Source organism: Strix aluco, chromosome 26 (genome assembly GCF_031877795.1).
Source record: "Strix aluco isolate bStrAlu1 chromosome 26, bStrAlu1.hap1, whole genome shotgun sequence".
In the NCBI taxonomy this organism is placed as follows: Eukaryota; Metazoa; Chordata; class Aves; order Strigiformes; family Strigidae; genus Strix; species Strix aluco.
In genome coordinates, this window is record NC_133956.1 from 3,785,618 (window position 1) to 3,890,223 (window position 104,606).

Consider the following 104,606-nt stretch of genomic DNA (forward strand, 5'->3'; position numbering starts at 1 on the left):
TGGCTTAAAGACCAGGGATGAATTTAAAAGGATTCAACCCATGGTGTTCTGTTCCCATTCATGCAACACCCCGTTTGCTAAACAAAATAATATTGCTTCCATTTCTTACTTTTTTTCCTTTTCTTGTCCTTTTTTTCCCCCTCATGGGCAGATTTTCTCTTGATCACATCTGTAGCAAATCTGCACTTCATCCCCCACTGACAGTGCAGAAGAGGGTGGAAAGATGGAAGGAGTAATCCCAGCACCCGGGATGCAGCAGGGAGGGAGGGAAGGGCTGTAATGGGAGCAGGAGGGTCTGGTTGGGGTGAGGTCCTGGGAGCGATCCCCGCTCTGGACCCCGTCTCCCCCCATCTCATCCCGCTGTGACTCTGGATCTGCAGAGCCACGGGATCCAGCTCCACCTGCCTCGGGGAGCTCCGTGACCCTGGTTGCAAGCACAGAGAGATGCAGCTCAAGGGATTTACTGCTTGATTTCTTTTTATTTTCCTTTACTCCACCTTTGGCGATCTGAGCTCTCGGGCAGCGTGCTGCAGAGCAGGGCCAGGCCAAAAGCAGATGGGCAAGAGGTTCCCCTGCATCACTTCGCCCCATGCGAGGTGGGATCTGGTGCTTCAGTGCCCAGGAAAGGCAACCCCGGAGTGACCCACGCTGCACCCCAGCCTGCAGCCCTCCAGGTGGGGAAGTGTGAGGCGGCCCCACATCCCCCTGCTTCGAGGTTATCGCTGTGTCACCTCGGGCAGGTTTTGGTTTGAATGTGGCACTTCTGGCTGGTGACCCAGCAGTGGTTGGGGGCGAGCAGGCAGCGGCGGGCAGGGGGTTCCTGGGTGCTGTTTGATGGGTGGCTTCTGCAGAGACTCGTTGGCTTGGCACCAGGAAAGCAACGGTCAAACCTGCCTTTCCCTCACCCCAATGCAAAGCAGAAATAATCCTGCTGAAGGCAATGGAGACCCACCAACACAGGCAAGGGGCAACTCAGACTCGAGGAGCATCTTTCAACCTCAGGAAAAACACTGGAGGACCAAGGCGGGATGCTCAGGGGATGCCAATGCCGTGTGTGGTTGGGGAAAGGGGCTGCAGTGGGCGCAGCCCGCAGCCGGTGATGGGATGGGGGGATTTTAGTGGGCTCCTGCCAGCCCCAGGGATGTGCCCGGAGTGAGGAGCATCCCCACCAGGGAGCAGCCAGGACACGGCGATGACGGGAGCAGAGACTGTTGCCAGCAGGATGGGGGCTCTTTGCCACTGTCTTGCCAAATTCTGTGAAATTTCACTCTCTGTAAATATATGTAAAGTAATTTGTGGCCTAAATTGTTATTATTATTATTATTATTGTCGGCATCCCACTGTAGCCAGCGTGGGGAGCGTTTAGCACTTAAGCTGCAGCATCCCAAAACATGAGCACAGGTGATAACACCCCGAGACCCCCCAGCCCTTCCCCGTGAGACGCGGGGTTTCGCATCCACACTACGACGTGTGGGGCAAAGGGCCCTGCGAGGGGCTGGGGTACCCAGGGAGGGCTGGGAGTCCCCACAAAGGTCTGGGGGTCCCCAGCACCCACTGGGGACACAGCCAAATTTTAACTTTCATGCCCAAAGCGTTTCACAAGAAAAAACAGCGATGGAAGGGGGGAGGCTTGTGTGCAGGAGGGGACACGTCCACCCCCACCTCCCGTCACCTCATTTCCCCACTGCCATCTGCTTTCACAGAAACCCTCCAGCCCCCGGGTGCCCCCTCCGCCTCCCCCAGCACTATGGGCTTCTCAGAAGGGCCCATCACACCCCCCCCTGCGCTCGCTGCTCTCGCTTACTGGAAAGAGGTGCGGAGAGGGCCCCTGGCACGCTCTTTCCTTTCTCACCGCTTTTTTTTTCTTGCTTCTTTTTTTTTTTTTAAAACTTTTTGAGCAAGAGCTCAGCGGCGTCATGAGTGAGCCCCAGGCGGAAGCGGCACTGCGGGACGCTTGTCACGAAGGCGGTGGCAGGTGATGGACGGAGGCAGAGCTGCAGGCAGGATTTGGCAGGGGACGGCTATGAAGCACCAACCTGGACACGAAACCACTGACCAGCACCACAAGGTCCCCAGGGGCTTCAGGGCACCCCTGAGGGTTTTGGGGTGAAGAGGTGGTGGGTTCACACTGGGAAAAACTCCCTCATGGGGTGTTTTGGGGGTGATGGGAGGAAAGGGGAAGGCGTGCGGGAGAGGAAGAGGATGGGGGAAGCGATGCTCAAGCACCGGCATGGTCCAGCCACAGCTCGCGGCAGCTATTTAAAGAGCAGACCGTGGGAAACTTCTTCAGACGTGCGGTTTCTCTAAACGGAGGGACTTGTGTCTTCACTGCCGCCGGGTGAGTCACAGTCAGAGCAAGAGAGAAGAGGGGGGAAAAAGAGAAACCAAAAAAAAAAAAAAAGACCAACCCCAGCCCCCAGCAGTGGCAATTAGTGTCACTGTCTCCGAGGACCCGCAGCACAATTATCTCCCGCGCAGCAGATCAAGGTCAGATCTTTTAAGAGGAGGAAGCTCCAAAGAGGGTTTTTTTTTTTTTTTTCTTCTTCAAACAGGAAAACTGTCTCTGCCTCAAAAAACCAAAGAAAGAAACACCAAACCTCTTATCCGAAATTGTATCGCATGGAGGGGGGCAGGAGAGCAGGAGAGGTGCTAAAGGCTCCTCTGACCCAGAGGGGACCCTCGAGGGGACCCTGGGTGGCTTCGGGACCTTGGGCAGATGCAGAGGTCGAGCATCCCCAGCCCTGTCCCCAAGGAGGGACCCTGGAGGTCCCGGCCACCAGCACGGGGCTGGGTCCCCTCCCTGAGCCAGGAGGGCCCCCAGTGTCCCCAGAGAAATTCAGCTCTGCCCCTGGCCCCGCAGGGAGCTGAGCGGGGGACTGGGGGAGGGATGCACGTCCAGGATTTCTAAAGGCCTTTTTTTCTTTCCTTCAGAAGTCGCACACTTCCCTGCAGAGGCTTTCAGCTGCTGTCGTGGCAATAAGGGAAACTGAGGCACAACCCAACATGCATTCCCAGTTCATCATGGGTTAGCAGCATCTTTATAAACCTGGGGTGGCTCTAAGATCTGGCCACTCAGGTGTTGAAGTGGCATTTTTCTGGGTGAAAAAGACACGTTTCTGGCTCTTTCAATGCCATTGTAAGTAATGCAGGATCCTTTTCGCTTCGGAGCCCAGAAGCGGGATCAAGCAGGTGGCTTTGACCAGCGAGGAGCAGCAGTGGGAGCCAGGAGGTGGCTTTTCCTGGGGACAACGTCAGCACAGAGACACCTGTGGGGTCACGGGGGCTTCAGCGGATGCTGCTGACGCACACGGGGGGCACAGGCAGTGCCAGGGGCTCACACCTCCCCACAGGCATCGCCGGGTCTCCTGCTGAAATGAAACCGCTCTCAGATTGAAGTTTTGAATTCTTGTAATTGGCTCTGAATCATTTTGGAACGGCCTCTGCAGGTGACTCAACCTGGGGAAAAAAACCCTAAAAATAAGTCACAAAGCAGCAGTTCATTCATGTTTGGGGGATACTCGGGGAAAAGGTCAGGGCATGCACAGCCTTGTGCTGCCGACGGTGGCGATGGGCGATGGGCGACGGGCGATGGGCAACTCCAGCACCAAGCTGGGACCGGGGCAGCAAACAGGCGCTGGCTTTTCTCCAGCTGCATGGGTGCAAAAATCCACGCAAAATAAAGTTATTCCTGGTTCCTGAGCAATTTTGAGAACTGCAGGAGAAAATATTGAGGGTTCAAACCCAACAAAGCAGATCAGAAAGGGGGAAATATATATACAACAAGGTTTGCATTTGGCTTGAGAGGAAATGCTTCATTTCAGGCACCAATTTTTCTAAGGTTTTTATTTAGAAAGTAACAACTTTTAGTGTTGAAGCTACTTCCCCCAGACCGTCCGCCAGGCTAAAGGGAAATCCAGATTCCTCACTGTAAGCCCTTGAGGCTTGACCTGCACATCCCCCTTGGTGCGGGCAGTCGAGCCACGCTGGGTGACGTGGGGTGCTCTGGGGGGGACACTGGGGACAGCGGCAGAGGGAGGAGCAGGTGCCAAGAGGGGACAGGGATGGCGGCTCCAGCTCTGCACCGCGGATTCGAAACCCAGTGGCCGCAGACACTGCTGAACTTCACAGGAACCCTGTGGTGACACAAAGACACGGGCCAAGAGTCACCTTATCTGTGACCCAGATAACTGATGTGAAACCAGCCCAGCACAGGGGCCGGCCGGGACCCGGGTCACCCCGAACAGCCATCCAGCCCCCCCAGCTGTAACAGAAAAGGGCTGTGGGTAGCCCCAGCCTTTGCTCGGGGTGTCGTTCTGGGGTGACACCAGTGCCAGAGAACCGGACCAGTGTGAAGATGGCTTTGCACTATTTCTGCCCCAAAACCGCTGGGGGTTTTGCTCTGGGGACCACATAGAGGGGGGTGAAGGGAATGGGGGAGCTCCCCCAGAGCAGGGCCAGGCTGCATGCAGGACCCCAGGGCTGAGCATCCCCCCACCCCAAGTGCTGCCCACTCCATCACCCACCGTCCCCACGGCCAGGAGGAAGCGGAGGAGGGCGATTCCTCCCCCCCGGCCCCTCCAGCAGACAGAGCTGCTGCATGAAATCATAAAATCGCCTTTTTTTTTTTTCCCCTCAGCGATGCAGCAGACACAACACGCAGAAGCTTCCGGCGCTGGGGGGGTGGCAGTGGCGCAGCAGCTCACTCACCCCCGGCTGCCCGCTGCGCTCCCCAAGCAGAAGTCTGCACCATGCTGGGGAAGTTGCCGGTGGCCGATGGCCCTGGGGTGGTTTGCAACCCCCAATATGCCAGGGTGGCCACATGGGAGAGGATGTTGTCGGGTGGGGGCCGGCGGGAGGGAAGGAAATGTGGCTTCCAGTGACCCCCCCCACCCCACCTGCAGGTCTCTGGGACCTGAAGAAAAAGCCGGTGTTGTAAACCCCAGTGGGGATTTTTCTTTCTAGCGAGGATTTACGCTGAATTACCATCTCTCAGAACTTTCCTTCTCTCTTCCCTAGCATGTGGTGGGGGCTGGTGGTGGTGGGGAGGAGGACAGTAGCCCACTGCTTTGCCCTTGCCGGCCAGGGCACAGTGCCGGACCCCCATGGCACTTGGGGTGGCCCTTTCTGATCATCACAAGCCCCAAGACCACAGGTCCAGGGTGTTGGACTGGCCTAAATGCAGATAGGGAGGAACAAACCCCAAAATTAGCATTGGCTTTGCAGGAAAAAGCAAAAGGAAAAAACATCACAAAAGAAAAAAACCCACCTAAACCAACAAACCAACAAAAAAACCCCCCGCCCACCCAAAACAAAGCAAAATATCAGGTTTTGATGGTTTCCAAAACCAAGAGGCATGGCAAGTGTGGGGTCTCCACTCCTCCCATGCTCCCCACAAGCATCCCAGCGCTGCACCCCCATCCCTGGAGACTGTGCAGGACGGGGCGCCGGGGGTGGGCACTGGGGCTTCCTCAGCTGCCAGCACCCCCAGCCTCACCCGGGCCGGCTGCGCTGTGCCAACGAGGACAAAACCGCAGCTCTTTTAGCCCAAAGCGTGACAGATCCCCGGCACGAAGCGCCAGCCCCAGCCCTCGGGATGGATCCCCTGTCGGATCACAAGGTGGGGGGAGGTTTTTTCCCCTCGCTCAAGTGACCAGCCCGACCCGACCCCGAGCGACGGCTGCAGCCGCAGCAGCACACAAACACCGTACGAATAATTCACCGAGAATCTCATAAACACTTGCAACCGCGGCCAGTGCATTTCCTTGATTACCAGCCCGAAACTTTTCATTAGAAATTACTTATTAAACAGGGATCTAACCTTTCTCTTGGCTGGCAGTGGATAATGAGTATTTTATTAAGTTGTCAGGAGCGAGCGGCAGCTAATGCAAGCTGCATCCGCTGCATCCGCAGGGCTCTGTACTTCATTAGCCATGGATTATTGTGCCATTTATAATTAAACGTTCAGTGCTTTAAAATATAGTGTGGCAAACAGTGGCGGTAGTCACCGATCAGGCAGATGGGATCGGGGATGCCGCCTGTAAACGGTGTGTGCCGTGCTGCCAAAAACACCTTCCCACGGTTTTGGCCACTGGGCAATTTGACCAATTTTTCAGTTTTTCCAGCTCTTCCTCAGCAGCCAGGGGGTTTCTGGGCAGGGAAGATGCAATGCCCACGGGCTTCTCCAAAGACCATGGGCATGAAATCATTGGCAAAATCCCCGCCAGGCGCCACGGCAGTGAGCGGTGGGATGGCACAGAGCAAAACCCAGCCTTCCTCCCCCACCATGCCCGGGGTCTTCACGGACAAACCCCACAGAGCAGCCGCTCTCCAGCAGCACCATTTTCATAACGTGGCCATTTTTACAGCAGCACCTCAGTCCAGAGCAGCCTGATGGTTTCGCTTGATTTTAACCCAAAAGAAAGGTCTCATTTCTGAATGAAGTGGAAGCATTTTTTCCAGGGAAAACCAGCCTTCTCTGCCCCACCACAAAAAGACAAACCTGATGGATGAGCCAATGGCTCATCCCACTCCAGATTTTGCTAAGCCCCCTACGCTGATATTTTGATTTAGAGGTAACTTGGTGCTTGTGCTCATCCCAGGGATGCTGCCGAGGGTGAAGGCAGCCCTACAGGAAACATTTCCCTTGACATGGGTCCATGCTGTCCTGGAAAGGACCCAGATAGCTTCAGATTTTGGGCTGAAAATTGCATCTGAACCAGCATTAGCAAACCCCAGGCCCTTCCCAAGCAGCAGGCAGAGCAGCAACGGCCACACGGACACTCCCAGCACATTTGAGAGCAGCAGCAACTTAACAAGAAACAATTAGGAAGGGGAATTTGGATAGGGAACAGGCTGAGATTTTCTCTTGCCTGGGAATAATCCCATAAATTTCAGCTGAGTGAATTAAGTGCAAATTGATCTTCAATTTGTTACGCGGCTCCGATACTTCGGTCTTGTCAAGAAAGAGGATATATGAGAATAAAGGGAGTTTTGTGATGTGTTTTTAAGGCAGGGAAGGGAATGAATGCTTCCCTGATGGAAACTGAGCCACAGCACGTGAGTGCTCACCGCGGCATGGAAACGAAAACCAGACTTATCCCAGTGCATCTTGGACTGGGGCAAAACCTCCCAAAGCAGCTGCTCACCCCTAAGGAAGAAACCTCTAACGAAAAGACTAATTAGCAGAAGACTTTATCCCTCCACCAGTCATTTAAACCTGACAAGCGAGGAAAGAAAAACCACACTCCCATTATTTCAGCCTTGCTAAGTTTGGTCAGTGGGGTTGTGCTTTTTCATTAGGCTCTCTCTTGCAATAAGTAATTTTCCTTAATGCCTCGAATCACTCTTGATACCGCTGTGGTGTGCCTGTGGCCAACGTGAAGTATGAGGAGGTCACAGCTGATGTGTCTTCGTTGGGATGGGGTTTCATTAAATGTGAGTGACCACAGAATTTAACGGTGGAGCCCAGCAACACTGCCCACTAATTGCTTTAGTGTGCTTCTGGTACCACCACAATTTCCCCTCCTCGGTATTGGGATTTGTCTACTTAATCCAATGCCCTTCATCAGGATTGTAGGGAGACGCGGCTTCGTTATGTAAATACGGTTTTTCCTGAGTCTTCAGCATTTCTTCAGCGTTGAGAAGAGGAAGACAGCCCTGCGCAGGAAACATCTCGGTGCCAGGGGAGCATCAGTGCCTGGAGGACCTCCAGCTCTGTTCATCAGCGCTGTGAAGTGACCTGTTGGTGACACCGCTCAACAGCAAAACCCATTGCAAAGTATCACTGCGCCCATTTCACAGACGGGGAAACTGAGGCGCTGGCAGGAAATTGCCCAAGGTCACCCCACAGCCCAACGTGCATCTGGGAAAAGGCAAAAGCTGTGAAAGCACACCAAAAATGGGGGTATTTCCTGGATGCTCACAGCACTTGCAGAAAAGCAAACACCTGGAAGGTGAGCAGAGCTGAACGCCCTGCGACGTCCCTCCAAAGCAGCAGGTAAACCAAGCAAAGCCTCATTGCAGCTGGGAAAGGGACGACTGAATCAGGGACCCAACCCAAACCCCTGTCCCGCATCCCCCGCGGCCTCAGCCCTGCCGGAGGCTGCTTGGAGTCGTCTCTGTTGAGCAGCGTTACGGCTTGTTTCGCTTTAACTAAGTAAAATCCATCTGCTCTATTGTGCTATTTCTATTCCTAAATCTTGCATTACATTGAAAGTCTTTTAAACTGTCTGCACAAGAGGACTCTATGCGGTTTCTAGGGCATTTTCTGTTTAACTTGCATTAAAGTGTACCAAAGAGTTACAAGTGCATTAGCGGTCCTGCTCCCAAATTGCTGTTATAACCTTTGCCCCCGGCCAATCAATCTTGCTGACACCCATTAAAATGAGCTCATGGTGCCGTTTTTATGGCCGGATTAAGTGGTATATCTGTAGCTCAGGCGGTTCGGTAAGGGCGTCACACTGCTAATGATTTCTTTATTGATCTTTAATGATTTCCTACATTAGTACAAGCAACATTAGCCTCAACAACATGCTCCAGGACAGATTGACTAAATAATTCACTGCAGCAAACTGTGATCACATAACTGCACATTCCTCCTTTGTGTTAAGAAACAGGGGTGGAAAATGCGTAATTATATTCTCTGATATAAGACAGAAAGCTGTTGCCTCCCCCCAGATTTCTCCCAGCCGTCCCCCCCAAGTGCCAGCCCATCATGAGAAGAAACTTTCCCATCAGGGGTTGGTGATCTGCCCCAAATCACTCACCGGGAGAAGAAAAACATTGGTGTGGTCGAGGCTTCGCTCCCCTTCTGCCTGAGGAAACGCAGCGCTGGGGGGGCTGAGGGGGTCGGGATGGGTTGGGTTCTGGTGGGTCTCAGCATCAGGGTGCTGCTGGGGACTGTTGGCTCAGAGGGGACACCACGTAAGGAGCTGCCACTTCCCTGTCCATACCCCTCCCCACAGGACACCCCACGGCTGGTGGCTAATGGGCAACTGGTATTTAACCTTAAATATTAAGATCCCAAATCCCAGGGCTTGGTTTGCTTCCCATGCAGGTACCCAGCGGTCTGGGGCAATGTCACAACATGGTGAGGGGGCTGAAGGCTGCTGGACCCAGGGATGCAGACCTGCTCGCTTTGCTTTGCCTCCAACTGTGCCTGGAGCAGCAAAGGAGAAATGAGAGGAGCAAAGGTCCTCAGTGGATTGAAATGAAGTTTTAAAATCACTGGGATGAATGTGGCTTCCATTGCTACCTGGAGGATGGATGGATGGATGGATGGATGGATGGATGGATGTCTCCCTGTGCCACCAGCACACACAGGGTGGATGGGGTGGTTTAAAGAAAACCTCTTGCCAAGCCCAGCTGTAGAGGAACTCCCCAGGCCATGGCCAGCACGGGTGTCCCTGCCAGCAGGGCACTCTGCCGTGTGGGCAGCAGCAAGAGCAGTGCCAGGGCCGTGGCAGAGCCCCGTCACGGGGCGATGAGTGGAGCTGCCACGGGGCCAGGAGCTGCACACTCCTCTCCATCCATCTCCCAGCTGCCAAGCCCCAGGGAAGCCCTTCAAAAGCTGATTTTGCAGCATCGCTTCACTATTTCCTTGGTTCAACCTACCCAAGAGCTCCTTCCACTGACAGCACACTGAGGACCAAGGCAGGATGGGGATGACTGCTCCCTGCCAGCCACCGGCCACGAAACCATCCCACGTGGCCACATGGCTCAGGATGCATCGGGGGTCTCAGGCTCTGTGAGAAACCAGGCTGCGACCTACAACCTTCCTGCTGGGAGGTAATGGGGAAGCGCTGGTCCCGCCACCGCACCGTTTAATTGGGGAAAGCACTCAGTGGCGTGGGTCAAATTCTCCACGGGTGCTGGCGCGGAGCCAGATGAGGCTGGGCATGCCACAGTCTTCATTAGCGTAACTGGTTGCAAACCACAGCTCTTGACCTGCAAATAGAAATGATTTCTTCATTAATGGAGATGTCAACAGTGGGGAACCTGTGGTTTCTAATGACACAGCCATTTTCATCAAGTGTACAAACAAACTATTAAGAAAACAGAAAACCAGAGCCTTCTCCCCTGACTCAACGTGGGGATTTTTTCCTTGAAATGCAAGGTGATGCTGCCCAGGTCCCGCGGCGAAGGAGCTCTCTCTTGCAGAGAGGCTTTGAGCATCACCATGAGTTGGCTAGAAAACCCCTCCCTGATGTTACCACCAGCACAGCAGCAGTGGGAAAGGCTTCAGGATGGCACCTGCAGACATCACGGCGTGACGGTCCCGTAGAACAAGGCTAGAGGGACATGAGGACACGGGGTGGCTGATAGGAGCTGCTTTGGGGACCTTGGCTGCGACCATCGAGGTGTCTTAACGATGCTCCTATCCCCACCACCCCAGATAGGTGGTGGGAGGAACCGCTTGCGTGTGCTGCAGGGACTCTGGGCTTTCACGTGGTTTCTCTAAGTGTCCAAAAAACTCACAGCTGACACCAGGTCCAGGGATGCTGGTGCTGGAGGAGCCGCTGCAGCCTGTGTCCTCCCCAACTGGTGCTTGCCTGGCACTGAGCCCGCAGGAGCTGGCAGCTTCACTGGTGAGCTCAGTGCCTAGGAAAAACATCCCAGAAAAAGGTTTTTTTCAAGCTCCAGTACAGATGGGGCTTCTAAACAAATGAGGCTGCTCGGACTAGTCCAAATTAGAAGGCAGAAGAAGACAGACTGTAGCTCTAAATAAATAAACAAACTAAAGCAAGAGCTCGTTTGCATCCCTCAGCCCTCAAACAAACCACAGAGGATATTCTCGACTGAAACGCGGAGACAGCGTCTAACACCTGGACTGAATCCTGCTGTCAGGGTGCCCCGTGCCCCAAACACCAGAAGACTTGCCGAGGGCCATTTCCACCTCTCTCGCCTGGATGCTGTGGCACAGAGGACGTGCTCGTTGCTTTAATGATTACTTGCAGGAGCAAAGCACTGCCGTCAGTGTTCAGTTTGCATCGTGCCAAGCAGAGCTGCTGCAACCCGGCGCTGCAGTCGGTGGAGCAGGATTTTGCCGTGGCCCCGTGGCAGAGCATCACCTGAGCATCTTAACAGCCGTTCAGAAATGAGAGCTAGTTTCTGACCTTGTGGTCATGGGCAAAGAGTGGAAAAAGGAAGGGAAAAGCCTCAGCTGTGCGAAGGAGAACAGCCTCTGCTTACTTTACTAATCTTTCTGGGTGATTTTTTTTTTTCCTTTAAGGCCACTCTGGGTAGCTGAGTGTGCAGGGTGACAACACTGCAGCCTCAGGAAGAGAAAGTGGGTTTTCTATGGAGCAGAAATAGAGCCAAAAGCAAGAAAACAAACAAACCAACCCCACTGACACAGAGCACTCAGGAGGGGACAGGCTCAGACCAAATCCAGCACTGCCAGCGGGAAAACAGCTCTCAACCCCAAAGGGCTTCACATGGAGAACTTGAAGCAGAGAGCTGACCCCGGTTTCATGGGGTGCAGTTCCAGACCCCCCCATGCAGACATCCCTTGTCCCTTCAGGAGCCTTTTCCCAATGGCAAAAGCGCCCCCAGATCAGAGAAAGGAGCTCCTTGGAGCCAGCTCTGCTCCTTACCAGACCAAAACACGTGCACAGCCTGCCTGGGGTTTCTCGCAGTGAACATCCCCGCAGACACGATTCAGGCCTTGGAGATGCTGTAAAAGGTGCTGCTGACAAACACCGGCCCGGTGAACTCGTCAGCAGGAAGATGTAAAGGATCTCGTTAAAAGATCCATCCATCAGCCAAGGGAGGAGTCGGCATCACCCTCCTTGAAGTCAAAGCAAGTGATGTCCAACATTACTCGTTGAAGCTCCAAATTTACACCAGTGTTTGGCGGGGGGGAGCCAGGAGTGCTGCAGTGAGAAACACCACCTCCTTGAGTAGCTTCTAGATTAGGGGTTTTTGGGGGGGGGGAGAGTGGAGGCATAAAGAATAAATAAATAAACTTGTATTTAATCACGTGATCTACACACAAGCAAACCAAGCGCCGGGTAGGGCAGCCTCACTGCACCAGAGGGAGATGTCAGGTGTAGATGGATTTCAGTGAAAAATCAAATATTTTTGTTCTTACCCATACCTGTTGTATTTATTTGGAATAAAACACACTGTGGAAAAAAAGCATCCCTTTGGCAGAGCAGTCATAAACTGTTACGTGGGGACGACCTCCTGCCAAGGGACAGCCTCTCCCTTGGGCTGAGCAGAAACCCAATCCCACAGGTTTTCAGCCCTTTAGACCCCAGGAAAACCTCACTGGTGTGCGGGCAGGACAGGCAGGCAGGATGGGCAGGCAGGGATCCGTGCCCTGAGAGGGGAGAGGACAGTGCTGGCGGCCGCGGGAGCCCCGACCGCGCTTCCCATGTGGCTTCAGAGCCTTGAGCTGCTGCCGGCCGTGGCCAGCGGCTCCGACGGCGAAGCCACAAATGGCCCCGTCTCCTGGCCCCTAATGCCTATCGACCAGGAGCCCCGCGGGGTGCCACCGCGGTTGGGGACATCGATCGCCGTCACAGCGGAAGCAGCAGCCAAGGCCGCATGGGGCTGCACGGCAAGCACAGCCTGGGCACCAGCACCACAGCCCGGGCACCAGCACCGCACGGGAAAGCCGTGTGCCATCGCGCATCCTGCCAAGGGACCACGGCGGCGGGTGCCACACCATCCGAGGGGTGACGGGGCTGAGCTCAGCTCACCTGCAAATCCCCACCTGAGCCCTCGAGGAACCTCCGGGCCACACGTGGGAGCATCCTCGGTGCACCCGGCTGGACCCTGGGCTGGGAAAATCCCCATCAGCGCTCGCCATGTGTCTGTGGCAGCAGGACTGGGGTTCCCCATCCCATGGGGCACCCAGTCCCATCACGCACCCAGTCCCACCGCGCACCCTGCACCCACCAGCGGAGCGTGGGGCTTTGTCTCCCTCTAGTGCACATCGCTCCGGAGCAGCTCGGCGATGGGACGCACTGACCGGGGCACCCCTGGATGCGGCCGGAGCCCCAAGGCTGGCACCTTGCCCTCCAGCTGGCCACTGGACCCACGCTGGCTGTAGCCCACAGCACTGGCCAGCATCGCCGCTTCCCCAGAGCAAAGCTTGCCGCAGCGTAACGGCAGCACTCACGGGCTGTCCGGCGTGTCCGGCTGGTCCCGACACAGGGGAACGCGTCCGAGCGGAGGCTGCCATCCTCTCAGGGCACAGTTTGGACACAGGACCCCAAGAAACCTCCCACCTGAAGCAGCACCCAGAGTTCGTCTCCTACAGTGACGCAACCAGGAGAGTTTTATGTCCCCACACACCTTCTGTATTGACTTTGCCAGTTTGTCCTGTTAAACAAATATTCTGGCAGGGGTACAGGGTGAATTATTATCCTTGCATTGCAATATCTAATCCACTGATATATCTATTATTCATTTATTTTTCTATTATTCATTTATTCACTGGGAATTTAGAGGCAATCAAAAAGGCACTCTTGGTCATTTTGCTATAAAAGCATTTTTGATCCTCCTCTCTGCCAACGCGAACTTGCCTCTCCTGCTTAAAATACATTAATGACCCATTACAGGGACGGGATCTGATGCCCTGCTTATATATAGGAGCGTCTTCGGAGATTTTGAAATTGATATAAATAAACAGAGGCTTGTTGTTAATGCGTTCATTAAGCGAGGGGTGGACTGGGATGAGGAACACAACATTTTCCACTCCGAGCTCCCCGGGGGCTCTGCAATAGTAGATGTTAATGCCTAAAACCAAGCGACAAGTTAGGCTCTGCTGCCCTGCACCAGCAGCCAGGAGGACCCGACCGGTGCTGGGGAAAGCCACGATCCCTTCACACCACCCCAAATCACCAGGAATCACTCACCAGGTGGTGGGGGCCATATCCAGCACATTTGGAGGATGAGGTGATCACCCAAGGGAATGGGAAGGTCCAATCCTGCTGCTGTCCCCATCATCCAGGACCAGGAGGTCACGGTGGTGCTGCAGCTCAACTTTCAGGTGCATAATTGCAATTTTAACACAGGCACACAGACAACATTTCCAGAGAGGCAAAACTTTACTTACCAAAAAAAAATAAAGCCAAAATTCACAAGGTAAAATTAACAACCACTGATGATTTAGCCAGTGCAGCTCTGCATCGGGTGCTGAGCACTGCTCCGTGCTGGAACCCTCACTGGTTTGACTGGGGCCAGTACTTCACACTGGGTTGTCTGCCAGGGGAGACATCATGGCTTTGCCAGGAGCAGACCGGCACCGGCACCTCTGTCCCACTGTCTCGAAGCCTTTAGCGAGTGGGGTCAAAGTCACACTTGCAACAGGGGAACCTGTCTGCAGCACCTGGGGAAGCAGGCTGCGGCCACGCGGGAAGGTAGAGGGGCACCTAATGAAGATCCAGCTGCAATATTATTCTAATAACAGGGTGATACTGTATGAAAAACGATGGGGTATGTGTGTCAACCTGTTTGTACTGGCTGAGAATTGTCTTTATTCACCAGCAAGGAGAGCGGGCAGAGCCCACCCTGTTCTGCAAGACGTGTGCAGTCTGGGCCACCACCTTCTGCCTCAGCTTCAAGGATCACGCATCTCTCCAGGGTCCACGTCGTACCCTTTTCCCAGGAGCTGGAGATCCTTTCTGTGAATTAGGGGTTGGATGTGAAATGGCATCGCCGGCCACCGCGCCAATGTCCGTCTGCAGAGGGCAGGGCTGGGTGCACATTGACACCTCCACTTGGCACCAGGTTTGGAGTCACAAGGACTTACAGGGGAAATGTCACCCAAGAAATGGCAATGGGAGAGCAAAGAGGAAGAAGAGAATTAGACAAGACCTCTGCCTCTGTGCCACCACTCCCATTGCCTCTCCTCAACAGCGTGGGGACAGGAAGGTCCCTTCCCCAGGGCCAAGAGAAGTCACCAGGATCACTGAGCTGAGCCAAAAGTTGCCCTCAGCCCTGGGAAGCCCCAGGAAAGCAACCCAGGGCCCGCCTGGAACTGACCCAGCCCTCGCCACCACGCTACTCCCAGAACAGGCTGGCCGCAGCCGTGGCCGCTGGCCTGTCCCAAACCCTGCACCCCATTTGCTGGAGTGAGGAAAGCACCAGTACAGGAACCGGGTCCCAGCAGCCCTCATAGCCGTGCGACAGCCACTTGCTTCTGTTTTCCTGTTCCCACCAGCGGTCACCCCGCGGGGTGGCCTTTCCCTGCTTCCCCCTTTGCTCCTGGCCCGAGATGATGCCTGTCCCCAGCTCCGCAGGTGTCATGACCCCATGGCTTCCTTACTCCCAGCAGCTCCTTTTGCATGGGCAAAGGGTGAGCACAGCTGCCAGGGCACCCTCTGAAAAGGGCTTCTCTTCTCTGTTGCCCAAGGGAACTGGCCTCAAGCATCACCCACGGCTGCTCAGCAGGGCAAGGGCACAACAGGGCCACCATGAACCCAAAACCAGTCCTTGACCACCGACGTGACTTCCCTCGGCCCTGCCAGCTGAGTGTGCAGCGTACAGGGTCACCATCGCCCACCGCACAGCCGCCTCTCGGGGTTGCGCTTTGAGACAAAGGCAGACGAGGTGGTTTGCCGACGTCCTACTTCTTCTTTAGTGACTCGGCTATTCTCCCACTTCCATAAGCAGCATTCTCTCTGCTCATGGGTGGAACAGGCCCAGTGAGCACCTCAACCCACCAAACGGTCCATCTTTCAGGACAGCAGGTCACCTCTGAGCATCCCCCATGTCTGGGAGGAAATGACGGCGTGACCCAAGCCCTGTTGTCAGCTGGAGATTTGCGTCTCTTCCAAAGGGTGCCAGATGAGCTGTTCTCACACAATTGCCATCTCCTGGTCACCATCTCTTACCAGTGGCAGAGCTGAGAGCGGCCGAGAGCACCATGCCAGGGCACGGCCCAGGTTGCATGCTCTGCCCCAAGCCCACAGGCTTTTGAGATGAAAAGAAGCACTAAAATCCCGATGAGAGAAGAAGTGGCCGGGTGAGAGCCGGGATGTGCAGCTCCCTCTCACCCCAGCTGTTAAATGGTTGTGGAGCCCCTGCAAAGGGCAAGTCCTTCGTGGCACAAAGGGCCCAGTATGGATCAGGGACAGGGCTTGGAGCAGGAACTTGGCCCTAAGGCTTCTCGGGGACACTGAGCTCTCCCCAGAGCCTGCTTGCCAACCCCAGCCCAGCCCGAACCTGCTCTGCCCCGGCTGCCCGTGGAGCCGTGCCATGGCGCAGGTGATGCTGCTGCAGAGCATCCCCATGGGCTACCCACCGTGTAGCCAGTGGCACAAACCCCCCTGGTGCTTCCATGGCAGCCCCCAGCAGTTGAAAACCCCAAAACACCCAACATCTTTTCTGTATCCTCCAAATACCCATTTATCATCTTCCTCCAAGGCTGCTGAAGGGCACAAAGGCTACTGCAGCGAACACCCAAGGCAGGAACAAAGCCTCTGGGCCACAGTCAGGGCCAGGCAGAAGATGTTAATCATTACATTAGTGAAACACACTTAAAACCAACAAAACAACACCCAAACCCCCCCTCAATCAAAAATGAAAACAACCCCAAACCCCCACCAAACAAATGGCACCAGCATTATGGAAAAAATAAAGTTATTACTGACTGCAAACGTTCACGCTCCTGAGCAAGGTCTTTTATAGGTAATTTCTGTTGTAATTAACATCTCTGGGGTTAATGGATCCGAGTTTCAGGGGATAAAGAGACGCATTGTTAACAGCCCGTGCTCCTGGCTGCGTCCATCCAGGCTGGGGCTGGACCGACCAGGAAATCTCCACTTTCATCTGCCATTAGCATCAACCCAGCTGTTATACCCAGGAAATTAAAACTATTCACTGCAGTAAAGTTTTAACGTCCGCGGTTTTATTTGACATCCCATGACTTATGGGCTGGACTGGATCCCCCTGCTCTGATCTCTTGGATTTATGAGTTTGAAAAAGACACCGAGCGACAGCCTCCAGCACCCAGCCACTGGGCAGGGAGTGACACATGGCCCCGAGGTGCCTGTTTCCCTCCACAGCTCCCAGCTTGGCAAACACGGGGCTGGAGGCAGCTCAGTTTGCAGCTCGGCAGCTCCGTGCTGCCTCTGTCCTCAGGAAACCTCCCCACTGCCGGCCGCACGCTGGCCCGAGCAGTGTTCGGGCTGTGATTATTTTTCACATCCATCAACACTTTTGTGCAGGGCGGCCGGTGCGGAGCAGAGCATCGCTGGGACGCCTGAGAGAAGTGATGGAGACACCAGGGGAGAAGGGATGGGGATGCTGGGGAAGAAGGGATGGGGATGCTGGGGGAGAAGGGATGGGGATGCTGGGGAAGAAGGGATGGGGATGGCGGGGGAGAAGGGATGGGGATGGTGGGGGAGAAGGGATGGGGATGGCGGGGGAGAAGGGATGGGGATGCTGTGGGAGAAGGGATGGGGATGTTGGGGAAGAAGGGATGGGGATGCCGAGGGAGAAGGGATGGGGATGCTGGGGGAGAAGAGTCAGGTCCTCCAGCACCAGCTGGTACCAGAGGTGGGGACAGTCTGCCACAGGAGAGAGGAAAACCCATTGCATAGCTAATCCCAGTCTCAAACTGTCCTGTGTGTTTTATAGCCTCCCGGCCACAGGCACCTCCCTGCAAATTTCTGTGCTAGTCCACCCATCAGCAATTTGTACATCTGGGAATAGAGGGAGGAGGCAGGACCCTGCACCAGCCTTCACTGACCAGAGTTTTCACTGCAGGCAAAGCAAGCAAATCAATACTGCACCCGAAACCTGAGGGAGAATTACACTCAGTACCTGATCTCCCCCATCAGGGACAAGAAGCTTCAAGCTGTCGGAAGGGAACACGCGGTTCGGGAGAGCCGAAGCGGCTGCTCAGTGCCCCCGGCCGTGCTGAGAGAGTGGCTGCAGCGGGAGGCTGGAGCTACTGCAGTAGCATCCTGGATTTCAGCAGGCAAAGAAATGCTTAACAGATGGATTTTCATCCATCCTTGTGGCTCCTAGAATATCTTCATAAGCCACAATGTGCCCTTAATCCCACAACAAAATCAAGTCAAAGAGCAATTAATATTCTGATACCTGTGGCTAGCTGAAGTGATATAGAGCTGAAGATTTCTTTTTCCATTTCACTCCAACTGTGGTTTTGTTTTTTTCCAGCCATTCTCTGGTCAGTGGTTTTAGGGGCACCAAGGTTCACTTTTGTGGGTAACCTCCACTGTTAGCTGTTGATTTAATTAACTCAGGCTCCTCTGCCTTCTTGACCATACCAACCCCAGCAGGGCTGAATTTCAAACACAAGCCCTGAATATTCAGAGCTTAAAAAAAAACCCCTGACAAATTAAAAAAGATGACTCTGAATGACTGAGCTTTGCAATTCCAGGGTAGCAATATTGGTTGCTTAGTCCTAAACCTGATTAGCAACAAGCATTTGTGACTTGTTTAGCCTAAACTTGAACTAAGTGTTAACAAACGTGTCCAACAGCTAAAAGTCAAGGTAGGACCACGGGGATGCTCATGGCATCTCCCAAGGCAGCACTGAACGGCAGCTCCTGCTGCTTTGCAGAGACCTCTGACTGTACCCCAAAAAAAAAAAAAAAGGGAAAAATAACAGTTTCTGGGCAGGTCAGGCAGAGACACAACCCCAGACCCCAGGGAAGGGACCCGTGTTGCCCCAGCACAGCCCCACAACTGCTGCAGGTCCAAGTCCAGGTGGGGTTTGGAGAAGAAAAAGCCTCCAAGTGATCTGGGTTAGGAACAACGAGAAAACAACTGTTACCTCCGACAGAACTTATCAACAAAGTCGCCAGTAATCCAGACCTCAGTGAGAAACACGGTCCCCAGCCTCCAGGGAGGGGTTGGCACCAAGAAACCCCCGGCAAGACCCAAGGACATCTTCCATCTCCTGCTGAACCTCCCTGACCTTCGCCAGCAGCCGAAACCCCGGCCGAGTGATTGGCCCAGGCAGGTGCTGCCTTGTTTTTAGCAACCTCATTGAAATTTAAATTGATTTGTTATTTATCCAACTGACAACAAAGAGAGAAAAAAAAGTCCTAACTCTGTGCAGTGGGGAGATTGGATTCCTGTATCACTGTCAGCTGCATTAACTTACTTCCTGGACCTAAATTCAATTAGGGCAGCATTCCCTAGCATTAATAAATCAATACCAATGCCATTTTGATATATTTTGAATGTCTTTCATTATATATTTCAGGGCAGGGATTAGTGCTGAATTCAAAGTTAATGGGACGTGACAAGGCAAATCAAGTTGGGGAGGTAAAGCCTTAGAGCCGTGAGCTGTAATTGCTTTCTGTTGCAAAAGATTGCAGCAGCAAAACAAAGAGCTGCTGAACTTTTCTTGTCTGGGAGTAATCCCAGCCAGGGACCATCTCTCTTTGCAAGGGGGAAGAAGAGTTAAACACCAGCAGAAAGTGTCCCATGGGGTCTGTGCCTGCATTGCCATAGGGGTTCGGCATCAATTCCCCCCTTGCAGCAGTTTTTGGGATGGATTTGCACCTTCCTGGGGCCACTGAGAGCCCCAGCTACACCAACTGCAGCATCCCCAGCTACCCGCACCCTACGCTGGTTTTTAAATGAAAGGGTGCAGGCAAATTGGACTGGTTTTGAGGCTCAGTTAAAAAGGGTGAGACAATGGTCCTGCAGTAAAAAATTTGTCCCTCAGCCCCTCTGAAGCAGTCTTCAAAACTCAAGGTGAAAATCCAACCGCGCAGGCACGAGTCCAGCTGTTGGGTGTGTACGTGCACCCCAGCCCACTGGTCTCAGCCCAGGCATTTTTCACAGCAACAGGGCAGTCAAAATGCACAAAATTTTTACTGCAAAGACTCATTGCAAAGCAAAGGGGAGTTTGCAGAGGTGATGGAAAGAATTTTACCTGGGGCAGGGAGAGTTTATGGGCATCAGAAGAGCACGAGCAACAGGTAAGCAGAGCAGTGCTGCTGGCACAGCTAAAGACATAGTAGAGCATCCTTGCTATTGGCATCCTTAAACCTAAATATAGAAGGCAAAAATCCAGATCCTCAGCTGGGATTAACCTCTCCAACTCCTGCAGACAACCTGGCCCTGGTCTCGGTTGCTCTAGACAATAATCCCTCAATAGCCGCTGCAGCAAAGGTAAATCTGCGCATCTCCTCCTCGCTGGGCATGAGCCCTTTGCCTCTCAAATTGATCAGGACAGTCCTGATTGCAGATTAAGTGACTGGCTATCAGTGACTTGAATCCTGTCCATCAATCACTCAGTTTGGTCCCTTGCAAAACATTAGTGAAGTAATTTCTCAGAGCGACTCTTTCAGACAATAAACCAGGCACCTTGCAAAATGGAGTGTGCGACTGTTAAAGGTCTTAAAAGCATTTGCCAATTATGAATGGCCTGAAGGGAGCCATTCTTGCTGCATCTGGGGATGAATAAAGATGGAAAATAATAGTATATCGATGGTATTGCAACTTTGCTGTATTAATCTTTTAAGAATTAAAGTTGCTCGGCCCTTCAAAACAGGAATGGCACGAGATACCTCTGGATTTCAGAGCATTAAAAGTGGAAAAACATATAGTCTGAAATTTGTTCTGACCTGTCCCCCCTGAGTCTGTTGTGATTGTGTCCCTGAAAAGCTGCTGCAGCCTGTACAGGGGACAGAGACACGCTGGAAAGGGCCCTGAATCCTCCACCAAAAACCTTCCTCCTCCAGCAAAAATCTTCCTGAACTCAAACTTCAAAGCATCAGAAAAGCCCAGTGTTTCCTTTGCCAAGTAAGAAAGCCCCCAAGTCGCATTATCCTATCCATAAAATCAAAATATGCTATTAAGAGCAATTAAGAGTCAGGATTGCCCTTTGAAACCAGGTGTTTTCACTTTCAGGGGCACCATAAGCAGCGAGAATAGGGGATTTATATAGATTTTCCATAGTTGACTTGGAAAAAAAAATAAATGGAAGGAGCCCACTAAAGCGTAGCCCTGAGAAGGCAGGTACAGTCGCATCCTTTTGCAATTCATTAGATCCTTCCTCCTCCGGAGGCAGGTGCTGATCTCACCCGTGGGTCGGGCAAGGGAAGGAGGTATAAAAAAATGCCTCATTGTTGATCAAAACCATTTAGCCCCGACAAAAAACAAGTAGCTCTTTTTCCAAGTGGACTCCAAAGCCTCATAAAAAGGCACTGAACGTGGAACAACCTTATAAACCTCATCCCCAAGTACCTTTGGGGGCAGTTCAGCTCCGACCATGCCACCCGATGAGGTACCCGAAATGGCTTTGCCCCTAAAAGGCAGCAGTTGCCACCCTCCAGGTGATGAAAAAAGCCAAATGTGGTTTAACCCCAGCAGGGGATCCAGGTCTGGAGGCAGGATCCGGCCCTCCCAGCCAGTGCAGTTTCCCAAATGTCTCCATCGGGGCCGAGCTCCCCTGAGGTCCTTTCGGCCGGTGGGGGTCTGCCTCGGCAAAAAGCCAAACAGAGACGTTTTGGCCACATCCGCGGCTTGCCACATTAAACAGGGCGTTTTCTGCCCACTTCAGAGCAACCATAACACGAGTTTATAACTCCTGGAGGGTGTGGAAAGTCAGCTATCGCGGGCTTTTATTTAACTTGGCCGTGGAGACTGAAAAAAACAAAATAGACGTTCAATTAACACAAGCATCAGTGAGGATTTTTCCACCTCAGTCACAGGCAGCACACCCTGCTGGACAGGCTCCACTCATCAATTTGATGGTAGTAACTAAATCCGGACAAAACACACCCAAAATAAAATGGACATATTTCTAGCATCGCATCTGAGGCTCCCCAAGGAGGAAAGCTGAGTGGGTGGTGGGTGATGTGCCACCCTCATCCTCCCTTGCCCGTCCTGCAAGGGCCACCCGACAGTGCCCGCGTGTTGATGGTTTTCCTCGCCTGTCCATGGGCTCTTTACAGCACTTCCCTCGAAGTGCATCCGCACACACATTTTTCAGCCATGCCCTGCTTTTAACAGGCAGCTGAACTCCATCCCGCACAAGGCGATGGACAAATCCCAGGCAGCAGCTCCGGGCAGCTGCCCCCACACACACAAAAGGGATTTATTCCCCCTCCCAGCCTTCAACTTTTATTTTTCAGGCTCAAAACCTTTCACATCCACATAACAAGCAGCTCCCATCACTTGGCCGCCGGCGCTGCCTCTCTCCGTGCAGCCCCATCCCGGCGCTACCTGCCTCCCCCATGTTCGTGCCAGGTGAGACACCCAAAGCAACCACCATCTGGGCTGGTTTCCCCCAACTTCCTCGTCTCACCCAAGAGCTTAACCCACTCCGGGGAGAAGAAGAAGAAGAATCAAGAATGGCTTCGCCCAGATGCATTGCACAACCTTTAAAAAAGCAGAAGCCTCACTTGCAAAGAAACCTGCTTTGGGCAGCCCAGACGAACCCCAAACCTCTCTGCCCACAGTCTTGAGCAATAATTTATCCCAGCCACGATGGGGATCTTCTCTCACCACGTCGCAGCGAGACGAGCCCAGCCCGGCCCCTGGGAAGGCTCAAGGTTTGCTCGTGCATCCAGCTGCTCTAAGGTCTTATTGAGGGGGTCTTCATCCTGCAACCAGGGCACGATGCTGCCGGGGCGCTCCTAACCCAGGGGAAGGAGGGAGGAGATGCAAAACAGGAGTTGGAAAGCTGGAAGAGCCCACATCTGCCTAAGAGATGTTTGATTTTTCCTATTTTTAATTAATTAAAGATGTAAAGCAAATGGCAAAGAGAGCTGGGGCTGCCGAGACCCAGCACGGGTGCAAAATCCTGTGTACGAATGTGAAAATTAGACAAGGTGTTGGATGACCTGAGGGAATAAAAAAAAATGAAAATATTTCAAACATTCCAGAAATAACACAGGCAGTTCCTGAATTACCACTGCGTTAATGGAGACTGCTCTGCTGGCAAGCCACCGAAATCTGCCGTAATCCCACAAAAATCAATGCAGCGATAGCGCTGCCAGCCTGCCATAACGTCGGCATCTTCTCGGGCTCCCGAGCAGCGTTTCTTCGAGGATGCTCAGGTGCAGCAGCGATGGGGGCTGCGCCGCAAGTGAGCACACACCCGCCTCTCAGCCCAGCCCTATGGCAGATGCTTAAAATCAAGATAAGAGCGTTACTGCATCAAGAACCATCAGATCCAGGACCAAATACAGCAGGAAGAACCATGCAACCTGCAATCCAACCACTAACTCTCCTTTTTTACCCCAAACAAAGCTCTTATTTCCCTCCCTGGAGAAATTTTTGAGCCTCCCTTTCAGCAGGGTTAGAGCCCGTCAGAGCGACGGCAGGACTCATTTCGCGGACGAGCCCATCTCCCCCTACTTCTTGCCTTTACTTCAGACATGACCTTTTGATTTCTCGGGTAGAGTGTAAATTACATGTCGCCAGCATAAAATATTAAATCCAATTTATATTTAATTATTGATGTTATTATGTATTCCATAGTAATGGCAGCAGGAAAAAAAAAAATTCCACCCCACCATTAAATAGCTCGGTTGCATTAGCAGCTTCTTGAGGTTAGATATCTTCCTCCGTTCCTTCTTAACGGTAAGATTGATGGGTATGGGGAAGTTTGTAAATAGTCTTCCAGAAATATTTTATCTGATTATTGTACCTATAAAAGGGAGCAGGGAGGGGGAGAAAGGGCCTTTTTAAACCGCTACTAATTATCTGTTCAGCTAAAGGGCAAACAGTTCGGTGAGCTGCGTGCATCTAATGCTCTCCAGCAACCCCACTGGAGGTCGGCAGCTCCAATAGCCCCCGTAGGCAGAGACGGGGCCATGGAAACCAGTCTGGGTTTAAGAAAAAAAAGACAGTGGAGAACCACAGTGGTTTTTTCCAGCTGAGATTTAACCAGTATGTTAAACATGAGTTTGACATTTTTACTAAAATATTAATCAATTCTGTTTCGACTTGATTAAGCTAATTTTCTCACCATATATATTTAATGCCAAAGCCACCCAAGGTGCGCAGGGCTTTGTTGAGTTGGTTTTGCTCCCATGGTCCTCACGTGGGATGAAAGGGATTTATGGACATCCAGCAGGGACTGGGCTTCCAGCAGGGAAAAGCTCATCCCACCACCCCCGAGTGCTGCAAGGCTGAACCACCCAAATCACCTTCACTCCCCCACCGCGGCAGCTTCACGGTCACCATAACGCAATAATAATTCCATTTATTTCTGCAGTGCCCGCGCCCCCCGGCAGCATCCTCAGCTCCCCGCTCAGCACAATAAAAACAACATTATCCCCCTCACTCTAGAATTCAAATCAATAGACCAAATGGAGAGAATCCGACTCAAGAAAAGTAAAGAGAAATAATTCATCTGGGGACTGACAGCAGGCCACTAAGTGCTCAAGTGTCACCACCCTGGGTGACAACCTTTGGGACTGACCAAGCTTCGGAGGCAAGGGGGAAAGTTTCTCCAGCACAAGTACATCACGGAGTTGGTCCTATAAAAGAGCCTTGTTCAAATAAATAAGCAGGTTCCTTGATATTTCCCCCTCTCCTCATCTGGAGGTTTGGCAGAGCCAGGGGAGCGGCTCAGTGTGGCCCCACATGCCGGCTGCAGATGATGCTCCAGTTGGAGCTGCTGGGCTGAACCTGCACATTTAGTGACAACCAAATACTCTGCAAGTTTCTCTCTGTCTCCTGAGTGATCGTCTTAAAAGTCAAAACTGTCAAGCACATTATGTCAGCATTGCAAAATAAAGCGCTCCCGCTTTTTGATGGGTTTTTTGTGCTTAGAAACGCTCCTTAGCAGCCTTGTAAAGCGTCCCAGAAGCCTTCTCCAACCAGTCCGAAAGAAAACACTTTGAATTATTTTTTTTTCAGTTAGCTGAAAACCTTTGCAGGTATTTCCAGGGAGCCAAATACAAGGTTAGCTGCTGGTCACCCCATCCCAGTAGGCAGAGACCCCCTAAAGCTGCCAGGCCAGAGACCACAAAGGATGAACCGATTCCCCCTCCTCTCCCCAGCACCAGCCCTGGGCCAGAGCAGCCCAAATTTTACCCTTTTGCTGCCCACCAGCTCTTGCTTTTCCCAGGGCTCTGACGCACGGGGCCCCTGAGTGTATCGTGAGATACTTCAGCATCACAACAGCTCCAAGAAGCAGCAACAGCTTTTCAAGACCCACATTTGCCAAAGCATCCCCACGGTTTGAAGCACAGGAGCAGCCGAAAGCCCCTCCACCAGCTCTCCAGAGAGATGCTGGCGTGCAGCGCAGCCGGGATCCCGAGCAGCCACTGACTCCCCTCCCTCCCACCGCCTGCAGTTGATTAATCCCTAATTGCCTCCACCCCATCCCACTGAAGCTGCCTTGCAGGGCAGCCCAGGTGCCAGGCGTTTGACCTTGCCTCTTGTCACCCCCTGAATTGTGCCAGCTCCAAGCTGTGGGTCTGGGCTTCACATCTGAGTCCACAGGACCCCAAAGGGGTTTAAGAAGGGGCTAGACTGCAGCACGCCACTGGCTTTGCACCCTTCCCACCCTGCTGTGATGTATGAGAAAGGAAAATTTGCCCCAAAGGGACCAAGGGGCTGAAGATGCCTTGTGCAAGCCCAGGGATGTGCTGGCTCCCGGAGCACATCAGCATCTGCCCGTGCTGGGCAGCTCTGCGAGGGCTGCAGGGTCCCAGCACCATGGTGGGGCTGGAACCGACAGAGAAAACAAGAATATCAGGTCTTTACATTTATTTAAATGCTCAGGTCTGGACTTCTCCCAGGTTTTGGCAGGATGTAGCAGCTGGGAATTTCAATGCCTCAGGATCCCTGAGTGTCCCAGCACCCGGACGCTCCCAATGACGGCCCCTTCCCTTTCAGCAGCTCCTCGTTTCAAATATAAATTATCCCCCTCTCCCGGGGAGTTCAGCCAAGCCGCCCCGTCTGGAGAGGCAGCTCCGCCTGCCCTGGGCCAGGCTGCGAGCGGCGGCGATCAATAAGCGCGTCCGGCTGCGGGAAGGCGAGCGATGGAGCATCTTCCTCCTGCCCCACGCCGTCGGCAGGGTCTGCCCAGCTCCTTGCACAGCGCAGCCTGGACCCAACCCCTTCGCACTTCTCATTGCAATTGTCCACTCATTGCTTTTTTATTTTTTTTTCCTTTTTTTTTCCTTTTTTCTTTCTTTTTATTTAGCTATTTTTTCCCGCCCTGGGGCCCAGCAGCAGGGCTGATGAACCCTCTACTAACCCATCACCCAGCCCCACTTTGGTACCTCCGGTGCCGAAACCCTCCCATGCCGCTTGGCCAAGCGGTTGGTTATGTTATTAATTAAAGCAAGCTGTCATGCCTGGGAGATTTATTTTCTCTGCCATATCTTTAACAGTAAACGCCACTCGGAGAGCTCAGAAGACCATGTCAGACCGAATCAGCTTTTGAACAGGCTTGTTTTGTTCCTTGTCCCCCTTGATTTCAACCGATCCCTCTTTTCCATTCCCAGGAAGGAAGCAAGTGCTGTGCTACGCCCCCACCGCTCCCACCACCACTCCTGCACCCTCAGCGCTGCGGTGCCACCCAGGCACTGGTGGGGGCACCCATGTGTCTTAATTACCACCCCCCTGCCAACAAGCACGGGCTTTTTATCCTATTCAGTTACCTTCTGTGATGCCTAAATCAGTTCCAGTAGACTCCTCTGCCAGGACCTCTGATCTGGCAGCATCGATTCTCTAATCACGTTTATCCACATCCTATTCTCTACATTTACTTTAATGGACATGTATATATATGAATAATAGCGCAGCTCATGATGTTTCTCTGAAATAATCAGAAAGCCCCCGGCAAGTGCCACACACGGGTGTCAGAGACGGGCACAGCCCCGTGTCCGTAACCCAGAGAGATTTCTACGCCTAAACTTACACAGCTTGGATTAGTCTTTAGTTTCATTTTTTTTCCCAAAGACCCAAATCCAAGTACATTTTACAGGCACACACAGACAAGCCCCTGCTCGCTTGCTGCCTGAGGACAGTGAGCCGCCTGTGGGAACGCAGAGGGACCGCCACCGCCGATGGGATGGGCACCGCCAAGCAGCGGGCGTGAGCGCGGTGACAAACGCTGGCAGAGCCGCCGAGCTGACGCCTCCTGCCAAGGCGCCGCTTGTAAACAACAAGTGAAATAACTTCCCTGGGTGGCCAGGGAGGACTCAGCGTCCCCGCTCCCCTCCACGGGGTCCCCTTGGCCCCAGGCAGATGGGGGTGCAGGAGAGGTGGCCGCGGGTGCTCGGCTCCTTCCAGGAGCTCCGCTTTGTGCAACCGTCAAGGAAGGGCTTGAGCTGCCCAGTTTGGGGAAACGCTGCAGCTCGAAGGGAAGCAAAAGACAACCAGCTCTGGCTTGGGTTTCGAAGGGAGGAGAGCTGGCAAAGGGAGACAGATGGGGAGGCTGTAACGAGCAGAGCTAAACGCTCAGAGGGGACTCGTAGATCACGCTCGGGCTCGGCTCGGCCCCGCTGCAAGGGGCGAGCGCAGTCCGCATCCCGCTCGCTGCGTACAAACCCATCTGGGCTCCGGAGGCTTCCCGGGATGAAGATGTTTCCCCCTCTCCCGCCTCCTCGGCTAATTTTACTCCGTCTGGCCGGAGCTCGCAGCCCCTGGTTCTCGTTACGCCCCCCGCCGCGCACCAGCGCAGGCACGCAGCATTTTTGCAAAGTTACAGGGTAGCAGAAATATCCTTGTTTTGTTTTTCCTTTGGCCACTCTGTCGCGCTTCCAAAGTTGGGAAAAAATTACGAAGTAGCAAGAGAGGAAAAAAAACCCCAACAAACCCAACCAACACAGATTAGACAAATGCATAAATAACCTCTGTTCTTTGGAGGTTGATCATGCTCCAGAGCGGAAGAAGGGGGAGGACAGAAGGAGGGAAGAAATTCAAAATCTGAAAAATTGGAGTTTGTTCATTAAAAAAACCCAACAAATCTGCACACACAGTGACGCCAGCCCCAGCCAGCCCATCATGCTCCATCCCTGCAGAGACGACCTGTCGGCTGCAGCTCCCCATCACCAGCACCAATTGGGGGTCTCTGCCCCACAGCGGGGGGCTGCTTGAGGGAAAAAAATCCCCATTTCCTTCTCCCCGTTGTTCCTCGCAGATCCACCCCAGCACTCGCTTGGATGGGGCACGAGAGCATGTCCCCACCTCGTGGCACTGTGCTGAGCCCTGGATGGGGCAGCACAAGGGAGATGAAGATGAGCTGAGGGTGATTAAGGGCATCCGGGAGAGACGTAAAACATTGGCAAGAGGGAGAGCAGTGAGGTCAAAGAAAAGGGAAGGTGTTGACATGGGAAGGAGGGGGTCTGGCCCTGAAGAGAGGGTGAATAGCGCCGGTCAGAATGGCTAAATATGTGCTTGGAGCTGTACACAGTGCAGGGGGTGAGCTGGCAGCAGCAGTGAGCAGGACCGGGAGCTGTTACTGGCCCCTGCTAAGAGGCTCTGTGGAGCTGCTGGGACCACGGCAGCCCAAATTTCTGCACAGAGCACATCCAAAAAGTGACAGCCCCAACGGCCGAGCAGGAACCTGAAACTGAGCTGCAGCAGAGGGAACCAGGGACAACGCTCGAGCCCTCAAGGTTTTCATCGCAGCCCTTCTCCAAAGGGAAAACACGTGGAACAGAGGGTATAGAGCACAAAACACCATATTTTGTTCCCAAAACCCAAGAGTTGAAGCCATCACACCCCTGGTCGCCGAGTGGACGGGGCGCAAGGTGGGTGCCAGGAGGAAATTGTCCCAGCGGCGGGTGAGGAAGCTGCGGGGCTGGGGCTGGATCCGGCACACAGTCCTGGTTAACACATGTCGCAAAACTGAAAGCCAAATGGAGAAGGAAACAGAAGGTGACAGTAAAGATACCGTGACTAACGGGATCTTCCAAGGCCGGTTAGAGGAACTGGCTTTGCCTTGAGGTGGTTGGGGATGTGCTCGAGAGCTACGCACGGCCCTGCAGATACCATCGAAATGCCACCCAGGTGGTTATGAGAATGACAGATAAAGGCAGCCGAGCAGGAACAGATTTGCAGAAGTGACACCCGCCGGTGCTCAGCACCAGTTTTCAGCCAGGCCTGGTGGTTTCTCTGTTTACTCTCCCACCAAACAGCTATGCCCCAGCTCCCACACAGCCAGAGATCCCTTCCCAAATCCAGCCCTGGACTAGCACCCTCTGAGGGTTTCCTAACCCCGAGCGAGGTTTCGAGGCAGGCGGAGTGTTGGTGCAGAGGTGCAAGGCATCAACACACCTCTAAAATAACCTTTTGTCCTGCAGTTAGATGCCTTTTTACCACACTTGAACACCCAAACGCTTTTGCATTGATGCTTTTTTTGCTTTGGTGCATTTATCACCTTGCACAGAGGAGGAGGCGACTGCTCAAGGTGCCTCCCAAAACAGAGGGAAGGCATTGGCACCCCCCCAGCAAAGACCAGCATCACCAAGCCCTCCCAGCACCCATGGGTGAAGGCTGCTCTGAGCAGCTCTTGCAGGAGCATCTCCCATGGGACAACAGCAGATGACCGAGATGGGCCACGGCTCGGGGGGGGGGGACTTACAGCCCCTGAGGGGATCAGACCTAAGCTTGAATTTCCCCACGGGACTGAACACCCCCATGCACGAGCAGCAGCTCCTGGGTTTGATCCTCCACAAGAGCTGAGCAAACCCAGCTTGCTCGCAGCCCCTCTCTGCTCCTTTCACCAAAGTTTCACCATATTAAGCAGCTGAACTGCATCATCCAAGGAGTGTCAAATTGGTTTTAAATGGTTCTAATTATAACCAGGAAGTTTTAAAGTGTGTGGGTGGAAAGGAATGCAGCAGATTAATTTAATAGCAGTTACCACGGCACAATAGTCCTTCAATTAAGAGTTCTTTCTGGCTGGTTTTTTTTTTTTTCTTTTCCCTGTTAATAATAAATGTCACAAATGAGAATAGACATATTACTTCATCAGATGCTTTGGCATATCTTGTCACTGAAAGCCTTTTGTGCAGAAATAGTAGCTGAAAGGGTAATTTTATAGGGCTTAGCACTCACTTAACACTTTAGGGGCCAAAATCAGGCCTCAGAAGAAACCCAGTAAGCTGCACCTGTTTACATCCCAGCAGAATCCGACTCCGCAACCACAAAAAAAACCCCTTGTGTAGTAGCAGGCCTTTGCTCTGGTGTGTCAGAGACAAGCCTGGCTGGGGAGCATCCCGCTGCCAGCGGCTAGAGAGAGCACGGGGCCAGGGAGCGTGGGGAGCTCAGCTTTGCACCCCCAAAATGCTCCCACTCAGCTCCTTTTGGTTTTCAAGCCCTCTGAACCCAAACCCTGCGCCAGCTATGGGGTGGCTTTGCGGGGCACGAAGGGAGCAGGACCCCGCTCCGGCTCCCCGTGGTCAGGGAAGGGGCCGGCTTCCTCCCCTCTCAGGCTTTGAACAGCGTGGGGGTTCCTGAAATCCAGGTGTCGAGATGGAAAATGCCACGTTTCCCAGCTGCAAAGAGAGAGGCCGTGTGTGGGGCTGGGGGGCTGCAGGGCTGGGGGTGTCCCACGGGGAGCAGCCTGCACCCCGACTCCCCAGAGAAGAGACGTTGTGGCCCCATTTCTCTTCTTTGAACTCCTCTCATTAAAGTCATCAAACCCCAACCCTAATTGCTTCACACCTGAAAGGCAGGCTGGGTTTCCAGCATCCCTCCCCGGAGCTGTGCAGCGCACCAGGCTGAGCTCCCGTGCCCCCGGTCATCCCTCCCTGCCTTCGCAATCCGCTTTTTCCTCCCAGGTCTCGGCTGCGGCCAGGCAGGTTTCTCTTTGCAGCTGGAAATTTTCCCCAGATCTGGCTCCCAGGGCTGTGGAGGGGAACCCGCTGGCCCTGGCCCTGCCTGAAATAGCCTTTACCATTTTTTTTTCTTCTTCTTTGAATGGTTTATTCTGGTGGGTAATGAGGGGGAGACCGCTGGGATAGGGGAAAACCACGGAGCAACCCAACCCAGGCAGTTAATGATGAGGGAGGATGCAGCGGCTGTGGCCAGGAGACAAAAATACTGGGAAGAGCAACCAGAAGCATCTTTAAAAAGAAAACCTGTGGCTGGCGGGAGGGGCAGCGAGGCTGGGGGGGTCAGGAGACACCCCAACACCTCCGGGCTCCCTGGGGCACTCGGCAGAGGATGGGGGCGAGGGAGGAACAGCCCCTCTGCTGGCATCGGTGCCCTATGGACCCCCAGCACTGCCCTGTGCACCCAGGGGCGGTGTACTGGGAGCACTGGGAGTTCTGGGGGGAGCTGGTCCCTCTCCCCCCAGCATTGCCAGTGAAGCACAGCTTGGGGGTGAGGTACCTGCTGCTTACCAGCACCGGCTGCCCTTTAATATTTAATGACAGCTAAAGTGTGCTTCCCACGCAGGGGGGCTCGCCACGGGGTTACAAGAAAACGATGATCAGACTGGGAGGGTCCGCAGCAGCAGAAGTGCACGGGCAGGGGGACAGCAAGGCAGGGGTGAGAGTCATCCAAAATAGGGCCCACATGGGACAGGGACACGTCCCCTGGGCGCCGCAGCGCATCGCCCTCGCCCAGCGCTTCCCCGGCCCCACTCAGCCCTGGCCCCCCTGCCCTCACCACGAGGTTGGCACTTGCTCGTGATGCCCGGCAAGCCCGTGGGAGCTTCCCTGCACACTGCCAAGTGCTGGAAAACAGCAAAGACTGACTAATATTCCCCAAAATCCGGTTTCATCTTTTTGATTTGTGTTCGCGTTTGGCCGATGCAATATTGAACAGATGCCTGGAGGGACTTTGGTACTTAAAAACAACGTGCAGGAGGTAAACAGGGAGATTTATTATTTTACTTTTGTGGTTTTGAGATAGTTTATGACACCAGGCTAATAACTCACAAACCAAAATCTTCATTGATCAGGGCAAACGTTACGTTATCCTCCCTCTGCCCCCAGAGAGGCTGCTCCCCCACAACCACCCCCTTCCCTGCTGCCCGCCGGGGATGGGTCCATCCTGGCACATCCCTGGGGTGCACCCAGTGGGATGGCCATGACCGAACCCTGTGTCCCACAGCAGGGATTAAAGCAAATCCCCAGTGTCCAGGGCAGCCTCTTGAGTCTCCCACGTTCTGTGGACTTCATATTATACTCATGCTGGGACCGACAGCAGGAGTGTCCCCAGCCACGCCGCCCAGTTCGCAGCATCCCTCCCTCCGGCCTCCTTCTCCCTCCTAATCACAACAGCGGGACCACAGGTCCCATCCTTCCCCATTATTGACAGCTAATTAATTGCCACTTGTCACATTCCCCCCGGGGAGGTGTCTGCCCCCAGCAATCAATCCCTGCTACTGTTGGGTTTTGGGAGCCTCGAAGGCGTCCCCATCCTGCAGGAGCTGGTGGAGAAGCAGCCTGGCACCTCCCGAAATGGCTGTGCCCAGAGTGCAGCCCTGTGCCGCCGCACCGGGGTGGCCGTGCCGGTGGGTGATGCTTGAGGGTGGCCCATCGGTCGGGCCATTTCCCAGCCAGAGCCTGGTGAGGGGAGAAACACAGAGGTGAGTGCCCCAGGCTGCTCTCCCGCTGTCTCGCACCGGCATATTTCTGTGATATATACTGTAAATCTGCTTCATTTTAAATTCACAGTTAATGACTGAGGTGCTCTCATCCAGGAAACTCCGTGAGGTTCCGGCTTTTAAGGGAAAAGATGTAACCGGGCAGGAGTTGACAAGTGCTGCGGAGAGCTGCCCCGCTCTCCAGGCACTTAAGAAGTCTCCAAAAGAACCATCAACCCCCCCCGCCCCGGGAAGGCTGTGATTTATCAGCCCTTAGGGCTGCAAATCCCAAACCATCCCACCCCACGTCCCCCAGCCCCTTGTCCCAGTTCAAGCTACGATCCCAGACCAATGGGCTATAACACAGACACGGAAGGCTTGGGCAAAGCTTGCCCACAGCCCCGCATTTGGCCGGCACCAGGGACACCCAGTGGGACCCTCTGTGCTGTCCCAGGGGGAAAACGGGGTGGATTTTCCATTTTGCCCACCCGCTCGCTGCCAGCATTAAAGGCAAATCATCACCATCATTTGAACTATATGATCAGGAGCCTAATTCAATACAATCAGGCTCACTGTTTGAGGGCTGAGCATTTAGCTGAAACCCTAAGCCAGCCCTGCAGTAATTTGGCTGGGGAGAAATTGATTTTGACCATCAGCACTTTCTCATTTTCAATAGAGTATGAACGTAACCAGGTTAATTTCTGTTAAGCACATTACCCAGGTACTTTTTGCTCTCCAGCCCAATGATTATGTGTCTGATCTGAAAGATTATAATTGCAACCCAACAGGACACAAACAGTTGTCTGTGATTGAAAGGAACCGGACTGGAAGAAAAACAGCTTCTCTTCTACCTAAAAACCAAACAATCTTCACGTTAACCCTCTCTCCAAATTTCTTCATGGTTAATGACTACACGCAATAAGCAGTATATTAGCTCTGTTCCAATATGTAAATATGCTCTGATTAATCTTATCTTCCAATACACTAGTAAGTTGCCCGTTTCACTGGATTAATGCAGTTGCAGCAAGTTTGATTTGGTCCTATGCAAGTTTTAGGTCTGGTTTTCTTCTTCTTTACCCAAACCAGCTCTTCTGCTTGCAAAGGGCTTCCCAAGCGTGGGTGATCCCAGCACCCCGCCAGTCCCAGCCCCGGGGCTCTCGGCCACGTGGGCATCCCCGGCGCTGCCTCTTTTCCTGCCCCCAGTTTTCATCCCGGTGACAAAGGAGATTTGGCCACAGGTCTGAGATTCCCAGATGTCACATGCCACCGGACGGCATGGCAGCGAGCTGGCCCAGCGGGAGCACAACAAACCAACCCCGTATGTGCCACCCATGCTCACCCCTGTGGTCTCCCCCAAAATCAGAGGTGGGGAAGGGTCCCTGCACCACTGCCTGGCTGAAGATGTCCATCCCCCCGCTGCCACCACCCATCCCAAGGGCTGGGACCAGGATGAGTGCAGGCTTGCCTTGTCTCCAGCCCTGCCTGTACATTATTTCTCCTGATCATCATAACTTTCTTCCGCTTCTAAAGCACCTTTCATCACGAAACAGGATGGAGCGCAGCAGCTGTTGAACAGCATGGAGCTGCGCTGCACAGGCAGGGACGGGCAGGAAGTGGAAGCGGCTCCTGCAGCTGCTGGGCCCGCGCAGGAGAGCTGTACTCACGCCACCGCATGCCGGGGCCTTATCACATCCCCCAGCACGCTCCCGGCTCCCTCCTGACACGCAAAAAGCCCATGTGGCAGGTTGCACGTGACGGCACCGACGTGACACGCGGCGGCTGGGGAAGAGCTGTCCTTGGGCGCCGCAGAGCATCGCGCCTTCCTGCCCCCTCGGCAGCACCGACACCCAGCGCGAGGGCCCGTGGTGCCGCAGGCGTTGAGCTGTGGCGTTGCACACCCAAACCATGGCATTGCACACCCAAACCATGGCACTGCACACCCAAACCATGGCATTGCACACCCAAACCATGGCACTGCACACCCAAACCACGGCATTGCACACCCAAACCATGGCACTGCACACCCAAACCACGGCATTGCACACCCAAACCACGGCATTGCACACCCAAACCATGGCATTGCACACCCAAACCATGGCATTGCACACCCAAACCATGGCACTGCACACCCAAACCACGGCATTGCACACCCAAACCATGGCACTGCACACCCAAGCCACGGCATTGCACACCCAAACCACGGCATTGCACACCCAAACCATGGCATTGCACACCCAAGCCACGGCGTCACACACTGAAACCACAGCACTGCACACTCAAACCATGGCGCTGCACACCCAAACCACAGTATTGCACACCCAAACCACAGTATTGCACACCCAAATCACGGCATTGCACACTCAAACCATGGCATTGCACACCCAACCCATGGTGTTGCACAAGCCACAGCATTGCACACCCAAACCACAGCCTCGCATGTTCAAACCACGGCATTGCACACCCAAGCCACGGCGTCACACACTGAAACCACAGTGTTGCACACTCAAACCACAGTGTTGCACACCCAAACCACGGTATTGCACACCCATGCTTTGGTGTCGCAGGTCTAGCCGTGGCACCGCACGCCCAGCTCAAGCTGCTGCAGCCCCCAAGATGGAGGAAGATGGAGGCTGCACTGGAAGATGAGGGCAGACGTTTAGGGAAGAGACACTGATGGATGCCCCAGCTTGGGGCGAGGAACCGGCCGTCCCGGTGTCCCAGCTGTTGTGTTTAAGCATTACCCGCATGGAGCGAGCTGGGAGCACTACAGCACCTCGCTTCAGCCCCAGCTTGGGGTCGTCCTCCCTCTCCACCCTCCTTCGTGGGTGGGAAATGTCCCCAGGGCTGGGGCTCGCTACCTGCGGGGGCTTGGCCCGCGTCCTAGGGAGTGCGCCGTGGCCTCTGTCACGCTGGAGCCACAGTTATTTTTCTAAGAAATGACACAAACCCCTCCCTTCCCCGCTGCTCCGACTGTCTGAGCAGCCTGAGGAGCTTCACGCTGCGAGGACGCCGGGCTGCCTTTGCTCGGGCTCTCAGCCGCACACCCCGCAGACCCCTGATAAAAGCATCATGTTTGCTGTGGTGGGTGGGAGATAACGGATGCTGTTCCCCACCACCCCTTGACCAGGATCTTCCCCTTTGAAAAAGACAAATATAACCAAGATGAGTCAGTTCCTCCGAGCTCCCATCCCCTGTACAATATGTAACTGGAATTTTTCATTTCGGCACTGCAGGGGAGGCATAACTGGAGAAGACAATGGAGTCAGCTACAACCCAAAAAAAGCAGTGCCAATTCTGTGTGCATGAGAAATAAAAACATTTTTTAATCTAAAAATAAATTAACTGTAAGTGACAGCGAGAGCAGATCTGCATGTACTCACTGTCAGCCCGCGCAGGACCAGTCCCTGTTCCTTGGCACAAGGCGGGTTTGGGCGAATTCCCTGCTCTTTCAGGCCAGGTTGGGATTTGCAGCTGTACCACCGAGCTGGGGAGGCACTCGGCACCTGCACCAGGAACCGGGCTTCCTGAGTTGGCATCGGACTCAGAAGCAAATCCACAGAAGCCAGGGAAACCTCTTGGGTTTATTTTCTAACTGCATTACGGCAGCGAGAAGGGAAAAGAGGCTCCACCGAGCTCAGGGCTTGGCTAGGCCGAGGCACTGCACAAACCCATAAAAACCATCCAGCTTCCCGTGATTAAATAAAAGGGTAGCGAGTACGCAAGCGGTTGATGGCCCCACTCTGCAGCTGAGCTGCGGCCACCCCCATGCCACGGAGCAGAGCAGGAACGTGGGGCGGCCTCTGCCCCGAGCCCCCGCTCCTCCCCTGCCGCTCGCCCCTCTGCTTGCTCCTAACTTGTGTTTGGAGGCGACACGGAGCGACCCAGAGCTCAGCTGTCACAGGAGATTGTCTGGAGGCTCCAGAAAATAAAAGGCTGGTCAAGGGACCACAGGTGGGAGCTGCAGGAGGACGCAGCTGATGCACCCAAGAGCCAGGCCAGCGTCCCTCCCTGCTCCCAAAACTTCTCTGATTCCAAGTGTGGTGACCCACAACGTGAGGGACGTGGAGACAGACCCTGAAGCAGAGCACACGAGCAGGGCCAGATCCTGCTACTCTTCTTTACAAGCACCAAGACTTGCCGGGACACAGCCAGAGTTGGTGCTGCAGCAGCAGCAAGTGTCTCCCAGCTTTTCTTTGCTCCTGTCATGCACTGATCAGCCTCACTAAAAACCCTTTCCATGGGGCCACCTACGCAGGCAGTGGGACACCCCTCAGAGCCAGCGAGGACACGACCTAAGGGAGAAGCCCATGGCAGAGGGTCAGGAGCTCCAGATGGAGCAGAGAGATATTGGTAAAGCCGTGGCCCAAGCACGGAACTCCAATTTTGACAGCACGTTGCCCAATTTACTGTGCAGCATCAACCACTTCGCTGGCTGCTTCCTTCAGAAATCCCCCCTCTTCCAGCACCAGTGGTTCCTGTCCCCGGTGTGGTGGCAGCTCACTCTGTGTGCATGGAAATCCAACAACTCCCAGCCCAGCCGTGAGGATGTGGAGAAGGCAGGTGAGGGAGGATACCCCAAAATCAAACCACATTGGGACAATCCTCTCCTTTTTCTTAAGATATTGTCAACAGGGCTATATAAAAGCTTTCTTTCATTCTTTGCCTCAGTCTGCTCTGTTTTACAGCACTGGCTTCACTAGGTTGGGTTTCTTTTTTTTTCCTCTGACTTGCCTCCTTGCTGGGTAACACTGTATTTGATATTTTTAATCACTCAGCATGCATCAGAATTTGGCAGTGGAAGAAAGTGAAGTTAAAAGAGAACAGAGATAGTCTGCGTTTGCCAGGGCTGCCTGCCATTGCCACAACCCCTCATCGCTTGTGCTGCATTTCCCTCTGCTGGAAAGTCATGAGCCGCAGCTGACAAGGTCAATTTAAAAAACATATTGTCAGTCAACAGTTATTAACCTTACAGGGTTCGGATTGTTTCTTCGAAGAAAGACGAAAGTCCTGAACCCTTCTACCTTTACTGTACAAATATAAAGACATTACACATACATACACATAGATGCATTTGTATGTGCATATCAATATTACTGATAAATCCTCATAATAAATCTTTATTTGACTCTTTAAGGCTGGAGTATCCTGGCCGCTGCAGTGATATTATGGAAATTTTTACTTTCTTTGCTCAGAAGTTGCAGCAAAATTTTTCATTTTCTGTGAGAGCTGCAACTTTCTCCCTGAGCAAACCTGTTGTGGGTAACCTGAGTGACTCCCGGCGGGGCCGAGCGGACGGACAGCACAGACAGACGGATGCTGTTGGTTTCTCATCCTACCCCAGGATCTCACCAGTGCTTCCAGGTGAGCTGAGGCACAGCAGAGTTCATCTGGTTCATGTGCTGCTTCCTTGCTTTGACTATAAAGTTCGCATCACCCCATTGATTCCTTGGAAGAAGAAAAAAAAGGTTGATTAACAGCATTTGCTAAACCACGGAGTCATTTCAAGCCCGCAGCAGGTTGCCTGCCCAGACATTAGTGTCTGGAATACAGGGGTAATTTGAAGATTGCTTTCCAGATGGCTCCAAAATGCAGTGACAAGGCTTTAAACCTGCCTCCAAAGATTAAAAAAGGAGAATCACCGCTTTTCACAGAATCACAGAATTGTCTAGGTTGGAAAAGACCTTGAAGATCCTCCAGTCCAACCATCAACCCAACATTAACAGTTCCCAACTCCACCAGATCCCTCAGCGCTGGGTCAACCCGACTCTTCAACCCCTCCAGGGATGGGGACTCCCCCCCTGCCCTGGGCAGCCCATTCCAACGCCCAACAACCCCTTCTGCAAAGAAATCCTTCCTAAGAGCCAGTCTGACCCTGCCCTGGCGCAGCTTGAGGCCATTCCCTCTTGTCCTGGCGCTGGTTCCCTGGCTCAAGAGACTCCTCCCCCCTCTCTGCACCCTCCTTTCAGGGAGTTGCAGAGGGCCATGAGGTCTCCCCTCAGCCTCCTCTTCTCCAGACTAAACCCCCCCAGTTCCCTCAGCCGCTCCCCATCAGACCTGCGCTCCAGACCCTGCACCAGCTCCGTTGCCCTTCTCTGGACACGCTCGAGTCATTCAATGGCCTTTTTGGAGTGAGGGGCCCAAAACTGAACCCACTCATCGAGGGGCGGCCTCACCAGTGCCGAGCACAGGGGTGAGATCCCTTCCCTGTCCCTGCTGGCCATCATTCATCAGCTTCTCCTTGGCACACAGAAATTAAGCCCATAAAGCCCAAACCACACGTGCAGAACGCTGACTCCTGGGCGCCAAGGGGCTCCCGGTGAGGTCACGGCCACCTCACAAAGGCCCTTGGGACGCCGGGGCAACAGAAAGCGGAGACGATGACCAGAGGCCATCGCGGCAAACCCAGCTCCCAGATGTTTGGACCCTCTCCAGCTTCAGGGGAGAAAACAAAAAGCCCCGCAGGCGTCGAGGCGAATGGCCCCGGGGTTTAACGGCGGCAGGGGAGGCCTCGGCCCCGGCCCCGCCTGGGGGGAACCCGGCCAGGGGCAGCAGCACCTCCCGGCCGCTGGGGGGCGCCCGAGCGCCGCGGCGAGTTCCGGCAGCGGGTGCGCGAGGCCGGAAGCGGAAGCGTTTGTCGTGCGCGATGGCGGCGGCGGCGGTGTCGGAGCTGGGCGGTTTGGGGGTTCCCGATCCCGACGGCGGGGTGAGGCGGCGGCGTGGAGGGGGAAGAAGGGGGGGTGGTTCGCGATTCCTTCCCGGTGTCGGTGGCTGAGTGCGGGTTGTTTCAGGGCTCCTCGGGCTCGGAGGAGGAGGCGAGGCCTGGCGCGGCGGAGGCGGCGGCAGCGCAGAGGCGGGAGGAGCGGCTGCGCAAGTTCCGCGAGCTCCACATGAAACGGGTACGCGGCGGCGGCCGGAGCGGGAGCGGCTCCTGCCAGCGCTGCCGCCGCCGCCGCGCGGAAAAACGAAGCGGAGGGGGCGGCGGGGGTCGCCCGGCCCAGCTCGGGCACAGACCGGCCTGGGGGTCCCGGGGGGGTTGTGCCGTCGGGTCGCTGCTCCCATCGCATCGGCGATTCCCCGCCCTGTCAGCCCCCGTCTGGCACATACGGGTGGGGGTTTCTTTATTCCTTTGCCAAATGCGGTGGCGTCTCCTTGGTCCCCTCCCGGGCCGGGCTCCGGTGATCCACAGGGGTTCGGTTCTGTTCCCGTGAGCGAGCGTTGCCGTATGTGACAAAGCGGTTTGTTCCTAGAACGAGGCGCGCAGGCTGAATCACCAAGAAGTGGTGGAAGAAGATAAAAGACTTAAATTGCCAGCAAACTGGGAAGCCAAAAAAGCTCGGCTGGAGTGGGAGCTGAAGGTGGAGGAAAAGAAGAAGGTAAAGACACACTTACAGCTTCCCGTAACCAGCTGAGCCTCAGTCCAAGTGCCTGCAGTGGCGCCAAGCCCCCTTCATGGGGGCCAGCCAGCCTTGGGAGCTTATACAGTTACCCCCAAAAATCTATCTCCTCATTAGGCTCCTGATTATCTAAATTACTGTCCTGCCCTAGAGGTTGCCTGGGCCGATTGAGGTAGTTCTAAACTTGATGCTTGGCCACTATTTTGTTGTTAAAACTGAAGTGTTTTGTGCTGTGTCAGGAATGTGCAGCGAGAGGAGAAGACTATGAGCGAGTTAAACTGTTAGAGATCAGTGCTGAGGACGCCGAGAGGTGGGAAAGGAAAAAGAAGAGGAAAAATCCAGATCTAGGATTTTCGGGTAATGGCTTAACTATGCAGTTATCTGTGTTTGTAATGAACACCTGTGTTAGTATTTCAGCTGCGAACTGAAGAAATAAAAACCTTCACCTCGACACCATTTTCTCCCATAGATTATGCGGCTGCTCAGCTGCGCCAGTACCAGAGGTTAACCCGTCAGATCAAACCTGACCTGGAGCAGTACGAGAAGCTGAAAGAGCAGTAGTAAGTTTGATTTCAGTGATCTGATACCGTCTGTGGTGTTTTTAAATTACTAGCTAACACTGAAGACTTTAATCCTTTCAGCACATGTGTATTCTCATATACACTGTAATATTAATTAGCCTTTCAACACTATCTTAAAATGCACAGCCTCCCTGGTGATCTACCCTGCTTCTGTAGGTGAGAGGGGCAGGGGTGTAATTGAGGTTTAATTCTTCAAATTTGGCATTACCGAGTTAAATATTTTGTCAATTATACTTAAATGCGTGCATAGATTACTCCTTTCTCAGAGTAGGTTTGGGGGTTTTTTTAAGCAGCCTGGCACAGTTTTAAGAACAGACTGACCAACACGAGAAATTGTGAAGTTTGTGTTGAGGCAGATTTAGAATTTCAGTGGATTTCTGTCTCTTAGGCATGTGCTAGTGTCTCGAAATAATCGAGAGCTTGTTTTTAGTATCACCCCTGTTCTCAGGTAAATCTGGGACTCCCACAGTTTAAGTGCCTCGAAGTGTTACGTTAAGAATCCAACAGAAGCGGTGAAATCTCAAAGTGATGGATAGTTTTGTAAACTGCTGCCCCTCTGTTACTCTTGTCCAGTGGTGAAGCGCTTTATCCCACATCTGACAGTCTTCTCCATGGGACTCACGTGCCATCTAAGGAAGGGGTTGATCGAATGGTTGCAGATCTTGAAAAACAGTGAGTAAATACAAAAAAAAAGAAGGATGTGATGTAGAGAAGCTCTGTGTAATTGAATCCCCGGGATTCACCCACAGCTCCTCAAGCGCCGCTGTTTGTGTTACAGAATCGAAAAGCGTGAGAAGTACAGCCGCCGGCGGCCGTACAACGACGACGCGGACATCGACTACATCAACGAGAGGAACGCCAAGTTCAATAAGAAGGCGGAGAGGTTCTACGGGAAGTACACAGCTGAGATTAAACAGAACTTGGAGAGAGGAACAGCCGTCTGAACTGTCACCTCGGGCAAAGCACAAACGACAGCCCCGCATCTACTGAAGATTGGTACAGAGATTTAGCAGGTGATTTTAAGTTTTCTCAAAAAAAATATGTAGACCTTTATTAAGGAATTTGTAAAACCAGTTGTTATTTAATGTAATAGAAGTAATTTGCTTAACAACTTCACCTGTATATAGCTTTTACTTGCAGAAGTAACCAGCTTGTGTCATTTCACGTTACGAATAAAGACAAACTCCTATTACTCGATTTAGAATAAAGCTTGTCTTCATTCTCCAGTAGCTAAAGACTGGTAAAATCCCCCAAAATCACTTTTCAGGAGGAAGATGAAAGAACGCTTGAGGAACACATGTGACCTTGCTGTGAAAGAGCAGCTTCCCCCAGCAGCAAAACTGCCTGTTGTCCTCCTCCCCAGGAGGGCAGCGACTAGGGACTGGCTCAAGCATTTATGTTTGTTGCCACAAAATCTGCAATTCTTAGTACATTTGCCAGTCCTTTAATAGTTTTTATAGTTTAAGGAAGCTTCCAGACTGGAGGAGTCAGTTTATTTTACTAGCTCTTTCTTCTTATAAAAAAAAAATGAGTTTAACCAAATATGTGCTCACTTTCCAAGGTCTGGGTGAGCCACGGAGCTCAGTGCCCTGTACTGCTGAATTCTGGAGCTCTCAACAGTTTCAGCCTCACCCTTTGCTTACTGCCTTACACAGTGAGCCTTTGAAGAGTGTTTTTAGAACAGCCTAAATCAAAACAAGCCAGCACTGAGTCAAGGTCAGCAGAAGTGAAAGTTGAACTGAACAGGGAGCAGGGCACTGGCTTCACGCAGGGCAGTCACATACACACCCAACATAAGCTCTGTGCTGCCCCAGGGGGACCTGGGGAAGTTACTCTGGAGGTCCTGAACTAGGCCCAGCCTGGACAGGAACGATTCCAGTGTAAAGATCCGCTTTCAAAATGACACTAAAATTACCTTCTGTTGCACTTTGGCCCTACTGTTATCACAGAGACGGCTAAACCTGCAAATAAGCACTTGCAGGAGGACACTGTCAGCTTATTACCAAACACACATCTCATAGCCAGTGCAAAACGTTTATTTGCTTGAAGTAAACAGTTACACAATGTAAAGTGTCCAAAATAACAGCTACTGAGCTATTAGAAAAAGTTACCCACCTGTAAGCTCTAGTCCATTAAAGCAATACAAAAATATTTACAAATATACACAAGATTCCCATCTGTGGCTTCTGGATCACTGTGCTCTAGATCTGAAAGAGAAACCTAAGATTCCAAAATTAAGATCTCAAAATAAATACTCAGTATTAACAAGTCTTCAACCTGATCAGAAAATTTCAGATCTCACTACTGAAGTATGCGTAATGCTGCAGACAGACAGCAAGAAAAAAAAAAAAAATCAGCTAGCGTGCCCGGAACTGTGCACTTTTAGGTGAGAAGTTTAAAAATGTTTTCTTCTCCTCCTTCTTGACAGGAACCCATTGCCCATAGGGACTTCCCTTTCTGTCATCTTCTCTTGCCGGAGAAATTGCTGGTTCTTTAACAACATGGCTCGCTGGCTTCTGTAGTACTGGTTTTGCCATTGTATTCTGGAAAAAGAAATTTCCTTTAAAAATGCTACAACGAGAAGGAACGTAGCCATCAACTTCAAGGGGTTTATCTGTAGTGATAAAGTGTTTTCTTTCTAGCTCATGAGACCCGATGTCTGCCAAGGATCAATTATGTACATTTAACTGGCACAGGATTCAGGGAAGTTGCTTTTTCCTTAGTTTGCACTACTGAAACATGTAACTTGAAATAAGTTCTGGCGTAAAGTAATTCTGGCAGACCCTTTCGAGTCTATAGCACAGTACAGACGTTCAACACCATTTGGTGTTGAAAGGTAAACATCTATTTTAAACACACTGCTGTAATATGTTTACAGTACTCCTCCCGGAAAGCCATTATCAAAACATTAAATTCAATTTGTTACTGTTACTCAGATCTTTAATTTGGCAGCCAATGCTGGGCAAGGCCTAACACAGGAGGGACGAAGTACTGGGCTTCCTTCCTGGGCAATCACACTTACATTAGGACTGAAAGAAATGCTTCTCTGTATGGTTGCTCTCTCCATCCCACTCTTGGTCATGTCTTCTGCTGGTCTTCTGGGTTGCTAGAGAAGAGCACACACAGCTTAAGGGGGAGGACACATTATTCCGTGCAACTTAAGGCAGTTACTAGAGAGTATGAACTTTCTGGTAGAGTTGTTTCAGATATTTACATCAAAAGTAGCTGTAAGCTACTAAATATGCAGACAGATCAATGTTGAACTCAATTTGAGAAGCATTCAGTATTTTTATCAATGTCATCGTGCCAATTCACATGTCACCTGCTATCCATGCCCCAGTTACGGTTTTAAAAAGGATTCAAACGCTTCAAAGCATGGACTGCCATACAGTGGAGTGTAGTGGTGGAGCAAGTTGCATTAATTCTGCATATCCATCCTGCAGAGCTTTGGATAATGACAATAAACTTATCTGCTAGTGATGCAGGCCTCTTCTTCTGTACTCTCTCAACATCTGGAATATATTGCATATATTATGAAAGGGATGCCTGTACCATTTGTCTAAAACCCTTAGTAAATTTACTTCCATTTGAAATAGCAGTATCTGATCGATGTAACAGTTATTGCAGTTTTGTATTTATCACGAATCAGGTTAACACACCGTAACAGAACCAAACTAAAATTCAAATTCAGTTTAAGCTGCTCAAGTTTCTCCCTCCCTTAAATGCACAGCAGCTATAGCCCACAAGTCCCTTAATTACCAACAGATTTTCTTCATCATGTCTGGAACCATAGTCATGATTTCTATAAGACAGAAATAAAGTATGTAAAATGCATTGTGTGCTTGGGTAGGTACGTAATTTCTGGGAAACAGTTTGTTGCACATGAAAAGCTTTTAACAGTTAAAAAGGGTAGAAAGATTTTAAAAAAAACCCACCCATACTGTTCACTAGGTTTGGTAAGAAGACTCCTTGTTTTAGGTCAGAAACATGTGAACTATTCTTAAGTAACAGGCAACATCCTATTAGAACAACCCAAAAGAACAAACTACATCCACCTCTCCTTCCCAGCCTGCTGCTGCTGGAAAGCCTGCAGGTACTCTGTGGCTCAACCGCCTCTTAAGAGTCCACAGTACCTTCAGCTTAACACAAAGGCTATAAGTGGTTTCTAGGGTAGTTTTTAGCATTTTGGTAAATCTGAAGTTTTTGTTCAAGGGTTTGGTTCATAATCAGAAAGTCCACAGTTAAAAACTGTAAAGCACCTATGCAGACAAGTTTTAAGAAGTGTTTACCTTTCACTGAGAACACTCCAGTCCATACTTACCTCAGCTGACTCTCCAGGATCTTCATGTTCTTGTTTTTCATTTTTTATCTCTTTGGAAGGAGTAAGAATCTTCAAGCTTGCTGGCAAGACTATGTTATCTGTTCGCAGAGCTTTTGCAGCATTTGCTTTTGCAATTTCCAGGAGTTCCCTCTTGTCTACAAGGGGAAAAACAACTGTCATTCTTTTACGTTTAAATCAACATATCCCTACTCATGCAAGCCTACAAACTGCAAGTTAACTATCCCTGCGCCTATGTAAGAATCAACCGTGATGAATTTTCATCAGAACTTAGGACATTTAACTTCAGTTGAAGTGCAAAGATTATGCTCTGAACTACTTTTTAATACATTTTTGTAACTACACAGGGATTTTATTCCACATTGCCATTATCAGTTACGCTCTATAAAGCAAGTAAACGGACAAGAACTTGACTAGTTAAATATAACTTGTATGTTTTGAGGTACCTTTTTCACTCAAATGGAGAGGTGACCTACTCCGAGATCTTGTTCGTGACCTGCTTCTCCAGCTCCTGTAAGCCTCAGGATATACTGTTCGCCCAAATCCATAGTATCTTCGGCCTCTTGAACACGATCTGCTTCTCGAATAAGACCTTCTATAGTAAGATCTTCCACGAGACCATGACCTACTGCGTGATCTATACCTCGGAGGAGAGCGGTGGTACCTCCCTCGGTACCTCGTGTAGCCACGGGATCTCGACCGGCTTCTGGAGTATGAACGAGAGTGTCTTCTGTACCTTTGGGAACCATTTCTTCTAGCCCATGACCTTGATCTGGATCTGGACCGACTCCAACTCCTGGAGGAAGCCGAGGAGGAGCTACTTGAACTGGACTGCGAACTGCAAGAGGATCTGCTAGATGACCTTGTTGATGACCTATCACAGCTTCTCTTGGATCTCGAAGACGACTCTCTTTTCTTCGGTGAGCTGAGGCTTAAGTCATCCATGAAATCCGTCATATCATCAGTTTTCCTAACCACCTTTTTCTCCATGCAGGTACTTTCAGAAGCTGGTTCCGTTTTTATTGTTGTTCTGTAATACCCAGTCTCTGTTCCTGTTGTGAGTGGCGAGGGGGAAGCTAATCATTTATATGCATCAAGTCATTTGTACAGCAACAACATTATGACACACAGGCTAAAAGTTCAAGGATAATTAAACACACCAACAATTCTCATCCAGTTCATCAGCATGTTTTGCACGTGACAATTTCAAGTTTCATCATCTCCTCTCCTGTAGTCAGCCTTCCATATGAAATAAAAAAAGGCTTCAGTTTCAACCATGAGTAGTTCTGTGTGGAATTTTGGAGAGGTTTGTTTGCGTGGGTTTTAAGGTTAATACCCTTTATTTGCTAGGTAAGCACACACTTTGTGTGAAGAAGATACACATTAGTACTGTTTCTTTTCTCCAAGCAGAGTTTTCAAGGTATTTTACCTTCAATCTATTCTAAATGCAGCCTATTGCATTTACAATGCAAAACGACCATTTGCCTTCCAGATCAGTATAAACTGAATACTTTTCTTCTGCAGCTCTACAGAAGTTAAGTTTTACTGTTTCCCTCCAACAGGGATAAGAAAAAAAGTACCTTCAAGGTACAAAGCAGCCACTTCGAGATCTTGACTGTATCACATTATAAAACTATCTGAACAAAGCTCCACACATGCCAGCAGCATATTTAATAGCAAACTGCTGTTAAAAACATTCTACATAATTAGTGAAAAGTACAGCTAATGATTCACTGGATATGACTTGTAAAGGATGTAACACTTGTTAAGGTTAGATATTAATTATTAAAATGGCTGTCTCTCTAGTGGCAGCCATTTTATATCTACAAAGGTTACTGTATTCCAGGGTGTAACTGTCTTATCACTAGTACTTAAACCCTGAGTGACGTCACCACTTTACAGTTTAAGGAAGCTTGCTTTATGACAGAATTTCTATTCAGTGCTCACTAGAAACGGAAATTACCGAATAAATATTAAAACCTTCCTGAACTCGATCAAGGGTACCAGGTTCTACACGAGCTTTTAAGCAGCATTCCCCTTGCTACTACTAAAGCTGAAGTTTCACTGCTTCACCTCTAAACAAAGGCCAAGGTCACAGGCACTATACAGGGCACAGCTAAGAGGAAAAAACCGATTAATTCTGATCTCAAGCACCACCCCCACCTCCCATCGCTGACTACCGAGAGCTCACTGTGTCCTACAGCGTACGCACTGGGCACATCTCCGGTACTCTCGCACAACCGGCCTGCACCCGGCAAACCCCGCACGGGCCCCCCCGAGCCGAACTCAAAGTCGGGATTTCGCGCCAGAGGCTGCGTACGGGCACTTACCGCTGGGAGCCGCCGGGCACCCCCGGTGCTGGTTCCCGTGAGACACCAGAGAGCTTCTGTAATGAAGAGAAACGCGATTAATGGGTGTCCCCCACCCCACAAAGCGTTCAACCGAAGACGAATAACAGCCTCTCCCCTCCCACCCCCGCGGTGCCCCACCAACCGCCCCTCCAGCTCACCGGCTCCAGCCAGCCGGGCTTCCCCCGCACGGATCCTGCTCCAGCGGCGACGTCTGAGGAGACAACCCCGCTTCGTGAGTCACCCCCATAGCGACCGGCCAGGAAACAAGCCGCGACACCGCCCCGGCAGGACACAGCTCTCAGAACAGCCGCCGCCCGCTCCCGCCACCCAGCAGCGACTGAAGGCGGCCGCGAACCTTCCAGAAACCCCCCCTCCTCTTGCGCAACGCGGAACCAGAGCGCATGCGCCGGGCGGGCGCGGCGCGTGCGCATTGGCCGCCCCCCCGCAGAGGGCGCCGGGCCCTGCCCGCTCTCAGTGCGCCTGCGCGCGACCGCCCCGGTCTCATGACTCCGCCGCGGTGCATCAGCTGAGCTGCCGCGCATGCGCAGCGCGCGCCGGTGAGCCGCCGGCCGACGGTCGTTCCCCGCCCTCAGGTAAGCGGGGACGCCTGTGAGGCGCCGCTTCGGGGCGAGAGCCCTCCCCGGGCAGGGCGGGACGCTTGGCCGCCGCCTTCTCCTCTTGCTGGTGGCCGCAGCCCCACCGGATGTCCCCGGCCTCGCGCGGGCGGGGGGGACCCCCCCTGAGGGGTGGGTGCGCTGGCCGGCGTGTTGTCGCCTCCGCTCTGAGGCCGCCGCCTCTCCGGCGGAGTCCCGGGTGGGTGTTGGTGGCTGCTCTGCTCGGCCGTCCCTTGGGAAGGGGCTCTGGCTGGGGGGGTTTTAGGTACCGTGTAGCAGTTTTAACCTCCCTTGCACGCCGCGCATTGCCGCATGCCAGCCCTTGATGTCTGATGGGTTTGGTTTTGGTAAGAAATGTCCCTTTTTCTTCAGTTCTTCAGAGCGCTGAAAAATGTCAGGTTTTCTGGAGAGCTTGAGGTGCTCGGAGTGTGTTGACTGGGGGGAGAAACGAAACACGATCGCTTCTGTTGCTGCAGGAGTGCTGGTACGTACAGCTTCCCTTGGGCTGCTTTCAGGCTTTCTAGATGTAGTCAGCTGACGACGAGCTAAAAATTGTTAGCTGTTTGGGAGTTAAAGGAAGAAAAGGGATGTGTTGTCCTGTATGTCACAGCAGACTAAACCACAAAATCTGTTCTGGGTGCTTGCATCCATGTGTTTTAAGTTTCGTAGCTTCTGCTCATGTAACAACTATTGGAGAAGGTAAACCTCTGGCTTTGCATTTAGTCTTGTTCCTAAGTTGATAGCAAAATGAGTTATGCTATCAGTTTACTATAGGTTGGAGACTGTAAGAATTATTTTATAAGTTAATGTTACTTTTCCTAGAGTAACCTTATACATTGTTAAAAGGCTTGTGTCTGTATTTTAAGCTATTGTGCTTTTTCTCCTTTTTTAATAGTTTTTTACAGGTTGGTGGATAATCATAGATGCAGCTGTAAAATATCCTGAAGTGGAAGACTTCAACCATTCATACCATGCTTGTGGGGTTATAGCCACTATTGCATTCCTAATGTAAGTGTAATTTTTTGATAAGAGCTACACGCTCCTAGAACTTATTTATGCAAATAAAAGAACACATAGTCTTTAAATAGAGAAGTAACTAAGAATAACAAATCAAGTTACTATCTGAGTGTGTCATGTCTTTCTTATATTTGTTGATATTTATAGTAAGGAACCATTTTAAAAAGTTAAGTGCATAGTACAGGTCCAAGTCTTATTAGTCTTTGGAGAATTGCTTTTTAAATTTTAGCCTTGTCTCTCTTTAAAAAAAATACAAAAACCCACAGCATCATCCTTTTTAAATATGTTTCTGAGAAGTTTCTCCCACTGTTTTGTAAACACTTACTTCTTGCTTTATCTGTATTTACCCAGTTTTATCCCGTTTTGCTCGTACAGGATCAATGCGGTGTCTAACGGCCAAGTGCGGGGTGACAGTTACAGTGAAGGCTGCCTGGGACAGACAGGTACGGCGGTGTAAGCTACTGCGTAGCGATAGCACCTCAATACGAGAGAGATCTCGAGGTGCTGGAGCGAGGGCAGAGGAGGGCAACGAGCTGGGGAAGGGTCGGGAGAATAAATCCTGTGAGGAGAGATTGAAGGAGCTGGGACTGTTCAGTGTGAGGAGGAGAAGGTGAGGGGAGACCTCATCACTCTCTACAGCTCCCTGAAAGGACGTTGTGGAGAGGTTGGTGCTGGTCTCTTCTCCCAGGGGATTAGTGACAGAACAAGAGGGAACGGCTTTAAACTGCAACAGGGGAGGTTCAGACTGGACATGAGGAAAAAATGTTTCCCAGAAAGAGTGGTCAGAGAGTGGAATAGGCTGCCCAGGGAGGGGCTGGAGTCCACATCCCTGGGTGTGTTTAAGGGTCGTTTGGGTGAGATGCTGGGGGATGTGGTGTAGGGGAGAACTTTGTAGAGTCGGGCTGATGGTTGGACTCGATGATCCCAAGGGTCTTCTCCAACCTGAATGATTCTGTGATAGATCTGTGAAGCCACTAAGTCTTGGCAGAGTTGTAAGAGCAGTGTGCACGCTGTGTGTCTGTGCGTAGCTCTGGTGTGTGACAGAAGGTGCTCTGAAACACAGGCACAAAACATCCCTACGTCTTTTTCAAGGTGCTCGGATCTGGCTGTTCATTGGTTTTATGATGGCTTTTGGATCTCTGATTGCTTCCATGTGGATCCTTTTTGGAGGCTACGTTGTTAAAGGTAAGTACAGCATGGCATGTGACCTGATCCATTTTTGAAGGTTTAAAGTATTTTAAATGACTATTGAATTTTAGAACTTAGTTTTAGATAGTTTCTAGGCAGGCCCAGTTTTAATATTTTGGTTCCCTACACACCACTATTCTCTACTATCTACTATTATTGAAGTGGATTTTGTCTACTTCTAAGTCATAAACTTCCAACTCTCCTCACTAGAAACCCAGGTCTTGGTCAGCTGGGAGCTGTACTGATACAACTAAACTGCTGCAGTTATGTGGGAATAATTCCCTGGGTGGGCACTAATTCCTAGAGTAAAAATTACTGATTTCCTGCATATTGCTCCCAAAGCCTCTATGCTAAATTAGCAAAAGGGAAAAATTAATTCAAATGGCCTATTTAAATTTATACCTTAACATGTACCACAGTAACTTTTTGTGGAGGCAAGTCTTGAGAAAGGCATGAAAACTGCAGCGTATTACTCTGGCTTTCAAAAGGAGGTTAGGTCACTTCAGTAAATGTAAAGCTACTGCCTGTACCTGGAGCTGAAGTGAATTTCACACCAGTCAGGGCACGCTGGTGGTTTTAATTTTCATTATCAGCTTTGGCCTTACTCAATTCACGGGGGATTTTTGAGGAAACTAAGGTGCATTAGTTGCATAGTAGCGCTACTAATGTGCACTCCCATTTTGTATATTGTCATTATATATGAATATATATGTATATATACTCACACACACACACATTCCAAACAGGATATGTAATCCCATGTGATAATTATAGCCTGAGAATTGCATTTGAGATGCACATTTTGGGTTAGAGAACAGGAGAGGCTTCTTTTACTTGGAAGGCTAAAGGATTGGGAGGGCACAAAAGCCACTTAAGGTAAGGCTTATGCTTCTGTGTCACACAACTGAGGAACACAGATCGGAGGGGAATGCCGTGTTAGAGAATGAAAGGGGTCTGTGAGCTGCCTAGGGCCGTCTTAATTCTGTGCGAGAACAATCTGGCTTAGGCAGATTTGTCACGCAGAGGCAACAGCACCAAGAGTTTGTCATCACTTCAGCCCTGTGGCTAGTCGGGAATCCTACCTTGTAACCAGCCCCTCTGTCAAACTCAGCTCCTTACCACTGCTTCACAGTGCACAGACTCCAAATGTTCGTATTTGAATGAAACTGGTTATCTTTGCTGGCACGGCGCAGTTTAGTGTTTCTCAAACGTCAGAGGTGGGATATGCCTGAAAATGACTTCCAAAAAATTTATGGAGACTTTTTTCTTTTGTTAGAAAAACCGGTAGTATACCCAGGAATAGCTGTGTTTTTCCAGAATGCGTTCATCTTTTTTGGGTAAGACCATCTTCCTTTGTTCATTTCTTATCTAACTTGGTTTTAATTATAAAAACTGAAACTTGCTGTAGTAGTTTTTTTTTTTTCTTAAGCCCTGTTACTAGACATGTGTGAACAAACTGCTGGTAAAGGCAGTAGGTCTCTGCAATCTGTCTGCTTAAGTGTCGTTGCAGGACCAGGAACTGGATTTACAAATACTACAACTTGCTCCCTGAAATCATGTGTTTAAAATAAGAGGTATTTGATTTGCTCATTATGTACTCATGTCCCTTTATTCTGTTTTAAACAGAGGACTGGTCTTCAAATTTGGTCGCACGGAAGATTTGTGGCAATGAACACGCCTGTGGAAGTGCATTGGCCATGCTGGTTTTTTAACTGCACACTCCCAAAATTTTGTAAAACCATTTTGTAAACGGTTACCTTCAATTGTGTTTAAAGATAAAACAAGGAAAACTTAATCATAGCACTAAAAATTCTGGTTCTATTCTGGTTTTTTACTCTTGTATGTGATTTAAATGTTGTAATGTTTTTGACAAATGTAAAGTTGCTGCAAGTAACAATGGCAGTCACTTTTATGATACGATGTTTGCTACCAGTAAATAGTATAGTGGAAAATGGATGTATTTAACCAGCTGTTTCTATGAAGCTATTTACAATCCAAGACTTACTAAAAATGCTTTAGAGCAACTTTTTAACATATATTTATTAAATATTTCCTATATCTGGACAATATAACCAGTTCTTTAATTTCAAAATTTATTGGGGTGTGGCTTTTCTTGCATAATATAGAACTATGCTGCTTTGGGATATTTCCCCCCTCCTGCCCCTGAATATTTAATTCATCCTGTGGTGATAACAAGGAAGTCTCTGGCAAGTAACAACTTACTGTTGCTGTGGCTGACAGCGTAGAGGCACAAGTACAAAATATGTAGTGGCTTTAGATGGAAGCAGCTCATCTACAAAGCTTGCTGTCAACTAGTTTCTAACCACTGTGAAGAAAAAAAAAAAAAAGGAAGAATACTCTTCAGATCAGAGTTCTCTTTGGCAAAGGAGACAAGTCACTACCAGGGAAATTTTGATCCTGTGTCTGCCCCTTCCTATAGATTCACAAGAATTTGCACAAGAAATCGATGATAATAGAAATGTGGGGAGAAGGGAGGGAATAAAATATTATTCCTTAAAAGCAATCTTGCTAGAAAACAGCCCTTTGTATTGCAGATGTTTGGTTGGTTGCTGGAAAGTTAAAGTGAAAAACACAAGTTGAGCCTGGATTACACTATCACACCAGTAATAGCGCGTTAACTGTGCGATAAGGCACCTACGTAAGTGTGTGTCCAGGCTGAACGTCACCCCCAGCTGGTGGAAGCTGGAGGCAGCTGATAAATTTGGCAGATCGCTGGCTATTTGTGACCTGGAAATAAGAAAAATTGGCCCTTCCTCTGCCAGTAATTTTTCATTACTCAAAACCTGTCTCACACTTTTTTATCTGCAGGGATCTACTTTGCTTAATCCCTAATGAATGAATTGAGGTCAGCATGCATGACTGCAGTGAGCATCAAAGAACTCCTGCCTCATCTCCCAATATTGAATTTCTCCTCATTCATTTTTAAGCAAGTGTGCTGGATGAATAAAAACAATCAAATTTTGACTTTTTTATTAGGTAAGCATTTTTGAAAGAGTTTTTCTAGGTCAACTAGTTTGAAACAAAGAAGAAACACTGAGAATCACCATCCATCGAAAAACAAGGGTTCACTTGTCCAGAATCCTCTGCCCGACCAGGCCCTAGCTCGTGCACCAAAGCTCCCTGCTTGTCTCAGAGTAAAAAAACGGGGTCTTGGCCTTGGCACCGAGGACTGTTCCCTCTGTCCCTCCACTTGTCTGCACCTTCAGGGCAGCCAGAGCCTCCTGACCCCATGGTGGTGCTGACTGTCACTGCACAGATGGGCTGTCCTGAGGTTTGCTGCCAAATCTTGAGTATAAGTGAATGCCACTGATTTTACGGGCACCATCCACAAGCAGAACAATTTAACTTCTTGCTGTTTTAACTTCCAGATAGCCTGAGCCAAGTAATTCTTGATTTTTCTTTAAGCAGTCAGATAACTCCAAGAGTTCAGTCTGGGAAGATGCGGAGTTCTGGCCTTGATCCAGCTCACTCATCAAATCCTGGCTTAACAAGGCCTTCAACAGAATTAATTTTGCTTAAAAACAAGGACTTGAATGCTTTGCTAGAAAAGAGTGAGTATGCACTCCTTGAAAAGTTATACTTTAAAATACATATTTTGTCTTTTAAACTTGGGGGCTAAAAATAGTTTAAAGTTTCCAAGCATTTTGATTGATAAGCCATTACAGCAATGAGCGCAGCCAACTTTTTTGTACGTATCCTACAAAAAAATATTTAAGATAGGACCAAGCAGAAAAGCTAAATGCGTCGTAAGTTTGCATCTCTAAATTTACACCCTGTATCTTTCAGGAATAACTAGAACAGTTCATTACTAATTTTTTTGTGTCCATTGGATGGCTTTTCTGAGCCTGAGAATTGATAAGTGCTCTTTCCACCCATCATAGCTATTAATTTTCTCTAGTGACAAACAGGAAAATCTTATCTTGGTCAAATCTGTCATCTGGGTTCCTCCGTTCAAAATCCAACAGCCAAATGGGGAAACTGTGAAGACAAACATTGTTGTATCAGAACATTTTATGCATCAAATCATCATACAAGAAAAGGCAATGGAAAACTTTATTAGAAGCTTATTTTCATCCATTTCTTTTTTTCTGTAATTCAGATATAGCATCACATTCAGCACCTAAAAGTGCCAAGGCCTGTGTTTCTGCGTCAGACTGAACAGCCACTCTGCACCCATGAAGGCCAGGAGGCTTGGTCTGTTTTCATAAAAAGCACCTTCCATCTCTGGGCACCTAAGATTACATCTTACAACAAACAAGATCATTTCAGATTTAGTCCTGTGCCCACCAGTGGCTCTGACAAGCCCAGCTGAAGACTACACGCATTTATCATGTTCTGGCTCTGAATCAGCTGTAGGAACACTTCACACGTTTCAAACAGGGCATCCAAAACATACTGGGAAATGGAATCACCCCTTTTTTAACTTTTAATTCAAATACCTAGAGTTCTTCATCAAGGGCAACAAGGTGCCCTACATACTCCCACACAATTAATTTCACATTGAAACTTACCTCCCAATAAAACTGGTCTTCAAAGTACTTTGATACAGGGATGGTCTTAAACAGTTTGAGGTTTAAGATGAAACCTATTTGTAAAAACACATATATCCAATATAAATATACACATCAGGGAAAGGGGAAGATTGTGTGTAACTGGAGGTAAAACGCGTCCAAATGTAACATAGATCAAAATACAAACTCAGAACTAAACGCTTCAGCAGAGCCCCTTGACTCAAGTTGACCTTAAATACAAAGAGAGAAGCTTGCCAGGATCAAGGCTTGTGTTATTAAAAATTAATTACTCTAGGCAAAACCCCATTAAACAGCCTGCCAGATTCTAAAAATACATCAAAACTGATTAACTTCTTGCATGAAAAATGGCTGTGTATTTAAAGCAATTGGCCTTATCAGCATTGTTAGCTTGGGATTTAGATGGAAACACCTAGATTTTTAACAATTTGGTTAAACACTGAATGTTTGATTATTTTAGCTCAATGTTTTCTTTAAAAATCTGCTTGATTAGCTCAACTTAATTACACTTAAGGTAATGCAAAGGTTTCAGATCAATTAAAGCACCAAAAAAAAATCATTTTAGAGTATATTTCACAGCAATTTTCATCTGCCATTTCTCTTTTAGTCAAGACAGAATTAACAGCTATAGAAAAGCAGCAGCTGCCATAAAGGAGAATGTCACATGGGAAACACATGAGCCCTGATGATCCCAAAGCACTAGTGATCAAAGGCCTAGGGCTTGGCTGAGGCAAGCGAGCTACTGACGTTCGTGAGACTTTGCAGATTTGTACCAACTGGCCTAAAAAGTGACAAGCTCTAGATAGCATTTTTCTGTCACTAAGACAATACCCAGATGTAAAAATATTTTCATCCTCACAGATCTCCTGTCTGAAATTTGAAGGCAGCTGTTAAGCATCTGTTAAAATAAACTTCACCAATGAAAGAATGGTGCTACTACATTATTTATGTTGAAGATTTTTCTTCTTCAAAAGACTGGCTTCGAAGAGTCCCTGGCATTCATGTTTCCCGTGGCTGCTTCCACACATAATTTACCCATAGAAACACAGTTCAGAGCCCCAGTTAAACTGGCCTCTTTCCGCAAAGGGTTGCACGGACATGACAGCAGGTGCCATAAGGTGACATACCCCTTGCCTCAAGGAAATGAGGAAGGTATTACTGAACATGTTTTTCAATACTGACCTGTAATAAAACCTGTTATCAAGGCAACATCCATGGTCAGGAAGAAGGCCCAAATGTGATTCGCGACCAAATCACGCAGCCTGAAAAGCAAAATAAGCGTTTCACCTTTTACAGTTGCTGAATTTAGCAGTAAGACTGTGAATGGATCTGTATCTACACAGCATTTTACATCAAAACCTCTCATAAAAATTCTGTTATTCTCAAATGTCTCTGCAGCTGCAGTTAGATGTTTTAAGAGATCCTATCAGAAGCCTAACACAGACTCCAGAGGACATCTTTTGCCCTTAGAAACCACCACTGTAATACTAAAACTTCATTAAATTTGTTTGTTTCAATAGGAACATGATGAGAAGTGTAAGGCCCTTATGCACCACTGTGGTTCATTCCTGTGTAAACAGAAAATCAGAGAACTTGTATGACATGACATGAACTTGATTTGCAAAAATGAGATGCCAGTGTCAGATCAAAACAACCCATGGAGAATATCCTTCACTTCAACTTTTGCAGGATATCTGTCCAAGTATATTTTCCAGTTCAGTGTCCAGACTGGCGTTAGTTCAAACTGGCATTCTTGCCCCTGACTCAGAGTTAAAGCCTCATTTGAAGAGAAATGCTGATTTCTGCCCCCCCCCGCTCCCCCCATTAGCATACAAAGCTCCCCAAAACACATCACAAAAGCCAAAATGAGTCTTGAAAGGATGCACATCCCCAGCCTTCATCTCCTATGTCTGCTGTATTTAATATCAAATAAAAAGGGAGGCAGAAAACAGGACCAAAAGCTAATATTAAAGTTTTGATCCAAAGTCTGTCTGCTCAACCGTGGAAGTCTTTTTTACTGACTTTTTTGGACTTCAGAGATTATCTTAGGTTATCTGGTATAAAACGATTTATCTGTGGTGACGTTCAGGCTTTCTGTATATATGAGACCTCTTAGGGCACACTATAATAACGATTAGCTAAGCTTATTATTTAAAAGCAAGAATTTATGTACCTTGGTATATCAGTCCAGTTTTCTATTACTAAGAGAACAACCTGGGCAAGAGCTCCAAGCATACTAGGCAAGCCAAAAGTGAAATGAACTCCAGAAGTATCATGAATCTTGAGAACAGCATTCAAGCATCTCTGGGAAGAAGAGAAGTTTTAAGTGATACACTGAAACACAAGTTGATAACAGCATATTGTCTACTGCAGACCTAGAAGATGAACTTTGGTCTTGTAAGTTGCATTCCTGTGCTCTGCTCAGAAGACTTCAGGTTTCTTAGCTTTAATCTCTCTGAAAGAGAGAGGTTTCCCTTGAGGTATCCTACACCGGGAAAGAAGTTTATACAGTTAGACAAAAAACAACTTCAGGTTTTGCGTATTACCGGCAAACAGTAAGATCCTAATATGGTTATCACACTGGCAAGGAGACCCAAAATCATTGCAATCCAAGGATACTTGATACTGCGTGCTGCATAACCAACAGCGACCCCACCAGCTAGTACTGCACTGTGGATATGAGTCTGTAAAATGAAACAACAAAAGCATGGAGTGAGAATTCAGTCATCACTTACAGAAGCCAAATTATCATAGATTGCTATTCTCATGCAAGTGCGATCTCTTTAGGGTGAATTTGGGCCTCTGTATACTGTAAATTACAATCTGATAACATCATTTCTAAGTTAGAGCTTCAGTGTTCTGCTTGGGAGGCTAATGATGACTGTCAGGCTGAAAACCTGGACTTGTTTTTACTTAATAGCTATTATACTGTCAGTGTATTACTGAAGAACAGAGTAACAGGACAATTATCTTCTCCATGCAGTGATTTTCTCTCATGTCTTACCATTTTGAATTTTCCATCCTTTGTGGTCAGAGCAGACAACATGAAGGCAGTTACAGTGCTCACTGCAAGGGCAAAGTAGGTGTTGTAGATTGCTTTGCTCTTGTCCCAAAGTAGTACAGAATTGAAGCTTGGCCAGAACACCCAGAGAAAGACAGTGCCTTGGAGACAAAGACAAACGACTATCATTACCTGCTCTAAAACACAGTGAATCCATCACCAGCTGTCTCTGGAGGGCTCGAGCCCACATTTTGCATTGACTGTGATTCCTACATTGTGAACAAAAGTTAATAACTCACAACGCAGACAGCCCTGAGAGTTACCTGCTATACCAACACCTCCCCAGAACCATACCACTGTAACGTCAAACACAGCCACAGCACAGCTCTACTGGCACCTGGCTGGTCCTCCGCAGAGTTAAGGTAGGATTCTCTTTTCAAGAACACCTTTAACATCAGCTTTGTCCTATCTATCATCCCCTTAAATGCAGGTGCAGATACAAGTGGGAACAATTCCACTGTTGATTTCCAACCAATGAGCGTCCTGCCTGTTCTGAACAGGCACCGGGGGCTTGCTCCTTGGCCAAAATTTCTGCTCCTTTTCATGGAACTGTGAAATAACTGTTCAAAACCAGCTGCAAGAGAGAATGAAAGCAAGCCAAGGGGGAAGAGAAAACAGCTCACGTGGTACAAATCGCTATAAAGAAACCCAAAGTGCACTCTGGAGTGTTTTTTACCTTGGCTGCCAGTATGACTGGTACTGGTTGTCTTGCCTCCTGGCAGGGTTTGAAGAGAAAAAGAGGATGAACTGGATCATAAGAACAGAATCCTCTCTACCTCTACACTAGGAGGGCTAAAGACCAATAGCTTGAGCTGAGGTGATCATGCTTCACCAACTCAGCTATTCACAGCTTAACTTTCATGTTATTTGTGAAAGGGTTATCTACCAAATAGCTACTCCCTAGTAGCTAGGGTCCAAAAGAACAACTCACCTTCCTCCTGTGAGATCACTGCACAGTGCCACACTTTCATGACCACACAGGCTTTGCTAATAGGAATGAAAACAGGTTCTTCTGCTTCTGTGACCTGGGTCCTAATTGTCAGCATTTAGGAATCTCAGGCTCTGTGAAGTTCACTGCTCCATAGGTCACATCTTTTGGTGTGTGCACAGGGATACACACGCACAGATCAAATTCCAACCAGCAGAGGGAAGTAGGCGGCCTCACACGAAGTCAAGTTGGACCACACATGGCAACCCGCCTCTGCCCCGAGCTGCGCACAGCTCTAAGTGCACAGATGACAACTCAAACAAGCAACAGTTTCTTTTGCCTTGTCCAGTCATTATTTTTTGCCATCCAGACAACTTCCCTAGCTAACGTTCTGTTCTCTGTGCCACAGAGGTACCAGACCCTTGTGCAAATCACCTGACAGTACAATTGGAACTGTTCTTGTTCAAGGCAATTAAGAGACACAGGCTTTGTCACTATAAAGCACAATGGCAGTTACATAACAGAAATCATGATAATAAAGAAACCAAATTGCTTCTTTAAGAAAAAGAGTGGAACTCCATATATTCAGCCTATCATCACTCAGATCCTTTCTCATGTGCCTGTCTGTATCATATTCCCCACCCTTCCCCAGGCGTTTTATCTTTTCATTTACACTATTAGGCAGGGACTGCCTTTTTATATCTCTGTACAGCACCTTGCAAAACAAAACTGAGCCTCGGCCCCAGCTGGGAACTGTAAGCATTACTGAAATATAAGTAATGACCTCAACTTTGGTGCAGAGGTCCCCTGCCAATATGCCTATACAAGCCCAAAGGGGACAACTTAGCTGGGAGAGGGAACAGTTAACCTGGCACAGCCTTTATGCTGAGACTGACAAAAGCAAAGTAAGCCACAGCCGTTGCAGGAGTGGCTTATAGGCCTGGTAGGAAACATGCTGAGACTCACCAACTCTTTGTCAGAAACCATGAACCACAGCAGCAGCAGTTTCTATGCTTAGCTGCATTCAGACCTGCATTTTGGATGCGAAAGCTTTGGTGTGGTGTGGCCAGTCCCCAGAAACCTTCCTTATGTTCTCAGTGCAACCTCTTCTTCCAACTGAGATGTTAAAGCAAATGCCTTACCCAGCATTGACAATAAATCCGACTTTGGGGTACTCGCATTCTTCTCAGACACTGGCAGTGGCTCAGAGAAACGTGAGGAGGCTGCCAGACCAAAGTAGGCTCCAAACAGGTGAACATGCATCATGCTGCCATTGTCTGAAATCTATATCAACAGAATAATCAAATTTGTGGTTTATTTCAGGCCACAGGAAGCCTTTGATGCAGTTCCTGGTAGAGCTGCTCATGTAACCTCCCCATAAGCAATTTATTTTCACAGTCCCTTAGTATATGCATGAGTTATTTATGCAAGATTAACTTATCTGAATTCAATGCAGCTATAAACACACAATTCATATACAGAGAGTTTGGGGTAAGTTCACACTGTACATTAAATGCAGGTCTGACTGCTGTCCAAACTGGGCTGGTATATCATTCACACTGGGAATCTTCCAGACTGAACTGACACTGGGAGGAGGTAAAGTTTAAAAGAATTAGTGCCTTAGCATAGGTCAAGGCTTTCCTTCATGTGTTGGGGACAGTCAGGGCATGGGCAAGGCCAAATGCACTACATCCCAATCCACCAGATCAGGTCACGCTTTAAGGCCGTGAATATAGATCCAGCCAATTATACAGACACAGAGTATGCAGGGTTTGGAGTTCAATGTCCTTAAGTATAGTCCCAAAGTCAGATTTCATCTCTTAAAGAAACCATAGCCACAATCTGAGATGAGATAAAACACACAGATGTTCCTGTCAGCAGAGCACTGCCAAAGCACCAAAAGGCAACATTCCAAAGTCCCAGTGAAACTTTCCCCCATGTGCCTGGAAATCGTACTGCAGTACCTTTAGGAATGTGTTGTGCATCCACTTGCTCATGTGGAAAGCTACCATCTCCACAACTGTCATCAGACTTAACTGCACAGGATTGGTCTTTCCAAGAACAGCTCCAGTGGAGATGACCACAGCAGTCAAACTCAGAGTGGCCTTTGTTATTCTGCAACAAAAGAAAGGAAAGAAAAAAATAATTCTGTACTGGGATATCATCACAGCCAAGAAAGAAAGAATGAACAGACAGTAAAATGTACTTAAAAACCCAAAGCCTTCTAAAATGTCTGCAAATATGACTATGCTAATTCACAAATAGAACCATATAACAAGGCATTATCCTCCACAAAGAGCAATCAGCAGTTGCAGATTATTCCAATTCTAACACAAACTAATTACCTTTTCAGATCATCTTCTCTTTCGCTGCCAGGAAGGAAAAGTAATAACTCTTGTATCAGCACAGAGCATTGGACACCGAGTACAATGATCAGGAGGTTGAATCCAGTGCTGCTAAACCCGTATCTTTTCAGAAATGTCAGGAAAAAGCCAAATCCGAAAATCACCATGTGGTTGACATCTTGAAAATCTGCATGACAGAAAAGACCAAGACATCAGTGAAGTTATTAATGCAGACTGGATTTCTGGTTAAAAAAATAAATAAAAAATCACAATTAACTAAGAAGCCTTCAGATAAAAATTTGGGTGCCATTATTATATGGTACTCATAAAGAATTCCAGAGCTTGCTTTCTAATCCCTAAGTAATCAGAAGAACAATACCCTTGACCCTGAATTTATTTTTACAAAGTGATCAGAATGGATGTCATAGGGTAGGGGTTGAGGGATCAAAAAGCAAGACAGCAATAAAATTTGGACATTCATTTTTCCTGAGGTGAATTTAAAGAGCTTAAGTTGGACTTCTCAGGGAGAGTTACTGTGAATTAGTGCTGATTCATCCCTTGAGGGCATTAGGAAAGAAATGAGTTACAAAGAGAAACCTGTATGATGTCCTCATCCGGGTAGAAGGAACAGAAATAGCAGTAGAAAGAGTTTAATATGAAAACCAGCACCATTGCATAAAAGGTGGAAGCTGTCCAAAATGTAAGCTCATGGATCTGTAGCCCTGGAAGTGTCCCCCAGGACATGTTAACAGTCATATTATCATATGGTTGTGCTGGCCTGTACCTACAGTAAAATACCAAACTGCTTGTAAGTAGATCTCATTTTCCAAGCTGTAAAACAGGGAGGGTAACACAAGAATGTCACGAGGATTAATCAGCACATATTTGCACAACACTGTAAATACATTACATGCTATGGCCGTAGCATCATCTGCTAATACATTCCTTTGATCAATGAACAGAATACATCTCCAGAATGTATTTAAACCCTTAATTCCACTGTATTAACTTCATTTATTTACATCAAGCATTCAAATGGAAAATACTGCCATCCTGAATTCTTACTTTGTAGCACAACACCTTTGCATGCCAAGACCTCACAGAGGTTTTTGGTTTTCTTCACTGCAATTGCTTTCATATAAATAAATACACCCCATACACGGCAAGGCAGGGTACTTAAAGGGCAGTAAAAACATTCTACTTCTCACTAACAAATACATAAACCTGCTGAATCCCACCACTATGGCACTGCAAAATAAGAGCAAGCGTTAACCCTTCCTTTCACAGCAAGGCTTACCTGGGTAGGGAATGCTTGATATACCTTCATCATAATCTGAGAAGTAAAAGAAGACGATGAAAACAGCTTCCAGAAAAAGGATTAGCCATGGCACGCTGTTGCGGAAGTTGTGGTAATGAGAAGGCATTGTGCACTAGACTACATTAAGCACAAACACATTGATATAAAGATGTTCCAGTAAACTTCAAACCAATAGAAAAGAAGGTGTGGGGGACAGGAATAAAAACTCAGAGAGATAAAAAGCCCAAGAGGCGTCAGCTAGGAACAGTTCCTTATCTGTGACGTGTCAGGAGCCCAAACTTACCACAACTGACATGGACTGAACTCAGAAATGCTCATGAACACAGACATATCAAGCCATCAATACCACAATGCTCCAGGATACCATCCATACAGTACTTCAGGTGCTCTTGAGCCTTACATAGCCACTAAATGGCAAGTAAAGAAGCACATGGACTCATATAAGAGTAGGACGTTGAAGCTTATGCAAACCATTATTTGTTTACATTGCTTGCATCCATCCTAGACCCAACTCCCATCAGAGAAAGATCGGGGAAGGTCCTGTGGAGATTCTCCGTGTGATTCTCAGGTTGGTTTGGCTACAGCTCTACACCCATGTCCCACAACAAACCTTCTTGTACATGATGAATCCAACCCAACGCCAGAGAATCAAGACTCTCTGGACATGTAAAGGAGATGTAGCATTTTCTATGCTACTTGTAAGATCGGTCTGTTGTTTATAGCAGGGCTATGGAAACAGCTACAGTGTAGACCTTGGTAATCCCCAGGCCAGGAAGCTGCAGGCAGACAGCCCTGTTCAGAGTGCTGCAGGCTTTTAATTGAGAACCAAACCACAGACCTACACCCTCCCGATTCTTTCTTTAATTCCGACCTAGCCTTCATCCAGAAGTGTACCAACTTTTATTACCACATTGTGGCTACAAGTTACCCATTGCCTTATGGGTTCTGAGCCTTTTGGTAACGCACAGGCTTTCTTCAGTTGTTGTTTTAAAACAGGAACCACTAGAGCTGGCTCTAGTGCCACCCACATGCTCTACGTGAGCATTTTGGGCACAGGAGCAGGACTATATGGTGGAAACTATGTTCAGTATATCCCCATGCACAGATGTCATTTGCTAGGATTATTTGGCTGTGGAGGACAATTTATGAATGCATAATGTGAACATTACTATCTTCTCAGTAGTCACTGAGCTTTTGGTAAATTGAATCCTCTTTGTTCCAGTAGTCCAGGAGATTAAAGTACTGTAATTATGCCTCAGACTTTCTACTTTGAGGCCATTTCAAACTGAGTGCTGTGCTCACATGCTGGGATTTGAGATAGTAACAATGCATACAAATGGGTAGAAAGCCACCTACTGGTGACAGAAATATGGATCAAACACATATGTAGAAAAAGTCACTTGTTTTAGGACATTCCTCCTGCAAACCTAGGCTATACGGCACAGTAATAGTCTCCAAGCCATCTGTGAAAGGTTTGCATTTGTGGTGGTAACTTGCACCTTCCTCACAGGCAATATCAAATTGCTTTATCAGCTTTTACTTAGGCCTAATAAACTGTAAGTTAAGTATCCGTACCCCCATTTCAGAAACTCCTAAACCGACTTCAGAAAAATCCTGATTCATAAAGATCTACATTCAGCAACATTTTATGGGAATTCTGTGATCACGTGGCTAATTCAGACAGAACTAGAATGCCTGGTGAAATTTCTCTAGACAAGAAAAAGGTAATAGCTGAAACAGCAATTTAGAAATTTAGCTAACAGATGCAGTGTCTTTGTGCTAGTTTATAAATGCAATGTAACTAATAAGCTTTGATCTGTTTCCTGCAAGACAAACCCTTAGGACCCATACCCAGGATAAGAATGACCCAGAACTCCTTCCACCAATTTGGTATGGTCAAATGAACACAACTGGCACTTTTGACACTTGTTACCAAATCCTGTCAGCATGAAGAGTCAGGGAAAACACACCAAAGGCTAAGAACTTGACCATATTTTTCCCCCTCAGGATGACACGCCACACTGTAAACACTGATGCTCGGTTTCCAGCTTAAACTCCCTCCCAAACAGAAAGATCTAAGCTCAGTGATCTCAGACAGGGTGAAGTACAAAATAACTTTAAAATTAAAGCTCCACTACCGGCAAAACCTCCCCAGTGACTCAGCCAAGGGGACCAGAAGCCTGACATACATTCCTCTGTACCAGTTTTAACGCCATATCGGCACCTGCACTCCTCGGACTCAGCCCAGCATGGCGTGACCCTTGCTGAGGGAGGCCCGTTATCTCCCAGAGAGGCTTGGCAGGCCCTTGGCACCCAGCCCAGCTCCGGGCGAGGCAGCAAGGAAAGGCGCGGGGTGCCCCGGGCACCACCCCCAAGCCAGCCGAAGGGCGGGCGGGGGGCCGAGGCATCACTCCCTCAGGCCTAGGGGCTGCCATTGGTTTCCTCACGGTTTCCACAGTCCAAAGCAGGCCACGGGCCTTGAGGCAGGGGCTCTGCCGAGCGGCTGCCGGGGTGGGAAGGCCCAAAGCCCGGGCCCCGGGCCCAGGACCGGCAGCGGCGACGCGCGAGGAGGGGGCGGTGCCCAGCAGTGACTAGGCAGGCCCGGGCAGCGGCCGCAGAGGGACCGCCCCGCCCCTCGCCTCCCATTGGCTGAGCACCCGCCCCGCCCAACAGGCCTGCCTTAGGGACTAGCCTCCCATTGGTCGAAGGCTAGCTTCGTTCATGGTCTCTGATTGGCCCACTTCCAGCCACCGTCCGTCTTTGGGCCGATCGGGAAAAGAGAGGCCAAGTCGCCCCGCCCCTCCCCGCTTCTTGCCCCGCGATTGGACCGATCGCTCGTCACTCTGTTATATGCATTCTTTATTGGCTGGAGGCGGCCGTCAGTCACTCTGAGGGGTTTTTTTACCCTCCGGTGAGCCGTCAGCACAGGGCCGCGCTGTGGGGGAAGCACAGGCTGTCACAAGCTGCCGCCACTCACCTTTGCACCTGAGGCTTATATTTCCCTTTCCCAACAGCCTATTTGCCAGCGAGGTTGTCAATCAAGCATGAGGGGCGGTACTAAAGTGCTACGGTGACAGAGAAAATTGAGCCCTCCTTCTTCCGTTTCCGAATGGATAGCTGAGCTGTCCTTTTATTTTTATTTGTCTCTTCCATTGGGCAGTTTTGCTGTCGATTACGCCACGGGGCGGGAACCAGCCCAGAAGGACAGTAGGCGGGAGGAGAGCAAAACCTACTCAGGGATTGGCCCACAAGCCATCAATTCACGAATCCTTCTCTTTGACGGGCTTCCGCGGCCGTCAATCAAGGACATAGGCGGGCCACCCGGTAGCGTGGGGCGGGACCAACTTTCTGATGCCGCGATGGGCCTTCTCGGCCGTCCGTCTGCCTTTCTCCCCTGCCGATTGGTCGAACACGCCGCCATTCCGGCGGGATCAGCTGCTTGATTGGGCAGCGCCGAGAGAGGCGGGGCGCTGCGCGGCGGCTGCGCGGGGGGACGCGGCGGGGAGGGACGGACCAGGAATTATTTTTATTTCTTTGTTTCCCGGGGAAAAAAAAAAAAAATTAAAAAAAAAAGCCCCGCGCGAGGGAACCCTCCGCGGGGGCGGATGGTGCTGCCGTGACCGGGGCGGGCCGGGGCAGCGCGGGGCCGGGGCGCGCGGCGGGGCCGGCCGGGCCGGGCTGGGCTGGGCCGGGCCGGAGGCGGCCGGGAGGATGAAGCGGCGGAGCGCGGACTGCAGCAAGCTGCGGCGGCCGCTCAAGCGGAACCGCATCACCGAGGGCATCTACGGCAGGTACCGAGCGGCCACCGGAGGGGGGGTAGTGATGGGGGGGTGGGGGGGACGCGCCGCCCCGCTCCCCTCGCACCCCCGTCCCCTCAGCGGCTCCCTGCCGCCCCGCCCCCCCCCCCCCGCCGCCCGCCCCTGTCAGCGGGGGCCGCGCTCGACATGGCGCCCCGTCTCCCCTCAGGCGCTGCCCCGCCCCACGGCCTGGTCGTGCCGCCGCTAGGCCGCACTGGCCCCTCCATCGCCCCCTCGCCCGCTCCAGGCTCCACCGAGGCGTCGGGGCCGGGGGAGAGCGCGGGGGGTGTGGGGGGAGCTGCTGGCCAAGGTCCTGTCGGCTGCTGCCTGGAGGAAGCAGCGAGGAGCCGGTGGGAGCTTCCCCCTCCCCGGCCTTCGCACCGTGCGGTGGGACGGGGGGGCCCTCACCGCCTTCTCTCCTCCCGGGGGAGGTTTCCCGAGTGGGTTCTCACAGCTGGGCTTTCCCTGAGCCTGTGAACCGCGTGCTGCGGTGGTTCAACAGCCGCCGCGTGGGAGAGTAGGCTAACATCTGGGCTGCTGGCTTTCGGCGGGCGGCAGCTAACGTTAAGAAACTTGGTTTTCACGTGGTGACAAAGGTATCTGTGCTGTGGCCTCTGCAGTGGAAGCACGCGACAGCGATAGGCATAGCAGCGAGGGATGCGAGCAAGAACTTGTGTGGGTAATGCCTGGAGCGGGGATGGATGGCCCTGTGGTGAAAACAGTGGGTATCTGACTCGCCTCCGACCTACGAAATAGGAGAGGAGACTAGTGAAATGAGATCCACGTTCTCAGGCATGGGATGTACCTCATCGGTGTCTCAAATAAAAGCATGCTTTCCAGGTGTTTACATGCAGAACGCAGCAAAACATGGGTTCTTAAGCATTTGCTTGTTGTGAGCCTGTTTTTAAAGAGTATTTTAGAGAGCTGGCCTCCTGAGTATCTAAGTATGCCAAATTTTATATGAAATACAATAATGATGTGTTTCTGAATAAAGAGGAGTTTGTTTTAGTAGAGGCTGGAAAGCTGGCTTTTGAAAGTTATAGCAAGCATAATGTCCTGTTTCTGTTTCAGTTGGGGGTTATATACGCAGTGGCTGGAAGCTTGAGCAAACTCATACAGTTTGCATAAGGGAAATGGTTGATAGTGAGCTCTGACTGTAACAAAACTGTCACAATATACTGCTTATCCTGCTTGCAGTGAATCTCTATGGGAGAGTAGAGTATCTTGTTGCTTTAGACTCTCAGGTTTTTGAGAAAATGGTGCTTGGAATGTTAAAGAAAAAACATCCATTGCTTTGTAGTTAATATTTAAGATGACCAATCTTAGGAAAATAATTCAAATATAAGCAATTCCTTATATAATTATTTAGTCATTCAAAATCATGTGCTCTCTATTACCTTTGAGATGACTGGCTGGAAAGGTGGGGTGAGAGAAGGAGGGAAGACCAGAAAAAGATGAAAACACCAGATGATGAGTGTGTTCAGCATGTAGAGCTGTAGTAATTGTGTGAACAGCTAAGAGAGACATCTGGCTTCTTGTACTAACTTCTCCTGGAATGCTTTTGTTCAGAAATAGGATTTTTAGCCTTTATTTCAGGTGGCGTTTTGATAAACAGAAGTAGTCAGTGACTTCAAAGTATTACCCCACAGAAGGGAAAGAGAAACTAGTGTGAAGGCTTTGCCTCTTTGGAAATCTAACCGGAGAGAGGTACTTCTGCATGGATTGTCGCTCTTGTTTCTTTTGCTTTCCTTCTCTCTTTTTTTTTTCCTCTTTGTCCCCCATAATTCGAAGAGATTACATACAGGTAGCTTCTCATATAACTATAGATTTCTAAATTCTTGTAATTACTGTAGTTATTTACTCAATTGTCACCATGAGCTTACACAGACCAGTAAATACAGTTATCAGTAGGTAGCATCCTAGTGTTATAAGTAAAGCAGCTAGGCTGAACAAACAGCATGATTAAGATACTTCGGTAGGATTTTTGTTTGCTTTTTAAATGAAGACCAATCTTCCCATCCTTGTTCCCTCTCCAATCTTTCAATGCAGAGCTAGGCACAACTGTCACTAACAGACACATGTGAGCGTAGTTAAGAGCTGCAAAGCTGAAGAGTTTTGGAGCAGGTGAAGCAATGAAGGAATTGTCCTTCCGTAAAACTCTGGTGGCAGGATTCTCTACATATGTAAATCTGAAGCAAATGATAAGAAGCGATAGAAAAATAATTTCTAGTCACAGAACAGAGTTAGAAATGTAAAATCCTGGGTTGCATTGAAAAATGTGAATATTCCGTCTCCCTGAACGTTAATTTTTTTGCCAACTTCTGCAGTATCCTTTCTGACAAGTTGATCTAAGGGTTCACAGCCTTTTTTTATTTGAATTTTTACAGCTGTAGTTTTTTAAAGTACTTCCCCCAACACTCACTACGTAAATTAAATGGAGTGTTTGGCCTCAGCCCCTCATAAACACTTTCAAAGTTATTCCTGACCGATCTTCCCCACCAAATTTTCAACAGCTGCCCTCTCTGTTCTTCTTTAGACTGATTTTTTTCCATTCTGCTGTTTTTCCTTCCTTCTTCTTTCTGCCTTTTTTACCTCTTTTTTCCCTTTCAGTTTAGTTTTACTCCCCATCTGCAGCTCTAAGGTACTCCAGGCTGTGTGCAAGTGCTGCCTTACATGCCACGCCAGCACTGCCATTAGCAGCTTTGCCCCTGTGTGCAGCGACTGAAGCCTTGGATGCCAGTGGTGCAGTGTCACTGCTTTAAGGGAATTTTGCTACCTGTACTCTGAAAAACCTGATGAATCCCAATCTAATATTATGTGCAAGTACAATAAAGATTTGTGCTATTTAGAAGTATTATAGTGCCTGTGGAAAGAACATCATTATAATTAGAACATAACTGCGCTTTCAATATAACTCCAAAACCAATAAAGTAAGGGTAGGAATTGTGAGACCTCTTGTTATTTCCACAGTTTATGTTCAAAACTTCACCTTTTCACTTTTTAAGCTCTCCGTTGCCATTGTTTTACAGTGCTTGAGTGATTAACATCTTACACCTTTGACACTGTATGCATTAAAACCTTAATTGTTAATTAAAGTATTCATTGCAGCTTGTCATCAGTTAAGCAATTAAAGTTTACTTGTTACTGCTTGTTTCTACGTCTTCCCAGTCCTCATCCTTGATCTATTTAAAATCCTTCAGCTTTATTGCTGATACTGCTTGTTTTGGCTCTACTGAGTCATATTGGCACTTGGTACCAATTTTGTAGCTGGTTAAATTTCAAGATGAATTCCACAAGTTATTGGCTTAACTTACGCTGTCACATTGGCTGACATGCTATGTATCATGGATTTCTTGACCATAGTCCTTAAACACTGTACATTCCCTTAGAATTAGGATTTTTTTTTAGCCCTATATGTATATTGCCCATTATCACAGGCATTACCTGGGCTGGCAGCCAAGTGAGTGCCTGGGAGGATGCGTATGTGTCTAATCTCCACTGATGCCATAAGGGCAGGCTGTGCCCCTGGGCATCTCGTACCGGGCAGCATTTCTTGATACCATGATCCCTTTGCTAAGATACTGCCGTGGCTCTGTGTGCCACCTAACTTCTGATGTGCCTTATTTCCAAGGACTTGATTTTGACTCTGCTGACAGCCAAATAAACTGTAAGGAAAAACAGTTCATTACTAACTCTAGGAATGTGGCCTTTTTTTTAGTTGTGTTTTTTTTTTTTTTTAAATCCATAATGATTCTCCTACTGATTTATTCTGGCACTTTTTTTATAAGCTTCCTATATGGCAAAAAACATTTTCTTCTCAACCTGCCCTGGAGGTCTGTAACAAACCAGCAGCGCTACCTTTTATGACTTTAACTTAAATTCAGGTCTCAAATCTAATTTAAGCTTACACTTAAATGTGTTCTACTGTGTCAACCCCACTGGTACATGTAGTATTGCCTCCCTCTGCCAGTGACTTTCATTCCCTGCACACTGCAATTCCTCTAGCTTTATTTTATGTGTTCTGGACTCTGGTGTTTTCAGCTGAGTTACCATAGTGGGCTAACAGCTTCTCTTGTTTCAGTACTACAATACTGATCGCTGATTATATGCCTGTGGTGCAGCAGACTATTACACTTGCTTTCAGAATTACTGTAAGAGTTTTCTATTTTGTCTTCTTTTACTTACATTTCCATAGTTCAGTGACTGATACATTCTATGCCATACCAAGACACTGAATAAGTAGTCAGGAAGGTTTCCTGGGATTCTTTACATTTCTCTTCCTTTTCACAAATTTAGTTGGCAGGTATTTCACAGAATAGTTTCCAGTATGCATACCACGTCCCAGCAGTCATGTTTTCTCCCTTGCATACTTGCTGTGCTCATTCTGTACTACTTTTTTTGTCCACTAGTAATAATCTTACATACATATATTTTTGTGTGTTTACATATATAAACCTTTTTCTTTGAAAGTCTCCAGTGATACTCAGTCAGCATCCCCAGTTCTGTCTGGCATTGGATGGGTAACCTTGAGATGGTGGTCGTTGACTCTTGGTAATTTCACACGTGTGCTGAACTTCACCTTTCTAAAGCCTACCTCTGCATTTGGCGCCTGGCCAGCCTCAGGATGCCTTCCACCCATTGTCTTCTGTGAGTCAGGCTGCAAAATGAAACATCCCATCAATTCTGCTAAGATTCACTTTCCAGCCTTTGGGACTTGCTGATAATAGTAGGATAGAATAGAGGCTTAATTTGCTACCAGTTTGGATTTGGGGTGTGTAATTGTTTTTTCCTAGTGATCTTTTTTTTTTTGGTAGATTTTTACCTTACAGCAAGCACAATATCTGTTTCTGCGGGGCAGTAAAAAGAGAACAAAGAGGGGAAAAAAAAAAAAAAAGAAGGAAATGGCATCTGGCACTTGAGGGAGGGGAGGAAGAATAAGGAGGAAAATTATTTGTTTGGAAATTCAAAGGGGGAGCATTGGCCACTGTTGGGTTATGAATAAATCTTTATATTCAGTATACATTAGCAATCAGTTGACCTTTCACAGAATTTGCAGCACTGTAATCACTGCTCCTTCAGTACCCTGCACTTCTCATGAATGTGTCCATCCTTTCCCCTCATCTTGTATTACCCTACAAGATTAGATACCATATGCTGGTTTTATAGGGAAAGCCCTGTCCTCCTTAAACCTCTGGCAGATGACCGAAGTCAGATCTTTTGACATGTGTCAGAAAATTGGATAACCCAGATTTTAGGTATTTATCTGCAACAATCTTCCCCTGTATTTGAGAACAAACTTGGAATTATAATTGGCATCATGGAATATATTTAAGCCTTTCTAATACAGAGGCTACAGAGGTTAAAAGGCACTTTTGCCTAGTGAATATTGCCTCTAAGTGAGGATACTGATGCAGCAGCTATCAAAATTGGAGAAATGTGTGGATGTGCCCAGAAAGATCAATGACTATCGGAGGTTCACAGGCACCAAATGGCTGGTGCTGGATTCCGAAGGAGCGCCGGCTGTCTGGGCTGTAGGATGAGCGGGTTGGAGGGGAGGTGTGCTGGGGACAGCCTAGATAACAATAGAAATGCACTGAAGGGAAGAGCGGTGTCTGGAAGGAATCAAGGGATTGAAGAGCAAAAATGAAGTAAAAGTGGCTGGTACAAAGCAGAGAGAGGGAGGAGGGCTATTGCTAAATTTTGTTAGTCATTTCATTCATGTGATCTTATTTGAATGGTCTGTTGTATGAAACAAAAGAACAGAAGAGTGATTAACCTGTCCAAATGGGAGGTCCGTTAGGCTGCTTTTCATTGGGGTTTAATTCTTGCTGGATGATTTTCAGCTATTGCTAATTTAAGTGTTCACTGAAGAGGTGTCTGTTCACGAAGCACTTGTAAATTAACCAATGAACCATGTGCTTGCCAGGAACAGCAAATCGCGGTGTGCTGCATACCTTTGTGGAAGAAGGGAAGCCGAGATTTGTGTTTCTTTCTTCCTCCTACAAAGACTCATTGCCATCTGCAGACTGCAGTGTGCGGCAAAGCTGGTTGTAACCCAGCTGTGTGTGTAACTGGAAGCTCAGCACGGTTTGTAAAACCGGCCCATTTCAAGGAGGGAGCTGTCGTCTTTAGGCTGCTACCTGTCTCGATTTTAAAGCCTGGGTGGAGTGTTTAGTTAGGGAATGCAGTCTCTGACTCTGCAGTCCTGCATGCTTTAGTTGGGGGGGCAGGGGGTCCTGATGTAAAAAAAAAAAAAAAACAATTGATGGAGTATAGTACCTTTAAAATGTTTTCTCGAAGTGCATGTATGCATGTGGACTCATGCAGTTGGATACATATGTAGAAGATATTGCACAACAGTGAACTTTGTTGCTGAGGCCAACATAAGTGGCTGAAGTCTTTTTATAAAAGGAAATAACTTTCTTGTGTCTTACTCTTGTATTCATTACATTCTTAATTGATTTTGAGTCCTTCAGATGACTGAGAAGTAGGGTCTTTAATACTGTTGGGAAAACCTTATTATGAATGTTGTATTGTTACAATTCCACTTTAAGAGGTGGTAAATGTCACCATGGCCTTCGGATTGATATGAATTTAATATTAGAAATCACTTTAATGGCTGTATTACAGAACTCTTATTCAGCACATGCTTTAACTTAGAGTGGCACTTAACAGTTGAAAAGCACTAGTTCTGACAACCCTAATTTGCTAGGAAAAATGTAGTCTCTTTATGGAGTTCAGTGGCAGAAAAATAAACAATAGCCATAATTTAACCCAGGAAAAAGTGCCTATACAACACAACTGCTTTTTCAGCTAAACAGACAGAATAATGATTGCCTGGGTGTGATGCTTTTATGTATTTTCTCAAACCTTAAGACCTGCACATGTACAATTCAACAGCATGGTCAAAATGAACACAGTGGTGACTCCGTACCCAAATGTCTGTCACCTTTTATGTCTTAAGTATTGTCTGAATGCAGCTGCTTTTTACAGATTGCAATTGAAGATCTAAACTTTAAATAGACAGAGAACAGCAGCATATGCAGGCATAATTTACCAGGATAAACGTGACCATTTAAGGTTTTTTGGTGGGTTTTGTTTGGTTGGGTTTTGTTGTGGGTTGTTTTTGTGGGTTTTTTTAATACTTATATTGTAGTTTCAGTCTTCTCAGAGAGTAATTTTTGACTAAGTGGCTGGGGATGGTTCTGTAAAAACTGAAAAAAGCAGTGCCTTAACTTTTCCAAGCGCGTGTGTCATTAATTTTGTTTCCGTTGAATTAAAGTGCTTCCTGTAGCCTCTTTATTTGCATTTTTTTTTTTTTTTCAGTGCCAGTATGTTAAACTGCAGATACAGAATATTGAAAAAGGCGGGGTGGGGAGGCCAAGATAGGTTAAACGTAGGAATAGTTGCTTATTTGTCTGAGACTTCAAAAATGTATTTTCTATGAAGTCTTTCTTTAGTTTGTGCTGATTTAAAGCATGTACTCATGTGAGTACATTTGAGAGCATTTATGTAAGTAGTTCCACTGAAGCAATTCCTTTCAGGGAGTCTAGTGACAGTGAAAACCTTGGCATTGGACTTTTAGGGGAGAGCCTGATAACATACAGTAAGTGAGAAAGCTGCGCAAAAACTCTTCCGTTGGGGGAAGCTGTAGGGCCAGGACAGCCCATAAGGGTCATGTTCAGGACCGTGCAATTAATCTTTGATTCACGAGAAAACAAAGTGTTTTGCTAGTCGTGTGGTTTGGAAGCTGACCTTGTGTGACAAGTAACGTCAGTGATAATTGGATGCGTAGTTCAGTTGTTTCTAAACCTCTGCTGGTACATAACCCTTTTTCATAGAAGTTTTCTATTTTGTGTCTTCTCTGAAGCTCTGAGCAACTTCCTAAAAAAGCCAGATGTCCGTGAACGGTGCAGAAACTTGACCCTACCTGGCACTGCGCATGCAAACTCTTGGCAACTTATCAGTAAACATTCCAGGGCAAAGTTCTGCTGGTTTTGTTGGCAGTATGATAGGGGAGGAAAAATGAGTTACTAAAAGGAAAAACTGCTCTTGATTTTAAAAAATAAAATTATATTTAAAAACCTCACCTTTGTTATAACCCAATACAGTGCAACAAGGTAGTTGCATTTTGGGGAACTGGAGTCACATACTAGGTCTCGGGTGCTGGATTTTGGGGGGAAAAGGATTTTTGCTTCCTCCTTTTTAGCAGAATGGACCTGGCTCATCCCTCAAGTGCAGCTGTGTTAATTAGATATGATCTCAAAATATTTTGAGCTCTGTAGCCAAGCAGGATCGTCAATGGTTCAAAATGCAGGACTAAGAATAAGGGAATGTGGCTTTGAAATAATTAAAAAAAATATAAGTTAGACTGTCTGGTCTCAAGTCTCATGTGCCTCCGTTTTTCTGTTTGGTGGTTGTTTTTTTTTTTAATGGATGCATTTACTTTAATATGGATGTTTTCAAATATAGCTCTGACAACTTGGTATCTAAACAGTCTTCCTAATTGCTATAGTTATAGGCTTAAAATATATCTCAATTTATTGGTGTTGCAGTTTGCACTCATTTTCCACATTCAACACACATCTGCAGTCTGTTGAGAGGGAACACAGAAATTTCTGAGTTCCAAGAGTGCAAACTAGAAGAGAAATATTTCAGCTGTGACACCATACCTGTTGGCAAAAAATCACTTTGTAAAATATGCTGCAAAGCTAAAGGGAGATCATTGCTGGATGTCTTATAAGAACAGCGAGTCTTCTGTTTCTTTGCTATTTTAAAAACAAATGCAGTTGAATATAATGAACTTCATTAGACGAGGCCTGATTTTAATGTAATAATAAAATTACCTGGTTTGTAAAATTATTTTGGATGAAGTTTTCTTATATGTGTTTTAGTTGTCTGTAGTTTTTATTCCTGAACTTTTAATTTAAAAAAAAAAAAATGTTACTCTGTCTGTTGGAAATACTGACCTGAAATTACCTTTTTTTTTTCCCTTTTTTCCTAATAGTACTTTTCTGTATCTGAAATTCCTGGTAGTGTGGGCCCTAGTACTGTTGGCAGATTTTGTCCTCGAGTTCAGATTTGAGTATCTGTGGCCATTCTGGCTCTTCATCAGGAGTGTTTACGATTCCTTCAGATACCAGGGTTTGGTAAGTATAACACAAAATTACTGTCCCTTTGTAGGAAAATCCTGCAAAGTTTCAGGGCATGTTCCATGTTATACAATTAACTTAATGGCACTGGTGATCCATTTTCACAAGAGGAGGAATTTTCAAGTGACTAGGTGACGTGGGCTCAAGTCTCTTTTCTCTGACTGCCTATTTTATCTGTGACAGCAAAACACATAGCTATCGAATTTTCACCATAGGAAAATACTGTTTGAATTCCTGAGATTAGCGAATTGGTCTAGATCCCTATAAAACAGGGTTTTCTTTAAAATAAAATGGCAGCCCTTGCCTGTTTAGATATTTACTGCTCTCTGAAAGAGTAAATGACACTGCTGGTTGGTCATGGTCTTTTTTCCAGAAGGACAATATAGTAATGATAATACTACATCAACAGTGTAAATGCAAATCTTCAAACAAAATAATAAGGAATAAATATAGCTGTTTGGAGGCTTGTTGGAAGAGTGGATGAGCACAAATTCTCAAGTTGTGCCCGTTCCCTCTTAATTGGCTAAGTTTCTACTTTCATTGGCTAGACTGCTCCCTTTCTTTGCCCTGATTGTCAACAACACTAGTGCTTTCATGTTGAAATCATTGTGGTGTCACTATTAATAAACTGGTAATATTTGCTGGAATAAACCAAAACACTCTTCTTTCCCCCCACCCCTCCTTTCTTTTAGGCCTTTTCAGTATTTTTTGTTTGTGTAGCATTCACATCAAATATAATATGTCTGCTCTTCATACCAATACAATGGCTGTTTTTTGCTGCCAGCACCTATGTTTGGGTACAGTATGTCTGGCACACAGGTAGGTCACTGTTTCTTATTTACAACTTACTGATTTGAATATATGTCTTACAGCTCTTAGTAAAATGCAGAAACCCTCTTCTATTTGTTACATTTGTTTTAATGCACTTTTGTTATATGTTCTTTTGCTTTCGTTAGTGTGCTCATTTGCACTTGATACATGTCTGGGTGCATCTTGTAGTAATCCTTAAAGCTTGATCAGTGGAACTGAAAGTGTATAAACAGAAATTCCAGAGCAGTAAAAAAAAAATATTTTCCTGACTTCAAAACACTTCTGCAGCAATTCAGCAAATACAGAGTCCATACGAAGTTTGTGAAACAGTGTTACGTTCCTCCTCCTACTCAATCAGTGTGCTGTTAATTTTGGGTGTTATCATAGTTTAAATTTCCTATTAGTCAAATCTTTGTGTCAACTGGATTCAGTTTCTGAGCAAAAAAGCCTGGTAGTGCCAGTGGCTGCCCCAGCAGTTTGACACATGTATGGAAAAGTCTTCTCCCTGCTCCCACCCCCCCATTTTTTTTACCCTTAGTTGTTTGGGGTTGTTTTAATAAATTCTTGGCTAATGGGACAGCAGTTGGATAGGAGGGAGGTGGTTTAGTTTGCATGAACACTAATGCTTGACGTGGGTTATGTATATGTCTTTCCCTCAATCAGAAAATTTTAGGAATAAAACTTGAGGGTTTTTTTAGAGGTAAGTTTTCCCTACCCAAGTCCTTGGGATTTGGGGCTTTTGTAATATTTCATGTTAGACTTGCCATCAGATCACAAGAATTTCCAGGATAGCATGGATCATTTCTCAGCTTACTGGTGGAAGCAGTCATCTTTCTGACAAGTTAGTCATTTGTAATAATGACAATGTGGGAGCTAATGGAAGATACTGTGAACCAGTTGCTGCCCAATTTAAAATACGTAAAAATTCTGGAGTTATTTTTAGGATTGTATTAAGACGTTAAAGTGTTATCTGAAGTTGTTCTCAGGGTTGATGTTGAGAAACCCTAAAGGAAAAACCTGATGGGTCGGTTTTAACTGTAGCTATTGAGCCTGTTTAATATTTTAATTCACTGCAACCTTAGGGAGTCTTGTTTTTAAATGCTCATCTAAGTTGATGGGAACTTGCTCTTTGTTTTTTTAGGAAGTTACGATCTTTTTGGGTGCTATGTCTACCTAGCTGAAATGTTCAGTCCCTTTAGGCTGACAGTTTCTGCTGTAGGTTTCTCATTTACGCAGAGTGCAGCTATTCAAGAGAGGCCAAAGTAGAGACCACAGTAAATAACGTCAGGGCCTCAGAGTCATGCTCTTTTTAGTTTCAAATTTGAGATCGGTTTCAGATCAGCACACAATATGTTGCTGTCAGTACCTAATCAAGAACTTTGTTTATTTTTATGAAGCTTGTGGCATGTAACTGGAATTGATTTGTGGAAATTTACAGTGGCTATATTGCAAGCAACAGTGGCATTTTCCATTGGCCAAGAGGTTTAAGACCTTAGTTTTGCTTGGCTTCTGTTTTACATTCTCACCAGCAGTGCTGGAGAAAGAAATCAATACGGCATCCTAAATGTTCCTCTGATGTAGAGTTGTGAGTTGCAGACTGTTGTCTGCATTACTGTATATGGAGTAACCAGTACTGTGCTTACTCACTCCTGTTTTCTCAGCAGATTTGCTCACTGCTGCTACTAAGATATACCTAACTTGGAGTGAAAAAGTAGTCCAAGCTTACCACTTCTGACTCAAAGATCATAAGCTGTAACATTACCTCATCTTCTGCAGTTTCTTCCATTTGTGTTCCTTCTCTGTATAGGGTTTTGTGCCAAGCTATTTCATTAGCTGTGCATCTGTTATTTTTCACTGATGCCTTACAAAAGTAATAAAGCAAGATAAGAAGACAAAAGTTTACAGTTGGTTTAAAATAAAGACATAGTAGATACTTTAATGTGAAAAAAACCTCTTACAATTTCCTATATGTCTGAAAATTTCCCTTGACTTTTGGAATGTTTTAAAAACAAAATATTTGCTGCTTGTAATATATTACTAAGGTGTTTCTTCTTCTCTTCTCTCAATAGAGAGGGGTGTGTGCTTGCCAACAGTATCACTGTGGATACTTTTCGTTTATATTGAAGCAGCCATTAGATTTAAAGATTTAAAAAACTTCCATGTAGACCTTTGTCGTCCATTTGCAGCACACTGGTAAGTGTTTTATTCTCCTTTTCTTATTAACCTTTGTTTCACCAGGGAAATTAATATTCAGGGCTTCTTATTTTGGTTCAGGGTTTGGCTGTTCAGTTCTCCCCTCGCACATCTGTCATTAAATATTCCACGAGCAATGTATGCTAAGTGTTAACCAGGTGCAACCTTTCTGAAGATACAGTGCTTGTGAGCTGCAGGGAATTTGTAGCGTGGCTATTCCTAGCATTTCTTGAAAGTTCTTGTCATCTACAAATACTGTATTTACATAGTGAATAGATAGTGAAACTGTTTTTTAGCTACTTTTACCAATAACTTATGTATCCAGTTATGAAAATTTTCTTCTTTTTCTGTAACAAAGTGCTCCTCTTTTTCCCCTCCAACAAGAAGGGTTCTCATGAGCCTCTGATTTCATAGTTCACCAGAGGAAGTGAATAAGCCTCAGGTTGAAAATCATGACAGAATATAAAAAACAAACACTTACTACACCACTTCATTGGAAGTGATAAGAGTGACTTCAGGCAAAAGCCTTAACTGCAGAGTATCCATATCTGGAAGAAATGCGCTTTTATTCTGCAAGTTTTTAGTGTAGCATGCATTGATTGGGCTACGTTTAAAATATGTCCTGTTTTTCCTGGAGTCATTTGGTCCAGTTCCCTGTGATACAGTCTCCAATAAATTAGACATCTGTCATTTTAATTTATATTGTCTACATTGTGCAATAAATCCCTTAAACACTAATTAAATTCTATAATAGGTTCCAAAAGCACTTTAGGAGCTGTGAAGAAAGGTCTTTCTGCTGCTGAATTGGATGCAAACATTTTGGCTTGTCATCAGAGTTTTAGAACTGTAGCTACAGCTGGCTTTACACAGCGTTACAAAAGAAGCATTGGCAGAGATAATGTCAGATGCATATGCAAATGATTCTTGCATTCTGGCAGCTGACTTAGAAATGCAATTTGCACAGTGCTATTACTGAGCAAAGAATGAGCAGATTTTAATGGTTAATAGTCATCTGCATCTGAGTGTTCCCCTGATCGAGGATACCTTCAGTGTTTAAAATGCAACTTCACTGCGCTTTGTTAAAGTACTTGTCAAAGATACATTTATTTTTATACAGAGATGTTTGCTGATTGATCGGGTATCCTTGTTAATAAATACGCTAGCATGATTTGTTAGCGTTCTGTTTCGGTGCAGTTGTCACAAGCTAATAAGAACACAAGCTAATAATTCTGTGTGATGAAACTGATACGCAAAAAAAAATAATTCTGAAGTTGTGTTACGCTTCTGTCACCCCCATCAACAAATGGAACTGCAGAGTCTGGCTGGAAGTGAAATTCTTCATATCTTATCTGTCAGTAAGATAAGTGGAAGAACTAAGTTTAGAGATCAGATATTTTTCGCTTACGGCTTCAAGGTCAGCCTCCTAAAGAAGGATTTCCAAAGGCAGTTTGTTGCCCACAAGAGATGTCTCAATTGTGGCCATCCTCAGCAGAGGCAGGTGGTTACTGAGGCTTCGCCTCCAGGGTCACTTGGAGCTGTACCAGGGTGGGGGATGGCACTTGGGCCCAAAGCTGTGTGTTCCAGCAGCTTCTCCAGCTCTTGTGTCTCAGTGAGAAGGTATCACTGGGCCGGTGGCAAAGGCGGCATTTTGGAGAACCGTTGTTTTGTCTCAGCTTTAAAGAGTGGTGGAAAAGGGATCTGCTCTTCGTTTCTGAGTGCAAAAGGATGGGGCTAAGGATCAGTTTCTGCTTTCACCATTCTGGATGAGTGTTTGTTAACACATCTCCCAGCTTAACGTCTTTACATATTACATGGCCCTTTAGGAACAAAATTTGGGAACTTCTGCTGTATTTGGCTCTTATCTCCTTAAAAGATGCATAATTCCTAGTCTGGTGCTTGCCTAAAAGCTGTCTTTGCTATGCGTAGTGCAATTGCATTGTCGTGATCCTTTAATCTATGCTAGTGTTAATTGCTGTCTGTAATGAACTGTAATTTTGACTTGATAAAGAGGTGCCTGTGTTTTTGAACTGTAACTTTATTGTAGTGCAGCAAAAAAAAATTTATATATAATTTTCTATGAAAAGTTGTAATCCAGATGTACTCACAGCGATATAATTTATTACAAGTTATTAATTTGCTATTATGGTTACATTTTGAATAATAACATTGCTTTTTTTTTTAGTATTGGCTACCCTGTTGTGACTTTGGGCTTTGGCTTTAAAAGCTACGTCAGCTACAAAATGCGTTTAAGAAAACAAAAAGAAGTACAGAAAGAGAATGAGTTCTACATGCAGCTTCTCCAGCAAGCTCTGCCCCCAGAACAGCAGATGCTACAAAGGCAAGAGAGGGAGGCAGAGGAAGGCAAGTTATTACTTTACGTGTTTGCTATTATCTGCTATTTAAAAAAGAAAAAGCCTGCTAAGGAAGAGCTGCTTTAGTCCATGTTGTTTTGATGAAAGTACAGTGAACTTAGAAACAGAGGACCCAGAAATAAAATTATTTTGGCAGTGGTTAGTATGACAGTAGAAATGAATTATGACCTCTCTGTTTAGTTCTTTATTAGCAACTGCATCAATCTAGTCAGTCAGTGTTCTGTGAAGCAGTAGTATTTATTATTAAATCCCTTGGTTACTGTTTCCTGCCTGTAATGAGAAAAAAAAAGTCTTACAATATCACGTGACTTCTGATTTTCTTTTCTAGATAGACTCTAATAATGATTGTTTTCTGCAGAAATGATTGATGTGTACTTAATGATTTTTCTTTGTATGTCACAGTATTGATTGATTTAATGAACTAAGTATTTTTTTATTTTGGTATTTCAGCAGCCAAAGGATTATCTGATATGGATTCCTCAATACTTTTGCAGCACAATGGAGGCATTCCAGCCAATAAAAAAATATCTGCAACGTTGCCAGAGCTAGAATATAGAGAAAAAGGGAAAGAAAAGGACAAGGATGCTAAGAAACACAACCTTGGAATAAATAACAATATTTTGCAACCTGTAGACTCTAAAATACAAGAAATTGAATATATGGAAAACCATATCAATAGTAAAAGATTAAATAATGATCTTGTAGGAAGTACAGAAAACCTCTTAAAAGAGGACTCATGCACTGCCTCGTCCAAAAATTACAAAAATGTCAGCGGAGTTGTGAACTCCTCGCCTCGCAGTCACAGTGCAACTAATGGGAGCATCCCTTCCTCATCTACTAAAAATGAGAAAAAACAGAAATGTGCTAGCAAGAGCCCAAGCACACATAAGGACTTAATGGAAAATTGTATTCCTAATAACCAGCTGAGCAAACCAGATGCACTGGTAAGGTAAGTTTGATCTGAGCATTGTGTAACAGCCTGGCTTATCCTCCTTTTGTTCCAGTACATCAGATCTTTTTCTTTTTCTCAGGAAAATGTAATTTATGATCCCATAAAGAAGACCTAATTGTCTAGTAATGGGATAAGATAACTAGGAACTGGGCCTTCTGGGTTCTGTTCCTGATTTTTGCCTCTGGTTTGCTATGCAGCCTGAAGCAAATTGCTTCCTTTCTACCTCAGTGTATGATAGTCACCTACCTCACAGGGGTGTTGTGAGGCATAATAAATAGCTTTGACAGTCATTTGATGGAAGGCATGAGAGAAATGTGGAGAATCACTATTAGAGAGCTTAGTGGGTGTGTTCTGGACAAACCTTCCATGGAGTGACTTTTATATCTCGGGGGAATTCAGTGGGGTTTGGTAGGGCCTGAGCAGGTGTTTTGTCTTGGGTTTTTTTGTTCTGGGCTTTTTTGTTTGGTTGGGTTTTTTTTCCCCCTTGAAATGTTTGGCTTCTGTTTTGATCTTCAACTCCCAAGTATAGATGCAAAGTATCAGCTACTATGTAACTCCTTAAAGTGATAAGTTCAGATTCTTGCTTGCACACCTGTTGCCTTACTGATTTAAGTACAGGTCACAGGGATTTCATTCAGCTACCTTGTAAACTATAAAGATTGAAGAAGTCACATCTTTCCATATGCTTATCTGAAGTTTAAAGAAAGATGTATTTATGAAATGCAGCTAAGTACTTACACCAAGTCAGTCATGAGACATACGGTGTTGTCGTATGTTACCAGAACAAGTACTTGTAAGTAGTATGTAACTGTTTGGAATGGGGATAGAGATACGTCTAGAACAAAACTGTTGCACAGTTATGCACTTTCATACCATTCCTGGCATGTGTGTCTCTTTTTTCTTTTCTCATGTGCTGAACACTCTTTGGCCAACAAATCCTTGTTGGTTAACTTAATTGGCAGATTCACTTTCCCTGCAAGTACCTTTTGGTAATTGGACTTTTGACTCTGGTCTGTCTCTGAGGATTTGTGCTATGTGACTACAGTTACTTCAATGGAAATAATATTTTCTCCTCTGATAACCACTCTTCCAATTAAATATTCAGACTAATTGATACTTAATGTCTGTAGAGAAAGAACCTGTACGAAGCAAATAAGAAACCAGCTAATCAATCTAATCTGTGAATCGAATTCAGCCAAGATGAATGGGATACAGATGGCTCTGTCTTCAGCAAAGCTGCATCTAAATAAACATGTACAGGACTGCTGGTTTTGTACGTTGCCAGTTTCAGATGGGCATCTCTATACTCTTTATGGCTTATTTGCTCACTGAAGATGAGAACAAGTCAGTTCAGCTTTGCTGCAGTTCAAAATACTCATAAGTCTTGAGAAAAGTGCTTTATTGAATGACCTGCCAGGCTAAGAATTTTGTCCCATGTAGCTGTGACAAGGAATGAGTTTTAAACCTTGTATGTTTTAAGTTTTAAATTACACATTGAAATTTTTATGTGCTCTCTGTGTGTGTGCAGTGACCATTGTCATTGTAATTGTCCAGTGTGAGTTTTCTAATGCAGAAGTGAGCGTACAATAACCTAGACTGTGCCCTTACAGAATTCTAGCTCCTCTAATTCACTGGGCAGGGACTGTGCACACGATTAGTGTACTCTGAAAGTGCCTTTGTGCAACGTAGCCTTACTCTGCCCTGAATGTGAATTAAGCTCCTTCAGTCTCTTGTTTGTCAAGTGTTTCTGTGTGATGTGTGGGTGTGATGTGGCTGTTGTGCTTCGTGTAGCTGCTTATTGTACACTGATTTCCCCATGCAGGCGAGCCAGGAGCACTTAAAACACCAACGTCCTGTGTGTTGTTGCTCAGTTTCTTACGAATGTAGATGACTGAAATCATTCATGAAATCTTGTTTCTATTCAGGTTGAGTATGTAACTCCTACACCAATGGAAGCATAAACTTACCTGACAAAACGGATGGGATAGAATGCACTTAAATTTAAAAATTCATGTTTATTTTTTTTAACTTGTCAGTTATCCTCTCCCTGGAGTGTAAGGCTTTTGTTCATCATCTTTCCCACTTCCAGCAGTATTACTCATTCCTGTTATTAAACTTTTAGTCTACATCAATGCTGTACCCTGAAAAGGGCTGTGTAAAGTCCTGCATTTGTGTCCGACTTCCAGATCAGAACTGCTCAGCTTCCAAATAAAGATGCTTTTTATAACTTCTTGTCCAGCAGACTCGCAGCAGGATGTCAGAACCAAGCTGCTTTCCTTTTGTGTTCACAAATTATTTCCTTAAGCTGACTAACCAGTATTAAATGTAAAATATGCCTTATGACTGCTAGGGACTCAGGATTAACAGGGGTTATCCAAGACAGGGAAGATTGGGGTTTTCTGACAACAAGACAGTTTTGCATGCTTGTTAACTTTTTGTCTTAAATACTTGGTGTGACATTTATATCTGAAAGGGTACTGCTAATCGGTTTAAGTTTCTATTTTACATATACAACGTTGCTCTTATTTGAAACAGTAAGTTTTTGTTCTGTCTGGTAACTAGTTAGTGCATGTGTGTTTAGTTTTCTGGAGAGGAAGTTACTGATCCCCATCTCTAGGTTATATTATTGTCATCTTGAGAGCTAGAGCAGAGGGCTTCTGGAGGCTCTGTCCCTGCTGATCAGCCCTGAAAGTAATCTCTTAGGTTTTTTCGTTCCTATAATTGAAATGAATTATAGACTCATGAAATGGTTTGGGTTGGGAGGGACCTTAAAGCCCCTCTAGTCCCAACCCCCCTGCCACAGGCAGGGACACCTTCCACTAGCCCAGGTTGCTCCAAGCCCTGTCCAACCTGGCCTGGAACCCTTCCAGGGAGGGGGCAGCCACAGCTTCTCTGGGCAACCTGTGCCAGGGCCTCACCACCCTCACAGGGAAGAATTTCTGCCTTAGATCTAATCTAAATCTCCCCTCTTTCAGTTTAAAACCGTTACCCCTCATCCTACCCCTACACCCCTGATCAAGGGTCTCTCCCCCCTTTCCTGTAGCCCTTTTAAGTCCTGGGAGGCCACTCTAAGGTCTCCCCGGAGCCTTCTCTTCTCCAGCTGAAGCCCCCCAACCCTCTCAGCCTGTCCTCACAGGGGGGTGCTCCAGCCCTGGGACCATCGTCTGAGTATCTACTTCTGATGGATGCTGAAATCTGCTGTTTGTTTGTCAGGCACTTAATAATTGAATCTCTGATCTGAGCCGCTAATTTCCCAACACTATGGTAATTGGGCCAGTAGAGGGGGGGGGGGTACATTTTTTTTATCTGGTGGAGGGATAAATGTGGTATCCCTTTACACTTAATATGGTTTGTCAGTAGGTACAGAGCAAGTTGACTTCTTGTTACTGTTTCACTGTCACTTCTGAGGTGCAGGAGGTTTTGTTCATGTTTTAGGGGCTTGATGTATGGAAAAAGTCCAAGCTGTGATTGCTGCAGATATTTTTTTTGGGGGGGTGGGTTGCATATTACACAGTAATAATCATGTCCTGCCTCTAGCTATTTGCACCCTTAAAAAAAACAAACCTCAACCAAAAAAACCCCACCAAAAAACACACAAAAAACTGGCAGTGCAGCTTGGCAAAATTGTTTGTATCCATAGAGGTCTTGCCTTTGGCACATGAGGTGTTGAAACAAGCTGTCTTATGTACTAATTATTCTCAGAGATAACGATGATATCTTCTGGCAATTGGACTAAGAATATTTGTGAAGCAAGGGCTGGTCTACCGCATCTTATTTTACTTTTCTAAAATTTGATATTACCTGCAGAGACAGCCTTGAAGGTTTTAATGTAAATTTCTGTCCATTTGATTCTAATTATTGTACATCTTCTGTGGCACCATTCATGTCCTAAAAGTGCTTGCTGCTTCTTCCTTATCCCCCCTGCCTGAAATGGCATTAGTATACCAGAAGGCTTTCTGCTGTCAGCTGCAGTGGGGGAGATTGTCAATGTTTCATGCAATATGATGGGAGCGATGGAAAGTATAGAATAGAAAAGCAAAAGAATTGGGAATTTAAATTAGAAATCTGGGAGACAATCCTTCTAGCAGACCATTTTCAAGCCACTGTCAACATAGTGCTTGGACTGTTCAGAAACAGAATAACCTTTTGAAATGCCAACTACTTGGATCAATGCTGTGTAGGAAAAAAATAAGTAACTCGGCTTTCTCTCTGTGGATTACTGTCTTTTTGGTAATGAAAAATGCTCTGAGGAACTGTTAGTAACAGCATATTAGTTACAGCAGGAGAACCTCAATGCTGTGGGATCACATTGACTACTTCAAAGAAGGAGGTGCACTGCAGTGGATGCTTATGCCAACAGATTGGGCTTGAACAGAAGAAAGGAAAAAAAATGTGTCTCTTAGAAAAGCATCTGAGTGCCTTCTGGGTCTTTTAAAACTTTAATTTTTATATAAATTGTGTTTAATTTTTGTGCAGTTGCCATGTGATTATGGAATTGCATTAACCGAGTAAACTAAGCCACAAGGATATATTATTCACCAGTTACTGATACTTAGGAGGAGTAAGCTGAATTGAGTTGTCTTTAAGTTGATCCATCAATCTTCCCTGAAGCATTTGGAAAAATACTGAGTCTTGGAGGTGATTACTGATTAATTCTCTTCGTCAGTGAGATCAGAAATGATATGTGATAGTGCTGAGAAAAGAAAATGGGTAAATCTGCATTTATAGTAATGACAAACCGAAAGAAATTGGCCTTGGTTGTATAAACAGCACAATGTAATAATCTGCAACTACAAACCCTCATTTTAAAAATAGTTGTGTGTCAAAATGACTTGTAGTTTGTGCAGCAATAGAGAAAAGTATCTTCTAGAAGTCAGGTTTTCTTCACCCGCCCTTTGTAAATAACTTTTCCAATAAGCCTGGAAATAAGAGACTTAAGCAGAAAATGAAATGGTAGAAAGAATAATAATAAAAAAAAAAATGCTGTCTTATTGGGTCATTTATCATTGTAACAGTAGTGCAGACTATTACGGAGGGGAGGAGGGAAGACTCCACGCACTAGTCTGTGCTTGTAGCAGCGAAGCTTTATGACAGTGTATTGGTTTACCTTGATGATGTGCTTTCATTTTAGAAAGGGGGCAACAGAAAGGGTGTTTTTAATCTCCTTGTATTTCTGTGAAAATGATGGATGACCTCTCTGTCTATATACAGAGAAGAGCTTTGACTTACCGTTCCACAGGAGGAAATTTTTAGGCTGAAAATGTTTGGCTGGACTTCATAAGATGGATAAGAACATGGTTACACACCAGAGAGTGCAAGGAGTACGTGTGGTTTTGAGGGGAAACGAACTTCACGTGTGTGGGGTTTTTTTTTAAATTAAATTGTATCTCTAGCTAATTACAGCAGGTCTGGGATAGAAACCATAAACCATACAGGAAACATTTGGTCCCTGCATTATGATGGATTATTAGCTTCCTAACTCATTTTAGATAGTAAGAAGCATTTATTTGCTCTATAAATTGCAGAAAACATCTGCTCTGGTACTTAAAGCTATAGCAAAAACTATGGCATAATGAAAAGGAATAATTAAAATTGGTAAAATTTTACTTTAAAACTTATTTCTAAACAAGTCCGTCGACAGATAAATTTCCGATGGTTTTGTCTGCCATTGACTTGGAAGAGATTAGTTTTGTCTGTATTAATTCTCTTCTGCCCCTTTGGAATTGCACTACAATAGCTGATCACTTGCTGTATGGAGATTGATCATGTTTTACATATGTTATTCTGTCTTTTGACTGTTTAAGGTCATCTGTACAGATAGAAGTGATTGTTTCACAACAGAACAAAAGCTTTTAACTGTATGGTGGTCTGAAAAAATCAGATGTGTGGAAGTACTCTAATCAAAGGACTCCAGTAAGTCGAACTGGTGAAGTTGCCACTCTTTTACTCCTGAGCCTACTGTGAGCTCATTTGTAGTGGCTAGTAAATCAGGGAGTCTTTGTGTTTGAATGGACGCTCAAGGTGTATAATTCCCACTTTACACCTGCTAGCAGTTTCTAAGAAAAAGAAACTCCTCTCTGCAGCATTTAGTGAAGGAAGGGTTGCAGGCGAGCAGCACCAGCTGCTCATAGGCAGTTATATTCTATCGGTTTGTGGTTTAGTGGTGTGGCTACTGGTTTTTTATAAACAACAGAAGCACCCAGAGTTTGATCAGTTCTTGCTGAGTTTAGTCCTGACTCCTTTGTGATTACGGTGAAAGTCATAATGAAGGGCAGGTCAGCCTCATTTTCCCGTAAGTTACCCCAAGTCCCCTGTGATCCTTCAGACTCAAAGGATGAATATTTGACACTTGGAGCATGCTTGAAAAGCTAAGGTGGAAGGGACATCCATGACGCTTTGGCTCTGTGTTCAGGCAGGTTTGAATGATGTATCATGAGTGTGTAACACTTCCTGATCCCGATTCTCACAAATTTAATGTACACAGCTCTGGCTGGTCTCTTACCTACACTAAGTAAAAAGGAAGGCTGTGGCTTGCGGCCTCCCGTAATTCCTCCTGGTTTGGGAAGTAGACATCCTTTCTGGTCATGTTTGTGTGCATTCTACAGATCACACAGGTTTCATCTTTCTTTACAGCACAGTCTGGACCAGCCCCATGAGCACTGCAAGTACAGAGCCTGTACTGAAACCAGCGGGAATGCCATGAACCAGATGGCTTAAGAAGTTTGAACTAATGTCAGTGCTCTGTTGCCAAAAATACAAATTCAGCTTGTCCTGTGCCAGCACCTCCGATTTATTTGAGCTTTACCTGATCAGTGCTTCTTTTCCTAGAATACTAAATACCCAAAATAAATCCTGGTATATCTTATTTGAGCAAGTTTGACATAGTGTTGGTTATAGGGAAGAGGCTATTAACAGCTGTCTTACTTTCACAGTTATCACTTTATTGTAGACATGTATGTGGAAATTATTTATAGATACTTGTCGATGTAAAGTGTGTGATTTATGTGCATTCCTTTACGTTGTCCTACCCACCATTTTTTCACTTATTTATGAAAACCTATATTAAAACCAATCAGCTGTTGGCAGAAAACAGTCTGTTAATGCTTCCTACAGCATCTTACTCTCTTCAGTTAATGTTTGCTCTTTCTAAAACATTTAGTTTCTGTTTATCAGAAGATTAAATTGAACTGCTATATCATCGCCCAGCGACTGTCCAGCTCTATCACTTCACATACTGAACACGGTGAAAACACATACCTAGTAACGCCTGCTGATGGGTTTTCCATTTTTGGTTTGTGTGCTATGGTTGAATGAATATTTGGTTAGGTTTGCAAATTCTTTTCCTCCTACAACAGAGTACAAAGTGCTGAAATGATGTGTGGTCTTCAATATGAAATGTGTATTTGTTTCGTACTATTACTATTTGCCTATTAAAAGTTGTTTTTTTTCTTTTTAAAGGTACATTTGACAACAGTTTATACTATATTAAAAGGAATTCTTCTTACCAGAAATTCAGGTGTAGCTGGAAAGACAGCTTAGTAGAGCTGTAGAAAGTGGGATGTGAGCATTTAAGTTACATAAGTGTATTATAGACCATGCTCCTTTATAGGCTGCTTCTTGCTGTTAATTTACCCAGTAGACCTCTTCAGTGCCGTTTCAGCCTATTACAGATGTATTTTTATGAATTTCCATAAGTTTGATGAGTCCACATTTAACCTATTGATTTGTTCACACAGGATGTTCTTGTGCCTCGTATCTCTCACTAGCATTTTAGGTTGAGATTTTCCTGCACTGAAGCCCAAAAGAGCTAAGTGTTTTCATTATGAGGACAAAGAGCTCTTACCGTTCATCTGCGCTAGTGAATGTCAAGAAGGGCAGCTCATTTGGGCTTTTGTGACTCTTTTTCCCAAGTCTTAATGTTCAACTACCACTAATTCTGTATGGAACTTCAGGAAATAAAAACATCTTTATCTTTTTTTAATGAACATTTAAAAACTTTTAAATCAATAACTGATGGAGCAAATTAGGATTGACAGAGAGGCGTATTAGCTTTAAATAAGTATGTAACAGTGCTCAAAAAATGGTTGACTGTTCACCTGTGATGCCTTTTCATTCTAAGACTCAATAATCTTATTTTGAAAATGTGAGGAAAAAAGTAAGGTTAGCTGGGTGCCTCTCTTTAGAAATGTGTTTTATTTAACCGATTTTTGTTGAAAATATTTTAATTAATAAGCTTGCATGAGTCTTCAAGAGCTTTCAAAAGCTACAGTTAAGCATATAGCAGATGGTCTCTGTTCAGGAGCAATTAAAACTAAATTTACTGACTCCTGAACTGTGGATGACTTAGCACGTTCTCTTTATTCAACATGCGCGTCGTGTACTTCAAAGGGGGGAAAAAAAGGTTTAGGTGAGAATTCAGCAGTATGCTCCATAGCTCAGCTATAACTAACAAATGAAACTCATAATTTGTTGAGAAAAGTAAAATTTGTTCATATGTGCAACTGTCCTTATTTACAACTTCTGAGACTTACCCATTTCACTTCTGCTAGAAGGGGAAAAATATAATTCCATAGGATTTGTTTTACAACTCTGCAGTGCATGGAGGAAAACAAAATTCCTGTGGGAGGTTGTGAAGTGTGTGTATAGCTATACATACAGGTATATATGTATAGTTATATAAAACATTATTAATTAGCGAGGATAGACATAATTTCTGAGAGTTGATTATTTTAAGTATGAAGGGTTTGGGGGGTTGGCAGATGGTATGATGTTTATTCTGCTTATTTTTATATAACGTGCTTGAACCTTTGGGTAACTGGGAAATAAAGTTGAAATTGTCTTTTAAAATTGTCTTTCTTAGGTTGGAACAAGATATTAAAAAGTTAAAGGCTGACCTGCAAGCGAGCAGGCAGATCGAGCAGGAGCTACGTAGTCAGATCAGTTCTCTGACTAACACAGAGCGGGGAATTCGATCTGAAATCGGACAGCTCCGGCAGGAAAATGAACTGCTTCAGAACAAGTATGTGCTTCTACACAGCTGTGTAAATTAGTTGCTGATGACTGTAGTCTGGTAAAGGGGAAGTGTTACGTTAAGACTCTACAAAGTTTGAGGCACTGGTCTGTAAATCCAGCAAGACTCATTTGGGACCATTGACAGCAAGTTATTTTTAGTAAGTAAAATCATCTATTAAATCCCATACCTGTTACCTTCCAGATTACACAATGCTGTACAAATGAAACAAAAAGATAAACAAATGATCAGCCAGTTGGAGAAGAAACTAAAGGCAGAGCAGGAGGCACGAGCCTTCGTAGAAAAACAATTAATGGAAGAAAAGAAAAGAAAGAAGTTGGAAGAAGCAACTGCTGCACGTGCTGTCGCATTTGCTGCTGCTACAAGGTACTTCGTTCTACCCCAGAAGCAAGCTCAGCTCCAGAAAATTACTGAAATGTAGCTGTTGCTACTGAAATGTGTTTAGGGGGGATTTGGGGACGCATTTTTCACTCTTCTGTACGTGAAGGAGTAGTCTGTATTTGATTTTTTTATTTTTTTTTTTTAAAAAAAGAGCTTTATTTGTATTAAGAGGTTTATTTGCGTTTAGGCAGTGGGAGGACTGGGAGATTTCTTTCCGTGAAGCTGAGTCTCAGTACTCATGTACATCACATTTACAGGGTGTAAAGGGTGAATATGCTCTAAATTATCGCCTGTACCTTGACTGTGCTGACAGAGAGATGTTGTACCCTGCATGGGTCAGTCTGCTTTAAAAAATGGAACATCCCCTTTCATGTGGGGACTGTGAATCGAGGATTCATGCAATGATGTTGGCTAAAATATTGTCTTGATGTCACATCTTGGAAGTTTTCTGCTCTAGCCAGTGACTACCAGTGCTCAGCACAGTGGTGGTTCAGTAGTAACATAGGTGTATAGATGGGAAGTTTTTCAAGATGAAAGCATGGCACAAGTGTGGATGACTTTAATATGCAGTGCTCCAAATAGCTAAAAAAAATTATTTCTGCTTTTCTGTTCTCCATATTTTATAAATATTCCAAATTTCTAAGACTTGAGGCATAACACCGAATAACTTTTTGCAGCTTTTTGCATTGTTACCATAAGGGAAATTCTCTTGCTGAGAACAAAGTTAGTTTTCTTTTTTTATTCTTCAATATTTATATTAATTTTCATGTTATAAACAGTTCAGGAATGATAGCTTCATTCTTATTTTATTTTCTTCTCTCTTAATGTTTTTTCTGCAGAGGAGAATGTACTGAAACTTTACGAAATCGTATCCGAGAGCTGGAGACAGAGTGCAAGAAGCTAACAATTGACATAAAGCTGAAGGAAGATCAGATACGAGAACTAGAAATGAAAGTTCAGGTAATGAGAAAGCACCAGAGGCTTAGATCAGCATCACAATGAGTGCTTTCAGCCCTCTGAAATTGGTGGATCTACATAAAAGGCAATCAGCACTGTCAAGAATTATGCTCTTCAGATGTCTGTCTTGCATGTCTTGCATCAGGCTTTGTAAGAATGTGGGTATGAGAAAGGTTAATAGTCTCAGCTCCACACCATTCAGTTGTTTAAATTATTAGAATTTTCTCCCCGAGCCAATGGTCTGGATAGACTGAGAATATAATCTCAACAACATTGTTTGTCTAATGTGAGGAGGTTGTTGCCAGTATGTATCATAAATTTCACTGCTAGCAAGTAAGATTGCTGACTCAATGCAGTCTTAATCACCAGCCAGACATATTTTTTTTTTTGGTGAAAGTGCTTGAATATGGAAAGTACGTTGTGGTAGACTTGTAGCAGACACGTTGTCTGGCGTGTTAGAGTTTAAGAGCTCAAATGTGTGAGTTGAAGTTGACCTTATTCCTTTAAAATGTCTGTTCCTAAAGATGTACTCGGACTGTCAACTGACAATTTGCATGAATATGTATTTTTAATGTCTTGTGGTTTTTTAGACACTCTTCAAAATCCACCTGGTGTTATTGTGAACTTGTTTCCAAATAACATATGCAGCCTTGTTGTTCCTGGGTTTACCGAACCCTTGAAAGCAAGTATGGTTTATCCATGCAGAATAGGAGCATGGCTTTCAAATAACTAAAACCAGCTATAGTCAAGCTTTTTAATTTTATTAGCATCTTCAAACTGTTAGAGAAGCCTTTTGGTACAGGTGTTACTATTTTTGCTGTTGTATTATTTCTTCATTTAAAAGTATAGAACTCTTTTTGTGTGTGTGTGTGTGTATAGTATTTCTTTTTTTTTCATAGTCAAAATGTTATTGCATACTTCCCAGCCACAAGGTGCCTGTTTCTTATGTGCAGAATACTCGCTCCCTCCTTTTCTTTTTTTCTAAATTTCTGGGTTTGCAGCCCAGTTAGGTTCAGTGTGGGAAGTATTGTGAGATAAAGAAATCCCTCTCATCAGCCAACTGAAATAGCTTAAAATACTGATTTAGTATCACTTTAAACTGTCTAGCAAGAGATCAGTCCCCAGTCTAGCCATTTTGCTTGTGGGAAGTGTTTTCATACTCCACAGCTTGGCTGAGAGGACTCTGCGGCTGCTTAGCTGGCACCTGGAAGTGCTGAGGAGGATTTCTGGGTGGAGGGTCTCGATACGGATGATAGAGGGCTGAGAAGCAGAGTAAATGGTACTTGCTCACCGCACTGTAATTATGCATTATACAATATGGCTTTAATCACTTGTATGATGGTCATGTATAATTACTGAAGGTAATATTACAGTGTCCTTAATTAACCATCATTTTAATTTTACAGTATTAATACCAGGCCCAGTGGTGTGCTGTGGGGAAGAGAAAGACTTCTCAGTATATCTCATGTGTAAAGTCGATGAGAATAACATTTGTCCTAATTACTCCTACAGGAACTGCGGAAGTACAAGGAAAATGAGAAGGATACGGAGGTGTTAATGTCAGCACTTTCAGCCATGCAGGATAAAACACAGCACTTAGAGAACAGCCTGAGTGCAGAGACAAGAATCAAGCTGGATCTGTTCTCTGCGTTAGGAGATGCAAAACGGCAGCTTGAGATTGCCCAAGGTAACATGGGATAGTTTAATTCAACACATAGTACTGACTGAAATCATGAGAACAGAACATCCTACCTTTTTATTCAGGGGTGGGCTCCAGCCCCCGCTCAGCATTTCAGCTTTCAGGGCTTTGTGAATGTGAGCCTAAGCTGATCAGCTGCCCTTATTTCCCCAAGCTATTGAACTGAAGACAGTAAATGTCAGGCTGGGCGTTTAAGTTAATTTATGATGATTTTCTACGTTTTTATAAACCATTACCTTAAAGTTGGAGAACTTAATTTTGAAGAGCTAGAAGATAAAGTAATAGTTGCCATCTATTAATCCCTTGTCCTTGGATCCTAATAATATTTTACTATTCCTGAAGTAAATACAACCTAAATGTGGGGAGAAAAAATAACGCAATCTGTCTTAAACTTCACGCTGGTGAGGTCAGTGGGGATGCTGGTGTCCGTGTTGGGCCGGTGTTGCAGCCACCAGAGGGAGCATGAAGCCAGGATAAAACCCTGCCCAGACTGTCCTTTGTTCAGCTGTTCAAACCGTGAAGCAAAATTAAATAACCTTTTGATTTAGTACCTGTTTAGTTTCCTTGCAGAAGTTTGCTTGGTTGCAGGAAAATTTGATTAGAGTGAGAAATTTTTTTTTGTTTCACGTTGGCGTTTCTCTTTACGTAGTTTCATAAATTGCTGCAGTGATGTTGTGAGTGTGCACAAAGAGGGTTTAGAAAAATGATGAGGACAGTTTTGAAAATAAAGTAAATAACACATTTAATAAGCAAACACATGTGCTCATATGAGGTGCTTGTAAAATGTGAACAGAAAAGTGCAGAAAAAAGTTGAGCCATGGAAGAAATCTTTTGGTATGGTGCAGCTGCGTACCCAAACAGTGCAAAATCTACTGGAAGTGCTGTGTCTAGTTGTGTTACATGGTAACTAGAGATAATTAAACTTGGGTCATTAAGACGAACCAGGAGTCACTTGAGTTGTGGTTATACTGGTACCACATTAGAGTGCTGAATGTCTTCTGGGGGTTTCGCTTCAATAGCTCTCATCATTGAACAGCTGGTGGAGGGTGAGAACATGCTGCTGGTTCTAAGTGATGTTATTTGCTGTTTTCAGGGCAAATCATTCAAAAAGATCAGGAAATCAAGGACCTAAAACAGAAGATTGCAGAAGTTATGGCAGTAATGCCCAGCATAACATACACTGCAGCCACCAGCACTCTGAGTCCTGTTTCCCCACATTACTCTTCCAAATTTGTGGAGACCAGCCCTTCTGGACTTGATCCCAATGCCTCTGTTTATCAGCCCTTGAAGAAATGAATGCCAATTTTCTTTTTGCCCAGTAATTTTGTCATGCTGAAGGCATCACACAGGAGTGTCTCTTGCAGTCAAGATGAAATTGTATTGTGTGAGACTGTATTTGTTGTCATTTAAAACAGGATAAAAGAACATCTGGATTGACTAGAACTGCCCATCAGTTTTTCTTGTAAATTTTTAGAAAACCTCACAGAACTTTGCAATTTATTTTCCTTGGCCAATGCATTAAAAACAATTCTTGGTTTTCAAGTAGCCAATTTTGCCTTTTTATGTACTCTTGCATGGTTTCCTCTTGAAAAACACAGGGCTTTGCTTGATTTTGAACCCTTTCTTTTTTTTTTTTTTTTAATAATCTAGTTGAATTTGCAGATTCATTCAGAAATAGTGAGGAAAAACCTTTAGTTTTTACAGCGAAAGGGTTAAATAATCTAACAAAGCTTTGATTGATAGATGTATTAAATACAAATATGTGATGTTGCGGAAGATAATTTGATTACCCCTCAAAGGACCAAACAAATTTCAGGGGCGTTGTTTAAGGGAAAGAATAAGAGAATAGATGATGATGTGACAGTGGTTGTTGTGTGAAATATTAATATTCCCATTGGTGTTTTTAGTCATTGAGAATTGCTAACAGTCTTGTTCACAGTGCCTTGGGAAAAGACATTTCAAGAGGAAACTTGATAGTTTAAACTATTTTTTCCCCCTTCACTGTCATCTAGCTTATATATCAAGCTCATTACAGAGTCTACTGCAAATTGTACATGGTAATTTGGATGTTCATTATAAACCAAGGTTACATCTTCTGTTTATTTTAATATAAACTCAGCAGTGTTCTGTAACTTGCCTTGATTATACTGCATCGTGGAAGGCACCATATTAATACAGGAAGCGTTATTGTGAAGGCGGAACTGTGCAATGTACTGTATACAAGAGACTGTAAAGCTGGCTAATAAAAGCTGCAGTTCTGGGTTTTTTTATTTTATTCAACTGTGATTTACACTTTATATCACCTTGTGTTTGACAATTTAAATGGAGCTGAATATTTTTCAGCTGTTGTGCCAAGGACTTTTTAAGGAGTTTTAAAGGAAACTCATAAATTGCACAAAGGTTTAAGTTAAAATGTATATTATACATTGATAGAAAGTGTTTGCACTGGCGACTTCTGAAGTGTTTCAGATTTTCTGAGGGTGGGGATTGGAGGGGTGGGAAGCAAAATTGTATTGGAAACTAGCAAAATTACAAACCCAACATTGTGATTTTACAAACATGCAGTGGACTCTGGAAGGACAAAGTTCTTCCAAAAAGAAATTTTTTAAAAAATTTTTCATGTTAATTGGCACGTATGCCTCATTAAAAACAGACATGAAGTAGGACACGCAAGTCAGTAGAAGTATTAAAGTTTCATCACTTTAATCACAGATATTCTTTTGGGATAAAACTTCTAGCTTTAGCCAGGTGTGCATGTTGCTGTCATTTGCATTTTTGAATCATCTTGTGTAATTGTCACCATAAAAGTGTTACTCAGAAATGTCATAGGTTTTTCATCTTTGTGCAAAACATGAAATATTGTCACTGACTTTTTGTGTTGAGGTTCCCCCATTTTGCTGCCTACTTTGGCACAATTTTCATTCAATACTTGGTCTTGGCTGCATTCTTTTTTTCTGTGGGGTTTACAAAGAATAAACATTTTCTTGCAGATAAAAAAAAAAATTTATTTTTGCTTTTTTAACTGACCTGATTTAGCCTGGTATAAAGAATACATTTTGTTTAAAGAGCGCTGTTATTCCAGGTAAGTCTTCTTCACTTCTGTGAAACAGAAGGAAGAACAGATGCTTTTTGTATTTGATGTATAAAGTTAGCAAGTTACCCTGTTTGTGGGCTCTTAAAAAAAAAAAAAAAGGTAAATTTCTTGAGAATTGCCAAGGTATGTCTGTAAGTTTAGCCTTTGTTCCTTTCCAGTCATTCTCCCTACTGCAAAAGCAAAGCCAAGATGGATGATTTGGAGGTTTAAGCATTGTCCTTGTCTAGACAAAAAGAAAGAACAACTTGTCCCTGGTTTTCAGTATATCTGCTTAATTCTCTTAGCAGCCACAGTTCCCGCTGTAAAATTTTTTATTGGGAGTCCTGCAGTTGTATTCAAGGTAAATGAGCTGTCTTTCACATCTTTGCTTTGGCTACTGCCATAGTTGTTCCTGACATGGGTGTTCTTCTCTGACTGTGTTGGGTCTCCAGGTAAAAGTTTTCAGGTACCAAGAAATTCCAACCTCAACTATTCTGTGATTCTGCTGCAAGCACTACCAGAAATTCCCAGTTCCCTGAGGACACATTCTTTTTTTTTTTTTTTCCTCTTCTCAAACCACCACCAGTCTGACATACCCATAGATCATCTCCTAATCAAAATACATTATAGATAAGTTTGCAATATTAACAGATCACGTTGCAGTGCAGCAGAAGTTGCATTCTCTAGTACCCCCCTCAGTTCAAACGGAAATGTTCCTTTAGGAAAGGTGAAAGTATTTTCAGGCAGCAGTCTGCTATGCAGGATAAGTGGAGTGAGGGGAAGGAGGTAATTTAAGCACTCAAATCTTATACCAGCCAACCTCTGGATCTTTAAATATTTAAATGCCTGAAATGGAAAATATCCTAATGACTCATCATAAATTGTACTTACAAGATTAATATATGGGGAATTTAAGAACATAAGACTGCAGAAGGGTCACCTAGGATATTGTTTTTTCTACAGTCAATTTTGAAATATTACTGCAGGATAAATTCTCTAGAGAGATCAGCCAAAGAAAAACTGAAATATCCAGAACTTTTTCCAGCCAGCCTAAGTCTAGGAAGAAAAGGTGTGATGGAAAGGCAGGACTTCTCTGCAACGGCTCTGAGCACCTCGGGGTTTATGCTCACTAAAACTTTAAGTAGAGTGGAAAGCAGTATGTAATTTTATTTTTAATATTTCATGAAAAGCTCCTTTATTCATAGAATCTATCCTATAACTGTGCTAAGATGAACTAGCTCCCCTTTCTTAGCATATTTCATGGTGATGGGGAAGGGAGGGCTTAAAAGCATGTATTGAACTCAGCCTTGCTTTGTCAGATAACTCCCGGAAAGTAAAAAATTGCTGCTTTGACTGAAATGTCCTCTCTGGCCAGCTGGAAATGAAGCTGGAGATACCAACTTCAGTGCAGGAAAGCAGGTGAACTTCCATCTACCTTAAAGGAGCTATTTCCGCTGAAGTGTTTAAGCAAAACAAACTTGTGGTTTGTTTTTCCTTTTTCTTTCTTAATTGTTAAATCCGATTTGGAAGTTGTTGGCTTACCCCAGAATTGCCTTAAGCACACTGGAATTGCACACTAGAGTAACTGGCTCCAAGACAGTTCCTTAGACCAAAAGAAACGTGCCTTTTGGCAATTCCTGATCCTGCCATTATTGTGTCCAGGAGCTTGCTGCTCCAGATACGTTGTTATTGATGACATTTGTATGAAACAGATGGATTTTTTTTTAAACTTCAAAATAAAAATCGGACTCCTTCCAATAGCATTTGATAGAAAACGCTCTATTAAGAAGTTTAACCCTTTTCCTTTACCAATAGTGCCTGCTGTTGAGAGTAAGACTGTTCCCAGGATTAGCATCTGAGAGTGGAAAGAGAGCCTAAGCCAAAGTCTGCACCTGACCTTGTCCAAACAGTTTTGTGTACTACTGGCACTGAGCACCCGGTAGTGCAGCACCTTGATCATCTGCAATAGTAAGTTGCTGGGGTTTGAGGTTTTTTTTAACCTTACAAGCTTTAGTCATAAGCTCAATGATTATTAAATACTCACATAGGAATTAGTGTTTCTTTACTACTGGACACTTCCTTTTCTTGTAATTTGGAAGTCAAGGTCAGAAATAGACCTTTAGCAAGTTAATACATAATAGATTATAAAAATGAAATCTGAGATGCCACAGTATCTTAATTGAATCAGCTTCTATGATGCACTAAAATAATACACAACCATTTGACTAAAGCATTCTAATAAAGGAGAATAGGCAGAAAAAAGGGCAAGAATCCATTTCAATCAAGTTCAGATGTAAGTGGCTCATTTACCTATAATGTCTCTGAGTGGTAATTATGCTGTTGTAGAGCATGTTGTCAGGTTCAGAAAATATTGGGTTTTACTGCTTACAATGAAAATCTTTAAACTATATGTCTTACATAATTAACAAGAAATTATTTCCCATCAAAATTTAGCTGGTATGAACAATAATGGTTTGATTATAATAAAATAATAGTGGCAGTTAGTGAAAGTGTAGCCTGCTCTCTTTACATTTCTGGAAATGTTCCAGGAGTAGTACATTTTTTTTGTGGGGAAACACAGCTTTTTCCTGCCCTACCCCAAAACATTAGCTTAACAATTTCCTTTCCCTAACAAACACAGCTGTAATGCAGTACCCTGATCATAAACCAAGTGTCAGCTTCAGGTGAATTTTCTTATCCTTTGCTTTCAGGCCATTTCATTCAAAGTCTGATTGAAACATTCCTTATGCAAAATGCATGACAAGCATTTTAAAGACAATTTAAGATGGTGCTAAAACCAAGGAATTCTTACAAGATTGAAATAACCAGCTTTTTACAATCTTTATCTCCATAATTGCTCACTTAATCTGATCTGTTTCCTCATGTGTTTGCCACTATATCCTAACTTTCATTAACCTTGACTAAACAACTTGGTCTCTTGATGATCTTTTTAGTCAGTCTCTTATTTTTTGTAACCTCTTCAGGTGTATTGTCACTTAAAACCATCTGTTTATCTGTAATTTTTTTAAGAAATAGGCTTAGGTTTTGGGGTTTTTGTAAATCTCTCTATGAATTAACTGCCATACAGAATAATTGTAAGCAATTCTTATTATAAGAAGATTTATGCTTCAGCTGCTTTTAGTCAAAAAGCAAACCAAAGCGATTATATAGGGTGCATCCATTACCCATGGGAATGCATTTCTGTCTGCAAAGTTCCTGGGGCTCTTTGGAGGGCAGCAGGGCCCTGCATCTGTAAAGAAAGAGAACCATAGGCCATCCTTAGCAACTTAAGTTTTGAAATATTGAACTGTTTTGATGGGGAAAAAAAAGATTAGAATTGAAGTAGCCTTTTGTTGGTGATTAGCTTGAAATAAAAAAAAAAAAATCCAAATATTATCCCTAAATCCCAAGTAAATTCGCATCTGAAACTAAATGTTGTGGTTCATAGCAGTTCTCAGTGAAAATATTTGAGATGTGGAAGGCCCAAAGAGAACATGTCTTGGAGTTTTCTGAAAGTGAGAACTTACTGAAAGGAAAAGTACTTTGTGTCCTCTCCAGAACAGCCACGAGAGGGCCCAGGATGCCTGGAGTGAGCCTGGCCCTGCTCAGAGAGCAAATCATGAACATTACTGAGTCACCAACATACTGGAAAAAATTCAATTTCTTTTTAAACAGACATCTGAATGTTATTTCATAGTCTTTCCATTATGTGAAAGAATAGGAAATTCATCTTGGGAAGCCCAGAGAGCTCAGAAATACATGGATTTGTGTGATAATAAAAGTATAATCAACATGCAAACATTCTTTCCATGTGAGGCTATATAGAGATTCAAAGAAAGGGAAGAAAGCTTTGCTTTATTCTCCATATCCAGAAGCCTTGCTGTTGCAGAAACTGAAGCAATATAGATCGCTGGTTGAAGTTTGATGAAAACACAGGAAACTTTAGGTGTATACACCTATAGTATTTGACCTGTCTTCTGCCCATGGTGATGGTACTTCCCTGCTGCACTGCCTTTACTGGGTGTCTGCCTGCTTCAGCTGCAGCTTGCCAGTAACTCTTTTCCCTCGAGAACACCAATATTGCAGCTTAAATACCTTTCAAAGATCCATAGCTATTCATGATATTCTACATGCCATTATGTCTTTGCTATCCAAAAGCGTAGAATTGTTACCTCCCATAAAAGAAAGGTATTATTTAGAAATGCAAACGAAAAACATTTAGTCCTCAACCAAAGTGTAGTTTATGAGCCACTATCTGACTTATTAGGGCTAAAAACAAGTTGCTGAAACTCCTCTCTATTTGCAAAGGGGTGCAGCGTGTATCTTGATTTGTGTGGAAGAGCTGGTTTAGATTTCTGTTGAGAATAGTTCTTCTCATTGAAGTTCAGTTTATAGTAAAAGATGCCCAGCATCAAACGTCCCTACATAAAAAATACTCTATGTTTACAAATACCCCTTTTTAACCTTACACAAGCTAACGCTTTATACCAAATTTTAACACAGGGCAGGGAGAAACCACGCCAGTGCTGCAAGATGTCCTGTTATAACACCCTCTAGTTGTGGCGTTGACCTTCATGAGCTCATTCCTTTGGCTTCCTAATTTAAATGCAATTGTCCACCCTGGCTCCGTTAAACTCTGTGCTGTGTCTCGTCGTCTGGCGCGTACAGCACGCGTGGCCACGCGGCCGGGCAGCGGGACTGAGCGGGCTGGTGGGTGGGAGGTTATTTCTTTAAGAAGATGAGGAGGATTATGGAATAAATTTGCTTTCCCCTTTTCCCCCCCTCCCCCTTTCATTTTGTTATTTTTAATTCTGTTTTTACTCCTTACATTAGTAATCTATACGTAGCGCTACAAGTCTGGACTGAGCCCAGAGCGTTTGTGCCTTGTGTTAGATGTACACAGTCAAGGAGGGGGCTTTTTGCCCCGAAGTGCTCAGAGCCTGAACTTGCAGAAGAAGAGGGAGAAATCAATCAAACACGAAGCACAGCAGCGTTCCCGTTTTACAACCTGGCTAGCGAGACACAAGTATGCCGGGTTTGCTTCCCCTCCTCCACCGCCGCCAAGACCGCGCTGCTGGGGCCAGGTTTGCAGAGAGCTCGGTGCCTATTCTGGTACCCAGATGGAAGCTGAGCTCTTTGCAAAACTCATCTCGCTGGGTGAATTTCGGCAGGTTCAAGCCCTTGGCAGAGCTGGCAACTTGAATAAGACCTAGCAATTCAGGCTTAAACTGCTGCTACATCTAAAGATTCATGTCCGCTGCTCCAAGGAGTCAGTATATCAATGTGAGTGCAGAGTATAAAAATGGACCTGCCCTTTCATAATGGCATTTTTACATATCATTAGCACAACTGTCCAAACCCACTCGCAGCAAAGTGAGACCTTAAAGCTCCTTCTGTGAGTGGACAGCTGGCTCAGCGGCTATAAATGATCCCTTTAATATTTCGCAAGGACGTGTTTTTTCCAGATGCCTGTTTGAATTTGCTGAATTTGGTTGAGTATCATTCACCTATTTTTTGTCACTACATTAAAAAAAATTCTATACATTACAGGTCATCTTTTTAACATATATTTATATATCTTTTTTTTTTAATATATTTGAGTGCCAGTAACTGTGCCTTACAGATGCAGATTGATAAAGCCTAATACTCTTAATTTTGTGGTTCTAATACATAAATTTGAAAGTATATTTCCTCCTCTCTTCTTCTTGGTCTTCACAGGGAAATAGAAGTAAATGGCTGAGTGTCTGTCTGTCTGCTTCAGCTTAATTTTTAAATCAGTTTGCTAATTTCAGTTAAAATTGGCAGCAAATCAGTAATGCTGAGGGCATACAAGCACCTACAACCTTTGAGAAAACAGGCCATTGAGTAGAGGAAGGGGAGACCATCAGCTGCTGCAGGAAGAGCTCTGCGTAGAGGTCAAGTCTTCTTAGGATTTATAGTTCATCAGGAGTCCCATATCCACAGGACTGCCGATACTGCAGGTTTGTGTGTTTGTGCAACTACTTTGTGTTAAAGCCTATTTAAAACAAACTGAGTTGCACTTGTTAAAACAAAAAGGCTTGACTGACAACAAATTTACATTATTTCTTCTCAGACAGTAGTCTTGCCATTTGTGCTTTGCTTTTGAAGCATTTAATCTGCTCCGATTTGCTACAAAAACTTTATTTTATATATTGGGCTGTAGAGGGTCACGGCCAATTTTGCATGATGCCAAGACACCAGGACCACTGTAACTTTAATACCATCTTCCTCACGATAAGTATGTATCCTGGAGGAAATAATTTAACTTCTCTCTACTTGCTTACCCATCTGTAAAATGGGATTTTTGTTTCTTGTCTTCTCAGGGAAATATTTTAAAGCTCGCTCCATGTTTATTGCTGCTTTAAAAGTTTAGAACATTATTAAAATGTGCAGTATTTCTGAGGGGGACTTCGCTGGGCTCAGACATACAGGAATGCAGAGGGTTCATGTAATGGTTTACAGGTAGGAATTTCTCTGGTAGGTATTTTGTAAAATATTTGGCTTCCTCCTATGTCTTATCTTGCCCACAGCAGCAGAACTTTAGTAACAATAAAAGGGAAACTTTAATATATGCATATTTTTAATGAAAGAGTCTGATATCTTCTGGTCCCTCTCTCTTTAATTTGTTTCTGATTTACCATAGCTAAAGTAAAAAGGAAGGAAACGTAGTAACACGATGGAGAACAGCAGGACCCCCACTTAGGCACTGACAGGGGAGAAGATGGAGGAATTGAAACCATGAGCTTGACTACATATTATGGCATGAAGTAATGCAGTAACAGTCTGATTCTCATGCTGTGTTTCTAAATGGCAGCAATACTTAGCAAGTCAAAACGCTCCTCAAGTATCCAAACACAAAGACGAGAGTTACTCACTGCAGAGGGAGCCTGTTCAATTATCCCACAGGTACCAAACCACTCAGAAGGAAGTGTTATCTGGTGGTTCAAGCAGAGCTCTGCAAAGCCCTAAGCAAGACTAGGTTCTGCTCTCAGCCCTGTCACTGTGACTTGCTGCAAAAAGGGGGTTTTTAGCTGAAAAACAGTAAGGCAGCTTCTTGCCCCCTAGAAACTGGAGAGACAATGGGGAGACATAGGAGGGAGAAGGATTAAACTGAATTTTCTCAGCGCTTCCTCCTTATTTTTTTTCAGCATTGCATGTTTATAGTAGTTACATTAACCAACGCTTATTGATTCCCTTCTGCCCTTAGCTGAGTTTGTTTTGCAATTTCTTTGTATTTCAGTTGTGCCAGCCATGTGCCTGCCCTGCCCTTAAATAGATGGTGATCCAAGGAAGCACAAAAGGTAAGGGTAAGACAGCATCAAGTTCTTACCAGCTTGTGTGTCTGATGTGGTTGACTCTCTAGTGAGCTTGTGAAACAGCAACTTTGTTCTGTGATAGCACTTAAAAGAGCTGTTGGACAGGGATTCAAAATCATCACTGGCAACTGAGCAACAGCATTCTGGCACGGCGAGGGGGGAGTCTCTTGCTTTTTTTTTTTTGACCTTTAAAATTCCTGGGGCTCTCAGCACAACTGCAGAGTCCCACAAGCCAAAGTAATCACTGAGCTGAGATAGCTTGCTTGACAGGTAGAAGTTATTCCCTCCCAGCTGGGCTTTCTACGCAGTACAGTTCCAAAGATGTACATCTCCCTCCGCTCACTGCCTGGCTCTTTAGAGAAGCAGATCCCTTATTCTAAAGGAGTTAATTTGCTTAGCTGGACCTCTTTCTTCATCTCCCTTGCTTTTTGCAGCCAATAAGCAGCTGATGGAGTTTCAGCCTGTTGAAAGTTTGTGGTCTTTCTTGATTGGATTTTGGATTGCATGGCTGCCAGTAATACTGTTTCTCAAAGCCCAGGCTTTGAAAATTACTTAGCCTTATGTTTGGCAGTTCAGTTAATAAGTTGCCTAATTACAGTTCTAGGAGCAGATCCAGTACCCTTAGAAAGTGCAGTGGAATCTAAATACCTTTTTCCTTCTCTGCCTTGAAATAGTATTCATTTCTTTCTCCTCTAAATGGCAACAGAATTAATT

General features: G+C 46.1%; 5 protein-coding genes across 10 annotated transcripts; 3 read left to right on the forward strand and 2 right to left on the reverse strand.

Annotated features, from left to right (window-relative positions):
• The first annotated feature begins 39,031 nt into the window (after positions 1–39,031).
• On the forward strand, positions 39,032–41,624 carry SYF2 (SYF2 pre-mRNA splicing factor). The gene is made up of 7 exons (XM_074850958.1): positions 39,032–39,155; positions 39,241–39,348; positions 39,700–39,825; positions 40,086–40,203; positions 40,316–40,406; positions 41,001–41,099; positions 41,206–41,624. The coding sequence occupies exons 1-7, from the start codon at positions 39,096–39,098 to the stop codon at positions 41,369–41,371; spliced, it is 768 nt and encodes a 255-aa protein (XP_074707059.1). The 5' UTR covers positions 39,032–39,095; the 3' UTR covers positions 41,372–41,624.
• Positions 41,625–42,445: 821 nt separating this feature from the next.
• RSRP1 (arginine and serine rich protein 1) lies at positions 42,446–47,493 on the reverse strand. Of its 3 annotated transcripts, XM_074850956.1 has the most exons (6): positions 47,276–47,493; positions 47,097–47,152; positions 45,213–45,818; positions 44,749–44,903; positions 43,450–43,533; positions 42,446–42,970 (listed from the first exon to the last, which is right to left on the reverse strand). In XM_074850956.1, exons 1-6 carry the CDS (start codon positions 47,362–47,364, stop codon positions 42,785–42,787), a joined length of 1,176 nt encoding a protein of 391 aa, XP_074707057.1. In that variant the 5' UTR covers positions 47,365–47,493; the 3' UTR covers positions 42,446–42,784. The 3 variants fall into 3 exon arrangements, 2 of the variants coding, with proteins under 2 accessions (XP_074707057.1, XP_074707058.1); XR_012626459.1 differs by lacking the exon at positions 42,446–42,970 and having other exon boundaries at positions 43,450–43,939; positions 44,187–44,903; XM_074850957.1 differs by lacking the exon at positions 42,446–42,970 and having other exon boundaries at positions 43,450–43,939.
• Positions 47,494–47,608: 115 nt separating this feature from the next.
• TMEM50A (transmembrane protein 50A) lies at positions 47,609–52,028 on the forward strand. 2 transcript variants are annotated; one of them, XM_074850959.1, is made up of 7 exons: positions 47,609–47,710; positions 48,104–48,215; positions 48,627–48,739; positions 49,124–49,191; positions 49,841–49,933; positions 51,213–51,273; positions 51,563–52,028. In XM_074850959.1, exons 2-7 carry the CDS (start codon positions 48,123–48,125, stop codon positions 51,606–51,608), a joined length of 474 nt encoding a protein of 157 aa, XP_074707060.1. In that variant the 5' UTR covers positions 47,609–47,710; positions 48,104–48,122; the 3' UTR covers positions 51,609–52,028. The 2 variants fall into 2 exon arrangements, with proteins under 2 accessions (XP_074707060.1, XP_074707061.1); XM_074850960.1 differs by lacking the exon at positions 47,609–47,710 and adding an exon at positions 47,728–47,930.
• Positions 52,029–52,910: 882 nt separating this feature from the next.
• RHCE (Rh blood group CcEe antigens) lies at positions 52,911–65,219 on the reverse strand. Of its 2 annotated transcripts, none has more exons than XM_074850955.1 (10): positions 65,116–65,219; positions 60,821–61,007; positions 60,440–60,590; positions 59,618–59,759; positions 57,491–57,648; positions 57,033–57,170; positions 56,660–56,790; positions 55,669–55,748; positions 54,469–54,542; positions 52,911–53,935 (listed from the first exon to the last, which is right to left on the reverse strand). In XM_074850955.1, the coding sequence occupies exons 2-10, from the start codon at positions 60,985–60,987 to the stop codon at positions 53,909–53,911; spliced, it is 1,068 nt and encodes a 355-aa protein (XP_074707056.1). In that variant the 5' UTR covers positions 60,988–61,007; positions 65,116–65,219; the 3' UTR covers positions 52,911–53,908. The 2 variants fall into 2 exon arrangements, with proteins under 2 accessions (XP_074707056.1, XP_074707055.1); XM_074850954.1 differs by lacking the exon at positions 65,116–65,219 and adding an exon at positions 62,118–64,678.
• Positions 65,220–65,634: 415 nt separating this feature from the next.
• MACO1 (macoilin 1) lies at positions 65,635–95,757 on the forward strand. Of its 2 annotated transcripts, none has more exons than XM_074850679.1 (11): positions 65,635–65,929; positions 74,943–75,084; positions 75,780–75,906; positions 77,967–78,090; positions 80,273–80,451; positions 80,916–81,411; positions 90,275–90,433; positions 90,629–90,811; positions 91,666–91,786; positions 93,296–93,470; positions 94,576–95,757. In XM_074850679.1, the coding sequence occupies exons 1-11, from the start codon at positions 65,850–65,852 to the stop codon at positions 94,776–94,778; spliced, it is 1,989 nt and encodes a 662-aa protein (XP_074706780.1). In that variant the 5' UTR covers positions 65,635–65,849; the 3' UTR covers positions 94,779–95,757. The 2 variants fall into 2 exon arrangements, with proteins under 2 accessions (XP_074706780.1, XP_074706779.1); XM_074850678.1 differs by having other exon boundaries at positions 65,636–65,929; positions 80,913–81,411.
• The last annotated feature ends 8,849 nt before the right edge of the window (positions 95,758–104,606 follow it).

Bases quoted from the DNA above. Each gene is read 5' to 3' on its own strand.
- SYF2 (XM_074850958.1), top strand. From the start codon at position 39,096: ATGGCGGCGGCGGCGGTGTCGGAGCTGGGCGGTTTGGGGGTTCCCGAT. The intron at 39,156-39,240 runs GTGAGGCGGCGG...GGGTTGTTTCAG, and splicing joins TTCCCGATCCCGACGGCGGG to GGCTCCTCGGGCTCGGAGGA. The intron at 40,407-41,000 runs GTAAGTTTGATT...ACTCTTGTCCAG, and splicing joins GAGAAGCTGAAAGAGCAGTA to TGGTGAAGCGCTTTATCCCA.
- RSRP1 (XM_074850956.1), bottom strand. From the start codon at position 47,364: ATGGGGGTGACTCACGAAGCGGGGTTGTCTCCTCAGACGTCGCCGCTG. The intron at 47,153-47,275 runs GTGAGCTGGAGG...TCTTCATTACAG, and splicing joins AGCCCGGCTGGCTGGAGCCG to AAGCTCTCTGGTGTCTCACG. The intron at 45,819-47,096 runs GTAAGTGCCCGT...CACTCACAACAG, and splicing joins GTGCCCGGCGGCTCCCAGCG to GAACAGAGACTGGGTATTAC.
- TMEM50A (XM_074850959.1), top strand. From the start codon at position 48,123: ATGTCAGGTTTTCTGGAGAGCTTGAGGTGCTCGGAGTGTGTTGACTGG. The intron at 49,192-49,840 runs GTACGGCGGTGT...GTCTTTTTCAAG, and splicing joins AGGCTGCCTGGGACAGACAG to GTGCTCGGATCTGGCTGTTC. The intron at 51,274-51,562 runs GTAAGACCATCT...TGTTTTAAACAG, and splicing joins AATGCGTTCATCTTTTTTGG to AGGACTGGTCTTCAAATTTG.
- RHCE (XM_074850954.1), bottom strand. From the start codon at position 62,244: ATGCCTTCTCATTACCACAACTTCCGCAACAGCGTGCCATGGCTAATC. The intron at 60,591-60,820 runs GTAATTAGTTTG...CTTTTGTTGCAG, and splicing joins AGAGAAGATGATCTGAAAAG to AATAACAAAGGCCACTCTGA. The intron at 57,171-57,490 runs GTAAGACATGAG...TTCATTTTACAG, and splicing joins AGGATGGAAAATTCAAAATG to ACTCATATCCACAGTGCAGT.
- MACO1 (XM_074850678.1), top strand. From the start codon at position 65,850: ATGAAGCGGCGGAGCGCGGACTGCAGCAAGCTGCGGCGGCCGCTCAAG. The intron at 75,085-75,779 runs GTAAGTATAACA...CCTTTCTTTTAG, and splicing joins CCTTCAGATACCAGGGTTTG to GCCTTTTCAGTATTTTTTGT. The intron at 75,907-77,966 runs GTAGGTCACTGT...TTCTCTCAATAG, and splicing joins ACAGTATGTCTGGCACACAG to AGAGGGGTGTGTGCTTGCCA.